This window comes from Diceros bicornis, chromosome 5, assembly GCF_020826845.1.
Source record: "Diceros bicornis minor isolate mBicDic1 chromosome 5, mDicBic1.mat.cur, whole genome shotgun sequence".
Taxonomy (NCBI): Eukaryota; Metazoa; Chordata; class Mammalia; order Perissodactyla; family Rhinocerotidae; genus Diceros; species Diceros bicornis.
The window spans coordinates 64286004-64412245 of record NC_080744.1 but is presented as its reverse complement, the minus strand read 5'-3'; the positions used below and the strand labels follow the sequence as shown (position 1 = coordinate 64412245).

The window sequence follows — 126242 nt, the reverse complement described above, 5'->3', positions numbered from 1 at the left end:
TCTAGCACATTACTCTCTTTATTTTTCTCATGTACCACTACCTGAATTTATCTTGGTCACTGATTTATTTGTTGGCTTTGTCTCCTTCCTCCCACCACTCTTGCTAGAATTAAGCCCCATAAGACCCTTTGTCTATCTTGTTCCCTTCTGTTTCCCCAGCGCTGTCTCACACATCATCTGTGACTAATGGACAATTGCTGTATGAATAAATGAACACTGTGGACACCCAACAAAGATATTTCTAAATACTACAATTGTAAAGGTAGTTGAGGACATTGTCTACTGCATTGCTCACTGTCCTATATGTAAAGCCACACCCACATGAGAAATTTATTTTAGAATGCAGCATCAGGAAAATTTTACCTCTATTGAGAATTTGCTGTGCTTTCTCTTTTTTTTAGTATTAAGGCTGTCACTGATTGTTTTCATTTTTGTTTTGCCCTGGTTGTTAGGAAGCTGAAAGCCAAATTTCAAACTCAAGGACAGCAATCATACTTATTCTAATAGTGAACAAAAATTCTCCCTTCCTCAGATTTATTTCCTACTTTTGTTATTGGAAATATGGTAGTAAAATTTGTAATGTCACCTCAATTTCTTTTTGGAGAGAAGTGTGATTTAAACAAAAGCATGTAAAGTGTTAACATTTTGACACAGGCTGGATAGTGTTGACTTGGAGGGAGCAAGGTGATCTTGGATGGGAGATTTCTGGCTATAGGTGTTTGTGTGGTAGTGAGCAACCTGTATTGTTATTAGGTGATTTGCTGTGATTCATATTTGGGAATTCCCCAAAGTTACTTTAATTAGTGTTTATTTGTCTAATAAGAGCCCAACCCTCTGAGTGTTAGGGTTTTTAAGCTTATTTGCGCTTGTTGACTTGATGAGTGTCACTTCAGAGTTATGAGCAAAAAAGTTGATGGATCTTGAGAGTTCATTATTCTCTGAGAGCTCACTGTCTCAGTAGTGGAAGAAACATGCCTTTTAGCTTAGCCTTAAAATGCTATGCCTTGATCTTAGGCAATTCATGGACCACACCCTTCTAAGGTTCAAAGGAACTGTTCTTAATTGTTGCTTAGGTGGAGGGACGGTTTTGAAGTTTATGGAGCATAATATATACATGCTTCTCCCTAGCATGGTGAAATTAAAATGTAACTCTTTTGAAGTCCAGAATGTGTTGGTATTTTAATTTATTGGTTATTTTACGTATTTTGCTTGTGGCAACAGCATTCATGAAATAGCCTTAGGAAAAGCATCCATTGATCCATTAGTATAGAATATCTTTTGATACTTGTATTAAATCGATATAGATGATGTAAAGAATATACACATGGCTAATCCATGAGGGCATAATAGTGGACAAATCTCTTTGAATAGTTAAAGTGTGCTTTTCAAACAGCTCTGATGGCTTACATGCAATGTGGAATAATACCATTTTATGTTAGAATTGTACCTTAATTTAAAATTTTCTCTCAAATAAACATTGTAACTAAGTATTACTTAGCAATTTGATACAAAATTATACTTTAATTTTTAATGATAATTTAAACATTGGCGGAAATAGGGATGTTGAAGGGACACCCAAGTAAAATTTTTTCACAAACTGTTCTCTTTCAGGGAGCAAAAGTCTGAGTCTTTTGATAACCAAATCCAAAAATACATACATACATAAATCCTGTATGATATCATGCAAGGAACTAATTTTTAAGAGTAACCTTTTAAAATACATATTTTACCCACACTTATATGGGTTCAAGTTTTTATATAAAAGTCAGGATTTATATAACAATGTATTAAATTTGTGAAGTTATTTTATGAAAGAATTCCAAATAGTACATTTAAAAAATATATAATATAATATACAATCTTATACAATATAAAATATGATAATATAATATATAATATACATAATAAACTGTGTTTACATATAACTTTATTAGAACATCTATATATCCAATATATTGCCTATGACCTCCCTTTTGGCATAACTTAAACCACTTTAGTGAATAGCAATTTTCATTTAAGTGACTGTAAGGTCATTGTTAAATGTGCATCATAAAGCTTGGGTCATTTACCAAATGCATTTGAACATGAGATTTTCCTTGACTTATTCTGTCTACAATGTTCTTTCATTAAGATGAGTAGCTAAGATTGGCATGGAGTAACTGGCAGTATACTAGTCACATAATTTACTAGTAATTTAATTATTCAATAAAGAGTACTTACTAATACCTTGCCAGAATTTTTAAAGGCCCCTGGAGATCCGGAAGGGAAAAATTATAAGGAGGACAAGTAAAACTATCATTTAAAATCTACATAGATAGTCTTCATTTGCCATATTTTTGATTCAAAAGCAAGGAATTTTTCTATTCAACTTCTTCAACAGTGCTGAAGTCTTGAAAGTCTTTTGGCTCATTGTTTGTGCATATTCTGGTATCCTGGCTGAGATAAGAAAGCTCCAAGGTCCGGGAAAGTTTACTATGGAGTCAGATGGTTACTGATCCCTGAAGCAAATTCCTTGCGTTTATCTGGTTCCAGGGTGAGTAGCCTGTTTTAAAAGAGGCAATCAAGAGTTTCTGCCTTTGAACCATGTGCACTCAGGGCCATCAATCTTCTCACTGAAGTGAAGCCAACAGTATTTCTGGAGCTTTGTGTAGTCAAGACTTGATAACAAAGGTTAATTTTCACCAAATGAAACGGGTTGGGTTTTCTTGACATTAAACCTGAATTCAAAGAAACAATCGTGGGTATCTCCAATGCTTTTAGGTATAAATTCATTTATGCTGGGGAAGCCTCATTTTGTTCCCGACCATGCCTCTCCCTGTGTTTTTGCTCTCTCTTTCAGTACTGAAACTAATGGCACATTGATGTGTCATAAGTGAATGACAGTCTGTAAATGCCAAGGAGGACAGAAAGATAGGTGGAAAGCAGCCCTCTTTGGGAGATAACTGGAAGACTCACAGTCTCTATAGCAGAACCCAAAACAACCCTCAGCAAGAGAGATTAAAGAAGTTTCTGTAAGAGGGAATTGGCATCCCTAGAAGTTTTAGTGCTGAATAACTAAGAAAACTCACACAAGTGTCTATGGTCATGTGGAGCAGAAGCTAACTCCTCTGCCCACTTTTCTTCTTCACACTATCATTTTGGATGGAGTCATTGGAGAGCTTACTAGAAATGCAGATGATTTTAAAATTAGTGCCAAAGATGACCTATTTATTTTTTTAAAGCTTTCTTTCATAATGTGTTTTAGTTTTGAATGTGGCAAGAGAAGAACGTGTGAGAACTGCCTCAGGTCTCTCATTCCTGGGGCTGCTGTATGAGTTGTGAGTGGGGGTGCCCTTCCACGTGACCCCGCAGCCACACGTGGCTCTGCCAGCTATCTGCCTTGGCATTTGAGCTGGGAGAGAATGGCTGATACCCTGGGTCCCTCCACGGAATTATCTGCTGGCTTCATTGGCTGGATTCCCTGGGGCTACCAGGAGTGGCAGGAAGCTCTGAAAATGAAGAGGGAAGTCATTGGACATGGAATTCATAATTGAAGCTTGTCTGGAAGGAGACCTTCCTGTTTGAAAAAGGATCATTTTGTGTGTAAATGTGTGCATTTAAATGTGTGCATTCAATTTTGTGCATCCACTCTTCATTCTCCTCCTTCTAAGGAATTATGTTTGTCCTCTTGTTGCCGTTATCATCACATCGTTATCAGTGAGCATCTCCCACCTGTGCTCTCTTACCTGCTCTGGGTAGTTCCCCTGGGTGTCCTCTGCCTTCCTGGTGTTCCTTCTCACCTATGTGCAATCACTGAAGCTCCACCCAACCTGGGGTACCCTCCCTTCATGCACACTTGTTTACTGTTCTTTTCTTTCCCGGAATACCACCCTCTGCGATCCTACCGTACAGTGCAGGAAGTAGCTGTTCTCCAACGGAGCTACATATGTTAACTTTTTCCCCCAGTCTAAAATACAAGTTCCTTGACAGCAGGAGCCAAGGGATAGAGGTGGTAAGGAGACTAGCTGGTGAGGAGACTAACTTCTTCTTTTTGTGTTATTTGAGATTTCTTTACCATGTGCATATATAACCTAGTAAAATAATTTTTAAAAATGCATTTCTCTTGCTGGGTTTCATATATTGTAAAATGTAAGAGGCAAAACAAAACAAAACAAAACTCATATAGATTCAGTATGGTAATAAATAAAAATCCATCTAGGTTTGATAAGTGCCTTTTGCTCTGAAGAGAAGATAAAAATAAATAACAGTGATAATAGTTAACAAAACAAAACAAAACCTGTCTGGCTGGATGCTAATAATAGTGACTTTACTTCATGTAGGGGGCTTCCAGATCAATATAAAAAACCTTACATGCATATTCAAACCAGTGCTATTTACTTAGCTGTTCTCAAATGGGAATAAGCAGACATCAACTATCAAGTTTCTATCCTGGAAAAATCCATAAAGGTCACTGGACACAGACACCATGGGGACATCATGCAGACAGTTCATAAAAATAACTTGCCTGACATTTTTGGAGCCTGATGCAAGTTGTACTTGTGGCTCTGTCTATTTCCTTTGCTTTATCCAGTAACAACTGAAAAGAGGCCGGTTACCAGAGCTATGAGATCTTGGATGCTTCAGGAGACACCCAGTACAATATAAGGCTGCAATTAATAACTCAACAGACAGTTACCGGGCAAGACAGTGCTACTGGAAGGCACTTAACATTTAAGATTCAACCGGGGGACTAGCTGGTAAAGGGGCGCTTATCTTCAGTCCAGATCAAAGGAGTTGATTGAGGTACAAGTGTTTGAGTAGCACCATAGTCTCAGATCATTCCCGTGTTCACAACAGGGGGAGTACCATCCCTATGTTACATGAATACACAGAACAAACAATAATAATTTAGTCTAATAACCAAAAAGAATGCATCAAGGCATTCAGAAATATTTATTGAGCACCTAATACATGCTAAGCACTCTAGGGAATTCAAACATATATCAGTTATTCCCTGGTTTTAAGGAGTTTGAAGTCAAGTAGTGAAATAATGCCTGTTCAGAACGTATGTGGTAGTATCATATGAGAAGTAGAATTATTCAGAGGATGCAGAGATCATTTTCAGCTAAGTGATCAGGGAAGGCTCTGTGAGAGAGTAGGGCACTTGGAACGGATGTACGATTAAAAAAAAAGTTTTGGGGCTGGCCTGGTGGCGTAGTGGTTAAGTTCACGTGCTCTGCTTCGGCGGCCTGGGGGTTGCAGGTTCAGATCCCGGGTGCGGACCTATACACTGCTTATCAAGCCATGCTGTGGCGGCTTGATAAGTATACACATACAAAGTAGACAAGAATGGTGCAGATGTTAGTTCTGGGACAATCTTCCTCAAGCAAAAAAAAAAAAAAAAAAGAAAGTTTTATTAAAGTATAACATACATAAAAGTGTACATATCATAGCGTACAGGATCACTGAATTTTCACAAACTGAATATGCTAGTTATGTAATTAGTACCCAAATAGAGTAGTACAGTACTCCAGAAGCCCCTTGTGCCCCCCTCCAATCATTCTTGGGGGGAGTAGGATTTTGTTAGCTGAATGTAGACAGAGAGAAAATTACTGGAGAAGGGATCAGCATGCATAACGATGTGGAAATTGAAAGGTATGACCCCTGTTTGAGGAAGGCGTTGAAGAGTAATTTGCTTAGTGTTAGCTGGAGATCAGGGTTGGGTCCAGGTTGTAGGGCCTTACAAGCCAAGTAAAGGAGTTAGATTTTATTCACTATCTGCTGAGGGTTTTTGAGCAAAGGAGAAATATTTTGTAAGACTTTTTGATGATGGTTGGTAATTTACTGGTGATGGGAGTGGTGAGAATGGAGGTCCACGATTGGTGGGGAAGCTTCCATAATATCCAGGTATGAGACAATTTTGGCCCTGCAGCGGCAAGTGAGGACAGAGAGTAACTAACCATCCACAGGAAGAGCCAACAAAAACTGAATGGCTGTGGATCTGGAAGAAGGAGGAGGAGTCAAAGAAAATTTCTTTCCATAGAACTAATCAAGAGACAATGTAATAACTTTCTCAGGTAGTTCATTGTTATTTACTTTTTTGTTAAGGTTTAACACAGTCTTTGAATGCTGTCTCTGCAAGAGAGTTCTGAAAATTCTCTTACAGTATTTAAATAAAATCTTGAATTACTCTAAGGAAATTCCAGAGAAAGCAACTGACCTTTCAGACAAAAAGAATCCTTTGTTAGTCAGAGACATGTACTGTCTGTCTTCTCAAATGGGTGCATGCTAGAATAAACATTTTGCTGGGAAAAACTGACTCCAAGGAAGACTTTTGAAAATGTCTGTTAAACGGCAAATTATTGGGTGCTGCTCACCTGCCTGTTTCTTCATCCTTTCTTTAAATGATTCTAATTAATCCAGATTTCTGGGTAGGATGAATTAATTAATTTCATCCCATATTTTTACCCGTAATGTATTTCCACAGGAAACAAAAAAAAATTTTTTTGAAGAAAAGTCTATGATATTGTTTTCTTTGACAACTTCTTGTATCATTTTGGCTATATGGGTCATTTTTAATTGATGGCACCCCTCCGCCCCCCGCCCCCACCCCGCATTCCATCTCTTTCCTTCCAAAGCAGTGGGTTCTTCACTCAACAAATAATTACTGAGCACCTAACGTGAGCTTTGATTTACTATAATGTCTTTCAAAGTCTGTTCTTAACTGTATATTCTGTATAACCAGCACCTTATTCCTTAGGGAGGCTGTTTGTTTGGGGGTTCTGATGCGTGCAGTAGTTTCCAGGTATTGGGATTTGTGTAGTAAAACATCAGCAGATGGAAGGAAAGTTGCTCGTGAAAGCCGGTGTGTGTGCAGGTAACCAGGAGTCCTTTCGGGGACCGGACGGAAGGAAGGGGACTTTACTTGGGAAAAAGGCACGTGGGTGGGAAGAGGAGGGGAGTCGGGGAAGACAGAGCTGGCGTAGGCTGGAACCCGCGGTCTTTCTAGACCTGAGGCTCCACCACCTAGGTAGGCGGGCGCCGGTGGCCTGCCGCGTCTCTCCACGCCGCTGGCCGCCCCGCTTCGCCGCCCCACTAGCAGAAGTTCCAAAGTTTTCCTGCGGCAGAGAGAGGAAGGGTGTTATTAAGTTTGAAAGGGAAGTCCCTCCCCCTTCCCAGATTCCGATTGGCCGGGGCCTGCCCCACCCCGCCAGGGCCGCGGGCGGATTGGCTGCGGGAGAGGAGCCGCGCCGCAGGCTCCCAGCCGTCGGCGGCCCGGGGCCCCCAGGTGGCAGGTGGGCCGGGAGCGCCTGCTCCGCCGCCCCGTTCTCCGCGCGGCCGCAGACTTGAAGGCTCGCGCGCGAGGCTGTCGCGCCGCGCCTGCCGGGAGCGACTGCCAAGACTGGGCCATGAAGAGCCTCAAGTCCCGCCTGAGGAGGCAGGACGCGCCCGGCTCCGCGTCGTCCGGCGCCGCCGCCGCGGCCGCCAGCGCGGTGAGTGCCGCGCCCGTGCGCGTCCCGGGCCCCCGGCGCTCCCCGCCCGCGAGCCGCGGAGTCCGCCTCAGCTTTCCCTCAGCCCGTCCCGCTCAGCCGGCCCCGGCGACTCCTCCTCCCTCAGGACGGGGCTCCCTGGGGACCCTCCCCGCGCCGCCCCCGGGCCTCGACGGGCCCCTTCCCCGCCCCTCACCCGCAGGTCTCCCGGCGCTTCGGGGCTAACGCGACCCCTCCTCCTGCATTCGGTGTTTTTTCTGGGTTATCCCCCACGCCCGGCCCCTCCCCTCTCCCGGGGCCAGCCCGCGCCCCCTGTCCCGGCTCCGCGGGCCGAGCCGGGCCCCCCTCAAGCCCCGGGGCTGCGGGCCTCGCCGTCCAGGTGCGCAGGCCAGCGGACCCGGCGCCGCCCCGCTCGGACCCTGGACCGTCCGTGGGTCCGAGACTCGGAGCGTAGAGCGCGGCTGGGCTGGGTGCACGTCGTGTGCTGGCCGCTGTCGCCGTGTCACTGGGGAGGTTTGATTTCTGAGTGAGGCAGATGGAATCGCGCGTAGTTGTCCAGACAAAGCCCCAGATGAGTGGTGACCCTGGAGGTAGTGGTGAAGTTGGGAGGCGGTTGTCGCGTGGGCCGTGTACGTGTCACCTGTGGACAGCCCCGCGCGGTGTGGTCTGCAGCCCCGCCTCGGCGTGCGCGCCGAGAAGTACTCAGGGCCTCTCTTTCGTTGGCAGGAGAACAGAAGTCTGGAGACATAGCCTGACTGCAGATGTTGGGATTTAGATAATTTGGCAAGTTAGAAGAATGACCATCTCATCAGAATTCTATATTGTTAAAATAAACGTTATTTAAAAAGGCTTGAGTTAGAAACGTCAAGGAGATGTAAGGCTCAAATTGCTCAGTTGCGCGTTTGGACTAATTGAGACGGACCTTTATAATTTTACATAGAGTTTAGCAAATTATTATACGCTTTTTGTGAGCATACTAATTAATCTGCTTTTGCCTTTGAGTTAATTCAGAATTGTGCCTTTCTCTCCACCTGACTATTTCTAGGATGATTTTACTTGGACTTAGAGGAAATTGTGGTGAAACTAGGTTCTTTAATATCCAATTAAAAAAAAAGGGATAGCTTCAGGTGGCTTGATATTTAGTGATTTGGGGTTGTTTAATAAAGCATGAAGTTATTTTATAAGCTCATAGAAGGAGAGATTACTTTGTTTCACATTTTTAAAAATAATAATTGGCAGAAATGTCATTTAGTGATATTAGAGGTCGCTATAGTTGAGTTAAAGATTCAACTTCTTTGTAGTGTGGATTGTTTTCAGCTTTAAAAATATACTTTGCTAGGTTTATTTGCTATGTTTTCCCCTGTGTTGTTTAGTCTGCACTAAGGATTCACTTCCCACTTGGAGGTTTATGCACCTTAATTTTATCCTGTTTTTTGTCTTCTAGAAATGCAGAGTATTTGGTTGTTATGGGCATCATCAGCATGACAGTTTGCATTGTATACATTTGGAACACGAGCTTAAATCTTTAACCTCATTAAACTGAGCATTCCATTATTTTTCTTAAAGGCATAAAAATAAAGAAAAATACATGATATAAAAAAATAGAACCTGTCTGCTTAGAAAAAGTGAACATCTCTCAGTTTCAATTTTATTTATTTATTTATTTCCCCCAAAGCCCCAATAGATAGTTGTACATCATATTGCACATCCTTCTAGTTGCTGTATGTGGGATGTGGCCTCAGCATGGCTGGAGAAACGGTGCATCCGTGCGCGCCCGGGATCCGAACCCTGGGCCGCCAGCAGCGGAGCGTAGGCACTTAACCGCTAAGCCACAGGCCCACCCTCTCTCAGTTTAAATTAGTTAATAAGTTAAACATTAGAATAAGTTTTGTAAAATATTTAAATGAAAATAAATGAGTATGATAATAAAACCAAACCAAGATAGAATAAAATAAATATACAGGAGAAATAGATTCCTTCTGCTTTTCAATCTATAAACCATATCCCTCATGTCACAGTTGGTCAGGTGTGTATGTATTGTTATGATTGAGCATCATTTTTTTCCCTTTTTCCTTCAAAAAAATTTAAAATTTTATTTATTTGCCTTTTTTTCTTTTGCTGAGGAAGATTGGCCCTGGGCTAACATCCGTGCCCATCTTTCTCCACTTTATGTGGGTTGCTGCCGCAGCATGGCTTGACAAGTCGTGTGTCAGTGTGCACCTGGGATCCGAACCTGTGAACCCTGGGCCGCCGAAGTGGAGCTCGTGCATTTAACCGCTGTACCACTGGGGCCGGCCCCCCCAAAAAATTTTAAATGTGTATTTCATATATATTTTTTTTCGTGTATTTATTTAAGTTTATCTAGAGACACATTAGAAATAGACTGAGGTATGTAAATGTTGTGTGATATAGTATGTGAAATATAGAATGTTAGCTTAGCATGCTAGATTATAATTACATGCAGATTATGTGCAGGAAAAAAGTCATTTAAAATATTCTCAATAGTACCATAGTTATAAATATGCCAATGACTATAGAGTTCACTAAATGGAGGCGTGTTTATACACATATAAATAAATGTAGTTTGCAGTTATAAATTGTGGGTAAAATACATTTGAAAGTCCTTTACTAGCTAAATCTGGAGATAGCTACATCTTTTAATCATAAAATAAGATAATTTTTGTTGTTACATTTATTTTTAATTACTAAATTGGGGCTTCAGGTTTCTGAAAGGAGTAATTAAATGACAATAAATGCTATTTCAGCATAATCTAGCCAATTATATGTACAGTCAATTATATGTACAATTATAAGTACAGTGAGAATAGGCTTGTTCCATTTTGACCTAGTTCAGATTAGGAAATTTGAGTAATTAAATTTAAGGGACTATAATTCCACAACTAGTAGTAGTACTGCAGTCCAATGTTGTAAGCAGATGTTTTGGAAGGGGGTTCCACTTTAAATGGTACCTGTACTCAACATTTGTTGTGGAGTAAATTCTTGATTGTTAAAGTAATCTCTGACCTGGGAGGTTCTGCAGGAATTATTGTTGCTGCCCTTTCTCTAGGCTACTCTTAAAATGGGGAAATGAATTTTATAAATCAGCAACCAAATATGTCCTAAAGCATCATATTAATGTCTCAGTTCCCTGAAAAAATACTGGTATTTCTAAAAGAATTTAGAGTTACAAATATAGCAACTGAAAAAATCTTCAAAAAAATTCTTTTGGTTCCCACTGAGAACAGAAATTTGGGATATTTGGAAAGCATAAGGGATTAAATATGATTTTGATTTAGTTGTGATTTTGAGAATGAGCGTTTTGTGTTTTCCACTCAGGGATTTGGGTGTGTTTGAAAAGATGTTAATGTTATTATAATAATGATTTTGGGGTAATGTGAATAATTAAGATCACAAATTGTGACATTTAGTTTAAACTCATGATACTTAGTTGAGCACTGTTTACTCATTTTCGTTAAAGATGCCAACCTTTAACTAAAAATGCTTACCTTAATGAAAGCTTCGTTCAGACAGTTTCCTAGGGTTATCCCTGCATTGTATTTCCTGTGGTTCTTGAAGAAAGATCATAGTAAAGAAGCCTTCTTTTTATACTTTTGGATTTCAACTCAGGTCATCATGCTGATTGGAATTGCTGAATTTTATTATGATACCAAAGCAGAAGGGTGGAGTTGCTTTGGTATGTCTTTTGGTGCATAATGAGTCTAAGAACTTAAATGATGAGCGGTTGAGGATTTTAATTACTTCTTTTAGTAAGAGTAGAGTAATGATTGTATATCTTTATTTATTGTGCATCATACACATTTTTCAAATTTAAAATCATTCAAGAATTGGACCCTGCTCAATGGTTGCCTTATTTAGTTTGGAAAACATTTATGGAACACATAGTTAGGCTCAAGAATGAATTAATAATTAGATCCTTTTGAAGAAATGGATAATTCCAAGTTGGGAGCAGAAGATGTGCAAGATGAGCCTGGAATCCTTAATTGTGCTGGAAAGCAAGGAGGCTTTCTAAGATCAGGACTCGGGAGCCAACTTGAAGAGGCTACCACTTGACCAGTGATGGGACAGTTTGATCATCAGTAATAATTTGGCAGTCGACTGAAATCTTTAAATCCATGAGTTCATAATAATGATTACAAAAAAGAAAAAAAAACAAACAAAAAGAAACTTGTCACTTTTGGAGAGTGCTAGGGAACTGATGTATTTTTTTAAGATCCAGAAAATAAAGAGAAAGAGTGAAACATCATGCTTTTCCTCAGAGTAATCAAATATTTGATACGGGGAAGTTTCTCTTTCATAGAAGGTATTTTATCCCAGCTAATAGATAAAGAAGGGACAATAGAATTAGTATATCAGAATTTTGCAGCTCCTAATGAATTAATGGATCTAGAATCTAGACTCTAAACAGTGATGATCAGGGGCTAGTAATGTCTCAAAAAGAAAGATAACCAGACATAATTTATCTCCTGCTGGAAATATTCGTTACTACATATTAATAGTCTTGCCAAAAGAACCAAACCTGTCTGTGATAGGCCTTTAGATCTAAATACCATTTTATAGAAAATACAAGGGACAGAGGAATGTGGGGATGCAGTGAGAAAAATTCTCATCATGGGAAACTGGCCTGGTTTCTGCAAACATAAATTAAAAGAAGAAAAAAATGGAGAAGTCGTCTAGCAATTAAGAGAAATTTAGGAGACACATTAACCAATCATAAAGGTAGACTTCATTTAGATGCTGATTAAATAATTGTAAAAAAATAAAAGTTTATAAGACAATTGAGGAAATGTAAACAACTGGATATGTGATGATATTATAGAAGCATTATTTAAAAAGATTTAAATGTGACAATGGTAGTAATGTGGTTATGTTTAAAAAGCTTTTTAATCTTTCAGAGAAACATTTAGGAGTATACTATTTACAAATGAAATGATGTGAAGTCTGGAATTTGCTTCAAAATAATCTGTGGGTAGCTGGGTGGGAGAAGTAAGTGGGGGGGATAGTTGAAATAGGATTGGTCATGAGTTAATAATTGTTATAGCTGGGTGGGTCATAATGCTATTTTATTTACTTTTGTGATACTGTTGTATTTTGTATATGTTCTAAAATTTCTATAATAAGAAAGATCAAGTCATAGCCTTCAAGAATTTTAAGATTAGTTGACATTCATCACCTCACTCAGTAAATTAGGTTTTAATTGGAAAAAAAAGAATTTTAAGAGAGCTAGACATAAAATAATGATAATACAGTATGTTAAGAGCCATAACAGAGGTGTGTCATAAAATGCTGTAGGAGCACAGACGTGTGGATGTGCAGGATGGGGTCAGGGTGAAAGGTGGAAAGGTGAAGCTTGAGCCTGGGCCAGAAGGACAGTTCACATACATATGCTGCACTGAGGGAGCGTCAGATTTGGAAACAACTTTGGTGTTATGGTAGAGATGGCGCAGATAAGGTATAGACAAGACTTTCAGAGATAGGAACGAGTTAGAGGGTAGCAGTTAGGGGGATATAGTCAAAGGAAAGTTTTTCTTTCTTTTTTGTTTTTTTAATTTGAATAAAAAATTTGAATTTCTTGACAAGTTTAAACCATCGTTAAGAGAGATCTCTGACTGGAGTTGGTAAAGTTTCATCTTCAGAAATTATCCTATTAGTGAGTTAATAAGTTCATCCTTCTTCTTTTCCCTTTCCCACTAGAATTAGCTAATAGCCAGCAAAATTTTGTTCTCATCAGCCCTGTTTAACTTATAGTTGTATCCTTGGTGAGGAAATCTAGATCCCAGACTATTAGATTTAAACATTATAACTCATCTCTGTCATACGGAAGCCTTATTGTCCTGTTATAGATTATGCATTTTTCTGTCCTGACACCAAAGAGATAGAAGAAAATTGTTGAAAATTTCCACCTGCATGAGCTTATTTATGCAAGAAAAGTTAAATTGATTTCTGTAGAGAATTTGCCTAAAAATGGATGGTTGAAATGCACTTCCTGGGGCCGGCCCGGTGGCATAGTGGTTAAGTGCATGGGCTCCGCTGCTGGCGGCCCAGGTTCGGATCCCAGGCGTGCACCGACGCACCGCTTCTCCCTCTGGCCATGCTGTGGCAGTGTCTCACATAAAGTGGAGGAAGGTGGGCACAGATGTTAGCCCAGGGCCAGTCTTCCTCAGCAGAAAAAGAGGAGGATTGGCATGGATGTTAGCTCAGGGCTGATCTTCCTCACAAAAAAAAAAAAAAAAAAGAAATGCACTTCCTGAAATTATATATATAAATAGAATGATACGATAATAGGTACATATTGCCTTATTTTCCTAAGCCATAAAACAATTAAAAGCTTTATGTGGCTTTTCTCTTCTAGGCTTAAAAATACAGCATAAAAACACAAGAATAAATTCACTTGTTTGTAGTCTGTTGGACTTTTTTTATTCTCAGGAATCCTATATCTTATTGACATTGACTAATTTATTTCCAAATGGTGTAAGTCTCCAAAATGATGTGCACAAAGATAAGTGGGTATAGTTGAGTGACTAAAGCTCTAGCAAAGGATGGGATGCGATGAGCTGTAATTATATAATCGAATCAGACCTCGCAAGTGCCCTTTAGAGAGAGTAGGTGTATCACTGAACCAGGTAGGATAAATGCCGGTCTGTTGTTTTAAAAATCTTTTTTTTCCCCATTAAAGTCGTACATGTTCATTGTAGAAAAGAAAACCTAGCTGGGATAAAGAATAAAGCAAGTCACCTGTAATGCTATTTACCGTGCCATAAACCCAGGTTATGCTCTTTTTAGAGATTCCTTTTAAAAATCTCTAAAGATTGCCTCTTTGTTATTCAGTTAGCATTGAATTACCTTGATGCCACAGTAATGATATATGTATAATTTTTTGAATTGTATTTGATTCTAATAAACTTTGTACTTAAAATTATAAGTAATTTGAAATGATATGAGCAGACACAAATGTCTCATTAGGAATACTCAGTAAATGCTAGTGAATTACTTAAAAAGAAAATACTTATAAGAAATCCAAGTGCTGATAGCCAATATTCATTGAGCATATATGTCCCAAGCATTGTTCTGAGTGCTTTACATTAACTCACTTAATCCTCACAGCAACCCTAAGAAGTGGGTACTAGTATTGCCATCATTTTACAGATGAAGTTAAATAATTTACCTACCCAAGGTGCCATAGCTAAGTGGAGAGCCAGGTAGCCTGACTCTGGAACCTGTGTCCTTAACCACTGTGAATTGATATAATTTCAAATTTAAAGCTATGGGATTTGTATCGTAAGCCACATACCAAAAAAATTGGAGGGGATGTATTTAGGGAGAAGGAAGGCCTTTTATGGTAAATCTCAAAACCAATTTGTGTTCCTTCCAGCAATGTATAAAATTGTTGCATTCCCTACACCCTTCCAATAATGGATACTGTTATTTAAAACGTATTCCTCTAACTGATAGAAAAAAATTATTGCTTTAATCTGTGTTTTTGATTTCTAGGGAGTGGGAAGGTATTTCTATGCTTATTGCCACTTTCACTTCTTGTTTTAGGAATTGTCTGTTCATGTTCTTTGACCATTTTTTCTGTGAATGCCTCCTTGTTCATATTGATATTTACATCTTTATTTTTGCTCCTTGACTGATTGTAGCTTTGAGAGTAGTGTGTGTCTCACTGTAGTTGTGTTTCTGTCACGTTCTTATATTTCAGTGTTTGTTTTATGTACTTAATTTTGTGATAATTGATACATTAAGGTTCCTGATTCTTTTATATTCATTGTAGAGTGTAACTAATTTGTCCCATTATAACTTTTGTCTTGAATTCTACATTGTTTGTCATATTATCTGTCTTATTATCCTTTTTGCCCTTGGCTTTTGTCTTTGTATGTATATTCACACAATATGCTGTCCTATTGTCTTTAGTTTTAGATATTTAGGAAGACATATGGGTGAAGTAAGTCCTGAGAGTCCAATAGAATTAAAAGTTGTTGGCTTACTGTCTGGAGGTGTGTGTGTGTATGTATCTAAAAGTATATATACTTTTTTGGGGGGATGCTATGTTTTTAATATTGACCTTATTGATATATTGTCAAGGTTTGACATTACCTCTATAGTAAAGTTTTCCCTTGAAAGATGCACGAATATATATATATTTTTAAATCTCACTGACTTTTGGTTATTTTTTTCTTACCAAATTGTAACATTATTAAAGACAGGGAAGGAGGGAAGGACATATACATCATGTTTTCTAAACTAAAAAATTGAGTATATAATTTTTCTTTTAGCTTGTTTTTGTTATTCCATGGTTTTCTCCTCTGCAAGGCACTTACCCTGTGCAGAGGCAGGGGTGCTTGGAAAATGCGTCTCCAGTGGGGAAGCCTTGTGGGTGTGGCCCTAGTGAGGCCAGCACACTGATCTTTTTAGCTATGGACATGAGGAATAGCCCACAAATACCTGCTGATTGACATGTGAGAGGTCTTTTTAATGGGAGATCTTCCTTATGACTCGTCTCTATTTTTTTTTTGACTGTTAGATTCTTTTTAAAGATGAACATTTTATATTTAAAATAATTTATGAAATATAAACAGCATTCATGGCAATGGATAAGTAGATAAATGTGGAAAAAAGACTGTTTTCTCAGCCTTAGAAAAGGCAAATGTGGGCCAAAGAATGTCCATTCATAGCTCTTGAAACCGTGCCTAGAGCAGTGAGCAGTATGAAGGGCCAGGGTAATGTGTTCGTGTTACGGGGTCAAGCTCTGCAGTCTGGGCCACTTGGGTTTGAATCCTGCTGCTCCCAGTAACAGCTTTGTGACCTTAGGCAAGTTATTTAAATAAGATTTGTTTCCTCATTTGGAAAATGGGGTTAATAATTGTAGTTACGAACTCAATAAATGTTAGTTCTTATTGCTAACTGAAAAATCTCACCAGAGATCACTGCATTTTTGTCCTTTATAATCAGTTGAACAGCAGTCTTCCCTGATCTTTTCTTTTCCAATTAATACATGCCCTCACAGGCTTTTATATAACCTAGATCTTCAAAAGATCATCTGCTCTAGTCTTCTGCCCTGAGGGAGGTAAGTGGTGTCTCTATTTTTCATTTTTTAAAAAAAATATTTCTTGAGGGCCTAGGCTTAGCACTGGGGAGTGGGAAGATGAGGAAGATAAGAGTCTCAAAGTATTGTGGGGGGGCCCTATAAACAGATTATAATATAAAATAATAACTGCTGGCAGAGAGGAATGTACAAGGTCCTGCTTCAGTCCGGGCTAAGTCAGTGAAGGTTCTTTGCAGGATGAGCTACTGCTGCTGCTTTTTTTTTTTTTTTGAGGTGAGATTCCTGTAACATAAAGTTAATCATTTTAACGTGAAGGAATCAGTGGCATTTAGTATATTCACAATGTTGTGTAACCACCATCTCTGTGTAGTTCCAAAACATTTTCATCACCTCAGAGGGAAATCCTGTATCCATTAAACAGTTGCTTCCCACCTCTCCTTCCCCTTGTCCCTGGCAACTATTGATCTGCAAGGTGAGGTTCTTAATCTGAAGCTTAAAAGAAGTGGGTGGGAGTGATCCAGGAAAGGATGAAATTGCTTTCAGAGGGAACAGCAAGAGAAAGGCCTGGAGAGGAGAAATGTCACAGAGTTGGGGGAGGGGGCAGTTGGATTTTCACCTCAGCTTTGGTGGATCCTAGAATAATAGACAACGGGATTGAGTGGGAGATAGGCAGGGGGTGGGGGTTGGGGCTAAATCTTGGAATGGCTTAAAATACGCAGTGTTTTAAGAGTGGACTTTGTTCTGTGTGTCCAGAAGTGGGGAATCACATGATCAAACGTGTTTTACCTGGATTACTGTGGTAGCTCTGTTCACGATGGATTTGAGGGGGTCAAGCCTGAAAGCAAGCAGATTGATTACAAGGCTGCTGCAATAATATAGGCAAGAATCAGTGCAGGCCCGAATCATTACAATGCTGGAAGGGATGGAGAGGAGGGCACCTGAGACCCAGAGAAGTTGTGACTTGCCAAAGTCACACACAGTCAACAGACAAGTGGTCAGAGCCCCTGCTGCTAGCCCTGACCTGGTCCCACTCAGCCCCCTGGGCTTGTTGCAGTATGCAGAATGTGCAGTCCCTAACTGGAGGTAATTACATTCCAAGAGGGAGAGAGACCACTGTCTACATCTTCCTGTATGCTAACAACTTAGCGGTTTTTTTTGGTGAGGAAGATTGGCCCTGAGCTAACATCCACTGCCAGTCTTCCTCTTTTTGCTTGAGGAAGATTGTCTCTGAGCTAACATCTGTGTGACTCTTACTCTATTTTCTATGTGGGATGCTGCCACAGTGTGGCTTGATGAGCGGTGTGTAGGTCCGCGCCCAGGATTCAAACCTGTGAACCTTGGGCCACCGAAGTGGAGCATGAGAACCTAACCACTATGCAACCAGGCCAGCTCCTTAGCGTTGTTGTTGTTTTTTTTTTTTTTTGTGAAGAGGACTAGCCCTGAGCTAGCATCCGATGCCAATCCTCCCCTTTTTTCTTGAGGGAGACTGGCCCTGGGCTAACATCCGTGCCCATCTTCCTCTACTTTATATAGGATGCTGCCACAGCATGGCTTAACAAGCGGTGCGACTGTGCCCGCTGGGGATCTGAAGCTGCGAACCCTGGGCTGCCGCAGCAGAGTGCAGGCACTTAACTGCTGCACCACCAGGTGGCCCCTTAGCGTTGTTTTATAATTTTATTTATTTATTTTTTTTCCCCCAAAGCCCCAGTAGATAGTTGTATGTCATAGCTGCACATCCTTCTAGTTGCTGTATATGGGACGCGGCCTCAGCATGGCTGGACAAGCGGTGCATTGGTGTGCGCCCGGGATCTGAACCCAGGCCGCCAGTAGCGGAGCGTGAGCACTTAACCGCTAAGCCACGGGGCTGGCCCCCCTTAGCGTTGTTTTAAAGTGTACTTATTTATACAGGCATACCTTGTTTTATTGCGCTTTGCTTTATTGCACTTTACAGATATTGCGTTTTTTGCAAATTGAAGGTTTGTGGCAACGCTGTGTTGATCGAGTCTGTCGGCGCCATTTTTTCCAAAAGCATTTGCTCACTTTGTGTCTCTCCATCATGTTTTGGTAATTCTCACAATATTTCGTACTTTTTCATTATTATTATGTTTGTTGTGGTGGTCTGTGATCAGTGATCTTTGATGTCACTACTGTAATTGTTTTGGAGTGCCACAAACCGCACCCAAATAAGAACTTAACAGGTAAAGGTTTTGTGTGTTCTGACTGCTCCACGGACTGGCTGTTCCCATGTCTCTCTGCCTCTCCTTGGGCCTCCCAATTCCCTGAGACAAAACAGTGTTGAAATTAGAACAGTTAACCCTGCAATGGCCTTGAAGTGTTCAAGTGAAAGGAAGAGTTGCACGTCTCTCACTTGAAATCAAAAGCTAGAAATGATTAAACTTAGTGAGGAAGCCGTGTCAAAAGCTGAGATAGGCTGAAAGCTAGGCCTCTTACATCAGCTAGCTAAGTTGTGAATGTAAAGGAAAAGTTCCTGAAGGAAATTAACAGTACTTACTCTGGTGAACACATGAATGATAAGAAAGTGAAACAGCCTTATTGCTGATAGAAAGTTTTAGTGGTCTGGACAGAAGATCAAACCAGCTTCAACATTCCCTTAAGCCAAAGGCTAATCCAGAGCAAGACCCTAAGCTTCTTCAGTTCTCTGAAGGCTGAGAGAGGTGAGGAAGCTGCAGAAGAAAAGTTTGAAGCTAGCAGAGGTTGGTGCATGAAGTTTAAGGAAAGAAGCTGTCTCCACAACATAAAAGTGCAAGGTGAAGCAGCAAGTGCTGATATGGAAGCTGCAGCAAGTTATCCAGAAGGTCTAGCTAAGATAATTACTGAAGGTGGTGTAGGGGAGGAACACAGTTCCTCTACCCTCTGGGTCCTTCTGGCTGGCCTAAGAATTAAATTGACATGAGACAGAAGAACAGGAGAACTCAAACAAAGCTTTATAACGTATATACATGGGAGAAACCCAGGAAAGCTGAGTATCTCACCAGAATGGCTGAGGTCACCACCTAAGTGCCATCTTCAGCTCAAGACAAAGGAGGATGTTGTGGATTGGGGGAGTCAGTTATGGGAGATTACCAGAAAAAGCACAGTGGGCCAGCCCCATGGCTTAGCGGTTAAGTGCGCATGCTCCGCTGCTGGCTTCCCGGGTTCGGATCCTGGGCGCGCACCGACACACTGCTTCTCCGGCCATGCTGAGGCCGCGTCCCACATACAGCAACTGGAAGGATGTGCAGCTATGACATACAACTATCTACTGGGGCTTTGGGGGAAGAAAATAAAATAAATAAAAAAAAAAAAAAAAAAAGAAAGAGCACAGTAAACAAGAATAAGGTTATTATGCAGATTTAAGTCCTTGCCTTCTGCATTGATAAGAGTTTCTAGAGATAAGGTCATTTCCCCGCTTCCTGGTACAAAGAGGGAGACATCTTTACAAATGGAGATTTCCCTTACAAATGTAAATGTCTCTTACAAAGGGTAACTTCTACTTGGTTTTCAGAGCTTCTCCCCTGTCTGCAGTTTCTTAAAAGTAACCAACCCAAAATAATGCTCATGCCAAAGAGACACATCTTGAGGTGGCAAATTCTGCTCCCCTACAGTGGCTATACTAAACAACAGATTTTCAGTGTGGATGAAATAGCCTTCTATTGGAAGAAGATGCCATCTAGGACTTTCATAGCTAGAGAGGAGAAGTCAATGCCTGCCTTCAAAGGACAGGCTGACTCTCCTGTTAGGGGCGAATGCAGCTGGTGACTTGAAGTTGAAGCCACTGCTCATTTACCATTCCAAAAATCCTGGGGCCCTTAAGAATTATGCTAAATCTACTCTGCCTTTGCTCTGTAAGTGGAAGAAAAAAGCCTGTATGACAGCACATCTGTTTACAACATGGTTTACTGAATATTTGAATGCTACTGTTGAAACCTACTGCTCAGAAAAAAAGATTCCTTTCAAAATATTACTGCTCATTGACAATGTACCTGTTCACCCAAGTGCGCTGATGGAGATGCAGAATGAGATTCATGTTGTTTTCATGCTTGCTAATACAACATCCATTCTGCAGCTCACGGATCAAAGAGTAATTTTGACTTTTGAGTCCTGTTGCTTAAGAAATACATTTTGTAAGGCTATAGCTGCCATAGATAGTGATTCATCTGATGGATCTGGGCAAAGTCAATTGAAAACCTTTTGGAAAAGATTCACCGTTCTAGATGCCAGGAAGAACATTTGTGATTCATGGGAAGAAAACAAAATGTTAACATTGACAGGAGTTTGGAAGAAGTTGATTCCAGTCCTTGTGGATGACTTCAGTGGTTCAAGACTTGAGTGGAGGAAGGAATTGCAGATGTGGTGGAAATAGGAAGAGAACTAGAATTAGGAGTGGAGCCTGAAGATGTGACTGAATTACTGCAATCTCATGATAAAACTTTAATGGATGAAGAGTTGCTGCTTATGGATGAGCAGAGAAAGTAGTTTCTTGAGTTGGAATCTACTCCTGGTGAAGATGCTGTGAAGATTGTTGAAATGACAACAAAAGATTTAGAAAATTATATAAACTTAGTTGATAAAGCAGTGGCAGAGTTTTAGAGGATTGAGCTCAATTTTGAAAGAAGTTCTACTGTGGGTAAAATGTTATCAAACAGCATCACATGCTATAGAGAAATCTTTTGTGAAAAGGAGTCAATCAGTGTGCCAAACTTCAATGTTGTCTTATTTTAAGAAATTGCCACCCCCACCTTCAGCGACCACCGCCCTGACCAGTCAGCAGCCACCAACATCAAGGCAGGTCCCTCCACCAGCAAAAAGATTATGACTTGTTGAAGGCCCACATGATGGTTAGCATTTTTTAGCAATAAAATATATATTTTTAAATTTTATTTATTTATTTTTTCCCCCAAAGCCCCAGTAGATAGTTGTACGTCATAGTTGCACATCCTTCTAGTTGCTGTATGTGGGACGCGGCCTCAGCATGGCCGAAGAAGCAGTGCGTCAGTGCACGCCTGGGATCCGAACCCGGGTTGCCAGCAGCGGAGCGCACGCACTTAACCGCTAAGCCACGGGGCCGGCCCAGCAATAAAGTTGTCGGGGGAAGAGGGCTAATCTCCCTCTGCCCTTTCCCTTAAGGTTCTTCTGGCTGGCCAAATAATCAACAAGACAGGTTAGCAGGAGAAAATAATACCAAGTTTAATAACATGTATACATGGGAGAAAGCAGGGACACTGCGTTTCTCAACACAATAGCAAAAATTCTCGTCTTAAATATCATTTTCAGCCAATGACAAAGGAGGATTTTGGGGGTGGGGGAGTCAATTACAGGAGATTACCACTAAAGCACAGTAAACAAGAGTAAGGTTTATTATACAGCCCCAAGGCCTTATCTTCCACATTGATAAGTTACTAGAAATGAGCTCACCCCCCCTCTCTTCTCCAAACAGAGAGGGAGATACCTTTACAAATGGAGATTTCCCTTATAAATGTAAATGATTGTCTGGCAACTCCTGCAGGGCCATCCAAAGAATGTGGCCAGAGAGACAGGACTCCGGATAAGATGGGCTTGTTGGTGCCTTTTCTATTGTAACCTCTATCCTAAATTATCTTTTATAGCAGTCATGATAATAACCCCTTCCTAAAACAGATTTTTTTTGGTTTTAAATTCTTTAGGCAGTTTGGGAGGGGAAACTCAAATATTTTTCCTGAGCTCTCTGAGTCCTTATTGTCTTCAGCTCGAAATAATCCGCATACCAGAGTGGTGCTTCCTGGGGCAGCTTGCCCTGAGCACCATCAGTTCCCTCCTCTGAAACTTCCCTAGAAGTTTCACATATTAAAAGCTGAGCTGGTGACTGTGGAGAGAGAAATCGTGTTAGTACCCGGGTGATAAGAAGTCTGCAAAGAGAGAAAAGAACATAGATTAGAATGAGGATGAACAAGCAGAAAAGAACAAATCGGAGCACATTTCCCCACACTCCATTAAACCAGTCCCCCAATCCTGGAAACAAGTCAGTCCAATAAAATGTGTGAGCTTCGTTTATCTGATGAAAAATGTCAATCTTTTCTTTTAATAGATTTAAGTTAGATATTACTTGACCTGTTTGATTCACATAAAAACAACATTTTTCTCCAATGATTGCGCATGCTCCTCCTTGCTGGGCAGTGAGTACGTTCAGAGCACGCCGATTTTGGAGCACCACAGATGCTAGGCTGTTAATCTCTGACTGGAGTATGTTTAAGGTTTGCATGGTGGTGTTGAACTCTTGTTCCATTACCATAGAGAGATTTAATATTGCTTTTTCTAACTCATAATCTCCAAAGCCGGGGAATAGGACTCTCAAGGCTGAAAAGAACTTGGAGTTGTGATACACAAGTGGATTTTCCATGATTTTTCAACTGGCACGTTTATGTGGCACAATCTTATGAACAAACGAACCCAAGTTTGTAATTTGGCTAGCATTTAAGGTGGAGTGTTTGGTGACAGAAGGAGCCAGGTATCCAAGTCCGCATCGTCCTGACCAATTAGGTGGGAATCCTTTATACACTTTGTTGCCGCATAAAATGAAAAGACCAGTGTAGGTTAAAGACAAGGTTAGAATTGAGTCTGTAGTTCCCAGGATCTGGACTATTTCATGATCTGTGCCACTTGTACTGTTACTACCTAAACATCTCCATTTTCCATGAACTCCAGTCAGTCTGCGAGAACAGAACAGATTGCGGAATAGCTGGTACAGGAGGCCTGCAGTCTGATTCTGACAGCTTTATAGCTGTCAGATGAGCTGGACCAGGTGAGTCCAGATTTTTGATCCACCCATATATAGTCTGTGGCATTGGGCAGCTTAACCATGCGGATAGCTGCTATACCCCAAGTTGCACACGGGTGGCTCGTAGGCCATCCAGAGCACTTGGTGATTTGGCAAATGTTTGTGCCAGAGGGAGTAGTGATAGAGTCACTTACAATTCCCTTGAGAGTTCTGAAGATGCCACCTGCGGAATCAAACCACAGAGTTTGACGGCAATATTGTCTCGGTATATCACCCAGGAAAGGTCCAGCGCCATGTTTACTTTCAATGCAGAGGGAAAAACTTTCACTTATTGTTTGTGCTTGGGCAAGGGACAGTCCTTGACCTTCTAAGTAATCTTTCTGGGGCCCAAGTGACTCACCAGGAGAAGAAGCAGAGTGAAGTTTCCCTTCTTGCGGATACCATACTCTGTTACTCGTCCATTTTCCGTACTTAGTCCACCAGGTGTTCATATTAGCAGGAACAAAGACTAGTTCAGGTTCTTTTGCACTATCTAGCTGTTGACATAACCAACAGTCAGATTGATTAGTTAGCGTGGCTAGGGCTTGGTAAACTGGCATAAGGGGGTGTTTGGTCTGTGCCCGACCTGTTGAAAAGGAGAGGGTTAGTAAAAGCAAGACACGGATGGGAAAAGAGCCCTTAGCGGAGACTTAGAGAGGGGAAGAGGGACAGATAGAGACTAGCACTCTCCAGTCAGCTTTCTATTAAATGATTAAAAAAAAAAATATATATATATATATCCACTAATAGTTTGTGTGTGTGAGTGTGTATATATATAGGGAGTTTTGAAGCAAGGGGGAGGAAATGGGTCAAAGTAGGTTTTTTTGATCCGTGATCTTGGGAAAAGCTGTCTACTTCGTGATGTCGGCTGCTTCTGGGGCCTGGCTTTTGGCCCTCCTTAGTTTAAGGTCTCCTGTGGGGATTATCTCCCAGTTGTCTTGAGAGCGATGTTCTGGGTCTATTTTGGCGTGGCTCGCATGGATCCAGGAAGATTTTTCCTTTATTTTGATGGCAGTGCAGGTCATCAGTAAGACTTCATAAGGTCCTTCCCAGCGAGGTGACAGTGCGTGTTTTCTTCTAAAGACCTTGATGTACACCCGGTCTCCTGGTCGAAAGGGATGGCAAGGCTTGTCAGAAGGTGGTGGCCATGCCTCTTCTACCTGTTGATGATATGCTTCAAGTATACTAGTTAATTTTTGTATATAACAAGTCATAGCATCAAATTGTTCACTTAAGTTCCCATAATATTCATTTAATCCAGGAATTGAAGGTTTAGAGACGCCAGTAGGCATCGGACGTCCAAAAACTATTTCAAAAGGAGTCAGTCCATGTCTTCTATTTGGAGTATTTTGAATCTTTATAAGGGCCAAGGGCAGAGCCTCTGGACATTTAAGTCCAGTTTCTTGACAGACTTTTCTTAGAGTTCTTTTTATATCTAGATTTTTACGTTCTACTTGCCCTGATGACTGAGGGTGATATGGGGTATGAAATTTTAATGAATACCCCAGAGTTTTTGCAAGCAAGTGGTTTATCTCTACTGTAAAATGAGTTCTTTGGTCTGATTCAATCCATAAAGGAATGCCAAAGCGAGGAATAACTTCAGTTATTAATTTCTTTACCACTGTTGTGGCATCTGCATGTCTGGTCGGATAGCATTCAGTCCATCCACTAAACATGCAGACAATAACCAAACAGTGAGAGTAACCTAAAGCTGAAGGGAAGTCTATAAAATCCATTTGGAGTGCCGCAAAAGGCAACGTGGGCCTGGGAGGACTTCCTGGATCACACTGATTTCTCCCAGAGACTTGGTAAGATTTGCAAGTTGTGCACTGGGAGGTGATTTGGTCAGAAATTTTATGGATGCCAGGGCAAAACCAATTGTCTTTCAGTTCCTTAACTATCCCCCGTTTGCACATATGTCCCATTTGGTGGGAGATAAGTGCAAGCCAAAAAGTCAAAAGAAAAGGAGCTACTGGAAGTCCATTTGGTCCAATGTATAATCTATCTGATAATTGTTTGGCACCCTTTTGTATCCAATTGTCTTTTTCAGATTGTGGGGCATTTGCCTGATAGTTAATAACATCAGTCAGGGATAAAGGCAGGTTTAAGAATTGGGTGGAAAACGGATAAGGGGGTCCATAGTGAGCTGCATGTTTAGCAGCTCTGTCAGCCCTGTCATTTCCTAAAGATATGACATCAGTCTCCTTAGTATGGGCTGAACAATGAACAATGGCAATTTTTGAAGGAAGGTGAATAGCTTGTAATAAGGCTGTAATTAAGTGTCCATTAGCAATAGGAGTTCCTGCAGAAGTTAAGAAACCACGGGATTTCCAAATTGTGCCAACAGCATGGCAGACTCCAAAAGCATATTTGTGTAAACGAAAGAAAAACAAGGTTAATGGTTAGAGCAAATTGTAAACCAGTTTTTGAGTTTAGAGGACTGCCAGTGAAGAAGAATTTTAGATGTCAGCGTCAAAGTATCTTTTGCAGTTTAAAATGTCTCTGATGGTGTCGTCAGGTCATCTCTTAAGTTTATATCAAGTTCATCAGCTTCAGTTTGTAAGGCTTCAGGAAAAAGGGCAGGTTCAGTTCTCAGTGATTTCAAATGAAAATGATGGAAAAAATCAAAAACGTTAGTTTGGACATCTGTAGCCAGATATTTCAGGAGACTAGAAGAAATCAGGATCCAGTCCAGTCAACAGATATAAAGTAAAAACCTCAAAAGACAACAAAACTAGGATCTAATATCCGCAAATTTATACTGAAATAGTTTTTACTGAAATATAATTTTTTTCTCTAAAATCACCCTCATTTTTATTAAGATAGCAAAATTAAAACTAGTTTGCAAAATAAGTCTAGTTTTAATAGAGTTGGCTCAATTATTTACATAGGTACAGCAAGAATAGCAGTTGATCACATAGGCTCTTTTAAATCTGCTTTGCTGGAACTTTTTATAAGGAATCTCACATTGAACTTTAAAGGTCTCTCGAGGCCAGGAAAGCCAAGCCAAGGATTTTGTCATCAGACTTTGTCTGCAATACCTATAAATTTGAGTGAATTCCTCTATTCCGAGGTTTCCCCAAAATATTTCAAGGTTCCTTGTACCTGCCAGATAAGTGACATTCTTTACTTATCCTGGTAAGTGCTGCTTGGAACATAAGGTACCAGGCCAATATTTCTACGTGGCTTTATTTCATAAAGTCTAATCTTCATTCTTTAAAAGCTGTATGGTTATATTGTAAATATGATGTTCCGGTCACAACCTTGGTAATAGAACCAGTGTTTCCAATTGTGTCCTGTTATAAGGAGAACAGATTTTTATTGAACTTATGTAAATAACTATATTGCCATGAAAACAACAATATTTACTTACTAAGAGTTTCTAAATTTGAGGGATCAGGTAGAGAGAAAAAGATAAATATTTCAATTTTATTTATAAAAGTATCATTTACCAAATTGCTATAAGTCATAGCTAGCTCAGGAGAAAAGAGAAAAAGTTTTTCTTAAATCTGAAAAAACATTAAAAATTCAGCAATACTTTAAATGAAAAATCATAAAAATTATAATCATCCTTATCAGTTGGTTCAGTCCTGTGTAATCTATTCTTGATCCCAATCTTTTTGTTAGCAGCTTTATGAAGTTATCAGTCTCTCCATCAGATTTCTATAATTTTTTTTTTTTACCTAGTTCAGTTTTATGATCAGAAAGTTTGTCAGAAGCCTGTACAGTTCCAGTGTAAATGTCAGAGTCCTTTCTATGAATTTTTTGAAGTTGAAACATTTTGCAAAAGCATTAGAGCAAAGAAATAAGTATGTAAACAACAAGACCTCAAAATGGCAATTGACAAGGAAATTTGGTTAATTTTGTGACATACAACACTTTAAAATAATAATAACCAGAATTATGACTGATAACCAGGACAGATCAGAATTTCAGTAATGTTATACAATTTTAAAACACCTATGTCAATAACATTTGCCCACATAGTAGCACCTAAGCAGGCTTATCATCACTGGTCTGACAATGCTTTCCATATAATTGAACATATTGAATAAGCCTAATAAGTTTAGTATCTTTCCCCTTATAGGAAGAGAGCAAATTTCTTTGAGAAGTTCCAGGGCCCTTTGAAAATTCTCAAAGAAAAAGTAAAAAAAAGACTTTATTTAAGATATGAATTTTGGTGGAGCTTGTCAAAAATATAAACAATCAAAGCAAACAGAGCATTAACAGTCCAAAAGCCTTAATAGAGAGACCTCAGTCTTTTGAACGTAGTAAGTTATTTTAACAGTTTTTTTTTTTTTTCTGTCTTTTAGGTAGACTTACTCAAAGGTAAAGAAAAATCTTTTGTAACCTCTTTATCAAGTTTAAGAAAATTATCATTTTAAGAGACAGAAGACCAAATTTTAATTTTGCACCAGCTTATTTCTGCTATTAAAACTCATTTACTTAATTAAAATTTATTTCAATCTTAGCCAACTTGACCATGCATAAAACTCTTTTTCCAGAATTCTTCTTCCACAAACCTTTTATAACTTTCCTTTTACATTCAGAATTTGTCCCATGTCTTTCTTTTCCCTCCTAGTACTTGAGGACAAATTTATCTTTCTTAACCAAACAAAATATTTCCATTCTTTGTACCTTTATACATCTTACTTTCCTTGTACACAGACATATTTTTCTTAATTTTTAGTAGCTTCAATCACATATACTAATTAGGAATTTTACCCCTTAGAAACCTTAATTTGTAAGTAAAAACTAAGTAAACAATTGTAAACTTTCTTTTACATTAGTATCTTGTGGCTTGGAAAATTTATAAATACTTCATAACTTCTAGAAACATGTTACTTTATAGTACAATCTTTTAATAAAACACACGTTTACCAATAGAGCCAAAACACCTTTTAGTTTTCCTGTAACGAAAAGCCAAAAGTAGACAAACGTACATTTAGCAATCAATGTCTAATATCTTATGTTATTTGGAAATGATGATACTCAGTGAATTTTTATCATAAAACTTAGCAAAACTCTCAAGTTGTAAGTCACCAAAAAGAGTTTGGAAGCTGTAACCACAATAACACATAATTATTGTTTAAAGTTTATCTAACATTTATCTTTTTTACAACTATTTAGTTACTTATTTCCAATAACTATTTAGATTGCCTATAAGACTTCATAAGACATTAGATAAAATTAGCCATCATTTAAATTACTATTTTTGTTAACCAGTTCTGTAATAGAAATAACATCAGTTTTTTTCTACAAAATTTTATGCAATTTTTATCACTTCTTATACCTTTAAACATAATTATCATTAAGATTTTTATCAATAGGTCTTGGTCTTCTAACTTTGGACAAGAGAAGCATTCCCAGTCAGACATTTTAAAACATACTCAGGCAAAGTTGATGTAACCTCTTTGTATAAAATTATCTCAAACATTCCAACCTTTATAATCTTATCAACACTTACACTTTTACATGTTTTCAATTTAATTGTAACCTGAGTCAAGGTCTTAAGACTAGTCAAATTTTTTTTCCTTCCATTTTCTGGCCTTAATTCTTAGGTACCAATTAAGCAATTATGTGAGAGCTCTCAAAAAATTTTTTTTCCCCAATTTAGAAGTTTTTCCAATTCAAAGGATCCGTCGTCTGGCCATTGACGAGTAGGATCTTCACTTGTATATTTATTCCAATAGTGACTCGAACCAATAAGCCTTTTTAAGGAAAGACCCGGAGGTAACTTTCCACGCTTAGAATAAATCTACCATGGACGCAAGAGGCGTCCCTGGTGAGGGCGCAGATGATGTAGCCCCCATGATCCACAGAATTTACTCCCAAAGATATTCAGAGAAAGTAAAGACCTTTGTTGCACAGGCGGTAAGGATAAAAGGGTGTCTCCGGTCTCCCACAATAGTGTGGGACGCCTCCAGTCACAGACCCGCTAATCTGTGACACCGGGCGGGCGATACTGGAATGGGATTTTTCCAGCACTAACAAGCAACGAAGGTTAAGACAACAAAAGCCCTTATGGACTGGGCCCTTTATGACAAACTCCCCTGAGAACTTGGCACAGCCGGACAAAGAGACAGTTCGGAACCCCAGTCTACTCGACTGGCCACCAAGGTGCACCCCGGTAAATGCACCTTCCGTATGGTGGAGACCAAGGAGAATATTCTCACTGGTCACAAAGCCAAGTTTTCTCAGGACACAGAACAAGACAGAAGGAAAAACCTCATCCGGTTTTTTTTTTTTCTGTGCACAATGACAGCTTTAGTCACGCCTTAGGTCTCTTGGAGCCAGAATAATACCTGGGGGGGAGGTGCCGCGGGGTTGGGGACTGTGTGCTTTTACAGAGTACCTCGTCGTTGCACGGACATTTTCTTGCAGTTGGCGGGGGACCTGTGTCATCTACCCCGTTCCGTGACCCAACTTATCCTGACACGGGAGTCTTCTGAAAGTGGCGAGCGCCCTAATGGCTCTTAACTGCTCGACCCGCGCCCACTTAAATTTGCGGCCTTTTTGGCTTCCAAGATGCCCTTGGCAATGACATTCACTTCATGTGCATAATAACCCACAGCAAAGTTTGTAGACGCCGGTCTGGTGAGACCCGCAAACTCACCAGTCTGTGGGGCCGGCCCGGACAGCAGGCTTATAGGGCCTATGCCTGCGTCCTACCCTATGGTATTTCCTTCTTACGACAAAAGACACAGACAAAAGAGAAAAACAGAGACTATCTCTGGGAGGAAAAGGGATCAAGATCAAAAACCAAGAGTACTCTACCAAATTTAAACCAAGAGTCACTAAAAGCCCAAGAAACTAGTTTCCCAAATATTTTCTCCTGCCAATCTAAATTTAGAAAGAGAAAAAATTCTCACCACTTCCTTCCGCCGGACCCCGCAGATAGAGATTCCGGGAGGCTGACGTGGTAAGAAGTCTTACCTTTTGCCGGCTTTCGTCAGGCGTTCCCGTATCTCATCATCTGCAGTAGTCCAGGGAGAAGGCAGGTCTTCCAGCCAGAGAAGACAACTTACCAGCCAGTTCTTCTCCTGGCTGGCTCGCCAAAACTGTCGGGGGAAGAGGGCTAATCTCCCTCTGCCCTTTCCCTTAAGGTTCTTCTGGCTGGCCAAATAATCAACAAGACAGGTTAGCAGGAGAAAATAATACCAAGTTTAATAACATGTATACATGGGAGAAAGCAGGGACACTGCGTTTCTCAACACAATAGCAAAAATTCTCGTCTTAAATATCATTTTCAGCCAATGACAAAGGAGGATTTTGGGGGTGGGGGAGTCAATTACAGGAGATTACCACTAAAGCACAGTAAACAAGAGTAAGGTTTATTATACAGCCCCAAGGCCTTATCTTCCACATTGATAAGTTACTAGAAATGAGCTCACCCCCCCTCTCTTCTCCAAACAGAGAGGGAGATACCTTTACAAATGGAGATTTCCCTTATAAATGTAAATGATTGTCTGGCAACTCCTGCAGGGCCATCCAAAGAATGTGGCCAGAGAGACAGGACTCCGGATAAGATGGGCTTGTTGGTGCCTTTTCTATTGTAACCTCTATCCTAAATTATCTTTTATAGCAGTCATGATAATAACCCCTTCCTAAAACAGATTTTTTTTGGTTTTAAATTCTTTAGGCAGTTTGGGAGGGGAAACTCAAATATTTTTCCTGAGCTCTCTGAGTCCTTATTGTCTTCAGCTCGAAATAATCCGCATACCAGAGTGGTGCTTCCTGGGGCAGCTTGCCCTGAGCACCATCAAAGTATTTTTTAATTAAGCTGTGTAGATGGATTTTTTTAGACATAATGCTATTGCACACCGAATAGACTATAGTATAGTGTAAAGATAACTTTTTGTGTGTGTGTGAGGAAGATTGGCCCTGAGCTAACATCTGTTGCCAATCTTCCTCTTTTTGCTTGAGGAATATTGTTGCTGAGCTAACATCTGTGCCAATCTTCCTCTGTTATGTATGTGGGACGCCACCACAGCATGGCTTGATGAGCGGTGTGTATGTCCGCGCCCGGGACCTGAACTTGTGAACCCTGGGCCACTGAAGCAGAGCATGCGAACTTAACTACTATGCCGTGGGGTCAGCCCCCAAATGTAATTTTTATATACACCAAGAAACTGAAAAATTCATGTGACTCAACTGCGATATTTGCTTTATTGCTATGGTCTGGAACTGGACCTGCGATAACTCCAAGGTATGCCTATAATCAATTTGGATGAATATCTCAATGTTGTGATCATGTTGTTTGAAAAATACTTTTGAAAGTGTAATTTACTATAGTAATAATCATTATAAGCACAGATTTTTAGCAGATATCCAATTTTTCTCCAGCTTTTTATTTTTTATTTATTTATTTGTGAGGAAGATCAGCCCTGAGCTAACATCTGCCAATCCTCCTCTTTTTTTACTGAAGAAGACTGGCCCTGGGCTAACATCCATGCCCATCTTCCTCCACTTTATATGGGACGCCGCCACGGCGTGGCTTGCCAAGCGGTGCGTTGGTGTGCGCCCGGGATCCGAACTGGCAAATCCCGGGCCACCACAGCGGAACGTGTGCACTTAACCGCTTGCACCACTGGGCCGGCCTCTCCAGCTTTTTATTGTGAAAAAATTGAAACATAAAATTAGAAAGAATAGCGCAATGAATTGGGATCCAGCTGCTCCTACTTAGATTCAAAAGTTAACATTCTGCTGTATTTGCTCTATCTATATATGTATATGTATATAAAGATATGTATATATTATATACATGTTTTTCACTGAACTTGTGAAAATAAGTTTCAGACATTATATTTTACCTTTAAATACGTAGCATCCATCACTTAAGAATAAGACATCTTCTTACTTATCTACAATATAATAGTGATACTCTAAACTCTAACTTTTATTTATAGATGGGGAAACAGGCATTATATGACTTATGAGGATGAAGCAGAGTTGAAAGAAATAATGTTTTTTTGGGCCGGCCCTGTGGCTTAGCGGTTAAGTGCATGCGCTCCGCTGCTGGGTTAAGTGTGCAGCCTGGGCCCCTGGTGCGCACCGACGCACTGCTTCTCCGGCCATGCTGAGGCTGCATCCCACATACAGCAACTGGAAGGATGTGCAACTATGACATACAACTATCTACTGGGGCTTTCGGGGGGGAAAAAAAAACTTAAAAAAAAAAAGAAATAATGTTTTCTAGTTCCTCAGACTCCTTTATCTTACATTGTACATGATAACACTATCTCTCAAACTTAAGTAATATTAATGCCTTATCTTGGTGATTTTTGTCACATCCATGAAACACTCGTGCTAATTGTTAATATTCCTTTAAAATGACTCACTCAGAAACACTTTAAATATCAATATAGTTATTTAGAACGGAAACTGTATGAAGGACAGGAAGAAAAGGAGGTCTTAGTGGTCCTCTGAGGTGCAGAGATGATCTCTTTATGATTAGCATCTCTAGAGTAAAGGGGTGGGGCAGGTGGGAGGAGGAGGTTGGTGTGCAAGCAGGTGGCTGCAGGCAATAAGTGAGTACTTGCACTCTGCTGGTCCTGACACTAGGTTGGGCCAAGGACTAGCGCTTTGGTGCTGTCTCCTGTGGGGCCTTTTTCTTCTTTTATTTCTTACTTCATGCTCCAGGTCCCCTCCACTGCCGCACCTAGGCTGATACTGAATGATCTGGAACCTTAGAAGGAGCTGCTACTAGACTGTCACCCACATTTGTCCTTGTGCCAGTGAGGTCTAACACTTGCATAGTGGTGAACAGAACACACTTTGAGAGATGCTCAATTTCAGTATTTTGCTGCTAAGTGAATACTTTCCTGTGTGTGGATTGATTTTTTTTTTTTAACTTTCCTTTAGAGCTAAGAATGATAATTTATTGACGTTCTTAATTAGGTAATTATTATTCAGTCATTTAAATTGGAGAATGCACATTTTTAAAAGTCAGCACACGTTCTTTAAGTATTCACTGTATGCCAGGCACTGTGTTGCCTAGGGAACATAAAAAAATTCAGAGTATATTTAAGATTCTTTAACGTTTATTTTTCTTCTGTTTCTTTTCTCTAACCTTAAAAATCACCTGGGATTATATTTAAGAACATAACAATACTATTTTTGAATAGTATATAGGTTATATAAATATTCAGAATAGCTTATATGAATGTGTAAATTAAATTATTTGTGTCCAATATTTTGACTACTAAATAAATATTCTAGTTTAGAATATTAGATACATGGCCATTTATGTTCCTGTATTGTGTTTTTTGTTTCTTGTATTGGTTTATTTCATCAGGAATTTTATAAAAATCAATGTTTTCCTTTAACATAATTTGTTCTATTATTTTACTTTTCCCTTTGTAAGAAGAGCGGAAAATGTGATGCAGTTTTAAAAACACCTTCTTTCATTTAGTGTCAATACCATTTAAATAGAGATCTTCTGTAAGCAAAAGATCAGGAATGACAAGATGTCAGAAAATCTTGGTTTGAGTCCAGGCACTGCTAAAGCTCTGTGATCTTGGGCAAATCACTTTGTCTCAATAAGTTTCAATTCTTCCTCTTGTAATATGGAGATAACACCACTTGGCTTTCTACCCTACCAGAGATTTTAGGTACTAAAAAGAATGAAAACATTTTGGAAGCTGTAGAACAGTATAAACAGAAATTTAAGCAATGGTTGTTATCTATCAATTAAACTGTTAACGTTAGTTTTTATTAGGTGTGCCTAAAATTGTACTGATCAGGTTCTGAAAATACAGAAAATGTTGCTCACATCTTTATGAGGTGAAGAGTAAAGTTTATTGTTTATATGTAAATGATAAGATCTTCTGAATTCTAATTTGAATTGCTTTTCATATTGATTGCATGAGTGGAGAATAGGAAGAGTACAACTTGTGTTTTTGCACAAAGGAGTTTTGAGTTGCTTAGTAATTAAAGCACAATTGGGATGGAAAAATCCTTTGTAAGGTGACAAAATACATATTTTTTCTCCATTAAATTGTCATCATAGAGTAGCACAATGAACGAGAACCCTAGATTTAGTGTTTTGCAAACTGTGGAAAACGTTACACTTGTGCATTTGATAAAGAGTTGAAGCTGTGGTTAGTATTTTATGACTGTTATGAGCTTCTCATTCCGTGGTATCATTCAAAGCTATTAATGTACTCTTTCTACTGGTTAATACCAATAGAAAGAATCCTGGCTTATTTTGCTGGAAACAGGTCTTTGGAATTCTGTTGAGGGACACTCTATCTGTATATGTACCATTGTATAATTACTTTGAGAGTGAACATTCAGCAAAATTCACTTCCACTAATATTTGGCAGACTTTTTTTTTTTCTGTCTTAACACTTTTATTGCCTGCCCTCATTCTGTCACTCCTAGGAGCTGTTATCCAGCCCCCTTGTGGATTGCCCCACCTTGGATCTAGTGTCAGCCTATTGGCAGTTTTAGCTGAGATTTAGAGACTTCTGTTTTCTCTGTAGAAGGGTGAGGTTCCTGAAGGCTAACAAATATATTTATGATCTATTACACTGTACTTGCATTCAACAAATATTTATTTACATATTGTGTGCTAGGTTCTTTTCTTTCTTCTTGTTTTTTTTGCTAGATTTGTGTGGCGGGCATGGGGACTATCTTATACCAAAGTCACTTGTTGAATCCCTCTAGGAGACACTGCCAGCCTGATCCCAGTGTTGTATCCTTAGTCCTAGTTTTCCTCAATGAACTTTGGGTGGAATAATATGTATATGAGCTAGTTTTTCATTTGGCCCATTTACCCCCTTTAATCTTTATAGGTAGAATCAAACTGGAGTTTTGTGCTGTGGAAATTGTCACTGATTTCAGAGTTCTTTGCTTCTGGTTTTCCCAAGCATTATGGTTTGGTATTAAAATGGCAATAACCTTTATTACCACTTTGATGCTTCATTCTTCCCTAAATGTTCAACCTCTCGTTGTGACTAGAAAAAGTCAACCCTCAAAATGGTGACAATTTTGCAAAAACGTGTCTTTTTTTCTTTTTTTTTCCTTTTTACCTTGGAGGAACTTCAGCTCCCTTTTTGATTTAACTAATTTTGAAATTCATATAGTTTCATTTTCTTTTTGAGTTTTATAATAACTTTACATTTTATTTCTTTAAAGTGTTTATATGTTAGATTTTTAGCATTTTAGGATTGGAAAGGGCCTTATCTAGTCCAGTGGCTAGATGGCCTTTAAGCTTTTCAACTACAACCCACACATAGAAATTCGTTTTTCTATTGTGTTGCAGAGGTGTGGTAGGCAGAATTCTAAAAATGGCCCACCATGATTTCCCAGCCCAACCCCCGGGACTTTGAATGTGATGAGATAATGTGCCCGTGATTATATTATGTTACGTGCAAATGAGATTTTGCAGATGTAGTTTAAGGTCACTAATCACTTGATTTTGAGTTGGCCAAAAGGAAGATTATCCAGGTGGACCTGTTCTAATCACATGAGCCTTTTTAAACAGATTTTTCTCTGGCTCACAGCAGAATTGGAAGCCAGAGAGATTTGAAGGACAAGAAGGACTTGTCATGTTTTGCTGGCTTGAGGATGGATGAGGCCATGTGCGAAGGAATGTGAGTAGCCTTAAGGAACTGAGAAAGAGGTTCTGGGCTGACAGCCACCAAGGAAACAGGGACCTCAGTGCTACAGCTGCAGGAAACTGAATTCTGCCAACAACCTGAAGGAGCCTGGGAGCAAACTCTTCCCCAGATAAGAGCCCAACCCTGCTGGCACCTTGATTTTGGCCTTGTGAGACCCTAAGCAAAGAACCCAGTCAACCCCACCTAGACTTCTGACTTACAGAACTGTGAACTAATTAATATGTGTTGCTTTTAAGCCTCTAAGTTTGTAGTAATTTTTTACACAGCAATAGAAAACTGATATGCAAGACTATTTTGCAACCATATGAAGCATTCTGTGGAAGAGATGGATATCTTATAAGTGAAAAAATCCAAATAGAAAAATATAGGTACAACCTGGTAATAGTCATATAAAACATTCACATGGGGAAAGACCAGCAGGAGATATACAAAGATGATCATAGTTATGAATTATGAAATATTTATTTTCCGTTTCTTTGTGTTCTTTTTTATAATTAAAGTAGATTTATATTAGTATAATTTGTAATAAACTTATTTATGTAAACTAAGAACTTAATTTTATTTGGGAATTTATTACTGGGAACGTGCAAATTCATAGGCCTAAAAGACTTTTGCTGGCAAATGTTACATGTGAAGAACTTATGTTTTCCCTAATTTTTCTTAATTACTGAATATATCATTAAGATAACCCGTAGCAAGAACCTGTAGATAATAAACTAAAAACCCTATATTCTTTAACGTTCACCACGTCACCAATTTGCTGAGGAAATAGCTTTTGCTGTCCTATGTTGATGAGGAGAATGCACAGGCCTGCACATTTTTTGAAAAGAGATTCTGTGTGTAGGTGTAGGAGTGACTATTGGAAAGGTGGAGTTAAAGTTGCTTATGTATGGGCTTTAAAATAAAGATGTGAAAGGACTTGTGCCTATTATTACTTGTTTTCAAGACGCTTTAAGTAATTTAGCCTTATTAAAGAACTTTCTTGCAAGGGGTCCTGTAAGTTAAGCTTTATTAATCAGAGCTTTTTCTATACACACATGGAGGAAATAGAACAGCAGGTTTCCTAATTGCTTAGATCTAATCGCATTCCTGCTGTTGAACAGTTTTGATAGCGTGGGAAAGGATGAGTCACAAAGGAGGAAGGAACTGCACTTAGGACCCATTATAAAGGCTTGTGGGTGTGGTAGTGTGTTTGGGTGTACTCCTAAGACAAATGAAGTGTCTCATTTAATGCAATGAGGCTATCGTGTCGGGTTTTTTTGTTGGTTCTAACCTATAAGATAAACTTTCCTGTGTCTGTTCCTGACTGCTCAGTATTGAAGATACTCCCTAAAGAGGACAGTAGCTAGAGAAGGAATACTAGCTCGTTGTGAAGATGAAATACATCCTGTAGTTATTTTTGTATGAAACTGATTTATTAAAACTAACATTCCTGGTGCCGGCCCGGTGGTGCAAGCGGTTAAGTGCATGTGCTCTGCTGCGGCGGCCCAGGGTTCAACCGTTCGGATCCCGGGTGCGCACCGACACACCACTTGTTAAGCCATGCGGTGGCGGCGTCCCATATAAAGTAGAGGAAGATGGGCACGGATGTTAGCCCAGGGCCAGTCTTCCTCAGCAAAAAAGAGGAGGATTGGCATTGGATGTTAGCTCAGGGCTGGTCCTCCTCACCAAAAAAAACCCCAAAAAACCTAACATTCCTAACCATATAGTATACTATTGCTTTTCAGTGTTCCTGGATGGTAACGTTGATTCAGTTATTTAGCAATAATTGGAAAAAATGACTAAAATGATAACATTTCCATTGAAAGTGTGAATATACATGCTTAAAAATTGTAAACCACTTTTTTTGAGAAAGATTAGCCCTGAGCTAACATCTGTTGCCAATCCTCATCTTTTTTTGCTGAGGAAGATTGGCCCTGGGGTGACATCTGTGCCCATCTTCCTCTTGTCCCACCACAGCATGGCTTGATAAGCAGTGTGTAGGTGTGAGCCTGGGATCTGAACTTGTGAACCCCGGGCTGCCAAAGTGGAGCACACGAATTTAACTGCTATGGCACTGGGCCAGCCCCAGTAAACCACTTTTATTTATAAAGGACAGAGTTTTGGAAATTTCCTGGAATACCCCTCTTTTCCACCTTCACAATTTCAAAACTTTTGAGAGTTCTACTTGTATGCTTGTAGGTGACTCTTTCTGCTGGGCTCCCCTGTTCCCTGTGTGGTATCATCACTCTAGAGACTAGATAGGCCCTGTGGTTTTTTGAGGGGGCACAGAAATGAAGATGAGTAGGGTGTATGTGCCGAGGCTTAGGACAGGGCAGACCTTGGGGATGTGGAAATCAGAGTACTTTTTTGGCTGCTAAGTGCAATTCATGCTGGACTGGAGATGAGATTAAAACAGCGTGCTCTTGCTTCATATTTTGGCTCATTTCCCAGTCCTGAGAGTGAGTCACTCCCTCCTTAAATTTGGCACCCTAAGCACTTCACTCCCCTCGCCCTGGTCCCAGCCCTGCTCATTGGTGCATCACGGGGTTAGAAAGTTACCCCATTTTCTTTTCTCTGAAGGAGAAACTTTTTTTGCCTAGAGAATCCAGAATGAGAGTCTTTAAATTGGTTCTTGTATATATGACTTCATTTGGCCAACGCTATCATGTATTTGTATATGAAGTAAGTTAGAGAATATTTAATTTATAAAGATTCACAAGATTTCTTATTCTTATGTATTTGAAGTGGTTTGAATTAGATATAGCATTTTAGGAACTTTAGTATTGTGAAAATAGTTTAGATCAGTAAATATTTCATGACTATGACTGCTAGGTTTTCCAATATGTTTCCTGTTTTCTTTTTTAAGTTGTCCAGGGAATATTCTGATTTGTTGTTTTCCTCCTTTTTTTATTAATACTTTCTATTCCTGTAATTTGTTACAGAGGCTTTCTGTGGTGTGTTTCACATTTGTAATTGGTGTTAGAGTGAGAGGTGGAATTGGGAGGTAAATTGCCGTTGTCACGAAATGGGAAGAGAGGAGGATTGGACATGAACTGTAGTTTTGAGACATAATTTTATATGTGGAGATTGGGAGAGAAACAACACTACTGATTGATTGATTGGTTTTTATTTATTTATTTAAAATAAACCAATCTGGGGCTTATATATGCCCCACATGTCAAATTCTAGAGCCAATAGTATTAATTTAGTTTAACTTCGGACACCATTATCTTCTTTCATATTGGCTTCAAAAATATGGTCATATTTTTGGTTAAATTATATGTTAGCAGGAATCTAAGTATTATCAATGAAATTTTGAGTTTTTTTTTTTCTTTTTTTGCTCAGGAAGACCGGCTCTGAGCTAACATCTATTGCCAATCCTCCTCCTTTTTTTTTTTCCCCAAAGCCCCAGTAGATAGTTTCATGTCATAGTTGCACATCCTTCTAGTTGCTGTATGTGGGACGCGGCCTCAGCATGGCCAGAGAAGCAGTGCATTGGTGCGCACCCAGGATCCGAACCCGGGCAGCCAGTAGCGGAGCACGTGCACTTAACCGCTAAGCCACAGGGCCGGCCCTTGAGTTTTTAATATGTAGACTGTTAGGAATTTGGTCTACATGTTACATATCTATAAGAAAAGTTTGCATTCTAGAATTAGTTGAATGGCCTTTTAAAGTAAAATTAGTTTATATTATCAGGAATAAGACCAAGTTGTTTTTAACTTAATTTATTCTTTTATAGCAGTGGTTCTCAATTATGGGCAATTTGGTTCCCTAGGGGACATTTGGCAATGTCTGGAGACATTTTTTTTTTTTTTTTTTTTTTGTGAGGAGATCAGCCCTGTGCTAACATCCGCCAATCCTCTTTTTTTGCTGAGGAAGACGGCCCTGGGCTAACATCTGTGCCCATCTTCCTCCACTTTATATGGGACGCCGCCACAGCATGGCTTGCCAAGCAGTGCGTTGGTGCGCGCCCGGGATCCGAACCAGCGAACCCCGGGCCGCCGCAGCGGAGCGCGCGCACCCAACCGCCTGCGCCACCGGGCCGGCCCCTGGAGACATTTTTGATTGTCACAACTTGAGGGGGTGCTGCTAGTGGGTAGATGCCAGGGTGCTGCTAAACATCCTACAATGCACAGGACAGCCCCTCCACAGCAAAGACTTTTCTGGCCCAAAATGTCAGTAGTGTCAAGGTTGAGAAACCCTGCTTTATAGGATTCATAACAGTATAGTTTATATCATCCTTTGTATTGTTCATCTCCCCGCCCTGCATCTTAGATGAACCAGCATTTTGAAATAGTGCTCTTGTCATGATATGTGGTAGATTGGTTACAAAAATGGCCCCATTCTCTATCCTTCCCTGTATCCATAGTCTTTGCAATGACTGTTTCCTTCTTCTTGAATCTAGGTTGTCCTTGTGCCTTGCTTTGGACAATAGAATGTGTTGGAAATGATGTTCAACTAGATCTCAAAAGGTCTTTCATTCTTCTGTTCTCTCTTGTGAACAAGCCCACGCTAGCCTGGCTAGCCTGCTGGTTACCAGTTGCCCCTATTGCCCCAGTTGACAGCTAGCCAATCACCAGACATGGGAAAGAGGCCATCTAGGCTAGCCAGCCCCCGACCAACTTGGCCATTTCACTGCAGGCGTGCATGGGCTTAGCTGAGATTACTTAGTCTGGCCCAGCACAGCAGAACTGCCCAGTTGACCTGTAGACTCATGAACGATAAAATATAATAGCTATTTTAAATCACTGTGTTTTGGTTTTGCTGCAGTAGAAATCTGATACATTATTTGGAGGGATGGACATATCTGCTTTTTCCTCTAAATATTAGTAATTCCAGGCAGAAAGCTTGTTAAAAAGCCTTGACATGGGATTGTATTTGTTGTCTTCATGATTTGAAAACAGGGAGGCCATTAAGATTGGAGTGAAGTGAGCAAAGGGGAGAAAGTGGAAGGAGATTATAGTGGAGATCCTTTGGGGGTCTGGATCATGTATGGGTAAGGATTTTGGATTGCATTTGGATCCCAATCCAAAGAGTCTCGCAGGCCAGTTTTTTGTTTCTTTCTTTTTGTTTTTTTACAGAACATCCCACAATTTGGGTTTAATTGCTTCCTAATTATTACTTTTAGGTTAAATATTTATGGCCAGAATGCTAACTGCTAGAGGATTTTAAGCAAAGGAGTGACATAATCTGATTTATGTTTTAAAAAATATTCTGACTGTTGTGTGGAGAATAAACTGTAGGGGTGGACAAGGGTAGAAGCAGGGAGACCAATTAGTAGATGATTATAATAGTCCAGGATGCAGAAACTAGAAAAAAAAACCTGTAGTAGTTCTTCTTATTGCCATTGATTAATTAAATGAAATTTATTGTAGGCTATTTCTAAAAGCTTTCTGTTGCATTTTACGTATACTCTCACTTGAGAGAGAATGGAATTTTTAAAAATTGGCCTTTTAAAATAATATACTCATGGGTCTATTTAAAAACTCATCTTTCCCCAAAAAACATTAATGGTAAGTCCAGAAGAGATGTGAGAAGAGAGTAACAATTTACAAAATGTGCCAGGCTGTGTTATATCTATATTATTGGAAATGTCTTGGCAAATTATTTTTTTTTATAGGAGTGGACCTCTAAATGTGGCTTGGTTTCTTTTTAAGTACTGTGGCTGATGATGTTCTGTTTTTGTTTTTGTTTTTTTTTAATTTATTTTAAGTAACAGGCTGTGGTTGAGGTATAAAAGATATTCTTTAAAAACAATCCAAACATATATAACAAAATAATTATATTGTATAAATACATATAAGCAAATAGATTGTGTTTTTATTTTTATTTTTATTTTTTTTTCCCCCAAAGCCCCAGTGGATAGTTGTATGTCATAGTTGCACAGAGGTTGTGTTTTTAAATATAGAAAAAATACTGTGCAAATTTAAAACTGAATACAACTTTTAGAAAGAATCGAACATAAAATTTGAAATTTTGACCTCAAGAAAAACAAGTTTTTTTCTTTAATGTACACATTTATAAGACTCTGAATGAAATATCCTGCTCTTCTTAATTTGTTCACATTATAGGAGTGGTTCCCAAATAGGGTCCTGCTATGCTTAACAGGGACAGAAAATCTTCCAAGACATTCTGCCTCATGCTCTGAGCCCAGATAGCCACCTATTCAAATTAGTCTACCAGCTCAGAACAGTAATGATTTTAAAGCACCATACCCATTCTGGATCCTAGATCTGCTCATTATTTTTATTTATCTTTTTTTTTTTTTTGAGAAAGATCAGCCCTGAGCTGATATCCATGCCAATCCTCTTTTTGCTGAGGAAGACCAGCCCTGAGCTAACATCTATTGCCAATCCTCCTCCTTTTTTTCCCTTTTTCTCCCCAAAGCCCCAGTAGATAGTTGTATGTCATAGTTGCACATCCGTCCAGTTGCTGTCTGTGGGACGCCGCCTCAGCACGGCTGGACAAGTGGTGCGTTGGTGCGCGGCCGGAATCCGAACCCTAGCTGCCAGTAGCGGAGCATGTGCACTTAACCGCTAAGCCACTGGGCCGGCCCGCAAGATCTGCTCATTATTAAACATTTCCCACATCCTTGAAATTCAGAACCAGTGAGCTGAAACTCTTGTTACACACAATGCCAAGCCCTACCGTTAACAGTCATGAGCTCTGTGGCTATCAGCCAAGAGGTTACAAGCATAAGCATTTATTAACTACGATTAGAATAAGCACCCCAGTACAAATAACTACAGTCCTCTGTTTAGGTAATAATAAAGATATTGAACTTTAAGCCCCATAATTTCTCAAGTACAGATATTATTTGAAAGTATGTTAAATATGTCAGCATTCTATTAAAATCAATACAAAATATTTTAATTCCAATTGTAAATATAATTTTTAGAATAGTTTGCTATAAATAGGAATATGACTATAAAAACAAAATACTTAAAGCATACTAATTAATATGGAAATTACCTATTACTCCATGCCAAATTCCAATTATTCTTCATATACCGCTACTTGGTGTAAAATATGTGAAACATTCAAAATTTTGAATAGACCCCAAATTAATAACTCAAGAGTTATTAAATATTTTTTAAATGTGAAAACTAATTAAACTAATTAACCAATTTAGAAATTTGGCAGTTAACTTCCAAACCCCAAACCAAAGGTGTTTTCCATAAAAGTGTGTACCAGTGCAATATTAATATTATAATCCCCAACATTAAATTCTAAAATCAGTTCTAAGTTCTTGAAATAACAAAAATAGCGAAACAAAAACATTTGTTGTTCATTCCTTTTTAAAAATCTTTGTTTTCTCTCATTATAGGAAATTGTACATCTTTAGAAATTATCATTTAGAATATGAAAATTCTCTATATTTACATATATGTGTTATGTCAAGATATCCAAGATATATTTATAACGTGAAAAAAAAACAAGTTGGAGGACAGTCTATTAGTACAATCCTAGTTTGGTTAGTGGAGAATTTCTTTTAATTGGAAAAATATACACCAAATTCTTCACCAAACTCTTAAAATTAGTTTCCTATGTTTAAGGGATACAGAAATATGGGATTCTCAAACGTATTCCTGGACCACACTTCAAGAGATGGATTTAGAAGATTTAGAGTGATGTCAATCTGCATTTTGAATAAACACATGTACCAGGTCATTTTGATGCAAATGGCTTGCCTACTACATTCCATGAAGTGTCTAAGTATTTATCATTCCTGGACCGGATGATCCCCCAAGGGCTTGATTCTATTATATATATGAGATATATTTTAAAATTTCCTTAACGTAACAAGGGAAGAAATTAATTTTTAGGTTTTCTATACATCATAATGCAGCTTATGGGGAAAATATAACAACTGCTATTTTGGAATCATAGGATTTGCTAAAAGATATATCAAATAAAGATAAAAATCTATCAAATAAAAATTAGAATCTAAGAGATGTGTTGCAAACTTTATTGCTTTCTTTGGTTGGGGCTTTCCAGATCTCCTTTTTTTCTGGCTTGGTGTAAATGAATAGAGGAAAGGCCATTTGGGGTCAAAATTTTCTATATATTTGAGAATGCTTACTATGTAAAGAATAAGTTTAATCTCTAAAAAGTTCACACTCTTTAAGGCAATTGTAGGTATGCCTTGGTTTAAAGTAGTGCAGTATACATACTTCCCAAAGAAACCATGAAACACCTTTTAGCTGGTTGTTGTTAGCTCTAATTCATTTACCATAGATTTGCTTGAAAAGTAAAACTCTCTAGTACAGTATAAAACACTCAGTTTCAGATAGATTTTCAGTTGAATATTTGTTACAAAAAGCAAACCACACACGTTCAAATTTTTAAAAATTTAAATCAGGGGCGTTAAAGAACTATCATGTATTTAGGTTTCTGTGCTCTTAAAGATTCTTCTCTTTGAAGAGCACAGCTTTTTCTGTGAGTGTATGTGTTAACGATATTTCTTTGTATTATTTTGTATCAGACTTTATGAACACCAGCTAGTGTGAAATGCAATACAAAGCAAAATATTTATAGTTATTTTAAATTTATGTGGCCACGTTTTATCTGAAGTAGTCAGCTTTAGAAAGAATTCTTTAATTTCAGTAGTTGTTAATTTCAGTTTATTCAGCCACTCAACAGATACTTCAGTGCCTACTCTAGGCAGACAAGTGGCTAGGTTGTGACGATACAGTGTACTCCCTGCTCTTGAGGACCTTGTAGACAGACACATGGGGAAGACAGTATGACAATGCTAACACAGTTAAGTGTAAACCTACCGCTCTATATAATAAACTCTACGAAGGAGACATGTACCGGAATATATAATAGAGAAGGCCTGACTTGGTCTGGGAAGTCAGAGTTTCTCTGAAAAAGTTGGGCTGAGATCTGAAAAAGTGAGCTGTTGTTAAGTAGCATAGAGGAAGGGAATGCTGGGTTCCCAGGTGCCCTGTGAGTCTTAGAGGTCATGTTAAGGATTTTGATCTTGAGAGCAATAGGAAGTTATTAAAAGTGTTAACTACAGTAAGTTTACATTTTAAAAGTTAATCTATTTGAATTTGATAGCTGTATAGTAATTCTTTAGTGGTTATGCTATCCAAGCACAACTCAGCATGTTGGTGGTGGTGGTTGTAGTGGTAGTAACAGTGATGCTTAACTGACATTTATTTTGCATTTATTCTGCGTCAGTACTTTGGAGCATACCCAAAGTATAAATGTATTAACTCTAATTCTTATAATTAATGAGGTAGTTGTTTTTACAGATGAGGAAACTGAAGCTCATAAGGATTAAGTAATTTGACCAAGGTCGTTAGCAAATAAGTGATGAAGCTGAGAACTCGGTCCAGGTTTTTCTGATGCCAAATCCCTGTTGGCTAATAGGTGTTCAGTCCAAAATTGTCCATTGTACACCTTCTGGCCAAACTGTACATTCAGACAGGTTCTTAAAGATGTTTTTAATAATGATAAATTAGTGCTCCTATGAGTTTGATTTTTCAAACCGAATTGAGTAATAATAAAAAAAAGCTTCTCTTAATTGCCAGCAGAGGGAGCTAGAAAGATGGATATTTTAATAAGCTTTGGAATTCTCCAAGTTAGGAATATTCATTCATTCATAAGCAATTCTCTTGAACTCATATTAAGAATAATTGTTTAAATGAAATATGTGTATAGTATGTTCTCATTTTGATTTAAAATTAAATTTGTCTGAAACTGTTTTATCTGTACTAGATATTACAAAGAAATCTTAGAAAGACATAGAATATAAAGTTATTGTTATCTCTTATAACAATATAAGACTTATAAACTTATAACCACTTAATGGTGGTTTGGCTAGGTTGTCTTTTCCTCCTCTTTTTTGAATACGTATTAGTTTTATCTAATTTTTCTACCATCAATACGTATTATGTAATAAAAAATAACTCTGATTTGTAGTTTATATGAGTAGTGTAAGGGCTATTAAATGGTTTCTAAAGTGTTCAAAATGTTTGTTCTTTTAGTCTAAAATCCATCACCCATCATTTTAATGCATTATTAATTTGCTTGGGAAATCTTTTTCATATTGACAAGGTAAATTTAGACCATCACTTATCTGAATCTTCAGTAATTCTAGACTACAATAATTAAGAATTACTGTAGTCTAAATTTAAGAAAATTTATTGAGTAGAAATAAAAGATGTATTGTTTTAGATTCTTAGTTGCCACATTAATAACACTGTAGAGTATAAAAGAAAAAATTCATTATGAATAATATATATAGTAGGATTCAGACTTAGAACTGAGTTCATGGTATCAGCTTTCTCTTGCATGTAATAGACTTCGTAAATAGCATAAAATCAAATTATCACTTTTATGGAATGATTACTAAGTAATCTACACCGTTTTTTGACAGCATAGTATAGAAAAAAATCGAAGTTTAGCATTAGTCTTGAATTTGAACTTTAACTCTGTCGCTTGGTAGCTATTTAATGTTGGCAAGTCACTGAACTTTCTCTTTATATGGAAAATGAAGATGGTAGTAAAAGTCTGTTTTGATTATAGTCGAGGACTATGTGAAGTGTGTGTGAAGTGTTTATTATTAACAATAAATGTTAATTTATCAAGTTTGCAACTTTAGTTTTATTTTTGCCACAACCTCACTTCCAACAAGTAAACTGAACTGATGTATCCTTTATAGAATCTATATTTACCCATATCCATAGCCACTGTAGGAACGTAGATCTGTACTCATCTACAACCATAGGCGTCTCACACTATATTCAGCTACCAAAATAATAGCAATGCATCACATAATTCCTCCCCCTTTTACCTTTTGTTTCATTTGATTTCTGTATTAATCAACTTTGTTGCAGAAACAAAAAACCCCCAAATCTTGGTGGCTTATAACAACATTACATGTAGACTTTGGGCTGCCTGTGCTGAATGGCTGTACTCCACATATTTTTATTTTTAAGACCTAGACTGAATGGGCAGTCTCTATCTGGACTGCCATTTTCGTGGTAGTGAGAACTCAAGAGGGCTGGCTGAAACTTGTGATACCTCTTAAAGCTTCTGCTCAGGTGTGGAGTGCTTCATGATTGCCAAAGCATGTCACATGGCTAGGCTCAAAGTCAGTGAAACACAGGGACAAATACTCTTCCCACAGGAGGCATAGGCAAGGTATAAATCAATGGGCAGGAATGTATAAGCTTCTTCCAAAGATGAGAGTGGTAAATGGTGAGCAGTAATATAATCTACCACAATCTGTCCTCCTGGTCACAAATATTAACTTTCTTCACTTCTACATACAAAATATATTTATCCCTTCCTCAAGGAAAATACCTCAAGAATTGTTTTCAGTCCCATTAGTCTTAAAGTCTAGAACTTCCTTAAAATTTCTACATCATTTATATATGTAGATATTCTTGATCCAGAGACCAGTTATCTTCTACCCTCCATCTCCCCAACATACAGTGGTGGAACATGGATAGGATTTCCACAGTAAACATTCCTGTTGAGAAAGGGGAAGAATAGAGGCACACATCAATCACTGGTCCCTAGCAATTGTGAAAATCTTGTTGGGTAAATGTAGTGAGGGCTCCTTTTCTTAGCACCAGGGGATGTTCCTTGATTAGGCCCTGGTTTTGCTCCTGGTTGTAGCTCTCCAGTCCATTGTTTTCTGTGGCTCTTGGCTGAGCCGTGCATGAGGTGTTTCCTTTAATATATCAACCTTGTCCATATTTGAATAGATTATTGGAGGGTATACCTTTCTTGGCTGGGGAATAAGGTAAGAGGTGAGCAGCTTTCCTGGCCTGCTTGTTGTCTGTAGAAATTTGGGGGCACAAAGATGATCTACAAGAGTAAAAGACCATTAACTCAGGCTAGGGTTGTTTTAGAAGTTGTCTTTTGTCTTTTTATCTATTTGATTTGAGTCAAATCTATGTGCTAATAACTGTATCCTCCGTTCTTTGAGATATGCTTTTTCCTCTAGACTTCAGTACAGTTATCTTGAGCTTATTGAGCTTCTGTGGGACCACATCCTTAGTCTTTTCCTGTGGGGAATACCCCCACCAAGCCAGTTTTTTCCACTGCAAGGGTTTACTGGGTGAAAGGAAAACACTTGTTTCCTTTACTCATGACTCACTGAATACGTCTGTACTCCAAGTGTGTGGGGGGTTTTCCATACTAAGCAATTCTTCAGTTCTCTGTGGGCACTGACTGGGTGTCCTACAATTTAACTCAGTTTTGACACTAACTACCCAGAGTTAGCTCAGACGCCACAGGTTAAGGGCTCAGTTCCACAAGACTGCCCCTCTCCCACTTTGGATGCCAATCAGAAGGCCAGTCTTTTCACAATTTTTTTACATGAAACGGTTTTATTTACCACCACATTATGTGGTTTGCTGTTTTTCCAATCTCCAAAAAGCAATTTCCTTGCTGTCTTCCACCCAGCTCTAAAGCCTACATCGCATGTTTTTATTAATTTTGGTGGTGGTGGTGAAGGTAGCACCACATTTCTGGTACCAATTTCTGCAATGTTCAGCTTTGTTATAGTAATTACCTTTGAATTTCAGTGGCTTCTCAAAATAACAGATTACATTTCCTCCTGACTTTATGTTGTAGTCTGTGGATCAGCTCTTTCTGCTCCAACCTGTGGCTCCCCTCCAGAACCAAGGCTGAAGGAACAGCCTTTATGTGAGATATGCTGCCAGTCTCTTCCCAGAGTACCAAACGAAGCAAGAAGGCTGGCCCAAACTCAGATTGCTGCTTAAAGTTTTTGCTTAGATGTGATGTGTATCACATCTGTTCACATTCTATTGGCCAAAACATATCACATGGGTGATCCCCAAATCAATAACCTAGGGATGTCTATTCTTTCCATATGAGACATGCACAAGTCACATGTCTACATATGGATATATATAATCATCTTGCAAGGAAGCAGGGCAGTGAATAATCTCAAATAATAATACAGTCTACTGCAACTTTCTCATATAGTTTTGGATGATGCATAAAAAATCAGATATATCCTTTTTAAAATTTATGGATGTATTACGTTAATATACTGCATCAATCAGGGTTCTCCAGAGAAATAGAGATAAATCCTATTAATTATATCTGTCTACCTATCTATGGAGACATTTATTTACTTTAAGGAATTGGCTTGCGTGATTGTGGGGGCCGACACATCTGAAATTTGTAGGGCAGGCCAGCCGGCTGACAGGCTGGACACTCAGGCAGTAGTTCTTTTCTTTTTTTTTTTTTTTGTGAGGAAGATCAGCCCTGAGCTAACATCCATGCCAATCCTCCTCTTTTTGCTGAGGCAGACCGGCTCTGAGCTAACTCTATTGCCAATCCTCCTCCTTTTTTCCCCCAAAGCCCCGGTAGATAGTTGTATGTAATAGTTGCACATCCTTCTAGTTGCTGTATGTGGGACACCGCCTTAGCATGGCTGGACAAGCGGTGCATTGGTGCACGCCTGGGATCCGAACCTGGGCCGCCAGCAGCGGAGCGCGCGCACTTAACCTCTAAGCCACGGGGCCAGCCCCAGTATTTCTATTTAACGGTTATGAAGCAAAATTGCTTCTTCTCTGGGAGTCTTCAGCTTTTGCTCTTAAGGTATTCAAGTGATTGGTTGAGGCCTACCCACATTATTGAGGATAACCTCCTTTACTTCAAGTCAACTGATTTTAGACGTTAATCATGTCTACAAAATACCTTCATAGCAACATCTAGACTTACATTTGACCAAACAACTGGACACTATAGCTGAGCCAAGTTGACACATAAAATTTACCATCATATATACATAGTGCTATTTTGCAGATAGTGGAATATGAATATAGAGAGTACTAGGTTTCATGGTAAGGCAACAAACAGATGAGATTGATCACAGCTAATGAACTAGTTGTATTTTGGCTCAAGATAATTGAGTACCTAAAACGGGGTGGCAAACTATGGCCCACTGCCTGTTTTTGTAAATAAAGCTTTATTGGAACACAGCTGTGCTTAATCTTTATATATTGTCTATGACTATTTTCATTCTACAATGACGGAGTTGAGTAGTTACAACAGAGACCGTATGGCCTGCAAATCTTCAAGTATTTACTATCTAGCCCTTTACACAAAATGTTTGCCAGCCTTTAAAGAATATGTAGAAAAGGTACTTGTGGTTCTTGCTCTGTCATGATCCACTCCTAGTTCAGTGTTTCCATTCAAGTGTTAATGTATACTCATTCAACATTACAGTAGCAATATTTTATTGTTTAAAGCCACAAATTTTATTAGATTCATAAAAATTAATAATTCCTTAACTTTTTATTGCATAGCCATTCACAGTTTCTTTTAGATCTCATGCTGAGTTCGGTTTTTGTGGATAAAATACACATGGATGCTGTTATTTTTTAAATGAATACTTGCATATCTTTGGGAACAAAGAGAAAGTACTTTTTCTGTAAAATTTTATCAGCTTTATATTATTACAATTACAGATTTCAATGTATGTATCTATTTTCCTCTTCTAAGATGGTAAAAAGGTGTATTTCTGTGCCTGTCTCCTTTTTTTTAGATAATAGATTAAAAAAAATAAACTAATATTTGTCAATTTGATTGCTCTTGTATAATATCTATAAAGTTGAATTAGACTACAAGATGTATTTGCTTCCCAACCAAAGAGTAAATTACAGCTTTAGTTGGTGGAGAGAGTCTGGACCCTGCATTCGGAGTCCTAGCTTTAAATTTAGTGGCTTAAAATAGCAGCTGTTTTATTTGCTGCTGACTCCTATGGGTCAGCAATTTGGGCTGCGCTCTGCTGCGTGGTTGTTCCACTGGTTTTGTCTGGGGTTACTCACGTGGCTGCGTCATCTGGTGGCTCTTCTAGGGCTGGATGGTCTAAGATGGCCACAGTGATATGTCTGGCACTTTATGCTAGCTGGCACGGCTGGGTGGCTGGGCGCTTTCTCTCTTAAGATTTCTCACGCTCTAGGAGGCTAGCTTGTTCACTCTGGCAGCAGCGTCCCAAGAGGGGAAGCCGCAAGGTCTCTTGAGACCTAGATTCAGAAGTCCTACAAGGTCACGTCTGCTGCACTCTATTTGTCTAAATAAGTTACAAGTCCGGCCCAGATTTAAGGGATGAGGAAACAAATGCCATCCCTTGATAGGAAGCATGGCAAAGTCACATTGCAAAGGGATGGGCTTACAGGAGTGAGAGGAATTAATAGTGTCCACACAATCCGCCACTCTAAATTGCTTAGTTTCTTTATGCCCTGTTTGGAAAGTAGAAATAACAATAGGAAGAATTCTTCAAGTCATAAAGTTTAACGATTATGTATAAAAAGCACTTAGAAGTATTTCTTAAACAATTTTGAAATGAAATCCTAATTTTAAATGCTGTGTTTTTAAAAATAGACCTAAATATCATGAGAGTATGCATTCTTTCTTATTATTAATCTGGCCTCATATTTTTAATATGGGAGACAATTAGCAAGACTGGAAGGAGATCTTGTGTAAAATACCTATGTGGGAAGAGTTACGCATTTGTGTAGAACTATTATTCATTTAATAAATAAAAAGAAAAGCAGTTACTTCTAATGTGTTTACAAAAACGTACATTTTCCTATAATTCTCTGTTTTTATACACATAATTTTTGTATTTCCCATATTAAAATTTTAAAATAATGGCTAATAGTGTAAAGTTTCTTGTCAGTTTAATTTTTTGAGTTCCAGCAAACGTATTTTTGTTTAGCTAATGTTTCTTTGCAAAGCCAAGAAAAAATAGAAAGCCAGAGGAACAAAAATATCTCCTATTTTTCACTGTGGTCAAACCTCATCAGAGGCTCTTTTATTAGTTTATCTGTTTTGCTTTTTATTTTGTCAAAAATAAACACAGAATGCTTCCTAAATCTGTCCTGTTTTGATGTATATATATCAGATTTATCAGTATATTAGATATATATGTATCAGACATTGGCAAAAATGTTTGTTAAAACTCACCAGAGATATTACTCTGTTCATCAGTGTGTGTAGGGTGGGCTGGGAGGCATAATAGACCCTCCTCAGCTTTTACTTTTATATTTAAAAAATTTCACTCATGATGCTTAGGCATTTAACTCTAATTTGATTACATTTTTCTATAAAATTTTCTAGGGACAAAGTTTGTATTTATTTTTCCTAAATAACCAATTGCTTAAGGTTGTAAAGGAGATATTAAACAAAATCTTATCCATCCTGAGAGCTGTATTCTTGTATGATATACATTATAATTTGTTGTGTTTAAGATCTCTCTATATAATTTACTTTGAAATTTAATGCTGCTTCTAGTGGGGAAGAGTGAAATGAGTCATATTACGAAACAAGTAATACTAATTAAAATTGGAGAGACAATTTCCTGTCTATATTTTAAATAAACTCTTTTGAGTGTCTAGACAGTTCTAATAAAGGAACAAATACCTGCAATAGGGAGGGGTAGATGGTCTGGTATTTTTACAACAGACTAGAATAGAATCAAACCGGGTGGTTGGAAAATCTTTTCAAAGCAGTGCTTTCTGAGTCTTTCTGACTCCAGTTCTTTAAAGTTTTTTTCAGGTTTCAAAGCCACCTTCAGTCCTGAAGATGTTAGATTTATTATTTAAATTATTATTATTGTTACTATTATTATCTTTTTGTGTGTGTGTGTGAGGAAGACTGGCTCTGAGCTAACATCCACTGCCAGTCCTCCTCTTTTTGCTGAGGAAGATTAGCTCTGCGCTAACATCTTTGCCTGTCTTACTCTATTTTGTATATGGGATGCCACCACACATGGCTTGATGAGTGGCACATCGGTTCACACCTGGGATTCCAACCTGTGAACCCCAGGCTGCTGAAGCGGAGCGCCCAGACTTAACCACTACACCACCAGGCTGGCCCCTACTATTATTATCTCTTGTCTTTGACATTTTTATGTAGAGAAATCCAATAAAGCAGGATTAAGCCTGTTACTGTGGTGGTCAGAAAAATGATTGATAGGATATAATTTTCCCTTTCCTCTATTTGTTCCGTTGAGTCCTAACTGCATACTTTCAAATCATACAGTGGAAGTTTTGAGAGGATAAAAGAAGTGAATGGGGCATAATTAAATAAGGATAATGAGAAGTCAGAAAGGAAAGAGAGTTGTGGGTCAGGGAGAAAGAAGCTGGATGGACAGCTTTTGTTTTTCCGGGTTGTTTTAACATTCTTCTTTCCTTTTCTGTTATGTAAGCGCTCATTTGTTCTTATATAAAAGGGAAGAATAAATAACCTTTGGACTAAGTGGAATGGGGGAAATATTTCTAACTATCATCAATCTAATGAACTGGAGAACAGTTCTTAATTGTGCAGCCTAATCTTCAAGGAATGTTTATGCTTCGTGAGCTTTGCTTTCTGCTGTTTGCTCAGTTTTCAGTTGTGGTAGAGCTTGTCTTGGCTAACGGGGAATGTTGATAATTTTAGGGTACTATAGAAGCCTGTTGTAGTTTATTTCATTTAGATATTTAGGGGAATTTGCCTAAATATACATGTTTAGTTTTTATTTAGGATTTTTTTTCCCCTCAGAAAAGACTTTATTTAGTTGCCTCTACGTTCTTTTTCTTGAAGAGCCTTATCTTGAGGATGTGATTCTGAAATTCTGTTTTTTGGGTGCTGTTTTTCTTTCATGGTGGATTTTTTAGTGTAGTTCGTTGCAAAGTTTGTTTAGGTTTCTAGGTCTGAGGTGGGTGTGGTAGATTATAATATCTATTATGTTAAGATAGCTGATTAATCTTATAAACATTTCAAGGCAAATTAAGATTCAGCTGGTTATTGTTCAATATAAATTCTTGGAAGTGAAAAAAAATAGTCCGTCAGGATGAATTGTTCTTTTAGACTTGATTCTAAAGTGGTCAAAAGAACCTTATGAAAAAGAGTTGCCTTAGTTCCCAAAGAAGTCCCTTTTGAAAAATGTTTATGACAAAACTGGGGAATCCCACATTTTAGATCTGTGGTGCCTGCCCTCCTCTCTACCCTCATCTTATTCTTTGATCCTTCTTGCTCATTTTGCGTCAGCTATACTGGCCTTCTTTCAAACATGCCAAGCTCCTTTCACTAGTTGTTCCCTCTGAAACATAAATTCTCACAGGCTGGCTCTTCCTTTTCGTTCAGATCCTATCATCAAATATCACCTTCTCAGAACTTTCCAGGTTACCCAACCTAACAGTCTATCCCCAGCATTCATGTCACATCTCCTTCCCTATTCTCACCTGAGTGTTTCTTGTTTTCCTTAGTTGTTTACCTTATCTTTCCCATTAGAACATCAAATTCCGTTAGATGAGAGACTGTGATATGTTTATGGCCTTGATGGTGGTGATAGTTTCATGGGTGTATACTTATCCCCAGACTCATCGTTGTTTATGTTAAATATGTACAGCTTTTTGATGTCAGTCATACCTCAATAAAGTGGTTTAAAAAAAAAAAGAGACTTTGGCTGTCTTTACTGCTGTATCCCCAGCGCTGCCATGAATGACAGGTAGTAGGTGCTTCATAAAAGTTTGCATATGCAAATATGGAAGTTTTCATCCTTTTTTTGCTATAAAGGATATCTAAATATTTGATGTTTAAATTGTTTAAAGATACTTGCATTTTTATATCAAAGATTTATATTCAGATGACTAGAGAAATGGAGATAGTGGCAAGCATTGGACGGAAAGTCATAACAGTAGGATTCTCTAATCATTCTGCAACTAACTGCAATTGCTTTATAGTGAACAAAACCCCATATTCTCCTAGTGACTCAATTTCTACATATATAACATGAGAAACAGTGTTGACATTTCATGTGATGAGGCTGAGGAGGTAGTAGGTTTAGGGATATGTAGACTCTGTTGAGCAATTTTGTCTTTATCCTACAAGAATAGATAACTACTGAAGGATTTTAAGTGAGATGGGACAGGGTATATGGAAGGAAGTGGTCATAATGGTGGTATGATTAGATTTCCCTTTTGGAAAAATCTCTCTGGCTACAATGTGGAGAACACAAGGGAGGGGGTTGGAATGAATATGGACAGACCGTTTAGGGGATGAATGTGGTCATCCTGGTGAGGGATGGTGCTAACTTGAAGTAGGATAATGTTGATGGACATGGAGATGAGCAGGGGGTTTTGAGTAGTAATGGGGACATGAAATCACCAGGGTGTGGTGATGGAGGACCAAGGAGAGGAAGATGTCAAGACTGATATCTAGGTTTCTGTCTTATACAACTAGATGGATCATGTATCATTTGCTGTGTTAGTGAAACTTGGAATAGGGTCAGATTTTAGGAGGAAGTACATGTTTTTAATTTGGGACATAAGTACTTTTTTTTTTTTTTAAAGATTTTATTTATTTATTTTTTTCCCCCCAAAGCCCCAGTAGATAGTTGTATGTCATAGCTGCACATCCTTCTAGTTGCTGTATGTGCGACACGGCCTCAGCAGGGCCGGAGAAGCGGTGCGTCAGTGCGCGCCCGGGATCCGAACCCGGGCCGCCAGCAGCGGAGCGCGGGCACCCAATCGCTAAGCCACGGGGCCAGCCCTCATCAGATTCTTAAAGAAGTCCATGACACCAAAATTGTTAAGATCTGTGAATAAGGTACTTTTGTTCAGCATGACTTCTCTTGGTTTTAAACAGTTTTCTGTGAAAGTTTTGCTGTCATCCTGTATATTTCTCTTTTGAATAATGTATCAAAAATTGCCTTTAGGCTAAAACTGGTCATCAAATCATTTTATCTGTGATCTGTGAACTATCCCTTAAATATAAGTATTTTATGTGGATTTGCATATAATTTAAAATCTACTAGTTTATTTGCATCTATAAATTTCTTCTCAGGTGACCTATACTAAATACTGAATAAATGATGCAACTGTTGGACTCATTCAGGTTGAGAAAAATCTTGATTAGACCTTTTAATAGAAAGGAGATTAGAAGTTAATATAAATTTTTTTTTTTTGGTGAGGAAGATCAGCCCTGAGCTAATAGCCATGCCAATCCTCCTCTTTTTGCTGAGGAAGACCAGCCCTGGTAACATCTATTGCCAATCTTCCTCCTTTTTTTCCCCAAAGCCCCAATAGATAGTTGTATGTCATGGTTGCACATCCTCCTAGTTGCTGTACGTGGGACGCGGCCTCAGCATGGCCGGACAAGGGATGCGTTGGTGCACGTCCGGATCCGAACCTGGGCTGCCAGTAGCAGAGCGCGTGCACTTAACCACTAAGTCACGGAGCTGGCCCCTAAAAATATTTTAATAATGGTCTTTTCCATATGGTGGAATTATAGGTCATTTCTATTTTCATATATAAACTTAAATGTATTACAGATTTTCTATGCTGAACGTATATTACTTTAATTTTTTTTTTTTTTTTGTGAGGAAGATCTGCCCTGAGCTAACATCCATGCCAATCCTCCTCTTTTTTTGTGCCGAGGAAGACTGGCCCTGGGCTAACATCCATGCCCATCTTCCTCCACTTTGTATGGGATGCCACCACAGCATGGCCTGACAAGCAGTGTGTTGGTGCGCACCCGGGATCCGAACCTGGGCCGCCAGCAGTGGAGCGCACGCACTTAACTGCTATGCAATGGGGCCGGCCCCTACTTTTAAAATTTTTAAAAATTTCATATAATTTCTAAAGAAGTTATGAATTTGCAGTTGATATTAACATGAGGAAGTCACTGTCAGAACTTTTAAGTGATTTCCTTTATGTTGATTTAGAGTTTAAAGTGATCATCCACTTAGGTCTACCTAGTGAAATAACTGCTTTGTGTTAGAATGTTATTTTTATTCTCTAGAAACAACTGTAGTTTGACTTTTATCATAGATACTTTGGCTTGCTGCATTCTGAGTTTAATGAATATCTCCTTTTCAAACCAATGCAGTACTCGAGTATAGAAATGTATATATTATAATATATGTAAACGTTAATGTTCCTTAAAATACTTACTGCTTCATTTTAGAATGCTTTCATTTGATATCACAGGGCTTATCTTGTAACTATATGACTATGGACTCACCAAGACGTATTGAAATGTTAATAGCTGGGCCTGCCCCGTGCCTTAGCGGTTAAGTGTGTGCGCTCCGCTACTGGCGGCATGGGTTTGGATCGTAGGTGCGCACCAATGCACCGCTTCTCCGGCCTCACCGCGTCCCACATACAGCAACTAGAAGGATGTGCAGCTGTGACATACAACTATCTACTGGGACTTTGGGGGAAAAAAATAAATTAAAAAAAAAATAAATGATTTCTTAAAAAAAAAAAAAACTTAATAGCTTCATTTTAATCCAGAGAAGATTGTGTGGAAAGGTTGTGCTGCATTTCCTGCCACATTAATGAGTCAGTGAAAGGCCTTGGTGATAAGCATATCACCAAATGTAGTTTAAAAATTTATACATCAGCCAAATTTATTGGACCATTTATCAGAAGTGCATGAAGTATACAGAAGTTGAGAGACTAGTTTAATGTAATGAACCCTGATGAACCGGTAACTCAGCTTTAACAGTTATTGACCTATGCCCAATCTTGTTTCATCTATACCCTCACCCCCTTGATTGCGTTTAGAAAATTAATTAATATTAATTATGCTAAAGATATTGTGTCAGATTGCATTTATTTTGTTTTATTATTATTATTTTTTTAATTGTGGTAAGAAAACACATACAATTTACCATCTTAACCGTTTTTAAGTGTACAGTTCAGTAGCATTAAGTATATTCTCGTTGTGCAGTTGATCACTGGAATTTTTTCATCTTGCAGATCTGAAACGCTATACTCATTAAACAACAACTCCTCATTTCCCTCTTCCCCTAGCCCCTGGTAACCACCATTCTGCTTTTTGTTTCTATGAATTTGACTACTTTAGATACCTCATATAAGTGGAATCATAAAGTATTTGTCTTTTGGGGACTGTTTTATTTCACTTAGCATAGTGTCCTCAAGATTCATCCATGTTGTAGCATGTGACAGAATTTTCTTCCTTTTTATGTCTGAATAATATTCCATTGCATGTATCTACCACATTTTGTTTATCTATTCATCCATCAATGGATGTTTGGGTTGCTTCCATCTCTTGGCTATTGTGAATAATGCTGCTATGAACATGGGTGTGTAAATACCTTGTTGAGCCCTTGCTCTCAATTCTTTCAGGTATATAACCAGAAGACAGATTGCTAGAATATCTGGTAGTTCTATTTTTAATTTTTTGGGGAACTGCCATCCTATTTTCCATAGTAGTTGCACCATTTTTCATTCCCACCAACAGTGCACAAGCGTTCCATTTCTCCACATCCTTGCCAACACTTTCTCTTTTCTGTTTTTTAATAGTTGCCATCTTAATGGGTGTGAAGTGATATCTCATTATGATTTTGATTTGCATTTTTCTAATAGTTAATGATGTTGAACATCTTTTTATATACTTATTGGTCATTTGTATATCATCTTTGAGAAATGTTTATTCAAGTCTGTTGCCCATTTTTTAATTGGGTTATTTATTTCTTTGTTATTGAGTTGTAGGAGTTCTTTATATATTCTACATATTAGCCCTTTATCAGATACATGATTTGCAAATATTTTTTCCATTCCATAGGTTGCCTTTTCAATCTATTGATTGTGCCCTTTGATGTACAGAAGTTTTTAAGTTTGATGTAGTCCCATTTGTCTATATTTGCTTTTGTTGCTTGTGCCTTTGGTGTCATATCTAAGAAATCATTGTCAAATCCAATGGCATGAAGCTTTTCTGCTATATTTTCTTTTAGGAGTTTTATAGTTGGATCTTAAATTTAGGTCTTTTTTGTTTTTCTTTTTTTTTTTTTTGATGAGGAAGATTGGTTCTGAGCTAACATCTGTGCCCATCTTCCTCTATTTTGTATATGGGAGCCACCACACATGGCTTGGCAAGCAGTGTGTTGGTCTGCGCCTGGGATTCAAACCTGCAAACCCTAGACCACTGAAGTGGAGTGCGTGAACTTAACTACTATGCTACTGAGCCAGCCCCTGCATATAGGTCTTTAATCATTCTGAGTTAATTTTTGTATGTTGTGTAAGTGTCCAACTTCATTCTTTTGCATGTGGATATTCACTTTCCCCAGCACTATTTGTTGAAGAGACGGTCCTTTCCCCATTGAGTTATCTTAGCATCCTTGTTGAAGAGCATTTGACCATAAATGTAAGGTTTATTTCTGGGTTCTCCATTGGTCTATATATTTGTCTTTATGCCAGTACCACACTGTTTTGATTACTGTAGCTTTGTAATATGTTTTGAGATCAGGCAGTGTGAGACCTCCAGTTTTTTTTCTTTTTCAAGATTATTTGGTTTTATGGATTCCTTTGAGATTCACTGTGAGTTTTAGGATGGATTTTTCTATTTATGCAGAAAATGCCGTTGGAATTTTGAAAGGGATTGTGTTGAATCTGTAGATTGCTTTGGATAGTATTGACATCTTAACAATATTTAGTCTTCCAGTCCATGAACATGGGATGTCTTCCCATTTACTTGTGTCTTCTCTAATTTCTTTCAGCAATGTTTTGTAGTTTTTGGTGTATAGGTCTTTCACCTCCTTGGTTAGGTTTATTTCTAATTATTGTATTCTTTTTGATGCTATTGTAAGTGGAATTGTTTTCTTAATTTTGTTTTTGGATTGTTCATTGTTCATGTATAGAACATAACTGATTTTTGTGTGTTGATTTTGTATCCTGCAGCTTTGCTGAATTTGTTTAATAGTTCTAACAGGTTTTTTTCTTGTGGATTTTTTAGGGTTTTCTCCATATAAGATCATGTCATCTGCAAACAGAGATAATTTTACTTCTTCCTTTCCAATTTGAATGCCTTTTATTTCCTTTTCTTGCCTAATTGTGCTGGCTAGCACTTCTAATACTATGTTGAATAAAAATGGAGAGAGCAGGCATCCTTATCTTGTTCCTGATCTTAGAGCAAAAGTTTTCAGTCTTTCACCATTGAATATGATGTTAGCTGTGTGCTTTTCATATATGACTTTTATTTGTTGACGTAGTTTCCTTCTTATTTCCAATTTGTTGAGTGTTTTTATCATGAAAGATGTTGAATCTTGTGTAATACTTTTTCTACATCAATTGAGATCATGTGATTTTTATCCTTAATTCTGTTAATGTGATGTATTACATTAATCAATTTTCATATGTTGAACCATCCTTGCATTCCAGGAATAAATCCCACTTGGTCATGGTGTAATGTGCTGTTGAATTCAGTCTGCCCTCCTGATTATTTTTATTATTTTTGAAGCAAATACCAGACATAGGCAGTAAGCTAATAAATAGGTAAACATGGGATATAATGGCAGATACTGATAAATATTATGAAGAAAAGTAAAATAGGGCAGGAAGATAAAGAGCGGTGGAGGTAGAGTGGGGCCGGGGCTGTTTAAGTACAGAGGTTTTAGAAGCCATCTGAGGAAGTGACATTTGAGAAGAACCTGAATGCAGGTAAGGCAAGAACCTTACAGGCACATGGGACAGCAAAGGTGAGAATTTGCTTAGAGCTCTCGGGAGATACCTGGGAAGGATTCTGTAACAACAGGAACAGGAGATTAAGTCACAGAGGCTGGGGAGGCTCAGGATATCTGCAGTATGGGAGGGCACATAAATCCTATCTCTTGAGCCTTAGTTAGCACAGACAGCTCCTTATATGCTTTTATTACTCATTACAGGTTTCCCACTTTCTTTTTATTTCCTTTGCTTTTGCTGTCCTATTTCTAGAAAGAATGTGCTTGCTTTGTTAACCAAAGGACAGGGCCTGAGTTGTATCCCAGATTTCCTCTGAAGAAGGATGAAATTGAGTGGGTGGAGTCTCTGGGTCTAGCCAAGAATCCATTGTGATGTCTAATGTGATTTGGGAAAAAACAATTATTGTTTCAAAAATAGTACATTATGGTGTATGACCTTATATATTTTATAATTAGAATATGTGCCTAATATTTTTAACTTAAATAGTAGGAAACAGATTTCTTGAAGTTCATGACAGAATTTTTAACTGGCAGCATGATCCATAGTATAGCAGTTACTTCTTTCCTATAAGCACTTGTGTTGGAATGTTTTGCATTCTCATGAAACAGTTTTCCCAAATCTGTCTTTTTGGAGGAAATGTAAATTGCTCTCATGCTATTGTGGTAACTAGAAGATAAAAACACCCTGGAGCTGGCAGATGTTTGTTACCATCCTTGATAATATAAGGGATGTTGGTACAAGCATGTTAAATATCGTAGAATGTGGAGAAGTTGTCTGCTTTGTCCCCAAATGGAGTTTTATTTATAGTCTAGCTCAGTGTTTAATATGCATCTGCCTCCTTTAGTATTTAATCAGTTTATTTGTTTTTTTTTAATCCCTGAATCCAGATAATTTTATTTTCCACTGATAAAATATTTACTTGTCATATCAGGCAGGGTGCTAAACTTGGAAATTAAGAGTACTGAGTTAAATTTAAAATTTGTTGAAAAGTATTCATCATAATGCGGTCTATTTAATGTCTTGGCAGTGCCTCTGGCTCTTCTCGCTTAACATGTTAGGAGACAGACTGGCAGCAGTTGTAAACTGAAACCTGGTTGTATTCAGAACGAGACTGATAGGGGTATGAGGGAAAATGGAGAAAATTTGAAAGTGTTACTCTGTGTATGTGTGTGTTTCCTTAAATTAAAGTGTGACACATTTGCTTAAAATAGAATTTTACATTCTATTTATGAAGGCTATTATAACTTCATGATAGATGATCCTAAGACTGAAACCGGTATTAAATATTGTTTTGTAGAATAATCAAATTTATCTGTTAACAAAATTGTCATAATGTCACATAAGTTGTTTTGATATAAAAAGCTTGTTTTACAATGTTTGAGTCATTTGTCCCTAGTAGACCTGAAATTTATTACTCAGAGGAGAAGCATGCATTTACAGTATATTCTTAGCTGCTCCTGTCTGTCACTCAGCTGTCAAGCCCTATGGAATCTAAAATAAAACCTGACCAATGGGAGACAGTCTACACACTGTTGACAGGATGATTCGGACGTAGACAGTTTTTTCATGCACTGCAGCGTCTGTGTTGCAGTGCTGAGGCGGCAGGATGCAGAGTGCTGTTCAAGTTTTTCGGTGGAGTCCCTGAAAGGGACAGCTTTGAAACACAGCTTCTAAAGAATAAGAAATAGGAGGACGTACAGTACCTGATTTGGGGCTGCTCTTAATCAAGTGCTGCACAGCAAGGAAGATAATTTTCAAGCGTTATGAAGGCGGAGAAGGATCCCGAAGACGAAGAAAATATTGTTAGAGATCCAAGCTAAGTGTAGCACAGCATGAAGATCGTAGAACAGGAAGAGCTGTAAAGAGAGGGACGGAGTTACTTGTTAGGAGTTGGTCTCAGGGCTTGCTTTGTGAGCTACAGAGATTTGTAACAACGCGAAGTGGCTTGCTGTTAGCAACAAGAAGCTAAATCCTGTCTATGATGAACTGTTGGTTTTCTTGTGCTCCTAAGAACAGAGTAGGTATCCCTGTAGTCCAGTGTAACAAAAGATTCTTGATTGGGCTTTCTGAACTATATTGTTTTAAAATGTATTACTGTTTTATTAATTTTGGTTTCTTTGTTGTCTTATATTCTTTCTGATTTATTTGATTAGCAGATTGGGGTTAATGATAGAAAACAAAAGTTCTTGTTTCTTTTTCTGCGTTTAAAAAGCTCATAATAGAATCTTAATAACTGAGCAGTATTTCTGTTAACTGACAGTGGAGCAAAATGGAAATCCGTGCTTGGTGAGGTAGAACTGAAAATCACATGATAATTGGAGACTTTAATCACGTTTAGTTATCTTTTAAAAAGCCTTGCTTTTGGATTTTACAAGTTTTTAGTGTTGTAAACAATTCCTTTCTCTACCAGCGAGTTTACTTGGAAATAAAATTGAGATTGTTTTAACTACAAGGATGAACTAATCAATTTAGAGCAAGTATTTGTGTGCTACACATGACTTAATCCCTTAGGTATTTGAAAACACAAAGTCTAGTAAGCCTACATCTACTACCACTCCCCAATTTAGAGTCAGCAAACTGTTTTGTTTTAAAACTGAAGAAAGGGAATGCCTAAAATGTAGTTTAAGACTTTGAGCCAATAAGTAGGGCTAGTCTCTATTCATAGTTGACATTTTGAACTTTAGAAGTTAAAAGGAAGTGGGTTCACTCCAAATTTGGCTAATTTAGAGAGAGCAATTGTGAAGTCTTTGTAGGTACTTGAACCAGATTCCACGGAAATGTTACATTTCAGGAGTGACTTAAAATTTTATTTGTCTTTTTTAATTTCAATTTTCATATTTATTTTTCACTTCAAGTATTTAAGGAATACATTGCTGATTTAGCTAGAAAATTAGTGATTTTTTTGGTTGGGAGGGGATAGTAGATATAAAATAATCGTACTGATCAAACATTTAGAGGATGTGCTTCATATAAGTGATCAATTTCTTCCCCCAGAGATTTGTTATGGTGTTTGTGGGCATAGGAATTGCTTTGTAAGTTAAGTGAAAAATGTGTACATCTTATTCTAGAAATAATACTAGACTTAGCACAGACTTGAGCAATAAGTTTACTGTATAATATTCTAAAAGGCTAAAACCTTACTTGTTTAAATAATGTATGTTTTAATTCTGGGTTCTACATTTCTGCTTTCTAAGAAAAGATCCAAGTTATTGGCTTCAGAATGTCTTGAATATATTTTCTCAAATCAAAGCTAAAGATAACCTGAATACAATTAAAATGTATATCATGTGATACATCCATCTATTTGAAAAATTGTCTTCGATCTTCCTTTAAGTACATGTGCAGTGAGTTTTTGTTAAAATTAAAAATCTTCTTAACAAAAGCAATATATGTTGAATGTAAAAAAGAAGACAGAAAATGAGTCACCTGTAATCCTGTTATCTCAGGGTTTTTAAATAGTTAATACTTTATAGAGTCTTTTCTATGTAGAAGTTACTCTTTATTCTAATATTTAAGCATAATGAATTGCTTTCTCTATTGAGTGTATGTAATTTGCCTTCATAAATGTATTTCCAAAAGTACCTTTTAATTTTATTTATTTATTTATTTATTTTTCCCCCAAAGCCCCAGTAGATAGTTGTATGTCATAGTTGCACATTCTTCTAGTTGCTGTATATGGGACGCGGCCTCAGCATGGCGGGAGAAGCAGTGCGTCGGTGCGCACCCGGGATCAGAACCGGGGCCGCCAGCATCGGAGCGCACGCACTTAACCGCTAAGCCACGGGGCCGGCCCTCAAAAGTACCTTTTAAACAATTGGGGGGGGGTGGTCTTAAAATGTGTACAGAATTCCACTGCATCTGAGGGTCTTGGGAGATATATAACCAGAGCCAAATCTGAAAGCATGAGTTAGAGAATAGGAAAAGCACACTGATTTTGGAAGTCATGAGAATTTGTGGTTGAGCTTGGCCACTTAAGTCATTTAATGTCCCTGGGGCCTTAACTTTTCTCATCTGTTAAATGAGGATGATAATTTTGGTTTACTAGGGTTGTTTTAGTAATTCATGCCTGGCACAGGGTAGGTAGGTGTTCAGCAATTAGTTACCTTTCTTTGCTCTGAAGGCAAAGAAAACAGAGCAGAGAACATGAGAAATATGCTTTTTCTCAAAAGTATACTTTAAAATCTTTCTTGTATATCATGTGTTTTGGAAAGGTTCTTTTGGTGATGTTAGCACAGCAGGCAGCAGGAAATTTGGGATGCGGTTGGAAATCGAGTGATGCATTACGCAGTACTGCTTTCCCTTCTCCTTTCCTTCCTTCTTTAGAAAGTCTTACTAATATAGTATAGATATTATGCCATGTTTACTTTTTTTTCCTTTTTGTAGCATGCAGCAGATTGGAGCAAATATGATGACCGACTGATGAAAGCAGCAGAAAGGGGAGATGTAGAAAAAGTGTCCTCAATCCTTGCTAAAAAGGGAGTCAGTCCAGGCAAACTAGATGTGGAAGGCAGATCTGCGTAAGTATTACTGATGATAATTCCCTACGGGGGGTTTGGGTAGACACTTGGGATACAAATGAAATGGTTATCAACTTTTTAGTTAAAAAAATCTTTATCAAAACCCACACTATAAAATCTTTCAAACTTAACTTTCAAACATTATAGACTAATAAACGTTTTCAATTTGAAAGATTTTCAAGCTAGAGAGAGAATATTAAAATACTGCCCAGTTGTTTAGGCCCTATGGCAAACCACAGCCTGAGTTATTTCGTGCATTTTCATTTATAAGTTTTTTCGTATTCCTTATCATATTTGATCCTCGCAGTGGCCCTCTAAAAGACATAGGAAAAAGTTTACAGAGGTTAAGTAACTTGGTCTAATTTCATGATAAGTCACAGAGCTGGGATGTGAACCTGTTTTCTGACTTGGAAGAATTTTGTTAAGTTACACTGTGTTTTCCTTTCAACTCCCAATCCATTTTTATATTTGGGTTATTCGTTTAAATGAGAACGTTTAGAGCGGAAGGGGAGGCAGAATAAGTAGTGTGGTTTAGGAAGACACAGGTAGCGATCCTGCCCTTTTGTTTTTGTCACTGAGGAGGACCACTGGCTTTGTTTATATGCTTATTTTTTCTCCCACCCCTCCCCAGTGTTCATCATTTCCCTTCCTGTTGGGGTGGGGAGCAGTAGGGTAAAGGGTAGATCTAGGTTCTGTCACTGCCCTCTATAAATATAACAGTTAAAATGTAATCTGGGAAACCTTCCAGAGTTAGAGGTGAAAAGTCTCATTTCCTCAAATTCCTCTCAGTCTGATACTTGCATGAGTTTATTTAGAATATTACACAGTAACTGGGAACCAGATACTACATATAGAAATGGATATTAAGACATGAATAGTTAATGTTTGATGTGGGTCACTACCTGAGAATGCTTAGATATTTAAGTTTAGTAAAAATGGCAAAGCATGACTTAAAAATTAAGTCATTTTTGAGAGCAATAAAGTTTGAAAAGTTCCAATTTTTTTATACTGTTTCAATTTTCTCAAGTATGCAATTTGATAGCTATAGAAACCTTGGTGATTTTGAGTCCTGTTCCTATTTTTGCTAAATTTTAAACTATTTATAGACCTCACAATATAAATAGGAAAAATGTAATATCTAAAAGTGACTTTGTTTTTCATGTTTCTTTTTTTCCAAACGCCAAAATGTTAAAAGATGAAGGGAACCTGTGGGATGAAACTCTTCAGTGAAACCTGTTTTCTTCAGTTCTGCCCATCCATGCTTTGAATGTTTTAACTGATTGGTTACTTGAGTACTTGTTCAGATTTTTTTTATGTAAGCTTTAGTTTTGAGTGAAATTATTGTGTTAATGGTCAGAGTTATAAAAATCTTGTGTAATTTGATGAACTGTGAACTTTAGTTTTTAAAATATTTGAGTGGTATTAGTTGCTGTTTTTTTCAATTAAACTTTTTAGTTTCGGATAATTGTAGATTCACATGCATGCAGTTGTCAGAAATAATAGGGAGATCTCGTGTATCCTTGACCCAGTTCCTCAAGGGTAGCATCTTCTCAAACTACAGCACAATATCTCAACCGGGATATTGACGCTAATACAGTCAAGATGCAGAACATTTCTTCACAAGGATTAAGTGGTATTAGTTTTTGAGGTTTTCACTGCAGAAAGTAGAATTCTTTCTGGTATCCATAGGATAAAATATTTTCCTTTTGTTACTCACACATAAACTATATTCTTCCTTAATTAAAGCATTTTATATTTAGTCAAGTATAGGCCATGTTGCAAATATATTTTCTCTATTATCTATAATTATAAAAACAATTTTATTTTGAATGATTTTTTGTTATTTTTAATTTTGAAATGTAAGACAAAAGTAACATGTGCTTCTTGACCTCAACCCAGTTTTGAAAATGAAATATTTGAAGCCCAGCCATAGTCACTGCAAGGATCTGTTTTCTTCATCTCTCTCCTAGGGGGCAGCCCTTTGCCGCCACAAAATGAGGCAGATTCACCAGAGATCCCCACTGCCACTTGGAGAGCCATGGATTCCAATTCCTGTTTCCCCATCCCCTCAGGCTGTCAAAAGTGCTGTTTAGGGGCTGGCCCGGTGGTGTAGTCGTTAAGTTCGCACGCTCCGCTTTGCGGGCCCGGGGTTTGTGGTTTCAGATCCCAGGCGTGAGCCTACGCACTGCTTGTCAAGCCATGCTGTGGCCGTGTCCCATATATAAAAAAGTAGAGGAAGATGGGCACGGATGTTAGCCCAAGGCCAATATTCCTCAGCAAAAAGAGGAGGCTTGGCAGATGTTAGGTCAGGGCTAATCTTCCTCACCAAAAAAAAAAAAAAAAAAGTGCTGTTCAGCCTCCTAGCTGTTTTCTCTGGAATCAGCAAACGGCAAAAAGGGCCTCAAATACTAAGTTCACCTCTCTGGGCCTGTGACCTTCCGTGATTTCTGGACTAGTAACTTTTCACTGTTTTGTTAGCGTCTGGGTGCCTTCAAGCATGTCTTATATTTTATGCAACTTTTCTAGTTGTCCTCAGAGGTGGGGATTGTCCAAATTACCTGGATCTCCTGTTATGGAAGCAGAAGTACATCTTGTTTAAACAAAGAAAACTTAAAGTTGACTTTTTTAATTGCAAAAGACTATTTCTATAAAGCAACTTTTCCAATTTCCTTTACAGCTTTCTGCATACATTTTAATGATTGATATATCTTCTTTCTGATGCACATCTACTATTTATAGCACCCCAGCATTAATAATGCATTGTGGATTTGTTGTGATTTCTGCTCTTTAGTGCATCATCAGTATAATGTTGATTGATTTTGAAGAAAGAAATCTTCCAAATTTTGTGGGCTAAGAAATGAAAATAAGCAAACAAAAAAATATCTTCAAGATTGTTGGGAGACTGAAAACCTTTGCTTGAAGGAAACTACCATTCCTCAAAATGTTCTAACTATGCAAGGCATAGTATAATTCCCTACTTCATTGTTGCAGAGAGATTAATTGATACCCCAGCCTTATAGCAATTTAATTCTACTATAAGGAGAATGTATCTGACTCTTAAGAACATTATATTCCTTTTTATCAGAAACATCTCTTTCTCTCTAATTCAAATTAGACACAAACCTGCTTTGCTTAGTAGTGCTTGCTCTCTAGTTTGCATTTATATTTGTCATAATACTAATAGAGATGCATGACTGAGTGTTTTAATATCTGGAAATGAATTTGCAAGCTGTCTCCAGATTTTGTCTCTAAGCATTCAATTATTCAAATATTTGAGGGCCCATCATCTGTCTGGTACTGTTATTGTCTCTGGTGATATAATAGAAAACAAAACAGACAAAAATCCCTGCTTTCATTGAGTTTATAGTTAAGTAGGAAGAGATTGATAGACTATCAAGAAAATAAATCTTGAATTTATATATTATATTAGAAAATGTGTAGTTCTTTTTTTTTTTTATAATTTTATTTATTTATTTTTTTCCCCCAAAGCCCCAGTTGATAGTTGTATGTGACAGCTGCACATCTTTCTAGTTGCTGTATGTGGGACACGGCCTCAGCATGGCCAGAGAAGCGGTGCGTCGGTGTGCGCCCGGGATCCAAACCCGGGCCGCCAGCAGCGAGCGCATGCACCTAACCGCTAAGCCACAGGGCCGGCCCGGAAATTGTGTAGTTCTATGTAGAATAATAATGGCAGAGATAGGGGAACCTGGAGTACTAAGGTTTCAGGGAATGGGAAAATGTAAAATTTTTAAATGGTCAGGCCGGGGAAGATCCTGCTGAGGGTGTGATACAGAGTGTGTCTGTATCCAGGCACCTTGCCCAGTGCTTGCGCATCCTTTATCTTCTGGCATCGTCACATGGTTATTGTAGTGCTTGTTTAGGACCTCATTTCTATTTCAGCCTGAGTTCAACATCCTTTGCCAACAAGTCCTACTGTATTTAGTTACCAATTTGTATTTGGTGGAGTATAGTCAATCTCAGTTCTTATTGCACACAAAATATTTCTGTAAATATTTGTTGATTAAAATAATTTTATTTATTTATTTTTTTCCCCCAAAGCCCCAGTAGATAGTTGTATGTCATAGTTGCACATCCTTCTAGTTGCTGCATGTGGGACGCGGCCTCAGCATGGCGGGGGAAGCGGTGTGTCGGTGCGCGCCCGGGATCCGAACCCGGGCCGCCAGCAGCAGAGCGCTGCGCACTTAACCGCCAAGCCACGGGGCCGGCCCATTTGTTGATTAATGAAGTATAGATGATCAAAGAAACAATGGGATATTTTATGGTGTATGTAGGATACTTGATGGCTTAAAGTTAGTTTCTTAAGCAGGCTTTACTTGCCTTATGAGGAAACTTGTTCAATTATGCCTGTCTTTGCTCATAGAGTCACACAGCTCTATGAGCAAAAGGAAGAATTAGATGGTAGTCATTGGTACTTTTGGGGAAGAAGACTATGCCAGTTCTTTTATGGCTTTTAAGTGTAGCTTAGCTTGTTGTTTTGAAGGCTTTTCTATTTCAGGCTTAATTTGGTAATTCTAAAGAGAAGGGATAAATGTTTTGATCTGTCTTTGGCCTTAGTGTTCTGCTGTAACTTCATTTGTTTTGGCAGTTTCAGTATATTTGAAACTAAGCAAAATAATCTGATAGGCATTTTTTAGTGCATTTATTAAGCTCCAAACACCAGTGCCTTTGTTATTGAAATAATAAACTATAGAGTGAATGATATTATAGTATAAATTTTCTATTATTAAAGCTATTGAACATTGGAATAGTCCATTGGTTCTAAGGAGGTATTTCTAGAAAGTATTGGCCCCTTATAAATTTGGGTTAAGATGAGTTTTTCAGTGATATGGGTTAGGTTTTTTTCCTTGTATGAAATATATAGGTGTTTAATGTAGTCTTTAAAATGTATTTGTGTACGTGTGTTGAATAAAAGGTGACGTTAATGTAAATTTTAAGTTGACCTTTGGTAGTTTCCATGGCATAACAAATATTTTCTTCTTGTTTAGCCTTCATGTTGTGGCATCAAAGGGGAATCTGGAGTGTTTGAATGCCATCCTTATACATGGAGTTGACATTACAACCAGTGACACTGCCGGTATGTGTGCCTCCGTAGTCAATTACAAAACAGAAAGAGAAGACAAACATTGTCCACTGCTAATGTTCTTAATCAGACCTAAATGTGATTTACAAAGAGAAGTCCTTAATTTTCTGTTTTTAATTAGTTGAGAAAAGGTTTGCTTCTGAGGTATCGTTGTAGGGGAGAGGGCAAGTACAAGGAATTTAGGAGAAACGATTGCTGAACTGATGAACAGTTGGAGACCTGAAGTCTAGTGCTGGTCTTGGTAGTGTTACGGGATCCTAAAATCTCAGATTTTGAAGAACATTAGGGGCCATTTAGTTTATACTTGTATACTATTCAGCATATGAATCCTCACTGTCATAAGCATTTGGAATTTGGTTGGACATTTCTTGTGATGGAGAGCCAACTGCCTCATAACAAGAGCATCATCAATAATGATCATAAAAAGAGTAGCTGACACTTATGTAACATGTATATAGCTACTCTGCTAAGTGCTTTACATGTACCAACTCATTTTATCCTCACGTCAACCCAGTGAGGCATTTGAGGTACTGAGCTGTTAAGTAACTTGTCTAGGGTCCTTCAGTGAAGCAGTTGCCGTCCGAGTCTGTGTTATTTTATTTTATTTTTTTGGTGAGGAAGATCAGCCCTGAGCTAACATCCATGCCAGTCCTCCTCTTTTTGCTGAGGAAGACCAGCCCTGAGCTAACGTCTATTGCCAATCCTCCTCCTCTTTTTTTTTATTTTTTTTCCTTTTTCTCCCCCAAACCCCAGTAGATAGTTGTATGTCATGGTTGCACATCCTTCTAGTTGCTGTATGTGGACGCCGCCTCAGCACGGCCAGACAAGCGGTGCGTTGGTGTGCGCCCAGGATCCGAACCCGGGTTGCCAGTAGCGGAGCGTGTGCACTCAACTGCTAAGCCGTGAGGCTGGCCCCTGAGTCTGTTTTCTTAACCATTATGCCTCATGAGGAAACCTGTTCTGTGTTTGGTTAGCTATATTTATAAAAAATTATTTCTTATAGACAGTTTAAGTTTGTCTCTTATTGGGTCTTCTGCTTAAAGAGTCATACCTATGTCTGTCTTTTAAAATCTTATAGCATAAGTTTGTCTGCTCATCACAAGATAGACTTTTAAGTATCTGAATACAGCTATTGCTTTTCTTCAACGAGCATGTTAGTTTTCTATTCTTCAGGATAATCATTCTCAGTCTTCTGGGACTCGTGACAACTATTTCTCTGCAGTTCTACTTTGTTATTCAATTAAATATGAGAGTTGACCGAGAGCAGAGAATTTCCATAACAACTTTAATATTTCATTCTATAACTCCATGTATGGACAAATAAATCAATTACTGTTAACCAGCATTGTATTTACAAATGGAAGGGGAGGAGAAGGAGAGAGAGAGATCACAATTGAGTTAGTGAGGAAAATCTTTACCTAAAAGATACATCAGATTCTTAATTGAAGGCCAAACTCAATTTATCTGCCACCTTTGAACCAAAAAGAAACTATTTATTACTTATAAATATGCTTTCCATTAATGTAGAGGAATATTTATTTTTAGAAATTTTGGACTAACCATACCTCTTCAGAACTCTCAAGACTTTATTTATTTATTGTGCTGATTCCAATTCAAACTAGTGTCTTTCTTGTTTTTGTTTGTGTTCTTTCTGCTCTGGACATTTTTGCCTCGTGGTGAATCTAGTGACTTCTGCCCTCCCTCCTTCAGTGCAGATCCAGCTCAAATGCTTTCCCAGGCTCAGCAGTCATCATTTCATATGCTGCATTCTGACATACCCTGCTTAACTTTTTGTCTTTTATTTTTGCTGTTGTTTAGTCATATTTTTATTTGATTTGTTTTTGTTATGTTTTTCCTTAGAATTGTCCTTCCCTAAGGGTAAGGACCTTGTCTCATTTACTGTTATATTGTTTGTCATAATCCAGAAGTAGATATTTGATAAAAATTTGTTTTAAAAAACTTTATATATTTTATCTTAAGTCCTTTATTTGCTAGCAATACAAAATACCAGATTTCAAGTTAGTGTGGTTTTGAGGTATTTGTGACCCAGGCCTCGGGAGGTATGCACCTTGAGTGTGATTGATCGAGGTATGTGTTAGATATGATGTTTCCTTGATTTTTTGCTGCCCTGTCTCAAGTGGCTGGATTTGGTATTTCCTTAGCCCTGACATTTTTATATAACCCAGTTTGTGGCAATTTGTCGAGCACCAGGGACTGTCACCACTGTGCCTGTTCCCACCATCCCACTCCATGCTCTCTCCTACTTCCTATGTGAATGTCAGTTAATATAGATACTTTTCACAATGTGAAATGTTCCTAGGAAACTTGTCTAAGAACAATAGCAAATTGGAATTTGAAATCATCACATTTGACTTATTTGTAATTAGACGATCGATGATTAGGAGTGATTGAATATGTTGTATCTGTACTCGTTTAAAAGTCTGGACTGACTGCTTTTTGTTCTAGAACCTGGTTAGTCAGCTACATAGAAGTGATCAGACCCAGGAAAACTTATTCACTTATCTAAACTCATATAAAACTGAATGACAGTTGAAATTCAATTTATTCATTCATCCAGGATGAACAGAACATAAATCACTTCTTTTCTAGCAGAAAGGTCTACTTGAGAAGTCAAATTATGTTGTAAGAAGTTTGTGAATTTAGAGAGAAATTAAGAATGTTAAAGATTAGAAACTAGAATAGCCTGGTGAAGCCCTTATATTTTTCACCATCCAAGAGAGATATATGTGTAAAGAAATACAATTAGGAGAAATAGTGTTTGGAGGTAGATTGTTCTCTGCAAATTTACCTTTTTTCAATACTCAACATTAACCTTTCAGATTATCTGGTAACCTCTTCCCTGCTCCCCCTCCCAGTCGTTTCCTTTAAATTTGCCTATTTCAATACACATTATATTTGAACAAGTTGTCTGATTTTCAGAGACAAGATCTCTTAATGAACTTTGAATTTTAGTTGAAGCATAAAAATGAATTAGAGAATACTCTTTCTTTGACTTAACGTCACTTCACTTCCGTTTTCGTATCTACACTGCCTTTTTGGAAATGTTATGTGAAATCTAAGTATCTTTCTCTCCCTCCTTTCCCTATTCTCTTTTTCTCTTTGTCTCCCTCCCTCCCTCCCTTCTTTCGTATGCCAGTAGTTAATTACTTGTTCTGTCTCAGGTATTGCTCTAGGTATTGGAGATACAGTGGCAAATAAGGCAAAGCTCTTGCTCTTCATGGTTGTGTGTTTAATTTTTCTTGCCACCTTCATTGTTTTGATGTGTATGTTGTCTCATTAAAATATGAAACTGGGTGAAACATCTTGGAAACTGAAAGGATGCTTACAAATTAGTATCCTGTCACTAATTTTGGAAAAATGAATCATATTTCTATGGAAAATTCACATGTGAAGAAAATAACCCTTATATATTTTAAAATATTTCTTTTATAGGAAGAAATGCTCTTCACTTGGCTGCGAAGTATGGACATGCATTGTGTCTACAAAAACTTCTACAGGTAGTAAAGTGGTTAATACTTTGGCTTTATTATTTTGACTGCAAATAGTAGATGTGTTTTTAATGTGTTTTTGGAATTTGAGATCAAAGAAAATAGTAGGCTAACTTTGACTCTTAGCTTGCATAATATTTTTTCCATCATTTGTGAAAGAATGTGAACAATAAAGAGCAGAAACTCGGAGGGAAGTGCATTGCATAACTCAGTGTATTAAAAATAAATAACAAAGACTTGACCTTCCTGTTGACATTAGCTGGAGATTGGAATTTTCTGTTGTCTAGTATATGACTTAAGATAAAGTGTTACAGCATAGGATCTATATATTTCTATATAAACATTGATAACTTAGACTATATCATATTAACACCATTAGTTAAACTTGTAACCAGGCAACCACAAAATTCTGTGAACTAGTGGGCTGAATTAAGTTTTCAGTTAGAGGGTGTATGTTTTGCCACCAAGTTTCACAGCAGAACTCATTTGTTTTTTCTGATTCAATTGTTCAAGTTTTAACTCTTGCTAAAAAAAAACCCAAACAATAACTTAGTTTCTGTATCCCGTTCCATTGTAATGTACCATATGTTTTCCTGTTTAGTGAAATACTGTTAAATTTACAGTATAATGTTATGATATTTGTTTTGTGTCAAAATATTTAGTGGCTTGTCTAGTAGTCTTTAGAGTTGCTGATAAATGGAATATTTTAAGATTAAATAACAGCTGTTATTTGAGTCTTGATATTTAATTTTAAAATAAAACTCTGCTAGATTGCTAAGTTTTTATGTTTTAACAGTACAATTGTCCCACTGAACATGTGGACCTGCAGGGCAGAACTGCACTTCACGATGCAGGTAAGCAAAGGTTTCACTTGGCCATAAACAAGGATTTGTTAAAATGGCTAAGCATTTAAATGAATTTCAAAGTTTTAACATGCATATATTTGTATAATTCATGAAGAAATAGAATATTATGAATTTTTTGTTTACTTGAATTTGAAATTTATTAGATTGTACAGCTTACAAAGGTTCCTTCAGCCAATATTTACAGGCCAGTTTGCTAGATACAAAAGTCCAAAGATGAATAAACCATAATTCTGTTCTCAAGGAGCTCTGAGCACCGTGTGTGTGCGTGCGTGCGTGTGTGTGTGTGTGTGTGTGTGTGTGTTTGGGAACTGGTAGCAGAAATGGGAAGGAAGAAGACTTTTCTCTTTCTTAAAAACTGCATTTACCTCGTTAACATGTCTGAACCTCATTTTCTCCATCTGCAAAATGAAATTAATACTACTACTGCAGTACTTGGTTATAATTGAGGCATAAATAGTGCCTGGCATATAATAATTTCTTAATTAATGGTGGTGGTGGTGATTTTGATTTGGAGGTGTCACTGCTGAATTTCATATCACTGTATTGTGCTCTATTTTTTAAAGATTTATACTAGTAATTTCACAGATTTTATTAATCATACTTGTGTATGGGAGTTTGTCTGCATTTCTATTTAGATATCATAAAGAAAATACGTAGAAAAAAATTAGATATTTAAGTATTTTTGGAATGTAAGTTAGTCTGACCTCTGGCCTGCCTCTGAAATTCCTACAGTTTACTGAGAAAGAAAAAAAAAACCTGCCCTCTCTTTTCCTGTATATGGAATATCTGCAATAGATGATAGTGGTCTGTGTTAAAACTATATTATACTTCAAATTTCCTTCAAACTTTTATGCCTTAATTTTCTTTGTTTTTTTATTTTTACATTTTACGTGTTTTACCATAGTTTAATCTCTCACACAATGCATTTTTCTCTTTTGTTTTTGTATAGAGTGGTATAATTTGCAAAGCAGTTTTACATACATTATCATTTGAGTCTCACAATGACCCCTGTGAGTTTCTATAGTTTTTTTATTTTTATGATAATTTTGTATTGCTACCTAAAATAAATAAAAACATAATAATTAAATAAAAAATTAAAAAATAAGCCTAGATTCATATGATATACATAGCAAGCTTGTATAGTTATGGAATTATCAAAACAAATTTACAAATGGAATTTAAAATAATAAAAAAAAATTACAATTCGGGCCGGCCCCGTGGCTTAGCGGTTAAGTGCGCGCGCTCCGCTACTGGCGGCGCGGGTTCGGATCCTGGGCGCGCACTGAGGCACCGCTTCTCCGGCCATGCTGAGGCTGCGTCCCACATACAGCAACTAGAAGGATGTGGAACTATGACATACAACTATCTACTGGGGCTTTGGGGAGGCAAAAAAAGGAGGAGGATTGGCAATAGATGTTAGCTCAGAGCCAGTCTTCCTCAGCAAAAAGAGGAGGATTGGCACAGATGTTAGCTCAGGGCTGATGTTCCTCACCAAAAAAAAAAAAAAAATACAATTCATTTTGGTAGTGCTAACTTATTGTACTTGATGGAATTTTAAAATGATTTTGCTGCTTGCTGAAGTAGGAATATATGTCATGTGATATTTCTATTCTCCTACCACCTTTTCCTAGTTGTTTTTTTTATTAGTCCAACCTTTTTAATAATCATTTTTAAAAAATTATTTTTTAGCTTTTTATTATGGAAAATTTCAAACCTACATAAAATTAGAGAGAATGTTATATATTAAAACACCTCATACCCTTCACCCAGCTTAGACAGTTGTCAATATCTGACCAATCTTGATTCATACCACCACCCCTTATTTTTCCACTCCACTGGCATATTGTTTTTTCAAACCATAACATGAAATATTTATTTCAATTATAGTCAGTTCTCATCATATTCTATTTTACAAGACGTTTAATATCTTTTTCATAATAACAACAAAAAAATTATGTGCTACTAGACCAATTAACAGACTAGAACTTTTCTGTTATTAGTGGCATGTCTGATTTTCACATTAGTTATTTATTCTCCAAAGCCAGTCAGCAGCATTCAATAGCATCACACAATTTTACCAGAGATGTACCAAGTCTTTTATCATTTTTCTCACTTTACATGAGAAAGAGTGTATTGATCATCTTGTTTATATAGCTTGGAATAAACTTGGAAAAATTAATTATATTAGATCTATATCATTTTAGTTCTGATTGTTTTTATCCACAGGCATATTTTATTTTATTTATTTTTATTTTTTTATTTTATTTTATTTTTTTTGGTGAGGAAGATTGGCCCTGAGCTAACATCTGTTGCCAATCTTCCTCTTTTTGCTTGAGGAAGATTCACCCTGAGCTAACATCTGTGCCAGTCTTCCTCTATTTTGTATGTGGGTCGCTGCCATAGCATGGCTGGTGAGTGATATAGGTCCATGCCCGGGATCCGAACCTGTGAACCCAGGCCGCTGAAGTGGAGCACACTGAACTTCACCACTAGGCCATGGGGCTGGCCCCTCCACTGGCATATTTTAAATCAAATACAAGACATAAAATTTTATCCATAAACAATTCAGTTTATATCTCTAAAAGATAATGATTGTATTTTGTAACCTAAATGTAATACCATTATCACACTTAATGCATTTGAAAATGTTTTCAATATCGTCTAGTCAATGTTCAGTTTTCCCCAGTTGTTTTTACTTTTATTTTTTATGCCTTATTGAGGTATAATTGTTATACAAAACCTCTACATTATTAACGATATGATATTGTGCAATTTAAAATATATTGAGGGTAGATCTCATAAAGCAACCAAAAACAAAACACACATATGCACAAAAGAGCACAAGAAAATTTTTAGAGGTGACACATACGTTTAGTACCCTGATTGTGGTGATGGTATCATGGTGTATGCATATGTCCAAACTCATGAAAATGTATACATTAAATATGTGTAATTTTTTGTATACTGTAAATTTTATTGTCCCTGTATTTAAAACTGGTACAACTTAATCAATTGAAATCTTAATATTTCTTCAGTAGATGTGCAGATGAAGTTAGAATGAAAACTAAGTTGATGTAATAAAAGAACTCCAATATCAGCTGCTTATAAAAAAAATTGTTGAGTGGTATAGGTTGGCAGGTGACTTGAGATCGTTCATGAACTGAATTCTTTCCATCTTGTTGTTCCCGTTTCCTCTGTTATTTTCCTCAGCTACAAGGTTGAGCAGGGTTGTAGTCATATCCATGTTCCGGCCAGCAGGAGGGGAAAGAGAGCATGGAGGAGCACACGCCCAAAGTCTAAGGCCCAGATTTGGAAGTGGTAGATAGCCCTCTACTCATATTGCATAGACAAGAGCAAAGTCAATTGGTTGAATTTATCTACAAGGGAGGCCCAGAAATATGATCTCTAGGTGACTAGTCATGGCCCAGCTGCTCCACTGTAGGAGAAGGGGAAAACAGATTGGTAACAAATTGCATTTTTCTGCCACAGTCCAGCCCTCTGGCCTTCCTGATATTCCTGCAGCCCCTACTTCTCACACATAGAACCTTTTATTCCTGCCCCATGAGAGAGGATACATAACCAGTCCAGTTACTGAAGCTACCTTAATGTCTGGGATTTCTGGGTGATGTGCAGTTTTCTCATTTTGGCTCTGATGTGGCTCTTCATGGTCCAGCAATCTGTAAACTCAGAAGAGATCTGCTTCTCCTGATATATAGAGATGGAACAAGAACAAGATCAGTGAAATAAAGACTTCCTTTCAGAAAAGGGAGAACCAGGAAACACACAGCAGTCCCTAGTCAATAGCAGGTATGCTGCTGAGCAAAACTTGCGAAGACTTCCTTCATACTGAGGTCTTGGAGTAAATTTCATGGTTAGCTCTTCTGGGTGCTGCCCTTTCTCTGTTTTCTGGGAGAAATCCCTTGTCCCTTGTCCTCTGTGGGCCCTAGCTCTGCCTTCTGGGAGGTTCTTCCTTGTCCGTTATTCTCCAAAGTCACAGGTAAATTGGATGTTTTTGAGAGTATGCCCTCTGTAGAAGCAGCTTAAGGGCAGGAGCAGTTATGAGTTTTAGCCAGCTGGGCTTTTGAGGTCTTGGGTAGTTACAATTCCCTCAAAACCTTGGTAGGTTTCTGGTATGTTTGTTGCCAGCCACTTCCATATGTCAGGAACCATCTCCAAAGTTATTTTCTGGACATAAAGTTCTTAACCCTCCGTTATTTCTAGACTCACAATTCTCTATCTCATTTTAATGCTGCTACCTCAAAGCCATCTGAAATAATAGTCTTGGATGGAAGTATAATATCCTCAATTTGACCTGTACTCCAGGGCTGGATCTTTTTTTCTTTTTTCCTCATTGGGAGGTCTTTGAGAAAAGTTTTATGTCTTGCTGTTTGATATAGAGAAACAATTGGCTTCTCCACACTTGCGAGGTGCCAAATATCTAGACACTCTCTTTTCCCTTCCATCTGTGTTCATAAATTGGCTAATTCTTGCTTGACCTCATCTCTTTCTTATAATACCTTACTAAAAGCATTAAGCAGCTGCCAGTCTGTGCTGAAATTTTGGCTCTTCTCTATTGCTTCACCTAGAAGGCTCCATAGTCACGTGGTGTACTTTCTAAATTATCATAGATGATTGCTCTATCAGATGTTTTGCCACAGCATGAGAAAAATCACAAAGTTTCTAGCCTGAAATATGTTTACTCACCACCTAGTACCCAACCACTAAACCAGTACCATATAATTTAGGTATTTGTTATAGCAGCACCTGCCTCCTGATAGCAATTTTTGTCTTAGGGATAGGCTAGGCTGCTGTGACAAAGACACTATAAAATAACACTGGCTTTAAAAAACCCACAGAATTTATTTCTTTCATATCACAGTCCTTACATTCAGATTGGCTTGTGCCTCTGCTCCATATGGTCATTCAGGTACCCAGATTTCTTCCATTTTGCAGTTCTACCATTGCCTAGGGTGTCGTCCTCATCTTTAAGGCTGAAGCTGATAGTAGACACCTGTTTTTCTGCTAACAGGAAGGGGAAAGATCATGGAGGAATGTATAACCACTCTGTTAAGCCCTAAACTCAGAAGGTAGCACTCATCACTCCTGTCAGATTCCGTTGGCATGTTCTAACTCACGTAGTCATGCCCACATGCAAGGGAGACTGGGAACTGTGGTCTCTAGGTGAGCCACCATCCCAGCACAACTTTATTACCATGGAGAGTTTGGTGAACAGCTGGCACTCTCCATCATAGCACCTTTAATACTTATGTTACTTGTTCAATATATTATAACTCTTGAATTTATTATGCTTTACATTTTTTAATTCTTATTTTTAATCAGGCCTGAATGGCTGTTAATTTTACGATTCCTGAATTAATGTGTTCAGTTTCAGTTTATCTTTTTTTTTAAGATTATATATTTTATATAAAAGACTTGCTGAATTAAAGACATAAGAAATGAAAATTTACTTGATTCTCTTATTTATGTTTGGTTTTATTCTATTGAATTTAACCAAAAAAAAAAAAGCTGACTTTGTCAGTACCTTTTGTGCTAGTGATCTAGTATCAACTCATAAGGCTTTTTAAAAAAACTCATGGGGAGTGTGAACACAGTCCTATTTTATGAATTTAACACTAATTTTTTTCATAATGCAAATATGAACTCTACTGTTAGAGAAGAAGCATTGTGTGATTTTTTAATATAATTTTTAGCAAAATGACCCTGCTTTGCATCATTAAGGGCAGACATTACAGTCTCTGCTTTTAAAAGGAAATATGAATTGTATAAGTCATACTTTATTTACTGTGGCTCTTCTATTAAAAAATGAGTATGATTCTTTAAAAAAAATATTGAGTTAACACTTCAGTTATAGCCATGTTTAAAAATACTCTATGAATAGAAAATTTAAGTTTGATTTTTGTTATCTGTGTTTACCTTTAGAAACCTTTAGAATAGCAGTATATTTCTGTCTTCTATAAGGATGACAATATTCCTTGGTCCTAATTATACAAAATTTATAAAATGATCTTGTTTAATCCATTTTCAGATAAAAAACTGATGCTTATAATGCTAAACTGAGAGTGAAGGATGTGAAGCTTGGTAGTTTAGAAATTGAAGAATGTATGCCTTCTATGGACCTAGCAAAACACCATGTGTCTTACCAACACATGTTCACCATTTATCATCTTCCTTTGTTCCTCAAAGCTATGGCTGACTGTCCTTCTAGCATACAGCTGCTTTGCGACCATGGGGCCTCGGTGAATGCCAAAGATGTAGTAAGTCAAAACATGTTTATTCTCATTTCAACTCAAGTATTCTAACTTTTGTGTTTTGGGAGATTTGTTGTCTTAATGCTGTTTCATTTTTCTTGTTGCTTAGGATGGGCGGACACCACTTGTTCTGGCTACTCAAATGTGCAGGCCAACAATATGTCAACTGCTGATAGATAGAGGGGCGGATATTAATTCCAGAGACAAACAAAACAGGTAATTAATTCTTTTATCACAGCTCCCCAGATGCCAGCTGGATGCACAGTGATTCTGAAACACTGCTGCTGTGACTTGGCCCTTCCATCCTCTTGGTTCTCCCCTTCCTTGGAATTAGCACCCACTTGTTATTTTTCTTCAGAGTCTACTGAAGAAGGAAGGAGAGGGAAATAGGGGAAGATGACAGGCTAACTGCGGAATACAAGCAGTGATTAGGGCCTGTGTTCAAGTCAAAGAGCTGAAGAAAGAGGAATTATATCTCAGTTACTTTAAGCTTTAAAAAAGTCTTTAATGAAATGGTCTCAAATAAGATATGTGGAAGAAGAGTAAAACATTACATGTACCGTCTGCTTCTTCGTTAGTGATTCTTTTGAGAGTAAAGTGGGTCTTGGCTATCCTGGAGGTTGACGTGTTTCAATATAGATTTTCTCAAGGTCTTTTCTCTCCTTACCCTGCCTGGGCTCAGTGCCACCGCCTTCTCTGAAACTGAGATCATCTCTGTACCCCAAGATTCCCTTAGTTTATTTTTGCTTCTGTCTTTGCAACATCTTTGATGTTATTTTAGTCAGTGTGCACTCATACTTTGTATCTGTAATTCTCCCTTTCCCCTTCTCTAGCTCTAGTGTATCATGGTGCTTGCTATATTATATTCTAATGTTTATGGTCACAAAATTTCTGACACCAAAGTATCTGAAATACATCCCCTTCATTAGTTTTGAAGCATTACAAAAATTTATAACAAGTTTCTGGGATTTTATAGATGATTACTAGTAAAATTGTTATTTTCTTTTGACTTAATTTTATTCTTCTAAACATATATTCTATTGTTTGTAGTTCATTGCAAATAGATAAGTATAATAAAATAATATTTAGACACCAGATTTTATAACTCTAATTGTTTTTATTGTTCAAGCATCTCAAAGGAGGAAATTCTTAAACAATTAAATCATTAACAGGATTATTAAGAAAGTGGTTTTTTTGTATTACTTTGTTTTTGCAGGTGGTGTAGTCTGGTTCCAAATATGACTAAGAAAATTTGATTTACAAATAAATTTTAGGATCAGAGAGGGATGATCTGGTTGATCCATGTATAATGCCTTATTTTTTTTTATAAATCTTATATTTTTCCAAGTACGTTTGTCTCTATTTTTTCTCACTGGGCCTTCACGAAAAAAACAGTGAGATAGGGCAATGTGTATTATATAGACTAGATAGCAGATGATGTTAAAAATAAGTTAAAATCTTAGTTTCTGACACTCTGTATTCAAGTTTCTTTTTTTTTTTCTTCCTGTCCTATCTATAGCATTTTTTCCCTAATAAAAACTTTGTTAATGCCTATTGTATATAAAATTGTATTCTGTCAACTACTGGGGAGTATAAAAGAGAAATAAAACATACATAGCGGAGTAAAGACAAGAATCTTTCCTTATGAAATCCAGTGCATATTCACAATCGAAGACAGAGTTAGATACTGCAGGATAAGTCATTTCATTTCATTAGGTGTGGTTTTCTTCAGTGGTAAAAGTAGAGAATTGGACAAAATAATTTCTAGGGTCCTTTTAAATTTCTATGATGATTTAATTGTTTTGTTACATTATTACTATTTGCCGATATACTGTTAAATGCTTAAGTGCTGATTATTCTATCATGGCAGAATAAACAAATGGTCCATGATAATGGGATTAATTGAGGAAGGTTTATTTGAGGAGGTGAGTTTTGAAATTAAGGGTGAAGATGTGAATGTCTCCGGGTAGGAGAAGGAAGGCTCTTCTAAGGAGAGAGATCAGGAACAGGAATCTGATTCTTGTTCTGGAGCAGAAGGGATTCACCTAGGGAGTTCTGCGTGGTGTGTTCATTCATGAAAGGACTTGAATAGTTTGGTAATTTACTTGTAGGACATAGAAGGACTGGAATAAAGAAGGTTAGTTTGGTAGTAGAAGTAACAAAGGTATATGAGGTGATATAAGATTTTAGCTCTGCAAACTAAGACACAAAGCAAATGTTTTTATGAATGTGATAAAGTTAAAATATAAGATAAAAATATGAAGTAAAATCTGTATCTGTAACAAGAATGACTTTTTTGTGTGTGTGTGTGAGGAAGATTAGCCCTGAGCTAACATCCATTGCCAATCCTCCTCTTTTTTGCTGAGGAAGACTGGCCCTGGGCTAACATCCGTGCCCATCTTCTTCTCCTTTATATGGGACGCCACCACAGCGTGGCTTGACAAGTGGTGCATCGGTCCGTGCCCGATATCCGAACCTACAAACCCGGGGCCACCGAAGCGGAGTGCGCGAACTTCACCACTGCGCCACCAGGCCGGCCCCAAGAGTGACTTTTTAAAGCAGTATCTGTTCTTTAAGAAGGGGGGCCTCTGGAAGATTTCTGAAATATTTTCTTGGATCTTTCTCAAGGTCTCTTATTACTCCGTCTTTTCTTTTAGAACTGCTCTCATGCTAGGTTGCGAGTACGGTTGCAAAGATGCAGTAGACGTCTTAATTAAAAATGGTGCTGATGTAAGCTTGCTGGATGCCCTTGGCCATGATAGTTCTTACTATGCAAGAATTGGTGACAATCTGGACATTCTAACCTTATTGAAGACTGCATCGGAAAATACCAACAAAGGTACCAGCAGTTTTCTGTAGCTAGAAAAGTCCTGGTTAACAAAGAGCAGCTTTTAAAGATTTAGGTGGTAGAACTACAATTTATAAGAGGCAAAATGTTCCTTCTGATAAACAGCGTTGGTTCTTCTCCCTCTATGCCATGGCTTTGTGTATTTACATTATAGTCACTTGTTTTGAGGCAGTGTGTGTTGCATATATTGTCTGGTTTATTGAGTAAACCATACTATAGTGTGGATTCATTTAAGAACTGAGGAGAAAGAGTCAAATCAAGTGTTTTACTAATATATATATACACGTGTATATATGTATATATATATTTTATAAGGAGGGGTGAAGCTCTTTTGTACTTAAATAGTTTTATTTTTTTTTATTTTATTTTATTTTTTTGTGAGGAAGATCAGCCCTGAGCTAACATCCATGCTAATCCTCCTGTTTTTGCTGAGGAAGACCGACTGTGAGCTAACATCTATTGCCAATCCTCCTCCTTTTTTTTCTCCCCCGCCAAAGCCCCAGTAGATAGTTGTATGTCATAGGTGCACATCCTTCTAGTTGCTGTATGTGGGACGCGGCCTCAGCATAGCTGGACAAGCGGTGCGTTGGTGCGCGCCTGGGATCCGAACCTGGGCCGCCAGTAGCGGAGCGCGCGCACTCAACCGCTAAGCCACCGAGCCAGCCCCTGTACTTACATAGTTTTAAAGAAAGAATCATTATTTAAATGTGTATATAAAATATTCAACCAATATTTATTGAATACCTGTGCCAAGTATTTTTCTATGTTTATTAAAGAGAAATTGGAAAATACAGAAAAGCACAACAAATAAAATTAGTCACTCATCCTACCACTGAGGAGCTTCTGTTAACATTTTGAGGGATATCCTTCCAGTCTTTCCCTATGCATAAAATTGAGGTCACTTGAGTGAGCTGTAGATTATTTTTTGTGTAATGTATTTTGAAGGCTTTTCCCTCAGAAATAAATATTTTTTCTACAGTATGATTTTTATTGATGCATAAAATTACATCTGTTTTAGTTTAATTTAAGGAATTTTCTGTAGGTGTCATTGAAGTTGTGTACAGTTTTTACCAGTATAAATAACAATTTAATGAATAAAAATTTTAGCATATTTTTATTATACCCTTAGGATCAATTCCTAGAAATTGAGTCATGAAGTTCCAGGGTATGCACACTTTATTGACAAATTGCCTTCCAATTTAGCAGAGTTTTAAATTTGACATTTTTTACCTGCCTCTCCTCCCTAGCATTGAATATTTTCTACCTGGATGTTGTCATAGCAAAAAATCTTTGCCAGTTTGAAAGGCAAAAATGATATTTCACTTTTGTTTTAGCTGTAAAGTAGTAGTAGAGTTCTTTTAGAGGAACCTTTAAAATGTATTTCTTTAAAATTGACTCAGTTGTATAGTTAGGGAACGCGTATCCACCCAAGTTAACCTGCTGTTTCACTGTTCCTCTTTCTCCTCTCTTTCTCTCCCTTTAAATCTTCAGGGAGAGAACTTTGGAAGAAAGGACCATCTTTACAACAGGTAGGTATTAATTTAAAAAAATTGTACATATTGTGCAATTTAAGTAAAGTGCTTGCTCAGACTGGTTAATGTTTATACATAACTGTTTTGACTTTAAATGCATGCTGTTCTCTTCATTTCATTGTGCCCTTGTAGAACTTAGTTACTAAGATCTTGAGGCTTTATCTTGATACCGTCACTCAGCTTGAGACAGTGGATCTTAATTACAATGAATGTATCCACAGGGAAATAAATAGCCTCCTGATTGCTGGCCTTGAATATCCAGCCCTTTGAAGTATGAGATACTGCACCTTGTTGAGATTCTTTTTTTTTTTTCCCCCCGAAAGCCCCAGTAGATAGTTGTATGTCATAGCTGCACATCCTTCTAGTTGTTGTATGTGGGACACTGCCTCAGCACGGCCGGAGAAGCAGTGTGTCGGTGCGCGCCCGGGATCCGAACCCGGGCCGCCAGCAGCGGAGTGCGCGCACTTAACCGCTAAGCCACGGGGCCGGCCCTTGAGATTCTTAAATGATGAATTTTAGCCTGGCAGGTCATAGACAGTTTGCCCCTATTCTCCCTTAATAACACAGCCAAATATTTACTGTTATGGGAAAATTCTTCCAATGCAGTAAGAAATGAAGAAAACAGAATTCAAAACTGGTTGTGTATTGTGATTTCAATACCACTGTTAGCGCTTTCTTTTTTTTGCTGTGTGTATTTAATTAATGAGGATTTTACTTAAAAAAAAAACACACAATACATGAAATAATTCCTAGCTTACACTAATTTTATTATCAAATCACTGTTTAACCCTGGTTTTGTGTCCCAGTCTCAGTAAATGTCTTATCATTTTCCCCTAATCTCTTCGAGTGAAAGTAAGTGGGGTTGGTTTACGGCACTCTCACCATCTGCTCAAAAGCTAGTGTGGGCAGCTCTCCTCTTCTGCTGGCCATTCCTTTCCAAGCTTTCAGCTTTTCTCTAGTGAGAGGAACCTGAGCACTTCCAAACCCTGAAGAGAAAGTCATCAGGTACCTTCTGAACAATTCTGATCATCATTCTGCATCATTTCTCTACCTCTCACCTGATTCTGACAGCTATATTAAAGTATGTTTTCCTTTTTAATCCATCACAGTTAAGTAATAGGTTCATGCATGGGTCATGTCTGCTGTCACTTTTCTTTTCCATCTGGAGCAACTGTTTCAACCTTTTCTCCCATTCCTCAGATAACCTAAGTAGGGGTAGAGTGAAATAAAATGTACACTGTTATGTCTGTACCAGCTGTCTCACACAGAATCCGAGAAAATGATTCCTGAAATATACAGATATTTAAAATAAGGAATTATTGAATATTACTATGGGAATGATATTCTGCTTAGTGCTCTAGGAGTTATCTAAACGAACACATGGAGTTAATTTTCTGCTAGGAACAGTAAACTCATTTGTTTCCATTATTTATTAAATATATTTTAAAATATCTGCTGTAAGTGGGATTTGTTCTTGTACTAAGGGAGGTGTAATCCCTGTTATCAAGAGGACTACAGTATAGTTTAAAAAATAAGATTTACTCAGTTATTTGCTTAACAGATATCTGTAGAGCACCTACTATATGCCAGTTACTGTTCTAAGTGCTGGGGATATCATGGTAGTCAAAGTCCCTGCCCTCATGGAGCTCCCAGCCTCGTGAGAGAGATGAGCAATAAGCACATTAGTATCATAGCAGATGCTTTGAGGAAAAGTGGAACAGGATTAGGGGATGAAGAGGGAGAGGGCAGGAACCTGTTTTAGATTGTGTGGTCAGCAAAGGCCTCTCTCAGGAAGTGACATTTGAGCAGAGGTCTCAAGGACATGAGGAGGGAGCCACGGGGCTCTGTGGGAGGAGCCTCGCAGGTGGAGGGAAGGGCAAGTACCAAGCTGCTGATGAGGGAGCATTTGAGCATGTCCATGGGCAGTAGAAGGCCAGAGCGACAGGAGTGATGTGCACATGGCAGAGCAAGAGAAGAGATGGGTGAGGTGACCAGGTGCCACATTATGAAGGACCCTCTGAAGGGAAGGCGGGAGTGAAAGTGGTATGATGAGACTGGCCAGATTCCATGTGAAGAACAGTCCTTTGGTGGAAGAAATGAGGCTAGAAATGTAGTTGAGCCAAATTGTGGGTACAGAATGTCTTAATGGGACCTTGTCCCTCTCATTCTAAATGCAAACTCATTAGCATTATAGTTTAAACACTTGGTTAAACAAACTCCACAAATAATACAAAACAGAAAAAAATTTTCCTGGAGAATTAAAGCATTAGCTTTTTTTCTTTTTAAGCTCTCGGAAAGGAAGAAAGAAATAGCTTTCTAAATTATTGCGCAGATTTAAAGGGGAATTTGGGCAAAAAAAGGTTATTTGCTCTCTTGTTTAATAATTGTGTTGTGTTTTTATTAAAGCAAATCTCTAAGCTGGAGTAAAGTTTCAAAGCAGTAAGTGTACAAAAACAGAACACATACCCGACTAGGTCATTTAGAGATCTTTTATAAAGCTCTGGTCAGAGGATTGTCTGTCTCTTTCTTACCACACCCCTTGATATTTTTTTTTCATCAGTACTCAAAGAAATAAATAATTTTTGTATTTTCTTTCAATATTAATGTAACTCCCCCTCTTCTTTCTTTTAAAGACTAAATTCTTCCTTTGGGAATGGTTGATAATGCTTTATAGCACAACTTTAGTTTTGTGTCTAGTACAAGTTCTTCTTTTGAAAATTTGGTGACTTTAGTTAAAATAAATCTTAACAATAAGGATTTTAAATTTTGTTGTTTTTTAGTATTTTAAGATAAATTACACTTGATTTATTTAAAACCTATAATCCTTGAAGATGCTTTCCATTTGGAGTTCTAAGAGGAAACACTGCCACCTTGTGTTATGTACAGTAAAATTTAATGTTGGATAAGCTGAAAATCTCTAATTGGGTATATTGCTTATTGAAGAAAATGTACTCTTCTATATTCTCATTCTTGCTAACCTGTGTTCTTTTACGTTTTACAAAGCGAAATTTGACACACGTGCTAGATGAAGTAAATATGAAGTCAAACCAGAGAGAGCATCAAAACATTCAGGTAAAAAGAAAAAAATAATAATATCTTCCTTTGCAAATAATTCCAGTGTTATTTGTAGTGGGGTGGGGGGAAGAGAGGGAGCAAAAACATGGCGGAAAGGAGAGGCAGCTTGTTCTGTTTTGTGATTCAATTTTCTTGCCCAGTCCTTTCAAGAGGAATTGACTCTTGATGTGAATGTTTGGGTCAGTATTATCTTACAGAAAGTATTGTTTTAATATCTATTAGGAAGCAGATAATTTAACAATTTTATATAACTTTTTGTTGATTTAAATATATCTGTTTTGGGCCATAAATCTGTATTCATTTTAGAAAATTAATTATAGTGATAAAAATGATATTTATTAATGTAAGTAAAGTAAAACCCGAACTTCTTCTTAGAGTATGTTTTATTTTGATTAAGAAAAAAAATTTTGTTAACCACACAGCACTTTTTACCTTTTATATTTGTCAAAGTGTGCAAAAAATAATTATTATGTGGATTATATTGGAGGAAGATCCCATAGTTAAATGGTTTATTTTATGACTGAAATACCATTAGAATATAAATTGAATAGCTGTTTTCCATAAGATAAAACAAAAGCATTTTTTTTGGGTTTTCATAGTTTACTATGTACTGTTAAGAAAGTGAACGTTAGCCTTAAATTAGAGCCTTAAATGTTTTATCAGAGCACTGAAGTGATGATTAGTTTAACAAAAGCATTAGAATAGACTAATACACTTGAGAGATGTTAAGCAAAAGTTACAATGGCATATTCTTCTGTTTTCTATTTTTAGATGATGCTTTTTTAGTATTAGAATCATGATGGTTTGCAGTGTTGTATATATTTGTATTTGTTAGATATCATAGGACCATAAATTTTTATATTATTTCTGGTCTATAGATTTTAAATCATTTGAATGTCATTGAAATTATTGCATCTTTGTACTTAAAGCTGTTTTATATATGTATATATCTGTATATGATAGCGAACTGCTTTTAAAAATGTCTTCCATAAGAACTGCTCTTTTAAGATTGGTGTAGCCCTTGTTATCTTTACTATTTAAGGATCTGGAGATTGAAAATGAAGATTTGAAAGAGAGGTTGAGAAAAATTCAGCAAGAACAGAGAATATTATTGGATAAAGTCAATGGTTTACAACTACAGCTGAATGAGGTAAATAATCTGCATAATACAAAAAAATCCAAACTGTTTTGCTCCCAGTAATCATCATCCGTAACAAATTGTTAATGCTCACCTGTCACATCAGGTCATGGTGCTGGGTGCTAACGGAGATGAAATCAGGTCATTGCCCTTGAGGAAAGTTATATCTTACTGGGACCTTTACATGAAACCTTTAATGTCAAGTGTAAGAACAGAGAATACTGTTGATGCGTGGTAGTAACAAAGGACTGAACTAGAGTTGGGGCTATGAGATTGGAGAGGAAGGAGTAGACAAAAGATGTGAGGCACAAGAGCAATGGAGTTGGCAATAGATGGTTTCTCAGAAGAATCAAAAGTGCTTCTGAACCTGGTTAGTGAGAAGAGGGAATGACAATTCAGACAACAGAATTGGGAGTACATAGACATTGTCTTCTCACATCCTGTCCCCAATCTTAAAGACGTGTGCCAGTCTTTTCAAAAGATAGTTGCCAAGCTCAGGCCTTTTAAAGCAAACTTTCAAGATTGAAAATACATTTCTTCTTCTTTTTAATTTAGGAAGTAATGGTTGCTGATGATCTGGAAAGTGAGGTAGGATGATAAATTTTACTTTAAAGCTGTGAAATGTAAATTGAAGATGATATTGCAGAAGATATTTATGTCCCAAATTGAGATGGAGACCAGGATTCTATTGCTGCTCAAAGGGAAAAACAAAACCTACATGTAACTATAAAAGTATATTTTGAGTATAGTGGCATGGGTTGTCATAGGTATTTTGTTGTTATTGCCTCTGAATGTCTCATTTTATGTGAAACTTTTCATGAAAAGATATAAAATTCCAAACACTATAAAGTAAATGTCTGAAAATAATAAGATTTAAAACAAACAATAGAAATTTGAATTTTTCATAATATCATTTGTATATATTGTATATTTTATTAGTATATTTGTAGAAATTTTCAACTCGACTAACAGTTAAAAATCTACCAGGTTAGATAATTTATTAACTGCAGTCCTCAAAGTAATTCTAATTTACATTTTCTAAAACACATTTCTAATCCAGTTTGAAGCACAGGGTGATTTTGCTCTGTATTTATTTCTTTCCATTTCAGAAAGAAAAGCTGAAGTCCCTTTTGGCAGCTAAAGAAAAGCAACATGAAGAAAGCCTGAGAACTATTGAGGTTCTGAAAAATAGATTTAAATATTTTGAGGTATAGAAAGCTTAAATTATTTCATGTAACTCATAATAGGCAATAGTAAGGGGCTTGGAGTCACACTTGAATTTGAATTATCACTCTCTTCTTTATATTGTGACCTCGGGCAGTTTATTTAAAGTCTCTGAGCTTGTTGCTGCTTCGGCAGAATCGAGGTGGTTGTCCCTTTCTCCACAGAGTTGTTATAAAGGTTAAATGAGGTAATTGAAATTGACTAGCATTTAGTTCAGTTCTGATTTCTCTTCCCCAGCTTTCCTCTTTGTCCATCTTCTTACTTGTACCAGTAAATTTGGAATGATTATGATGGTGATAATAACAAAGCGTCATATTGGTGGTATTTCCGGGATTATCTCAGAAAGGATTTTGTGCATATCTGAATTAACTAGAACACTTGTTTTGTGAGAGTAGTGTGTTAATAAGGCACAGATCATATACTCATCTTTGGTTGGATCACTTAGCTCTTAGTCTTTCCAAGGCCATGGATTTTTTTAAACTTTTTATTGAAATACAATATACATTAAAAAGTACACAGGTTAAAGTGTATAAGTTTAAGAATTTTCTCAAATTGAGCACACCCAGCTCAAGAAACAATGTCACTGTTACCCAGAGGCATCCTCATACTTGCTTCCTGTCACTACCCACACTCACCACATCAAGAGTGACCACTCTCCTGACTTTTAATTGCAAAGGTTTGTTTGCAAGGCCATAATATATATTTTATAAATGTTGTTCATCACTAGGGGGTTACTGAAGAGGGTGGCTGTTTCAATATGACTCATTTATCTTTATTAGGGAGTACAACTCCAAAGTACTTAACAAAAGTAATTTTTTTTCTTTATAAATAAAAAAAATGTGGTCGGCTATGAAAAAGAATATAAAGACATGGATGAATTTCACAGACAATGTTGCATGAAAGAAATCAGACACAGAGTACATAATGCATGATTCCATTTTTATGAAGTTTAGAATCCTACAAAACTGATCTGTGATGATGGAGGTCAGAATAGAGGCTGTCCTTTGGGGAAGGATTACTGACTGGGATGGGGCATGAAGAAGCTTCTGAGCGTGCTGGAAATGTTCTATGTCTTGATCTGGGTTGTGATTACACAAGGTGTACATATCCAGAAGTTCATTGCACTGTACACTTAATGTGTACTTTATTGCAGGTGAGTTATGCCTTGATACATTTTAAAAAATCAAACAAAAAAAGCGTGTTTAAATTTATATGACTGAATTCTGAAGATTACTCAGAAACAGTTTTATAAGCTAAAGAATAATCTGTTATAGTGCCTTCTATCTTTTTCACATTTGAAGGGTTTTTTAAGGTTAACAGTGAAACTAGCAATAGCTAACATTTTCATAGCACTGGCCATGTGCCAGAAACCACTCTGTGTACTTTACATGCATTTAATAAACACATCAATTCTATATGCTAGGTTTTATTATTATCTCCACTTTATACGTGAGGAGCCTGAGGCACAGAGCGTTTACCCATGAAGGGTTTTATAAATAGTAAGCGGCAGAGCCAGATCTTGAACCCAGGCAGTCTGGCTCCTTTGTGCTCTTAACTATAGTACTAGTTTTATGCTCAGAATAGCTTGAATGAGAAAGTATAGAGGCATAGACGGGCCCTTTGAAGTACTCATCAAAGTTTGACGCCTATAATTGGGTACTCTTTATGTTATTACTTTTCTTCTAAGAGTAGACTTTCATGTCTTAAGAATAAGATGTTTTTCTGTAACTTTAGACAGACTTAGAGGCAAGTCTGTAACTTTCCATGAGGTTATAATAAACTATAGAAAAATAACTTTATTATTATTGTTATACATAATTATTTTTATTTAAAGTAGTATATATTTATTTCAGAAAAATTAGAAAATATAATTAAACTAAAAGCAGAAAATAAGCACACCTATAATCCCAGCACTCTTAGCACCTGGCTTGTATCCTTTCAGACCTTTCTTTGTGCATAACTTGTGTTACATACATATTCAACAGGTAGGAATATTGTACATCCTGTTTTGTAACTTTTTTCACTCAATATAGTGGGGACGTTTTCCCCAGTCAGTACGTATTCTTTATGATGAATTTTTATACTAGAAATGATTTTTTACTTTCAAAAAGAAAATTATGGGGCCCACTTCATATGTGACCCAGTATTTATGAAAGCAGCCATTAAAAACTAAGAATTCATCATTTACAAATACTGTATATCCACTGTGTCGTCTCACATGCTTAAAAATCTTCATAAACTGCCAACAAAATTGCTGTGTTATGTGTAATACTTAATAGGTAGGCATTTCCTTTGTGTTTATAGGAAAAATATGGGAAAATATGGATATTTTAGAACTTGTGAGGCTAATTTTACATTATAACTCATGCATTTGTTTTCATTTGCGTGATTAAGGAAAGGTAATAAACCCAAACTAAGTTTTTTGAACTCCTTATGTGCGTAGGCCACCCCCAACCGTACATGCATGAGCCCATTGAGTAACTATTGCAAACTCTAGTATTAAATATTACATAGAACAGAGAGCTTAACTAAGTTTACAGACATTTTTCCATACCCTTGGGGCACTAAGAATTAGCAGAGGTGGCATTAATTTAGTTATAGGACTGTGGACCGTTCTTATCGTAGTATCTAGATCGGAGTTTGACGCGTGGCTGTTAGTACTGATACACACAAATATACAAACATGAACTACATCTACATATCTTTACTCTTGAAATTATAATATCTTAGTTGATATGTTAGATTCTTTGTATTTGGCTTACTTGGAAAAAAGGAGCAATCCAAATATATTTTGATTCAGAGCATCTAGATTTTCTCTGTTATTCTCTTTCTCCTAACTGATGCATGGATGGATTTATTACTGTGTGTAGGTCTTTGTCGCAATTTCATTTCCTGCTCTTTGTCTCATTTTACCTTCAAAAGTAATCAGTATTCTATAAATTCTGATAAAAGGGTTATGTGGCTATATCACAATGAAGTAGGCTTTCCGTTCCCAACAGTGGTAAAGTGAGTACTTGATGGGAATGTGGCATTTCCTTCGTTTTGAGGCAGAGAAGCAGCGGAGAGTACGCATTGAAAGGTGTTTCAGTTCTTTTGGACCTCACTTTTTTTCTTATGAGCAATAAAATTTTTCCTTGATACACTCGGCTGCTTTTATTAAAATGCCTCGTGAAGTGGTTTATTCCCAACTGATCTCTCTAATTGTTGCTAGTGCTGTGTCCTTTTGTGGGTTCCAGTAGAATAATACTCAGGAGAAACAAGGAATGTTGAAAATGTGGTTTTAATGACTGTATCCTTTAGAGCTAAAATAGATATAGAATTTAACAAAATAAAGCAATATTCACCTAAAATGTTTTAATTATACTTCTGATTTCAGAGTGATCATTTAGGATCAGGAAGTCATTTCAGTAACCGTAAGTATAAAAGTATAGATTATCATTACAGTTGACCCAGTTCAAGCAAAGAATAATATTTATGCCTATTTATTCTGTCTAACTGTATATGATACTCCTGCTGCTAAACTTCATCCAGCTACTTGTGTGTTATACTCAACACATGCAACCAAGAAGAGGTTGAGATGACTACTATAGCCTCTAAAAGAATCTGGTAATCACTGAGGCTCTGATTTTCCTTAGCCACTTATATTTTTAAATTGTATATTGTATGAATTACCAAATTTGCCTTGTCGATTAGTGGACATTTATCTTGTGATATTTGGGGCTTGTTTTTTGTGGAAAGAAACATAAGATTTGGAGATATCTTTGGATATAGTCTCAATGCAGGTAGACATTTTAAAATTAATTAGAAGTTCCATAAGTAATTATTTATTATTTATTTTAAGACTATACATAATTAATCTTCACTTTTGTTTATTATTCACTCATTTTAAATAATTTCTCTAGAAAATCTATTTTTTTGCTTCCCAGTGAATATTAAATTACATTCTAGCTAATTACAACAGTAATATTTATCCTTTAAATTGCAAAAGAACACCATTTTTATTTTAACTGATGGTAAGATACATATTTTATAATAATCATGTAGCTTATTTAGTCTAACAATCTTAGATATTTCTCAAAACCAACTTAGTCTCTATTCAGAAGAATATAGATTCTTTCCTTATGTATATAGAAATACTAAGGAAAAATATGGATATTTTAGAACAAGGATAATTTTATGTTGTAACTCTGCTTCTCTTTTGTTTGAATAATAAAGGAAAGATAATAACACCAAATTAATATGTATCCTACTTTGGTATAGATATTTAAGATATCATTTATTTGGATTTACTTAGGAAAAGAAGATATGCTTCTTAAACAAGGTCAAATGTACATGCCAGACTCACAGGTAATACTATTTTTTTTATTTTAAAAAATATTTATAAAAAATATTTGTGCCTTTTTAGAAAGAGGAAAATAGCATTGTATATTTATCAAGTATATTTACATTGAATAAGGTTTTCATTATCAAAGAAAAGTTGGTCTTGCGTTCTTGAGAATAAAAAGAGATAAAAGCAGATATTTCTGTTTCTGGTGCCCTCTAGAGTATTTTTGATAACAGTGGCTTAAATAAGGGATTTGAAATAAAATTTCATTGTCTTTGATAGTAAACCTCTATTCATTAACAGCAATCTGTTAACTCTTCATATTTGCTCTTATAAAGGGGAAGACAAGGATGAGTAAATCAAAAGTCATTTGTTTTGGCTTTGAAATGTGTTTTTCCTTGCATTGAAATATATATTCTATGTTTTGGAAATTCACCTCAAAATAAAGAAAGCTTGCAAGAGGGATTGTTGTCTGATTTTCTTACTTGTTTATCTGCTCCTCACCTTTACTTTCCAGTAGATACAAGGTTTGCATTTCTAGTACCTCCTAGGGACTGCAGACCTGGTAAATATTTGGGCTTTTCTTTTTCTTAGAACAGTAAAACCTGCCTATTAAGATAGTGCGATGTACTCGTAGCCCATAGCTTTTATCAATGAATTAGTACTTGTAAAGATAATTTCTATGAAATATTATTATTAATAATAATTTCTATGAAATTATTTAGATTTAAAATTGCAATCTTTGTTTTTATTTAAGGGTTCTGATGGCTTTCTTTAGAATTTGAAGTTCTAAGCACATTATGTGCCATCAAATAGAAATAGTAAATGTGTTTTGATAAAGTTGATACTCATGTGTAGGTAGGTATTATGAATGAGGAAAGAAAGAGAAAATAGTACCCAGAGGCCACAACTATTTTCCTTCTTTGTTCTGCCAGAAATACACTTAAATAAATAGACTTTCAAAATGTCAGTGCTTAAGAGTGTGTTAAGGAAATCGTACTTAGAACTGTTTTTGTTACTTCAAAAATCAGTACCGTATTTTTCCAGCATAACTAGTCTGAAAACCCTTGACTACTGATGATATGTAAACTTTCTATAAGTTTGGTAAATAAGTGTCTTCTTGAGGCTTTTTTGATTGATATATATATATATATTTTTGCTTTTCAGTGTACTTCCCCAAGTATGCCAGCCCATATGCAAAGCCGATCCATGTTAAGACCACTGGAGCTATCGTTACCCAATCAAACCTCGTATTCCGAAAATGAAATTTTAAAGAAAGAGTTAGAAGCAATGAGAACTTTCTGCGATTCAGCAAAACAAGACCGACTCAAGCTCCAAAACGAACTGGCTCACAAGGTGGCAGAGTGCAAAGCTTTAGCCTTAGAATGTGAAAGGGTCAAGGAGGATTCAGATGAACAGATAAAGCAATTAGAAGATGCATTAAAAGATGTGCAGAAGAGAATGTATGAGTCAGAAGGTAAAGTGAAGCAAATGCAGACGCATTTTCTTGCCCTTAAAGAGCACCTCACAAGTGAAGCAGCGACAGGGAATCACAGGTTAACGGAGGAACTGAAGGATCAGCTGAAAGACATGAAAGCAAAGTATGAAGGTGCTTCAGCAGAAGTGGGAAAATTAAGAAACCAAATCAAACAAAATGAGATGTTGGTAGAAGAGTTTAAGAGGGATGAAGGCAAGCTGGTAGAGGAAAATAAGCGATTGCAGAAGGAGTTTAGTATGTGTGAAATGGAGCGAGAGAAGAAAGGAAGAAAGGTTACAGAAATGGAAGGCCAGTTAAAAGAATTGTTAGCAAAGTTGGCCCTTTCCATTCCTACAGAAAAGTTTGAAAACATGAAGAGCTTATTATCAAATGAAGTAAATGAGAAGGCAAAAAAATTAGTGGAGATGGAAAGAGACTATGAAAAATCACATGGTGAAATTAGACAGTTAAAGAGAGAACTTGAGAATTCTAAGGCCAAGCTTGCTCAGCATGTCAAACCAGAGGAACATGAACAGCTCAAGAGCAGATTAGAGCAAAAATCAGGAGAACTTGGGAAGAAGGTCACTGAATTAACATCAAAAAATCAGACGTTACAAAAGGAAATTGAAAAGGTGTATCTGGATAATAAGCTCCTTACCCAGCAAGTACATAACCTAACAATAGAAATGAAAAATCATTATGTTCCTTTAAAAGTTAGTGAAGAAATGAAGAAGTCACATGATGTAATTGTTGATGATTTGAATAAAAAGCTTTTAGATGTCACACAAAAATATACAGAAAAGAAGTTGGGAATGGAGAAATTGCTAATGGAAAATGACAGCTTAAGTAAGAATGTTAGCCGCATGGAATCTGTGTTCGTACCTCCTGAGAAACATGAAAAAGAGATAATGGCTCTGAAATCCAATATTGTTGAACTTAAAAAACAGCTCACTGAACTTAATAAAAAATGTGGGGAAGACCAAGAAAAGATATATTCACTCATGTCTGAAAATACCAACTTGAAAAAGACTGTGAGTCATCAATGTGTGCCAGTTAAGACCCACGAAGAGATTAAAACTGCATTGAGTAGCACATTAGATAAAACTAACAAAGAGTTATTAGATGTGAAGAAAAAGTTTGAAGATATAAATCGAGAATTTGTAAAAATAAAAGATGAGAATGAAATATTAAAAAGAAACCTGGAAAATACTCAGAACCAAATAAAAGCTGAGTATATCAGCCTAAAAGAGCATGAGGAAAAGATGAGCACTGTAGGTGAGAGCCTGAAAAATGTGCAGGCTAGCAGTGCTGAAATACTGGCTGACTACCGAAAAGGCCAAGAAGAGATTGTGACGCTCCATGCTGAAATTGAAGCCCAGAAAAAGGAACTTGACACAATACACGAATGCATTAAGCTAAAATATGCTCCGATTGTCAGCTTTGAAGAGTGTGAGAGAAAATTTAAAGCAACAGAGAAAGAACTAAAAGAGCAGTTATCAGAGCAGACACAGAAGTATAATGTCAGGGAAGAAGAGGCCAGGAAGTACAAGCAGGAGAATGACAAGTTAAAGAAGGAGATTCTCACTCTTCAGAAGGATTTAAAGGATAAGAGTGTGCTCATTGAGAATTCTCATGAAATGGAAAGAACATTAAGCAGAAAAACAGAAGAGCTGAACAAACAGTTAAAAGACCTGTCACAGAAACACACAGAGGTAAAGAACGAGAGAGAGAAGCTAATAGAAGAAAATGCCAAACAGACTTCTGAGATCCTTGCAGCACAAACTCTTTTGCAAAAACAGCATGTTCCATTGGAACAGGTTGAGGCCCTGAAAAAATCTCTTAATGGCACAATTGAGACTCTAAAGGAAGAACTGAAGAATAAGCAAAGGTGTTATGAGAAAGAGCAGCAGACTGTGACCAAACTGCAGCAGATGTTGGAGAATCAGAAGAACTCTTCTGTGCCCCTGTCAGAGCATTTGCAGATTAAGGAAGCCTTTGAGAAAGAAGTTGGAATCATAAAAGCTAGCTTGAGAGAAAAGGAAGAAGAAAGCCAAAACAAAACTGAAGAAGTCTCCAAACTCCAGTCTGAGGTTCAGAATACTAAACAAGCATTGAAAAAACTAGAGACTAGGGAGGTAGTTGATTTGTCTAAATATAAAGCAACGAAAAGTGATTTGGAGACCCAGATTTCCAACTTAAATGAAAAATTGGCCAATCTGAATAGAAAGTATGAAGAAGTATGTGAGGAGGTTTTGCATGCCAAAAAGAAGGAACTATCTGCCAAAGATGAGAAGGAATTACTACATTTCAGCATCGAGCAAGAAATCAAGGATCAGCAGGAACGATGCGATAAGTCCTTAACAACAATCACCGAGTTACAGAGAAGAATACAGGAATCGGCTAGACAAATCGAAGCTAAAGATAATAAGGTAAGCACCGAGGAGTCTGCATGGCTTTGCTCTGGAAACTCCAGAGCAGAACTGCCAGAGTAGAGTAGGGCTCTTGACCGTAGCATCCCACAAGACAGGCTTGCAAAAGCATTAACAAAGTGACCCTTAAATGCCACCTTTCCAGTTGGACTACTGGTGTGCAAAAAAATTCGGAATTTTAAAAAAGTAGTCACACAAACAAAAATCAAAAGCATTTTTTTCTTTTCTTTCTTCAGCTGGTACAGCCAAGAATTGAGGAAAGATGGGGAGACTCAAGGTTCACTTGCCTCATAAATGAATGGTCAAAATGCAGTGGGATTTAGGGTACCTAAAGAATGATAAGGGAGAGGAGAAAAATAGCTATGTGTCTGGACTGCAAGAGACTAAGGATGCTGGGGAACACCCCAGACTTGATCATGGCACTCACCCATACAAGTAAACTGAGCCCTCCAATTCATTGTAGGTTCTGTCCCCATATCTTCCTACAGACTGGTCCCCTCACCCAGAATGTCCTACCCGTCCTCTCTACTGAATTAAATCCTATACATTCATTAATACCCACTTCATCACTTATCCTCCTTCCTAAAGCCTTCATTGTCCAGTCTAGCCTACAGTAAACTGTCTCTCTTCCAAAATGCATGTTTTGTTTTAGCTTTGCCATCCATTTAAAAAATATATATCACCGCGTCAAAATTATGTGGTTGATATTCCCAACCAGTTTTTAAGAGCAGGCTCATAACTTATCTTTCTTTCTTATCGTTCTTTCTCACGGTACAATTTACACAACAGGTGCTCAACAATATTCGAATACATAGTTGCATAAAGTGTGTACTATGAAGATGACCAGTCAGGGAGATTGAGTGCAGTTTTATCCATTCAACAAATAAATATTAAATGCCTTCTACATGCCGGGTGCTATGCTTAGTGCTGAGGATACAGAGATGAATAAAAGCAGACACAGCCTCAGTCCTCCTCCGTGGAGAATTACAAGACTAACCTTCTGATGCATCCTCTCATATTACCCAGAATTTAGATGCTCTTAGCTTGTTTGGAAGGCGGTTATGAATAAAATAATATATGATTATAATAGTTATTAATATCTACTTGTAATTGTTGTCATTTATTGAGCATATACTACATACCAAGCATATATTTATGATTGCATTTGATTTTCTTAACTATGAAAGAATTTCCCCTTTCAGTGATAAGGAAACTAAGGCTCAGAAAAATAGAGGAAATTAGCCAAGATTACACAGCTAATAAGCATCAGATCTGTCTGGCATTAAAGCCTGTGCTTCTTCCACTACTCTATCCAGCCTCCCTGTTTTTTCCTCTTTATTACAAAGTAGTCTATAATTATACCTTCTTGAACAAGGCACAAAAGTTAATTCTAGACTTACATGAGCCATGCTCTTTTACCTTTCAAACTTTGTTGGAGGGAATCCCTTCTACCTTCCTATGTTTCAAACTACCTGGAAGATAGTCTATATACCTTCATAGGTACTATATATTATCTAAAAATAAGAAGACTGAGGTCACACTCAGATCTTAGGCTATATATCATATTTATTCTTAATTTGGTAATGCTTTTGTAAGGAGTTTACTGAGAGGAATTTAGTTAAAGAAATTAAATTATATAGAGTCATTATGTTGCTTAACGACAGGCATACATTCTGAGAAATGCATCATTAGGTGATTTCGCTGTTGTGTGAACACCATAGAGTGACTTACACAAACCTAGATGGTATAGCCTGCTACACACCTAGGCCATATGGGACCACTGTCGTGTATGCGGTCCATCATTGACCGAAACGTCGTTGTGCGGCACGTGACTATATTGTACATACTGTTGATAACAATCTTGACAATATTCATTCCTCAATTTTCTGGTATATAAAGATAAATTTTGTGTCTCAAGGAATGATTTCTCTGTAAAGATGTTCATATAAGTGAATAATATATATTTTTCTCCCGCAACTGTTTTCTTTTTTTGTAAGATAACCGAACTGCTGAATGATGTGGAAAGACTAAAACAGGCGCTCAGTGGCCTTTCACAACTCACCTACACGAGTGGGAGTCCCAGCAAGAGACAGAGCCAGCTGATCCACACCCTGCAGCACCAGGTGCAGTCCCTGCAGCAGCAGCTGGCTGTGAGTACGAGGACCTGCAGGGCTCTATGCCCGTACGTGCCGGCTCACGGTCATTTGTTTGTTTGTAGAGGCTTATTTAGAAATCAAGTTTGATTTGTGACCGACTCTGTTCAGATCCAAGAATGTAATAATTTTTGCTAAAAGTTACTTATACTAGTGATATGATGTCATTTATTTAGTGCTTATTATATGCCAGACACTACTTGAAACATTTTACGTACTTCATCTTTAAACTTTATCCTCAACACAGTCCTACAAGGTTTTAATCCCCTCATCTAATTCTTGAGGAAACAAAGATGAAAGCACTTGATGCCTGGGGTCATACAGCTAGGATTAAATCCTGGGACTGGCTGACTCCAAATCTGGTATCTTTCCAACTGCGGCACGTTGTCTAAAATATTGTTCCACTAAACTAAAGGAGGTTTTTTATAATCTTTTATCCTTATGAATAAAGATAGGTATTCCTGTGATTTTATACCTTATATCCTTATATATTAAAAGAAAACATCTGGATATCTATATGTTCATATAGTTACCTATATCCATAGTTACCTATATAGATATATATCTCCTTTATATTTTAAAAATGTCTGGATTTAGAAGCTGAAGATGAGAGCTCACTTCTAAGCCCTGCCACTTAAAAGCCAGTGACATGGAACATTTCCCTTAATCCTTGGCTTCCTCATCCATAAAATAGGATAATAAGAACTGATTACTTGTTTGTTTGTTTGCTTTTTTAATTGAATGAGCTAATATACATGGAAATGCTAAGTAGAACATAGCCCAATCAAATGTAAATTGTTGCTAATATTTTCCTATTCTGTAGTAATTGGTTGTGAGTTGTTCTTGAAAAGAAGAAAGTTATTTTTTAAAGTGTTCATCTTATAACACCATTGGCCTACAGATTAATGACAAATTGCTGATTTGGATCTTATCAAAAGGATATGGTAGTCTCTTCAATAATCGAAAATATTTGTTTATTGTTTATTATGTTTGTGACGCTGTGATAAGCACTGTTAGGGATACAGAGAGTATACAGTTCCTGTCCCCAAGGAGTTCTGGGCAGTTAGACAGGCAAAATATAGATCCATGAAAAGTAAAATAACAAGACAAAAAATATCAAATCCAGAATTAAGAAAATAGTCCCAGAGTCTAAACTGAGTATGATATGAATTCATAGTGATATGAATTCCCAGGAAGGAAAGAGTACTGGTGTGCGTAGCTAGTTTCAAAGAAGAAGGGAGCACCTAGCCTGAACTTGTAGATAGATGGTGTTTTGGTAGGTGAAAGGAAAACAGAATCTTCCAGGCAAAGGAAATAGTGTGAAGAAGGCATGGAGGTGGAATGCAAGTGGCATGCCCCAGGGGAGGTCAAAGGCTGATCAGCCTGGCTAGTAATGGGAGCTATATTTGAGGCCAAATTGTGAAGGTTGTTGAGAACCAAGCCTATGAGTTTAGATTCTCTCTTATATGTAAAGACATGTCACCCAAGGTTTTTGAGTCAAGGTGATATGAGGAGAGAGCCATCTCAGTCTTGGAAGCATGATAGAGAATAACGTTTAGAGACGGAGACAAGATGGGAAGTTAGCAATAATCCAAAGCATAAGTTGATAAGTGACTGGATAATTTTGTGCCATTAGATGTGAACTAAGGCCATAATTTCTTGTTACCTAGGATAAGTGGCATTGCTTTCACTGTGAATGTTCCCACATGTTCATTAGAAAAGGTTATACTATTGTTATGCTATCGTGAGTCTAAGGGGGTTTGTTATAAGAGGTAGCAGGAGCCCTTTAATAGTGCTTCTGTCTGGTAGTATCAAGCAGCGTTGCCACAAGCCTCTGGGTGTTTGAAAATGTGAATGCTGATATTCTGATCTGTCTATCTTTCCACATTTCTAGGATGCCGACAGACAGCACCAAGAAGTAATTGCAATTTATCGGACACACCTTCTTAGTGCTGCACAGGTAAAGAACTATTTCTCCTTTGGAAAGGATATTGTTGTAGAGAAAATAATTTTTTATTTTCAAGTAAATTTATATGAAAGTAATTAATGTTTAAAGTAGTTGTACCCCATGTGCTTATTTAAAAATAATTGTGTTTCTTTTAATCATGGCTTGCATATCTCCCAGAGAAATTTACAAAGCTATATGGCAACACAACATCTTAAATTTAGTGTTATCTCCATCTGCTTGTCACTTATTTTATAGACAGTTTGGCAACATATGATGGCAGCACACGTTAATGGTATTGTTAGCTGGAGATAATGTCTTGACATCCACATGTGGCTGTCAGTTAAAAGAGGACAGTGCAAAGGACTTCGTTGTTTCTTGGTAGCTCAAGAGTATTTCTTTGAAATATAGAGAATATTGTAAAAGTGCAAAAATGACAAGTAAGGTGTGCACAGAATTGTAATACTTTAAGAAAAAAATGGTTCTGTTAGATTATCAATAATATTTATTTATTGAGCTTTAAACTCAGTGAACCATGAGATTAAGAATTCCCATCTTTGGGAGTGTAATGAGAAAGCTCTTTTTTAAAAGAAATAAATCACACTAAGAAAAGGTTTAACATATGAAGGATACTATACTTAATGTTCTGTAGAAACCCTATGATCAGCATCTCCAAAATTCTCAGAATAGATTTTTCAGGAAGACATACCAGAAGAGACAATGTTAGAATGGCAGGTGTGATATATATAAGAATTGTTTAGGATTTGAAGTGTCAGGCCACACTGTAAAAAAAAAAAAAAGATAGGTGTTGAGCGAAAGCTTCAGAGAAGAAGAGATCATTTGAAAAAAAAGAACTAGGTAAAATAATAAAAAGGAAGGAACTTTATGACACCGAATTCTTAAAATCAAAAAGCCTGCCTTTTCTATAGGAGATGAAGGGGAAACCAATGGAAAAGAATGAATGGTGTGATAAAAGAAAGTATCTTTGGCTATTTTCTTTTGAGTAGATAGAAGATAAGCTGAGATTTGAAAGTCTATTGCAATTATTAGAGAAGACTATTGATGGACAGCAGGACAGGAAGTTTAGGAGGGGCAATAGTAGAAAAGTATAGCAAATCTGTATTAGAGAGGGTGAGGAGCTCACTGGGATCTGATATTGCTGAGGGGAGCAAGAGCCTGCTCCTGCTGAAAGACCTGCAAACTAACAAGCTTGCTGACTTTGTATAAGGTATGCTTCTGAAATTTGAAATTATTTTCTATTGACTCCTAATGAAACATAACAGAAGCACTTGACGTCTGAAATAGTCTTGCCTTCTGGCATCATAAAGTTAACTAAGAAATTCAGTTTAGTCAACTATGGCTAATGTTTGGAATTTAAACATCCTGCTGTTATAGAAACAGATTTTGGAAGCAAAACTTCTTTTATTAATAGGAAGTGTTATGCTAAAACCTATTCAAGTGCTCAAGCAGAGAAAAAGGGGAAGAGGGTGTTGTAAGCCCACCATATTGACTTGCATTTAATCAACCTCTTGCCGTCTTTTTAAGTTTAAAGTGTTTCTTTCCAAATGTAAATGGCTTAATGTTCATGTAACAAGATCTCAACCTCACCAGTAAAGGGAGACATGCAAATAAACAGGGAGGTACCATTCTTCACTTAGGGGATTGGCAAATATTAAACAAGATGATAGCCTATAGCGTTGGCCAGGGCATTGTGGGAAATGGGCATTTATACCCTGTTGGTGGGAGTGTAAAATGTTATAATCTCTATAGAGGGAAATTTTGTAGTCCTTAGCAAAATTAAAAATTGACCCTGCTTTTTGACCTAGCCCTAGGAATCCGCCCATAAAGATTGAAACACTTTAAATGCCCATCATTTGGGGAATGGGTAAAGAAATTATGATATATCCATTCAGTGGGATATTATACAATAATTTAAAATAATTAGGAAAAGATTTTTATGACATTAGGTGAAAAGGCAAGTTGCAAAATAATATATATGATCCTATTTATGTAAAAGATATAAATATGGGGATTTTTTTTTTCATTACTTTTCTATTTAAAAAAAAAAAAACTCTCAGCAGGAGGAAAAAAAGTTTTTCTGGTGGTTTACTTTGTTCACCTATAACTTATGCTGCCCCTGTCATCTGAGCTGTTATTTAAAAAGAGAGAAAGAGAGAAGTTTGTCCATCTATTTTCTGATAATAGAAGTTAGGAGCAACTGATGTGCACTCCTTTTAAATTAACCCTCTTTATTTTCATGAGAGAGCTCTACTGTCTTTTCCAATAAATCCTTTAGAATATCGCCAGGATGGTGAGGATTTAGCATTTGGTGAGTCACAACCATTTAGGCCCTGTTATAAAGCCTTTGTCTTTAGGATTAATGTGTAAAGGAAGATGACATAAAATATCTTCCGCTTTCTTCTTTCTTTCTAGGGTCACATGGATGAAGACGTGCAGGCAGCCTTACTCCAGATCATACAAATGCGGCAGGGGCTTGTGTGCTAGTGGTCAGCGCTGGCCAGCCAGTGTCTGCTTTCCCTGCTGGGGCTGAGCGTTCTGTGTGCACCTCCATGGCCTTTCTGGCCTTACTGTGCTAGTATAATTAAAATAAAATATATTTTGTTCCATCAGTAGGTTTTTTTAATTAGATGAGCATGTTACTGAGTTTTTCGATATCAGTCTAGATCTTATATTCTATATACATATGTTAATTTTACCATGAGGCAAACAACCGAACATTTTGCCTTGGATTGGCTGCATATTTTTAAACTGTTGAGTCCCTGATAAAACATGAGCCATCTGCGTGGGTCCATATAAAGAGGGGTTAGGCTGAAATAATTGTTTAAAGATTTCTTTTAGAGAAATTAATTTGGTTGGTGGGCACTTTTACGCGGGTCAAAAGATCTTTCAGATCTTCAGTTGAGCCACGAGACCTACTGCAGTTTCAAGGAATGCAGTGTAACTTGGCTGGCCAAGTTGCATTTTTATTGACGTAACTTAATGAGTGCCTTTGACTTCTTTGGGGTACAGGTTTTTTTCTTCTTACACTAGTAACTTTTATGCCTATTTAAATAAATTTCTTTTCATAAAGGGTTTCCAGTTCTAACTTACGTTAAATTAAGGAAAGGCAAGGGTGGAATATATCAGGAATTTATAATAAAATTGCCTCATAATCTCCACAACAGTATCTTAATTTTCACTTTTGGTGACTTTTCTTGCCCTAGTATTTAGAGAACTATGACAAATGGTATACTAAATTTTTCAAAGTGTCAAAAATTTTAGACTTTTTTTTAGCAATTACTTTGACATTTGCTACTATAGTAACCAAGCACTCATTATACATGCATCCTCCAAATGTTTTGTACTTATTTATAGGAAAATTGCATTAATGAGATTAATAACGTGAAATACAGTTTTCTTGCAAAATTAGCATTAGAAAATTGATTTTAGAAAACAGATCTTTAAGGTTTTAGACAAACGTGCAATATTATAGTAAACTGTAAGAATATAGATAGCAAGAAAATAATAAAATTGGACATGTTTATGGTAAATATCATAACCAACCTTTTTATTAACTACATTTTATTAAGGAAAGTTTATATGTTTTGTTATTTTCATTAACATTTTGTTTATCATTCAGATTAAAAATTACTAATTTGACTGTTAGCAAATAAACTGAACAAATGGATCATTTAAGCCAAGTTTTTTTTAAATTGCAAAATGTGCCTTAGCAATAATCTGAGCATCCTGAACCAGATTTTTGATCCCGTTTTTGTATAATAACAAGGACAAAGAACCATCAAAGTAGCTTCTCCCACCAAAGAATAAGCCATCGTATTTCTTTAGTATAACAGTGAAAAGTCAGAATTGGATTTATTTTTAATTCTTTAGGTAGATATACACAGTTTACGTAAGTAGTATTTGGATTCTTTAATTTTTATATTTAGTGTTCTTCAGCATGAATTCTGTTTCACGAGTATTAGGTCACCTGTAGAAGGTCTAGAGTAGAGAGAGTTCTTAACTGAATACTCACATCTCAGTGTTGTATTTTCCTTATTAGGGGTGGGAAGGGAACCTTATGTGTATTTTATTTTGTCTTCAACCATCAATAAAATATTTTCTGTGGAATACTGTTTTGAACATCCTTGTAAAAGCTTTACAAGGTAAACTAGTCCATTTGCTGTCTTTGGAGAATTTGGTATAGAGAACAATGGGGTCCAAAGTACAGATGATGATATCCATTTTCAGTTAGCTATGTCTCATTCACTCACCTTTTGATATCAAAAGCAGAGATTGCATTTACAACACTGAATGCTAAAGCTTTTTAGATGGTAAACAAGTGGAACATATATAATGGGCAATGCTGATCTCTCTGCTGTTCTAGATTCAGAAAGATTATGAGGTCTGAACTTATGGCTAAGAGGAAGGAAGATCGGTTGTTGTCTAAGATGTGAGTGCTCTCTGAAAGAATCACTGAATACCTATTGGAGTACAGTCCTTTGTTGAAAGCTTTATTACTATTCCATTTTGTTAGTTTTTTTCTTATCATTCCTGCTTCATCAGAAAAGCTCATTCCTTTTGACAGAGGGTCAGTGTTATAAAGAACTGTTACAATAAAATCAAATATTTATGCAATGAACATCTTAAATTTTAATATTACAGTGATTCTAATCACTAGATATACCTGAGCTGTTCTAAAATTCCAGATGAATTTAGCTTAAACTTTCTTATGGCTTGTTTTTTTGTATAAACCTTTTCTCTTGACCCTAACCAAATGTTATACAGTTTAAATTTTTCTATTTTTCTAAATGCATTGGATCATTGCTGCTTTAAAAATCTTGCACTTTAGAACACGAGTACTTTTCCTCCAGTGTTACCAGCTTTCCTCTAAGAAGGACCTAAAAACTTTTCTCATACTCATCCTTCTTATCTACCTGAATGGTTCATGTTCTTGGTTCACTTGTTTCAAAGTAGAAAAGGGAAAAGTTTCCAGTTAATCTTTGATGTCCATGATGACTAGATAACGTTAGTGTCTGCTTACACTAATGCCAAACATTAGATAACAGTGGTTACAAGCTTCTGTTGACGTCTGCTTCACCGTGGTGGAAGAAAACTACTACTCGGTGCCTCTTTATTTTCCTCATCGCTGGATTCTGCACCCTTGTGTGATCTTTTTCCTTCTTGCAAGTCCTGTGCATCAAAGTAATAGCAGTACCTCTGGCACCAAAATAAGGATTGAAAGAGGATTGTCTGTGATGAGCATGCAAAATATGGGTCTATACATCTGGCAGAGAAACAAGAACCTGGACCTTACTCCTGGCTGCTAAATGTTGTGAATAATTTTCAGAGAGGAAAAAATAATTATTATGAATAATTTTCAGAAAGAGAAAAAAATGGCACCATAAAGTATATCATGCACAAAATACAAAATGGAAAATAGGCATTCCAGCTCTCGTTTCATTCAGTGATGTCCCCAACTAAACTGGATCTGAGACTGTTGGTGGAAGTTCTTTCCTGTGTTTTGGCCTTGGCTATTTGAAACAAGATTGTCTAGATCATCCTCTAGGTAAATATTACCCTGCTTCTTAGCATGGCTTCTGTTTCTTAGTGCATGTATGGGCCTTTGGCTCACAAGAGTCACGAATGCAGAGATTTAAAAAAAAAGAAAAGATAAAGCTGCAGCAGAGGTGGCAATGCAGTAACACTCCCTGGGCAGTGAGAGTGCTCGTGTTTAGCATAATTGGGCGTGTGGCATCACTTATGCATTAGAGGCATTTTCATTATTTATACCCGCATGAACAAACATCATTTGAGGAATGAATTCAACCAAAAAGGGAAGGTTACAAAAATGTCATATGGAAATGAAAGAACATGTGTGTGAACATATATATATATTCCATTCAGTGAAATAATAGAAGAGACATCAATAAAAATAATACCCCTTATAATTGATATTTGGCATCAAATTGTTGTACTTAATGGGCCCGATTTTTATTTTACATTTTAAAACAGGTTTGCAATTTTTTTTTCAAGATAGCAGTCCTGGGAATATTCTGAATTCAGGATAGAGTTTAGAGAGGTTATTGCCTTCTTAATAATTTAGAGCTTCTATTGCTCTGCCAAGTCAGAAGATTAACATTTAATAGAAAAAAATTATATATCTATAATTCAGTCACGGCTATTAGATCAGATGGATTTTACATTAAGTGAAAAAGATGTTGAGCATTTAAGGACCATTAAACTACAGGACTCTTTTATTGGGTTTTAAGGCCTCCGAGCCCGGGTCCTGCTGCGAGGAGTATTTATTTTACATATACAGAACGCATTAAGGATGGGAAGAGGGCATACATTTTAAAAGAAAATAGGCCATAAAAAAGTGTGATTTTCCACATTGTGAACAGCTGCTATACAGACTCAGTCTTATTTTGTAATAATTAGTTTTATGCATCATTAAGTAGCTCTTGCAGGCTAGAAGAAAATGGTGAAGGCCACTTTAAAATTGGTACCTGCGGGAAATCCAAGTAGCTGGGTACCCTCTGCTGTTGCTATTTCTCTTTGAGAAACCACATTTCTAATAGTTTCCAGGTTGCTCTATATTGTAAAGAATTTAAGTTTGAAAATGCCTTCTCCAGTGGTCCTTAAGGACTATAAAAAAAGAAAAAAAAAGACCTAGAGAGAAGTTACTTCTAATAAGTGTCTTCTGTTTTCTAGTGATGCCCAAATTATCAACAAGGGACTGGAATTCAACTCTTGAGAAGAATCACTCACCTATGGGGAGAAAGTCTGCAGCAGCCTTTTTATCAAGTGCTGGTAACACACTTTACATTGTGGCAATTAAAACATGACAAGCAATATCTTAATTAATATAAACTTTTCTTCCTGTTTACACCATACCTCCTGTCCCATTCCCACCTCCAGAAACTGGGAAGCGGTTTATGTAGGAGTATAAAAGCATGTAGACTCACAGAGAATGTGGGAATGTAACTTTTTTCCTACGACGTCCAAACAAATTTTGTGATTTTCTCTCTTGCTATTCTAGGCTTTTTTTTAATTGCCTCTGACTAAAGTGGCACCTTATGGGCTGCTTCAGAAATTCTCTTTAGGATTTAAAAATGAAGGCTATTCATATTCAGAGTCTTCCTGCTAAAATCTGTTAAGCCAAAATAAAAATGACTGCTACTTAAATTTTTTTTCCCTCTTTGTTATTGCTACACTGTCTCACTTAGAGGACTTGCAAGTTCCCTTTTATGCACAATTAAAAATCCTTTGTACAAATGGAGAGAGATGAACTATCACAGGACTGCCAACACATGTCCTAAGGATTGAAGTGTGTACGCCTCCATCAAAGAGAGGGGAGCTGCTCTCTTGAGCTTGGAGGCTTTTGTGTGTGTGTGAATTGTTCCAGTTGGCCTTAATCCCTGAGCAATATAGCTCCTTTAAAACCATCTTTATTCATTCACACCAATTGACACTTTAAGAAATTCCCCCAGCTACTGCTCATCTAAGTCTAAATATATCTGTTAGAGTTGAATTCGTTTGAGAGGATTTGCAATCTGTGATTATCCAAAATACTGTTCATTGTCAATATTTTTGGTGTGCTATAGCCAATCTTGTTATTATCACGTACATAGCCACTTAACGGCGGCAAAGCTCGAATACATCACAGCAGTTGGGATAACCTGAAGGAGGGGCTTTTCTCCAACTCCATGCAGCTTGTGTGATTTTGAACATCAGAAGGAATGCTTAATAAGCTCTTGCTCTCCTTCCAGACCCTTTTGGGCAATCTCGCCCTCCATGTTCTCTAAGTAGAGAGCAGTTACCAGGACAACAAGAATTTGAGGAAGATTTAATTGTGATCTGATGTCTAACCAGAATAAAGAGCTAGTGCCTTGAATTTACATTCTAGGTTCCCAAGCAAATGTCAATATGCGTATTTATTATTTTTTGCCCTACCTCATTACAAAAAGGATTTTAAGGTGGCTTACAATTTTTTCCTTAATATGGGAGAGGAGAAAGGGTATGGTAAATACTAAAAGGATAGGGAAAACAAGCAGCAGCTTGAGATCCGGAAAACATGCCATAAACCCCATAATATCCTGCTTACTTTTCTGCAGCTGACCTCAATTTGACCCAACTTCCTAGCAGCCAATGCAAGGAAGAGAACGTCATGTACATGAGGCACAGCATCCATTAGGAAGAACACAGTTATGCCTGGTTCTGAAGCCAGCTAGCCTTTCCACCACGGGTCAGACATGGCTACTGACAGACGGGTGGTGTGGTTCTGTGCGTGGGAACTGAACTCAGGCCAGCGAAGCAGAGCATGCCAAACTTTAACCATTAGGCCATCAGAGCTGGCTCTAACCTTTTTTTTTTTTTCGTGAGGAAGATTGGCCCTCAGCTAACATTTGTTGCCAATCTTCCTCTATTTGCTTGAGGAAGATTGTCCCTGAGCTAACATCTGTGCCAATCTTCCTTTATTTTGTATGTGGGATGCTGCCACAGCATGGCTTGATGAGCAGTGTGTAGGTCCGAGCCTGGGATCTGACCCGTGAACCCTGGGCCGCTGGAGCAGAGTGTGCGAACTTAACCACTATGCCAGCAGGCTGGCCTCCTAAGCTATTTTTTAATAACCTTTTTATTTTGGAATAATTTGTAGCCTATGAGATGACTGAATCAGAGTAATAATAGTCCATATTTTGGATCCATTTGGGTCTATGAGGAAAAATTTATATTTTTTTCTTAGCTTTTTCTTGATTGACAGCTGTTTCAAAATTCTAAAGTAGATATCTGTCTGTGATATTTTTGCCTCTCTTTTTGCATTTGTTACCTGTGTGCCTTCAATCCTCCTATGCTCTCACCATACCCTAAATCCTCCATTTGCGCACCCCCTTATCCAGGCCTGCTGTGTGCTCCTTTTCTCCTTCATCTCCCTCACCGCCATTCCAAGATAGGAAATGGTGTGGCTGTCTGAGGCAGGAATTAAAAAGCAGATAATTGGGCTGGCCCCGTGGCTTAGCAGTTAAGTGCTCGAGCTCCACTACTGGCGGCCCGGGTTCGGATCCCGGGCGCGCACCGACGCACCGCTTCTCCGGCCATGCTGAGGCCATGTCCCACATACAGCAACTAGAAGGATGTGCAACTATGACATACAACTATCTACTGGGGCTTTGGGGAAAAAAAGGAGGAGGATTGGCAATAGATGTTAGCTTAGAGCCAGTCTGCCTCAGCAAAAAGAGGATTAGCGTAGAGGTTAGCTCAGGGCTGATCTTCCTTACAAAAAAAAAAAAAAAGCAGATGTAAGTGAATTTTTATTTTTAAAAAGCATGTTTAACCCATGTTAATGTGTTAAGTAGCAGAGAATCTTAGGGAGAATAATAAAACTATGGGGAAAAATCATATTTTAAAGGGAGAGGAAGATAATTTGCCACAAGCAGTGGCATCGTCCATGCCTGAGTTATGCATACCCATCTTCACAGTTCCATTGAAACTATTGCTGCTTTTCATAGATTCCTCCTTCCCTCTGTATTTTTGATGAAAATCTCTTTTTTAAAGTGTAGTACGTAGAGGACATTTATTCTCTTGACCACCAGCATGTGAACCACCTTTCTATGTTTAGGGAATTCTCTGCGTTATGAGTCTTAATGAGATTAGGAGACATCCACCCACTGTAGGGGCTGAAAATGACGAATGTTTGCCTTTCTCTGACATCCTGGGATGCAGGCACGTGACCCAGGGCAGGTCATTTTGCCAGCTGTGCCCTTGACTTTGATTGGGAGACTAAGTGACAGTGAGAGACAGACATGCACTTGTCTTTCTTTCTGATAGCAGGGACAGTTGGGTTTGCTTCAAGATCAAGGTCCTGGTACAGAGATGGAGGTCGCCCAAAGCTTAGCATCTAATGCTTGATGGGACAGCTGCTGTTTTCTCCCCAGACTGACTTGGGAGTGTAATTTGGAAGCGCTTTCTGTCTGCTCGAGCTCAAGCCTGGTTTTCTGCCTTCTCTATAATTCAGTGAGCTACCCAGTACATTCTTAATAAATCCCCTATTTGCTTAAAACAGCCAGAATTGGTTTCTATTGCTTCCAATTAAGAACCTAGGCTGATATAAAAATTTTTTCCCCTTATTTCCAAAGCAAAGTATGTTCAATCTAGAAAATTTTAGAAAATACAGACAGGAAAAGGGAAAAAATAATTCACCCCAAACCTAGAGATAGCCATTGTTAATGCGTCGGTGTATCTTTTCCAATGCTATTGTATGCATCCGTTCCAAGGAAGACAATCCTGTGGAAGAATAATGGTACAGGATTTTGGGCCACTTCCTTTGTCCAGGATATCCAATAAATAGGCTTCCTACTCTTGTTCTAAGAGCCTAGGGTTAAGAGTGCTTAATTGAATTGGACTGTTTGGGCAAGAATTGCTTTTAACTCCTGTAGCTAATTTAAGAATCCCCTGCAAAAGGGTGTTAACTCTTTGCCGTGTAGGTTGAAATTTTTTCCTCTGATTTTGTATTTGTCCTTTAACTTTGTTTTTTCTCTCAGAAGTTTAAAATCTGTATACAGTCAAATTTGACAGTCTTTTATGGTTTCTGACGTTGGTGTCATATCTTAAACATTCTTTCCCAACATATGTATCTATATTTCATCTAGTAATTTTATGGTATTATTATTTATGTTAAACAAATAATCCATTTGGAATTTGTTTTATGGTGTCCTGTGAGGCACAGGTTCTGTTTAATTATTGTCCATATTGCCATCTAGTTTGTCTGATTAATTCAATTATTTTTTATCTTCAATAGTCTTTGTTTTCTCCTCTGATTTGTAACGCCATCTTGAGAACATACTAAATCCCTATAGGTATCTGGGGCTGTTTTTTGACTCTGCATTCTGTTCTGTTGGTCTATCTCTTACCTCCACTTCAAAATCTATATATTCTCTCAAGTTCCAAATATTTCTGCAATTTTGAAAAAGAAAAGATAATCTTGGATAAATAGGCGGGGATTTTGGGGAACCTGTCAGTTACAGATTACCATTATGGAAAACTCGGTTCTTTTTTTTTTGGTGAGGAAGATCATCCCCGAGCTAACATCCATGCCAATCCTCCTCTTTTTGCTGAGGAAGACTGGCCCTGGGCTAACGTCCATGCCCATCTTCCTCTACTTTATATGGGACGCCGCCACAGCATGGCCTGACAAGCGGTACATCAGTGTGCACCTGGGATCCAAACCTGGGCCGCCAGCAGCGGAGTGCACGCACTTAACTGCTACACCACAGGGCCAGCCCGAAAACTCTGTTCTTTAATGTGGGCAAGGAATAGAATGTTCTGGTTAACACAGATTTCTGCTAAGTAAGCAACCATATTGAAGTAATTTACTTCAATTTTGAAGAAGTGAATTTTAAGAATTCACAAGTCCTGTCAAGAACTTACAGTATCTTAGGATCATCAGCAAGACCACAAACACGAATTATCGTGTAGATGTGCTGATATGCTCATTAACAGAGCCTGAGCAGAAAACTGGATGAAACAGAGTTGTCTGTGTTTTCTTTTTAGGTGTTGGGAGTGAAGTGAGTGTTAGGGTCCTTGGAGACAGATGACAAGTCCACCATTTGCTATGTGAATTACCACATCCACACTAAACTGATGAATGGACTTTGTGAGTTACAACTGTTACCGAGTGGTAACTAAGACAATGACAAGCAACTGGTCAGTAATTCACGGAGCCATTTCCCAGAGGAAGGAAAAGTTCTTTCTATCCTACTAGGCTCCACATAGCTTTCTGGCAGCAGAGCCAAGAGGACCCACTTGGATTTCTACAGCACATCACAGAATAACGCTGCTTGTGCTCAGGTCTTAGAAGAAGAACCTGTAAAATTTTCCCACATTGGTAGGATTGGTTGTATTGGAGGAAAACCAATGAAAACTCATGCATGGACTGAAAAATGAGGGAACCGGGGCATTTGTACTGTGGTGCTTCCCCCACTGCCCTGATGAGAACCCTCTTCTATCCTAGCCAAACCGGGCCAACGTCATTGACTCAGTCCTAGGCTTTCCTGCCGCCTTGCTTTGCCCATCTTATTCCTACCACTTGAAATGATCTCTCATTCCATTTTTTCCTATTATAATCCATGTAGTTCAAGGAAGAACTCAAATCCGACTTCTGTGAAGCCTTCCAGGAATTCCCTTTTGGAAGAGTTTTTCCTTTTATTCTGACCTCAAAGAAGTTCATAAAACGTTTATGAGTACTTGCTGTGTATCAGAAAGACGTCCTAGTTGTTGGAGAGTGTATTAGAGTCCTAGGGCTGCTGTAACAAATTACCACAAACATGGCTTAAAACAACAGACATTTATTCTCTCACAGTTCTGGAAGGCAGAAACCCCAAATCAACTTTGCTAGTTTTTAACCCCTAAACCAAATTATAAGCTACTGGGCAATAGAGGTGCCTAGAAAGTTTTGGATCTCTCCGGCAGTGGCTGCCCAGCCTAGAATCTTCCACCTGAATAAGTGAATATATGAATAAAGTAGCAAATGAAAATGATCTAGAGAAAAAGAGATGAGTGAACAAATAAATGTACTTCAAAAATATACTCACCTTCACATACTACATGAAACCCTTTATAAAACATTTTCAAAACAACAAAATTATAGCGATGGAGAACAGATTGGTGATTACCAGGGGTTAGGGATAGTGAGGGGAGGGGAGTGGGTGTGACTATAAAGGGACGGCACAAACGAGATCTTGATCTTGCAATCTGTAATCTGTATCTTGATTGCAGTGGAGGTTACATAGTTATATGAATCTACACATGTGATAATGTGACCTAGAGCTATACATGCACATTGTACAATATCAGGTTCCTGGTTTGATACTTTACTATATTTATGTAAAGTGTAGCCACTGGAGGAAACTAAGTAAATGGTATGTAGGACCTCTCTGTAATATCTTTAAAACTTTCAGTGACTCTATTTCAAAATTTAAAGATGGTAAAAATAAATTCACCTTGTTCTTCAGAAAAATAATCAATGATTTACAGAAATATATATGACAAGGTAAAAGTAATTATATTAGGCAATTGAGGGTTAAGATAAAGGTAGGGGTCAAGTCCTCATACCATAACTAAACTTGGGCTGCAAATCAGCTCTCAGCTTCCTAAAGGCCAAAGAAAGACGTGTCTGTTAGGTTTCCTGTATTCCCCTCTGTGCTACTTCCCTAATCCAGAGGACAGCACCTTTAGGGCCTGAGTGAATCAAGGAGCTTTTTCTGTTGTTTTGTATTACAGTGAAAACATTGAACAGTGGCCCCTGTCAATCCTTTCTCTTCTGCATTTGGATCTGGGTGTATTTGAGAGCTTGGTCTGCCCAATTCATGCCTTGCCTCTGATGGTCAGCAGGAAAAGCCAGGGCCCCTGGAGGGAAAACTAGCACAGTAGACTTTCCAAAGTGAAAGCTTGCTGAGCTCCTTCTGAAAAGGCACTCTGTAGGAGACGATGTTGATGTCTTGGGGGGAGAAATTAACTTAAGTCAAGCGAGGGGTGTCTTCTGGAGATTAGTGGGCTCAGTTGGAAGTTGGAACTTGCCTGTCTGTGGAAAGTCTCTGTCTTACTGGACACTGTGTGTTTGTGTGTCTACGTGTATGTGTATGTGTAATCATATTACATAATATCTGTGATCCTGGGATATCATATATCTCCCAGGATATATTTAATGATGAGAATTTATAGAGTTTTGTGAAATGTACAGATGTAAGCAAGATTTGGTTCTAGCTCCTGAGTATGCTCCTGATTATTGATGTGACCTCAGATAAAGAACTCTAGTATCTAGACCTGAATGGAAAGAGAGGGATGCTTTGATTATTACAACAGTAGTTCTTAGCCCAAAAGTTTTATGGGGTTCTATTCCTGGCATGATTGTTGGTTTCTCTTAGCATTTGGACCGATCGTGTTCTTACTCTTTTCTCTGAATTACGAATTTCAGCATTGCTTTTTCTGACACTAAGTTTGGTTGAGATGTACGTGTGCTTGCGCGCAGGTCCATGAACCCCTCACCACTGGTGTTATGTAGTCTATTCTTGCTTATGTGCATTTACAAAGAGGGGGAAAAAATACAGGGGAGAATCAAGCCACTGATGGCTATAAGAGCTCCTCTCCTGCCTCTACCACAGTGTCTGGAAGACAAGCCATATGAAAGAAGGAGAGATTAAAGGCAGAGAGTTCAAAGAGCTCACCAAGGAAGTAGCAAATTGATGCTGGAAGCAGACTCATTCAAAAAGGATTCCATAGTTGCTCAAAGTGGCTCATCATTTCACTTCAGACCACTCTGTGCCCAGAACTCTGTTAGTGGGTGCCCTACTTCCTGAGTCACTAGTCCAAAAGTTAGAATGAGACTCTAATACTTCCCCTTAGAAATTATTTATATAATATCAACCAAGGATTTTAGTTATAAGAACAGTTGTCTGGTTTAAGAAGAAAAGTAATTTATTGAAAAAAAATTAGGAAGCTCATAGAATCACTGGAAAGATGGAAAGACAAAGTTTGAAGGCTATGCAGCCAAACCATGTTGCAGAATTGGTTCAATGAAGATGCCACTATTATTATCACTCAGTGCCAGATCCTGGGCAGGTTTACATCCTGGCTGCACCAGTTGTGCTAGTTGTGAGAGAAGCTGGAAAGTAAGTACTGGGCATCATCAGCACACATCATACTAAGACTTAAGAGAACTTTTGAATTATAGAAATGGGCTCAAATTCGGGGAAGCCAAAAATCAAACAAACAAAATACAAATATCCACAAACTTCCCTTTGTGTCCAATGCCATAAAACCCTGTTGTAATGCTTTAAGTAAGTTCCCAAAATGCAAGTCTTGTAAAATGTGGGATATATTGCTGTGAAACAAAGTAAATAACTGAGTGAGACAGCACAGCTAGCTGGATGGCAGTTCTGAGAGTCCCACTGCATGATTCAATTAGGTCCAGGTCCCCACTGCCATATGGTGCCATTTGCGGCAGCTGTCGGTCCCAGCTGAAATATCGGGAGAATGACTCTGGATTCTGCAGCAGGATTTCAGAACAGCTGCAGTGATTCTAAAATTCTCCTAGTTGGTTGGTTCCCATTTTATTGTCTTGATCTGGGGAGACTGAATGCCAGTGAAGTAGGAGAATACCTTCTATCTCTCTACCTTACCATGCGGGGTTGCCTGCTGTTTCCCTGCTCAGCTTCATCCTCCTTCCGTATTCCTCAGTCCTGCTGCAGAAGTGGAAGATAACGAATTAAGCCTGCCGCCTTTTGAGAACAGAGGTTGGGCAGAGGACAGAGGCAATTATTAATTGTGCTATATCCAGGTTGGCTTTGTGAGGTGGTGTGTTGTTGTGGGGTTTTACTGTATCAATAATATTTCTTCCTTCCACATTTTTGCTTCAAAAACAAAATGCAACAAAACTCCCTCCGTCTTAACCCTCACATAATAAAGATGCATTCATCCATTTCTCAAAGGGAGGCAACCCCAAGTCTCACGAGAACTGTAACCAGTTCCAAGTCCACGTCCAGCGTCTCCAGGGAAGTCCTCCTCCTCTAGTTCTGTCACATGCTTTCTCATGATTCTGTGATCTGACCTAGAGACTAAACTGTAAAGTGAACTACCCCAAGAGTAGGAGATAATGACAGGAAAGACAAGGAAAATTAGTTAAAACTCACTCACACATATATACATGGAATGGAAAAAACCTGAGTAGCTGCTTTAGACTTAGTTTTTGTGCTGGACCCAATGCCAGAATTGGTATTTGTGACTTTTCTCCTCCACAATATTTAGGATTTCCCTTGTCTTCAGCCAGAACCAGGTTCAGCCAGAACCTGGATCATTTAACCGGGAAAGGTGACCTAAACCTTCACTTCTGAGGGATATGAGCCCTTGACGACCCTTTTTCTATGGAATTGCTTATCAGCGGTATGCTGGATCTATCTTGTCCTGGCTTGTGAGAGTAGATTAGTAAATTTTCAGCAATGTTGTGGGCCATTTGTTAAAACAGCCATTATTAAAAATTAAATTATATAAACTCACAATTAAATAAATTATATTAAAAACAATGTAATAAATACCCCAGACTCATCAATGCCTGATTATTTTACTATTATCTATCCTTTTGAGATTATTTATATTTTTTATATGTATGGTAGAAATACCATATAGTGGTGTGCTACCATTCATCTTATCTCAAATGCAGTAATGACATACTGATAGCTCAAAATTGGCCATGGCAGGAGTTTTTACTGTAAGGAAATTGGCAAACACTACAATTCAGCGCCACTGGCTATAGTTTCCATTCATTGTCTTCGCTGCTTATGGCAGGGTCAAGAGACCCAGGGGATCTTCTAGGTCCATCTATGCTCTTCTCTTCCCGCATCATGTAAAAGCTATGTTACAACACCACATAGCATGAGGAACAAAAATGGCCAAGTATTTGAAGCCATTGTTGCATCTCCTGATGGTAGCATTCTTCTCTCAAGACTAAAATCTTTAAACCAAAAGAGCCCTGAGTTATAGGGATGGGAAGCAAAAATTCTGTGAGTAGGTCGTTAGGTGTGATAGTGACAAGCAGCACTTCCACATCCTCCCTTGGTTCCTGGCCCCATGTACTGGTGGCTGGTTCAAGGCATGTGTTGTATCCTGTAGATCACCCTGACCTCAAAGATGTTGTCTCTCTAACGGTGCTATAACTTGATCTTCAATAGGTGATTACACCCTTCTATAAGGCCAGCTGCCTCTGGGTGATTTGGTACATGGTAAAACTAATGGAAAAAGACTGTCAGTTTTCTAATTCTGCAGTAACATGGTTGAAGCATGGTTGTCTTTGATAGCAAGGTTGTCTTTGATACCAAGTCTGTGTAGAAGATGAGTCCACAGATGGCTATGCTGGCACAAGCATGATTGTCATGGAAAACAAATCCAGACGTATTTCAGCGAGAACAAAGCACCACCCTCTCCGTACGGCGCTGGATGAGGTCTCAGGTTGGTCACTGCTCCAAGTGGAGCCTGCGGGATCAAGAATTTAGGGATCAGAGCTCTTCACTCTTTCTTTTAGTTGGTCATCGCCCTTAGAAGGAACCTCCCAGTCCACAGTCCTTGAATTTGTCAAGCTTTTCATACTGTTCTCTGACAACGGCTCCCCAGGGCCTTCAGATTGAAATCCAAGTTCCTCAGTATGGCTGTTCTTATTCAGAGCCCTGTCTGCCTCTCTAGCTTCACACCTCACCCACCCTTTTCTGTAGCATCTCACCCCCAGCAGACTAAGCTGCTCACCAACTGAACGCTTTCTTCTCCAACCCCCTGTCCTAGTGCCTCCCCCTCAACCCGCCACCTCCCGCGATTTTTGCACAAGCTCGTTTTTGTCTGGCAGACACACCCTTTCACATGTCCTCTACCTTGACCCTTGAAGACTTTGCTCTCTGATCCTCTCCCCAAGGGAAGTGGAGCCTTTGTCTTAGGCACTGCTATACCACCCTTGCAGACCGTTCTATACAACAGCCCTAGAGGAAGGAAATGTATGTTGCATGAATAACAGGCAAGTGTCTGTTGGAGTTGCTGTGGCTTATTTCAGTGCAGTGACAGCAGCAAAGTATAATGGGGCCGATGGGGGGTGGGGCCTGTGGGCTCTGCCTGCCAGGGTCAGGGAGAGCTGAGGACACTGTCCACGTTGTCCCAGCTCGTGAGACCAGATGCTGCCTCACTCTGCCAAAGCCCAGCAGCTAATGAAAAGCCTGCCTGGGGGGCCTGTTCAGGACCCACCTCAGGCAGCAACCGCATACCTCACTTGGCCTTCGAAGGCCTTTGGGCCTGAGTGACTCCAAGGAACAGGCTGCATAACGGAGGTTCACGTGTAAACCCAGAGCTCACAGTTCCCATAGATGGTTTGGGCATCCTCTCTCTAGTCACTTCATAGGAAGTGTGGGTAACAAATCAGTGTAAGTAGCAATAAAATCTTGGAGGCATAAGGGATCCCATCTTTTCTTGAACATTCCCCATGGTGGGCAGTGGTGCCACTCCGTTTCACTGGAGGACAATTCCTGTGACAAAGCTTTGTCTTTATTTTGACCTGAAATTTGCCTTCCTGTGACTTTCCCCTGTTGGCCCTGAGCCTGAAAACAGTACACAAAGGTGGCTGGAAACGGCATTAGCTTCTTTTTTTGACAGCCACATTCCATTACTGATTCTTAATGAACTTATTACCAATTAAAGCCTTTAGGTCTATTTTCAGATACAATTAAATCAGGCCTCTCATAGTGTTAATATGTGGATAACTGACAACAAAGCAAGATGGGACTTTATGGTTAAACCCATTAAATGTTGTCATGTTGGTTTAGGCCTGTCCTCCTTTCCCAGTTTGTCCCAGCAATGTAAGGGTTAAGCCAGGGTGCTAGAGATGTTGCAAGTGGGCAGGAGATGGCAGGAGAGAGCCAGAAAGTACCATGCTGGCCTCAGCAGGGCTGTGAAGATGTGGAGTCCTAGAAACTAGCTGGTGGGGAGAAAACAGGGAACTGGAGCAGAACTGGCCCTTGGGGTGAGGAGCAGGGAGGGAGGTGAGGTTGCATATAAACCCTGAGGGAGATGACCAGAAGAGGAGAGTTTGTAGGTACTGAGCTGAGGGGCTAAGAGAGAAGCTGAATCAGGTAGCTGGGGAATTTCCTACGTGGGAAATACAGACCCAGGGATCACCAACGCCAGCCCCCAGGCCCAGAAACAACCTAAAAGAGCAGCGAGAGGGGAATGGGCAAACAAATCATGTAACTTACGTGAGACGGAATATTCTGCCCTGGTTACAAAGGCTGTTTCCAAAGAGTTTTAATGACAGAAAAATGTTTTGAAGTTGAAATTGAAATTCACGCTGTTGATCCCAATTATGTAGTAAAAATCTGTGGTGTATGTGTATGTATACTAGGCGTATGCATGAATGAATGAATATTCTGAGCATACATTCCGTATTAAGAGAGAAAGAAATTAATCAAACAGTTAACATTGCTTATAGTTTCCAAGTCTGCCTCAGAGAGCATATGCTAATTCTATAATTAGAAATTACAGTAAATGTTATCAGAATGTCCAGTTTCCAGGAGTTAGGGCACAGTGAGCAGAGTGCAGGGATAGGATCCCTGTTTAGTGCTTGGAAATCTGAACGGACTGCTCTTAAGGCAGGTATCCATCATCCAAGCGGTCTGTGCATTCATTGTCCATCGGCTGTTTATCAGACGCTCAACGTGGACTGGGCACTCAGGTGGCACGGATGGATACAGAGGTGAAGAAATCACTATTGTGCTGTTAGTTGCTACTATGATGGCTACCTGTCGTGTACCAGGGCTTGGGATAAATTCCTGCACATCACCCAGTAGAGGTTAAGGAACAGACTGGAAACCCACAGAGTAAAGATCAGAAAGAAGAGAAGTGAGGTCCCCGTTTTTTCAACATCCCATGGAAAGGCATGCTGGGCTCATTGTCCCATGGAGGGACATTCTTTAGACAAGTGGTCCAGGAAAGCAGTCACCTTACACGTGGGGACCTTGGAGGCCTATGGGAGTTTCAGGCAGGCACAGACCCTCTTGCTGGAGTAAAGGAGCTCCTGGTCCTGTAGGAAGCTGAGAAGAGGCGGCCCCGACAACCCAGAGCAAGCTGCTGGGGTCATTTTGACACGATGCCCCTTGTAGCCCCACAGACACTGTCCTTGTTCTCACAAAGTTCATAGCATCCTAGGAAGACAGACAAGTATCCAGAAAACCAGTCACTGCCATTTTAGGTGCCTCCACCATAGAGCTGCCCAGATTCTGCCATGGCTCATCATTTGAGCCTGCCAAGACTTTTAAAAAAATTTTGTCATCCCAAATTTATTGTCCCTCACAGCTTTGTGTCATCAGTACAATTGACAGACATGTTCTCAGTGTCTCCATCCCAATGGCCCAAGGAGCCAGCCTCTCAGCAGGCCACCAGGAGGGTCCTCAGGGCTGACTGTGTAAACAAACCCAATGGGTCTGTCTCTTGCTGAGTGCAGAGCTGAAAGCGAAAAGCACAACCAAGGCTGAAGTGGGTGAAGAGAAAAGGTTTATTGCTTGCACAAGCAATGGAGAACACAGGGGATAGCTCCCAAAGTGGTGCCCCTCCCCCAAGCTTAGTGCAGTTGGGGATTTCATACACCAGAGTGCAGAGGATATGTTACCACTGTGTAACAACTGGGCCTGATCAGGGTGCATAGGCAGGCCCTTACATAACGAATTCAATGCCCTTACATAACGAATTCAATGCCATTACATAACGAATTCAATGCCATTATATAACGAATTCAATGCCATTACATAACAGGCTCAACGCAACGTGCCATTGCGTAACAGATCCAAGGTAACTTTTGGACGCTTAGAGCTGGAGCAGTTTGCAGGGGTCCGGCTGCACCTGTGTAAGTTTCACTGTAGGATGGCAACATCTGCAAAAAACAAGGACATCAACTTCTGAAGAACAGCATATTTCGCTTTCTCCTTGTCTGGAAAACGTTTGACAGACTATGTTTAGTTATGGATCGATTTTCATTAATCCTTTCCTTGCTTGGTTTCTGGTCACAACCAGATCTGTGAACACTCTGCCCCTTGGCCAGGTGTGAATCTGCCCAGAGGTGCCATCAGCTCGCTTTGCCCTTCCTTAGCCCTGTGGAAACCCAGACCTCGCCCAGGCTTCTCAGCTTCCCCATACAGCCCCTGGCTGGTTTTCCCATGTAAGCCAATTGCCTCCAGGCTCTGTAACCTTCTGGTCCCTTCCCTTTCTCCATGCCCACTGCCAGTCTACCAGCTCAGGCCTTCTCTGTCTCCAGCCTGAACAACCACCACAGTCTTTTAGCAGGTCCCCTGGCATCTAGTCTCTTCCTCCTCCTACCCATCTTTCCTTCTAGAACCCACATCGCCTGTTAGGTAGACACTTGACTGGAATATCATTCAGTAATAAAAAGGAATATACTGCCAATTCACGCTTCTACACGACGAACCTCAAAACATGATGCTGAGTGAAAGAAGCCGGAGGCAAAAGACCATGTATTGTGTGATTCCATTTATATGAAATGTCTACAAATGGCGAATATATAGAGAGATAAAGCAGATTAGTGGTTGCCTGGAGCTGGGGGTAGGAATGAGGATTGACTACAAATGCACACGTGGGACACTTTGCAGTGACAGAAGTGTTCTAAAACAGGATTATGGTCATGGTTACACAACTCTGTAAATTTACTAAAAATTATTGAATTGTACACTTAAAAAAACCTGGCACAAATACAGGGCAAAGGGAAGGGTTGATGAGGGTGGACGGCATACAATGTTTTGGTGTGCTATAGAATATTCCAGTATATTCCACTGTGTTTTGATGTGAGATCATCATGGTGGATTTATGAATGAGATTAATGTTATACTAATTCATTACATGAGGGAAGAATTTCTTTTAACCGAATAGATAATAAATATGTTCTTATTTTAAAGAGATTGATCTGACCATGTTACTATCTGCTTAACAACTTTCTTGATCCCTGTGACTGTAAGACAGTCAAGGAGCCTTACCATGGCATTCGGTGGCCCCCCACCTTACACTCCAGTCACAGGGTAGATTGCTTGTCGTGTCCCCAGCACACCAGGCACGCTTAATGCCTCCGTTCACCTTTTATCTCCACTGTGTGTCCTGGTCAAACTTTCGTTCATCTTTCAAAGCCGAGCTCACATGGCACCTTTGCTTAGTGGGATTGGTGGTTCTTTTTTCTCTGTTCTCATATCCGCTCCATTAAAGCCCATTTCACACTGTAATACAGCCACTTGCCTCTGTCTCTTGTACTAGAGTATGAGCTCTTGAGGGGAGAGACTGTCTTATTAATCGGTGCATTCCCAGGGCACATGGGGATGCTCAATAGCTTACTCCCCATTCAGTAGTCATCCATTTAGAGCCAGGTTTCTCAACCTTGGCACTGTTGACATGTTTAAGCAGATAATTCTTTGTTGTAGGGGGTCTGTCCTGTGTACTGTAGGAAGTTAAGCAGCATCCCTGGCCTCTACCCACTAGATGTCAATAGCACCCCCAGACACACCTCAGTTGTGACAACCTAATATGGTCTCCCAACGTTGTCAGATGTCCTGGGGAGAGAACCACTGGTTTAGAGCCTTCTCTGTGACAAGCACTGTGCTTAGGAGATTCCGCATGTTTCTTGGAAAACATGCTGGGACTAAGAACAGAGCCCTGCAGCCCAATCCCAGTTACTACCTGCCCAGCTGCCCTCACCAGCCTCACCGGCGTCTCCCAGCTCAATTTCCCCAAAGCCTGCTGCAACTTCAGTTGAGTGTTGATTTCTCATAACTTTGTTTGTCTTCACCTTTTATGTTTTAAAACCTTCACCTTGATAGGAAAGACAGGAGTAAAAGGGGAGTTTAGCGGTTCTGCTTTCTCTCTGTCACTCGTGAATAGCCCACTCTGCACGAGCACAGGCTTGTTCCTTCCTCCTTCTCCATTGGTTCCTTAGGAACATACTTTAACAAAGCCCTTTCTATTGTCTTTGGGATATTCACAAGCTGCAGTGCATTCTGGGGTTTGGCCACCCAACGATGTCTTACAGGCTGGGGGTGGGAGCCTCTGTTGTCTGCCTTGCCGTGGCTACTCCTTCTGCCCCTTGTCCTTTTAAACACCTGACACCCACCCTGCCTCCACCCCGACCCCAACCAGAGAGCATCCTGGGAAGCCACAGTGTTTCTGTAGTTGCCTCTGAGGAATGAATTATTTGTCTATTCTCAGAATTTGTAAAAGCCTTCCATCCTTCTTGAGCCATCTTCCTGTTTCTAGAGTTTCCAGCTCTGCCTGTCCTGAAATCTACTTCTTAAAATCTATAAATAACACTCATTTTAATATTAAACATTTACATACATAGTAGAGGCAGATTCAGACACAGACTGTCTGACTCCAAAGTCTGTAGGATGATCCACTCTATTACCATGTCTCCAGGTTTCCTGATTTACTTTCTTGGTTATTACATTGTCTTAGTTTGAGTCCCTCTAGGCACAGACCCTGAGAGAAGGACTTGGGTGTAAGTCGTTTTTTTGGAAAGTGGCCCCAGGAAAAATGGGTAATGGAGTGGAGAAGAGAGGCAAGAGGGAAGGAGGCACATAAAGTGTGTGTTATGCTGGTTATCACTGTGACAACGAAAGCTCAATCCCAGTGGGGATCCCTGGAGACCCGGGGAACACCTCAGAGCTGCCGACAGGAGCACAAGGAAGCCAGGGTGTTGATTCACCAAATCCCATCCTTGGTGGTTGTGGGCTGCTTCTGGAGGCACTGGCACTGTCTGTCCAGGTTGCCCTGCCTGGGCCTTGTGCGAAGTCTCAGGTGTTCACAGGAGACAGGAGACGAGTGTGGTGGATGTGGGTACACACCTAGTCGTCCTCCGCATTCTGAG

The 126242-nt window shown here is 38.1% G+C and overlaps 1 protein-coding gene across 6 annotated transcripts; it reads left to right on the top strand.

Annotated features, from left to right (window-relative positions):
• Positions 1 to 7295: 7295 nt before the first annotated feature.
• Positions 7296 to 105438, top strand: UACA (uveal autoantigen with coiled-coil domains and ankyrin repeats). 6 transcript variants are annotated; one of them, XM_058541971.1, is made up of 19 exons: positions 7296 to 7472; positions 64785 to 64918; positions 69925 to 70013; positions 73473 to 73537; positions 74325 to 74382; positions 80599 to 80669; positions 80773 to 80879; positions 83321 to 83502; positions 85003 to 85040; positions 88047 to 88115; positions 89137 to 89268; positions 89812 to 89844; positions 90366 to 90464; positions 93857 to 93893; positions 94775 to 94827; positions 95972 to 98710; positions 100708 to 100833; positions 102758 to 102823; positions 105242 to 105438. In XM_058541971.1, exons 1-19 carry the CDS (start codon positions 7389 to 7391, stop codon positions 105311 to 105313), a joined length of 4254 nt encoding a protein of 1417 aa, XP_058397954.1. In that variant the 5' UTR covers positions 7296 to 7388; the 3' UTR covers positions 105314 to 105438. The 6 variants fall into 6 exon arrangements, with proteins under 6 accessions (XP_058397954.1, XP_058397958.1, XP_058397952.1 ...); XM_058541975.1 differs by having other exon boundaries at positions 100708 to 100892; positions 105242 to 105305; XM_058541969.1 differs by having other exon boundaries at positions 7297 to 7472; positions 100708 to 100860.
• Positions 105439 to 126242: the final 20804 nt, after the last annotated feature.

Bases quoted from the DNA above. Each gene is read 5' to 3' on its own strand.
- UACA (XM_058541969.1), top strand. From the start codon at position 7,389: ATGAAGAGCCTCAAGTCCCGCCTGAGGAGGCAGGACGCGCCCGGCTCC. The intron at 64,919-69,924 runs GTAAGTATTACT...CTTCTTGTTTAG, and splicing joins GATGTGGAAGGCAGATCTGC to CCTTCATGTTGTGGCATCAA. The intron at 100,861-102,757 runs GTGAGTACGAGG...CCACATTTCTAG, and splicing joins CCCTGCAGCAGCAGCTGGCT to GATGCCGACAGACAGCACCA.